We start from the raw sequence: 141,079 nt of genomic DNA on the forward strand, positions 1-141,079 counted from the left end.
AATTCATTTTAGTTCAGTTCAGCTCAGCTCAGCTCAGTTCAGTTCAACTCATCTCAGCTCAGCTCAGTTCAGTTCAGCTCCTAATTTCCTTCTCTTATAAAATATTCAGTTCAGTTCAGCTCCTAATTTCCTTCTCTTATAAAATATTCATTTCACTTCAGCTCAGTTCAGCTCATAATTTCCTTCTCTTATAAAATATTCATTTCAGTTCAGCTCAGTTCAGATGAGTTCAGACAATGAAAACAGCCCCTTAGTTATTACTACTTTCATTGGTTAACGTAGAATGTGATTAAATTTTAACTAAATTGAATAAGGAATTTGAATCAATTTTTTAAAAATAGGATTAAATTTGATTGAATTTTTAAATAGGATTAAAAAAAAAAAAAAATTGTAGGAAGCACAATAAACTACTCCCTCCATCCAAAAATATCTAGGACGTTAGGATGGACACATAGCCTAAGAAAACTTTGAGTGAAATACTATAAAAAGATTCCTTTTAAAAAAAATAAGAATCCTTTTAAGAAATTGTTTCCCAAAAATCAATGGGTCATGAAAGAGTAGAGGAAAATAGTTTTTAATTAGTGGTCCAATATTGTGTTTAGTAATGTGTCAGTTATACTGAGACGGGTGAAAATAGAAACTGTGTCAGTTATTATGAGCTGGAAAGAGTACCATATCTAAACTTGAATCTACTCTAAGACATATTTCGGGAATATGGACCAATGTAGGCTAGTTTGCAAATCATTTGGCTCGAAAAAAATGGCAGTTCATTATAATTCAGATTTGAAATTGGATCCAAACTATCAAAATCTAACTTGAGTTGGAACGAATTGAATTTTGGAAAGGAAACAAAATTAATCAAATCATATTGATTGGACTCAACTTTTCCAAATCGGATTTAAATTTGGATGGGATTGAATGTGACCGCTATATTCAAACTAAACACCAAATAGACACTCCTATTAAAAAACTTAGTCAATAACATTAAATTAAATAATTAACTAACAAACTTGTATATATAAGCTTTTTCTATACCAAAACATATGACCTTTAGCATTAAACTACGGTCGAAAAGGTTTTTAGTTGAAAGCATAATAAATTTACTCTCACATCTAATTACTTGTATGTATATCTTTTCTTGATGAGTTAAGTATACAACTATTAGATCATTTTATTAAAAGAATTACTTTATTTTCAATTTGACTAAATTGACAATGAGAATTGGAGGGAGATAATTATTATATTTTATTTGATTTATTCTTTGAGTCTTGATATTGATAAAAACTTCATCTTTGGAAAGACCAACCACATGTCCTGAGCAATTTAAAACTATACTTTTCACTATCCGAGTAATTGTATAAAATAGGGTCGGTGCTTTTACATGAATTTTGTTTAATAAAACATACAAGTACGAAGTAGTACATTTATACAAGTAATTTCTTGGTGTTAAAACTTAAATACATTTATTGCTCATAATTTTAAGCCTAGTAACTTTGAAATGAGGAACTTATGATTTAGAATTTCAACAAAAACGTACGGATTTCCATAGGACCAAGCTCAACCACAAGGGTGGAACCATCAACAGGACTTCCTCTAAGAGGGATGTGCTCTCGTGCTCCCACGTTACTCGTGTCTTCTCCTTCAACTCTCCATTTTAGCCTTTTCATCTCTGACTTCTCCTGGTTTGCTGATAAGCTCATCTCTTTTACTTCTTTTATCTGAAAACATATTGTGTGCAGCAGAATGCAAGTCGCTAAGAGTTACTAATGTCGATGATAAGGAAGGAAAGAAATATGATTGTAATCCTAGACCATGAAGTCTTGAGTAGCTAATGAATCAAACCTGTTTTCCAGAGAAAATCTTTCTTAGTTCAACGATGGCCATTCCCGAGTATTCAGCATCTTCACCAGCCTAAACACATTAGAACCATAAATAATAAGAATGGAAAGACAAAATATAGCTTACTACAACTGTAATAGCATAAGAACATTTAGATCAAGTTATTATAGAAAACTATATGATGTAGCACAAGGACACAATAAATTAGATTATCAGCACTTTCAAAACTCCTTAAGATGTTTTCTGCACCAAAGTGCAACTTCAAATAATGGTTTTCCGTATATGGTAGATAATATACCAAGTTGTTCTGTATCCAATAATCAAGGGGATCGGATATGTCAGACTAGCCCAGAAATTCTATATTAACTTTTAACTCTATTTTGAGGGTGCCCTTTTCTGCAAATTATGAGCTGAATAATATACAGAAAGATTCAGTTCAGTGGGATTTAGGATGTCAATATATGACTGCTATTTCAAAGGGAAAGTCCCAAAACAATATTGATGTGCACCATATTGCTAGCCAGTTTATGCTCTCTTGTGCAAGTGAAATTTAAATTTTTTGCAATAGGTCGATTGTAGATGTCATAGTTTCCCTACCCTCAGGAGTGTATCTAATAATCTCAAGATTTTTGTGTGCAATATCGTTGCAGTAAGTGTCTGCACTTCTCTTTAGATAAGGTCCACACTAGAAGATCTCCGTATGCAAACTTGAGATACCTATATGTTCAGAGATATTATAGAACTAAAAAAAAAAAAGCCTCGGTCTGATTCAAATGAAAGTAAATGAAGAATTAAGGGCAAAGGGAAACAAAGGTTTTACCTCATAAAGATGTGCTAAGCGGAGTAGTACATATTTATCTTCCAATTCCTGTAAAGTTGAGCATTGATCAGTTAGACAAGTCTTGAAAGGCAAGCATGAAAATACACATACTTTCATTGGGAGCAGCTTTTGAGAATCAATTTCGAAACAAGAAGTTGCTTAGCCAGAATCATAATGAATTAACAGGTACCTGAAGAGTTATCAAAGCAACATTAAGAGGTAAGTTGTAATTTGAATCCATAGAGGTTGCCTTTGTTGACCGAGAAGCCTTCCAACTGTCTAGGTTCTGTACGTGGTGATTGACCATATTAAAATCACGTAGATAGCAATTTGCTTTAGTTATCTGCTAATATTTAAGCCATACCTCATGTGTGAAAGCCAAAAGTAGAGGAGAGTAGACTTCTTGACCAGTGGTTCTGCGCCACTGAGCACCAGCTCCTAACTTGTGGATGTTCACATAATAGTGTCCGCGAATCTGGCCAAGAATGGCAAGCTCAATGATGCATTCCGCTATTGATGCAATAAGTTGTCGTATACAGTTATACACATACACATGGTAAATACATGAAACAGTGAAAATATGATATAATTAATAACAAAATGATTAGAGGAATCACTTCACTTCCCGCCTTCCCCAACAGAGCTTTCAGAAGCATACAGAGGTTATGCAGGACAGCAGGAGAAATCAACTTGTTTGCATACCATGATATCTCACAACTAGAGTTAAAGTCACTCGATAAATCATGCACTTTGTTATCTCAATTCAGATTTATGACCTGGAAAATAAACCACTTCAAGAGATTTTAGTTGGGTTACCACAGGGTTAAATTGGGTCTATTTCGAATTCTGTTCAGTTTCAAATTTAGATCAGTTCAGTTCAGGCATAATCAGGTGTTTTTGTTTAGTAATAGAGTAAACAAATAGTTTAAACAAATGTAAAAACATGTACATAGGCACAAGGAGAAGACGGACACAAGACTGAAAAACTTTTATTGCAATCTTGAAAACATAAGGGAATGAGAAAACACAGTTATTACTGCAGAGCATCATACTGTAAGTCCACTGCATGAGTCTTCAACACAAACTTCTTCATTAAGGGGCTCCCCTACTCCTCTAGAATCATCAGCTAGTAGACGCCTTAATTCACAAAAACAGAGAAGCCATAATAAAGAAGGGGAAAAACGTCATACTGCACCAGGTTATACCTACGTGATTATAACAACTTCAATTAAGAAAAACAATATATACAAGTCAAAAGATGCCAAACCTATGGAGCATTAGTTCAATTTGACCATCTTTAATGCTGGCTCCTCCAGTGGCACGATCCACCAAAACTGAGAACTCGTAGCTGCTGTCATTAGCATATATCCCAAGATTAATCTGAAAACACATGAAGCAAAGTAAGCATGAAGTAAACTTGAATATTAATATCAAAATCAATCAAGTAGATGAATGCAAAATAGGATTATAAAATGCTCCAGAGTTTACAAGTATCTCAACAGTAACTGAACCTAGAGGCTTAAAATCAACCTAATATTATAGTATGGCTATGGTGGAACACTTGCATTCCCAGAAAAAACAGATAAAAAGCAGCACAAGCATCTATCTTATTAAAGCTTCATCTGCAAATTTTACTCCAATCTATCATGGAACAGTATAAGCAGAATCAGGGTTTACTGCTGATTTGCTTTGCATGAAGTAAAAGTCTAGAGACACAGAGGAGTAAATGATAAACACCCCATCTAATATACTGAATTCCATAAGTTCATTCTCTGCAGTAGCCAGATAGGTGAATATACTACTTTCTTGTTAAGAATAAAATTACAGGTGAGTATGCAAAAACCAGAAAAATGAATCTTTATTTGGAATTAAAAAAGAAAGTATTTTACCGGATAGTAGTTTCCAGCCACAGGTTCATTCACTGAAAGTTTCCAGTCCTCCCTGTAATTCCGAATCTGCAGAATTATGCAACAAAAACTGTTGAATCATTATAGCACAAAGGATAGACTATCACAACTAAGAAAATGAAAAGCACTTTAGATGATTGCTGCCACAGGGACAATTATTGCAGTTCACTCTTTGCTGCTTGAGATTTGAGACCCGAGATTTGAAGAACACATGAAGGCTACCTAACAGAAACTGAACTTTCAAGGAGAAAGATTTGAGGACAATACTGCTACCAGGTATGGAAAACAGAAAATTAAAATGAAATAACTAGTTAAGGGGTTCCACTCCAAGGAGGAATAAGGTCCTGGATATAAAAGGCAACAAATAGAAAAAGACTTGCCCGTTTCAGAAAATCCCTTCCATTGGAGTCAGTGTAGAACTCATTATTTGTGGCAAATTTTGTTTCCATCCGTGTGATCACCTCTTTGCCAATGAAATCAACGGGGATGGGACCAATCTTCAATCAAAAACTTGTCAGAAATCACATATACAAACATGTAAAGCAGTTTCATAGTATTGTAGTTATTCATGGAAAAGTATTACTTACAAAAAGTGTAGATATTTCTACTTTTCAATAGTTTTGTTATTTGCTATTGATGTGAAAAACTATCGTACAGTAACTCACGTAGTACTTCATTGATTGGTGTATAAATGAGAGGAAAAATGGAAATGTATAGCTGAAACTGCCTTTCATAATACATTTCTTTAGTTTTCCACAATTTTTATTTTAGTTTTGAAGAAATGCAAATACAGAAAACTATATTGTATTTCTACAGACTAACAGTTTCCTTAGTTTGTAGAGTTCTGCTAAGTTTTCCTCATTTAATCCAAGTTCCCAAATAAACTGTTTATTACTCTATTCCATAAAAAGTTTACAAGGAGAGGCAAAGGTGAAGAACTTACCGTAAATTCTACCTCAGCATGATCCTTGTCCCTATATAGGCGAGTCACCTAGGAGACACATAAAATTGTGATCAGATTTTAACTGGAAGAGGAGCAATATATCATACCAAACTGCCCCAATTGATATTCTGATTGTAAAGGGTCAACATCCTTTATACTAAAGAAGATCTTTCATCATGCAGGATTCATAGAGCATGCATGATCCAATAGTTTTCTCAAGAGAGGATTTAAAAAAACCAAATGCATTGTTTATTGCACATCATCACTATTTTCTCGCAATGAGACATAGTATGAGATCAGAACCTGGTAAATCCACGAGTCAAACTGTTGGTGAATTTCATCCACAAGTACTCCACGAACAACTACCATACGCTCCTATAAGAAAAAAGGATAGAAATAAGTCAGGCATATAGCTCTCAATCTATCATCCAAATTTTAATCACCAGTGAGTAAATAAACAAAATTAGACAGCCCTATATCTTACCAACACATGCATGGTACATTTTTCACTAAGAGGATTTAAAAATATTCCAACTGTGAATGAATTCTTCTTTTACAACAGGGTTATAGCAGTGCTTGCTGAAATAAGTAAAACTTGACAACAAATAAAATAGAAGTACGCATAATACTTTATAACCAGAAATCAGAAGTGATATTATATCCAGATAGTAATAATAGGGATCTTTCTATATGCACATATGCAAAGCTTTTGTCTGGCCTCCACTAGTATATTGGAATTTGGAAGCATAATGAAGTAAATACTTAGGCCGTGTTTTGTTTACTTTATTTCCACTCATTTCATGAAAAATAAGTTGAAATGAGGTTAATGAGTTCAAATAAGATAAGTTTGGGATAAATAAATTCTAGTAAGGGTAAATAAGGGCTACCCAAGCTCACTTTACAGCTAATATAAGTTCTGTCTAATAAGTTCAGATAAGTTACGTTCAAATAAGTTCTAACAAATTCAGATTAATGAAAATCAAGTGAATAGAATACACCCTCACATCAAAACATTATCAATAAAAAAACACAAATATTGCTCAAATTATAGCTCCAAAGAATCAGCAGAGCTTTGGACTGATTTTAAATAGATAAACTAAGGAAAGAAGACAATGCTCAATCTGACATCGTATCTGGAAATCAGCAATAAAATAGGATAGTTAGCCTTACAGGCATTTGAGAGGCTTGCTATCTCCCATTAGCAAAAACAAAATTAGCAGTACTCTCATCAATATTCAACATGAATTCCCTCTCTCTAATATGCTCTATTTATAGAGCTTTTCCTTTAAGTAACTATCTCATTCTTCAAGACACCAATAACTGAATCATAACACTACTACCTAATGTGCCCTTCCCTCTTATATTGATTCCAATCAATAACTTTGTGGATGCCAAAGAAAAGAGAAGCGTGAAAAATTCTAAGCAAAGTTAACTTAATCAACTGTGTAGGCTTGTTGCTATACCCATTCAGGCTTATAAGATAAGTAAGATACTAACAAAAGAAATGAGCATACTTTATTGTGGATGACAGTTGGATCACCAGAAGGTCGGAAAATATATGCACCAGATGCCTGCCAATAAGAATTAAACAATGTACCTATCAGTTAATTCAGTACTAATCACTTAATTCAGTAATGAGATTCATACCTGACCATCCTCGCCACCCATACTTGTATAATAAAGAAAGCTTTGCTGTAATGGTACATCAACCTGGAAAAAATATGACAAAATCCACAATTACTTATTACTGATGATTTGAACTAAAATGTAGATAGATGAAAGAAACTAAGCAAATGTTGATGTAGTGATGCCCAGAAACAGAATTTATATGATGAACCTTCATAAAGTTTGGACTTCATTTCCAGTTTTAAGCGACACCATGAATGGTTAAAAAAAACCCATTAAAATCTCAAAAATGTTTATTTTCATGAGATATTAGGCAGGCTCAATCATCACAGTGACATTTCTTTGGATGTGTAAAGTTTTTATACAATGATAAATTTTAGTAATTATTCCTGAGTAGTAATTAGATTGACTTTCAGCTCATGATAGCTAAACTCAAAGCTCCCTATGCGTAAAAGCCTCCATAGTCAAGAAATCAAGTCAGCTAATTAACAATTATTCCAGTCTGCAATATAATGTACTACAGTTTAAATTTCAGATGCCTCACCCCACTTTCAGAATTGGACATCTTTAGTAGTTGACCAGATGAAGAAAATGACATCTTCACATTTCCTGGACCAATATCAACTATCTGGTCCTTTTTTCTGTCCACAACAGTTACACTGCTTCTATTGATCCGTCCTAAGATGCATACAAAACAAAAAGAGATGATTAAAAAAAACACACAGATATTGTGAGCTAAGAAACTGATCCAAAATTTTTAAAACAAAAAGATGTTTACCCTTTCCTTTTCTCTCCGTAATAAAATATGTATTCCAACCCAATGGTGGCAAAGAGACTCCAAAAGCAAGCCAGAACTTGGGGACCTTTTTTGATGATTTTCCCAGGTAGGCCTTGGTATATAAGTTCCTCAAGTTTATGGTCACATTATCCATATCAAGATACTGGGATTCAATCACACTGCCCAAGGAATCTTGGACAACAAGATTAGCATTATCAACCTGGCCAAAAGATAATTTACAATGCATCAAACGCAAAGTCATTTTTGAATAACAATGTGCAGTGTAAGCAAGTTTGTATCAAATAATTTATGAAGCTTTATAATCGTCCCTACTCCCTAGTCCCTAGTAGTGCCTCGCATTAGCAATATCAGGCCAATGAATGTATCAGGAAAAAGAATTACCACCACTTGCTTACAACTTCTAAAAAAAACCCTGATAGAGTATAAAACATATTCCTGGGCTTCGATCATCAACTTAAGCTTTTGGTTGAAATGGTCCTCTAACATTGTATCAAAGCAGTATAAAACATATTCTTGGGCCCTCAAACATCAGCTTAAGCTTTTGGTTGAGGCCCAGGAATATTTGTTTTACTCTCAATCAAATCCATTATGTCCTCCCATAATTAGTTGAGATAAAGTACTTCCTGAAATAACTGAATTGAGAAATTTCTCCAACTGCTGCTCACATAAATTTCAACCACCCATTGGAATATTTTGGCAAATTCTATTAGTATGTAATCCATGATAAGGCAAATTTTTTTATTTTATTATATATAAATATATATATATATATATACATATATATATATATATATATATATATATATATATATATATATATATATATGTATATTTATGTTTTTTATTCACCAGGTTTCCTAGAAAAAAACAATACATTCCTTGAGTGCACCTTCCCCAGAACAATCCTTTAGAAAGACTATTGCACCTTGATTATCAGCCAAAAACTTTTTACGGGCTGCACAAATTCTACCCTGTTCTGCAGCCTCAAACAGGCAATGTTGATGCTTGTTATTAGGCTTTTAAATAGACTATTTATCTTATTAAGTAGCTTTTCTGCCTCTACATTCTGTTTCATTGATGATGACCATGTCAACTACAAAAGTTTGCGCTATTTAAACAAATGATAATCACCTAAGAAGATTCACACTAAACAAGTGAAAAACATTTTCTCCCAAAATCTTCAGACCAATAAAAAACACAGGAGTAAAATAAGGAGGGCTCACTGGGATTCTGATGACATCAGTTCGATTCCATCCAAGTGGATTATATGCAACTACGACCTGAAGCAAAGAAATAGATTATATCTTTTTAGCAAGCAGCTACTTAATAACAATAAGTAGAGATAAATGATGTATTACCAAACTTTTCCCCTTTGGAATCTCTTGCTCAGTTGAGGGGCAGTAGCTTATGTTGAGAAGTTGACACTGTTGAGAGGTTTCAGTAGAAATATAAGGGAGAATGGACAAAAATTAACCAATACATGCATAATTGGCATGTCAGATAACAATGAAAAAATCAGTTGGGTTTGTTAGTGGCATTTCAATTCTTTATGGAGTTTATGCTAATTTGATATCAAAAAAAACAAACAGGAAAAGCAGTCTCAATTCTCCCAAATTATGAAGTCACCCCTCCTGCTGCCAAAGATAAAGTACACAAAAAGCTTGAATATTATGATGTATGAACATTGCTATCATCAAACTTTACCTGGTCAAAAGTAAATGTGGATGTATTGCAAAGACCTTTTGATTTCTTATCCAGTAGGCAATCTAGTGCTGAGTTTGTAACAGCTTCTGCCTAAAATACAAATCACTATATATTAGAAGTTACATAAGGAGGTAACATGAGATGGCCCAATCTTAAAGCTTCCTTATTAGTAGAAAAGTAAAAATAAAAGGTTAAGAATCATAAGAAATATATTTATTCACCTCAGAAACCCCTGCTGCCAGGCGCTTCATGTAGTCATCTGTAGTGTGTTGCTTAGCAGTACCAGTAATTGCATCATGATGCTGTGCGATTCCTAATGCTTCCCCTAAATTATATGTGTTTGGGCCTGCAGTTCTCCTTCCAGAAAGAAATTCAAGTTGCCGTGCTGCCTATTACAGACACAAAGTTAGCACATCTAAACATATCACTAAATGCTGCATGTCAAAGCGATATAAAGGAAGTCTAATTCAGACAGCAGAAAACAAGTATGGAACAAAGGAAAATTTATATGTTGAATAGCTCACATTTATTAGGTTTCATGAAGCTAATTATTTCAAGAGAGAATTGTAAGAAGAAGACCCTCTTTATTTTGAATCAAGAAAGGTCTATACGACAGAAATATCAAATGCACTACCAGATTATATCCACTGAGAGCCCGAACATAACGCTTGAAGGATGGTCGACTAGTGAAATATCCAGTCCAGTAAGCATGATCACCATCCGCATAACTGTAAGAAAATTCGAAAATCAGAAATAGCACCACTGAAGAAAGTCCATATTACTACAATTTTTGAGATCCAATCATCCAAAGCATTTGAACAGTGTGTGTGAGTGCATGCTTGTGTGACAAACTGACAATGTGGTTACAATAGACAGACAAAAACAAAGGGGTTAAGGTGAATATAGAGATTACAGAAGGTCAGCTATCACTTACGGGAAATAGTCATGAGATTTGAGAGGCCAAGACTCATTGGCAGCATGTTTAGCATCCGTATAGATAGAAGGAGTTGAATAGAGAGCATTCACTCGTCCATCCTACAATATGCATCAATGAGATCTTAACACCCATAAAATTGTAGAAAAAACCAACTCCAATAGATTGAGTACAGAACCAGGACAACCAGCGAGCATTTATAGGTATCAAACATTTGGTCTTTGACTTGTAAAACCTCCATTAACAAGAGATAAGAAGAAGTCATTAGGACACTACCTTGTTAACATAATGGATCAACTTGTCCATTTGCTTGAACCAAGTCTCAGCATCCTGATACTGAAAGTCATCGCCCATTGTCCACATAATGTGATTTGTTTGAGTCACATTGGCCTATAGGGTAACAAGTTATCAGCTACAATTTAATTATCATGTGACTGATTAGCAGTAATCAACTTCTTCAGAAACAGAATTATCAAAGAGTGTATAAAGTTAAAAACTTTACCTGCGTAATGGCAGCATGAACAAAATCATTGACTCGGTCAGCAACATTATAATCATATAAATGGGGATTATCCTACAATTGCATCACGAAACAAATAAGAGGAAAGAGAATAAGCAGAAAAATGATTTCATGCCACATCACTCTATGGTGAAAAAAAAAAAAAAAAAAAAACCTGGACAGGGATGGAACGCTCATCTTTCACTTCAAAATGAAATGAATCTGGCGGACTATAGTGAACAGGAAATGCATTTGAAAATATCTGAAAGGTTCAAATGAGCAAAAAAAAAAAAAAATAGATGCAATGAGTCAAAATTTTTATTTTTATTTTTAAAAAAAGCAACAGTAGTGTAGAATTCTATATATAAAATTCAAGTCAACCTGAGATGAGCTACCAAACGTCTTTGATCCACGCCATAAAGTTTCTAGAGATTTATGATCTTTGCGTACAGCCCTGTCCTGATAATCAATCCTTGCAAAATGCACTGAGTCGAAACCAAGCTACATAAATATAATACATCACTGAGAGCCATGCAAAGTTATAGTCAAACAGTAAATGTATATCCCATATACAAAGATCATGAAATATCATAGTCCGAAAAAAAGAGGATTCAGGCAGAGTAATATCATACCTCAGCTCCAAGGAGGTAAGCCTGTACAGCAGAATGTCCAAAAGGGTCAATCTGCCATCCAGCACGAGGTATGCTATTAAACTGTTTCTTTATAGCGTAATGACCCAGTGTTGTTTGATCAATCATATCTACATAATGGCTTGCTGCTTCATCATGCATGACCCAGCCACCATTACTACATAACAGAATGAGATGTGCCTTGATCACATAGTTTTTTCAGCACCAAAATCACAAAATATAAACCACAATGCTGCCACAGTGCCACTTACTGACTTACATGAATTCCAACTGTCCAGCATCCACCAACTTTCTCACTTCCTCTTGTATTTCCTTTTCTTGGGTCACCCACCATCGCTGAAAGAAAGCCTGATACAAATATAAAGTGCTTCCATTATGTTACAGAGATTCTTCCTATTACGACTGGTCTCAACTTATATCAAAAGCTCTACTTCAGTCAACAATAGCATTGAACATATTGGCACCAAACTTAGCCACTTCCATTCATGTGAACAACTTTCAATAAACAGCAGCAGTCAAACCCAATGTGTTAATTATGTCAGGTTACTACTGAAAAGTTCGTAAGTAGTTATTCTTACATTTGTACATCATCTAGGTCCAATCATTTACTATATTACTGAAAATTACTAGTTTTACTACATTATTTTCAATCCATTAGCTGAAAGCATTTTACAATAAATTCACACGCTTTAACACTGAGGTAGCTACACCTAATAGTCCTCTCTACATTTTGTTAATAAATGCCCCAAAACAGTGCAGATCTCTTGAAATCTTGAGCATTTAAATGAATAATTTTCTTCAATTTTTATTAAGTAACACTAGGACAATTATCACCCCAAAATTGAAGGTAATAATTACACATCACGAGCCTAGTTTATTGTACAAAACCATAGAGCAGATACCCTGCAGGTAGCTTAATTAAACTGGACAAAAGTTGACAAAGCTCATTCAGGACTACAGGAGCCTAAAACCATCAGCACCTGAGTTTGTAACTGTGTGTTGCAAAGCAATTGGAATAATATGACAATAATCAAACATTCAAGCAATCTATAATCCTATACAAACATTATACCAGTAACAACTAACTAAATATTCCAAAGAATCAATTATTCAAAACACTAACCTGTTCAGCAAAAATAAACTTCCGATTAGGATCACGCCGCAATGCTTCCACAACCGAGTCCAAAACATTTTCAACACAAGCACCCTACAAAGCGAAAAACAATGTCAATTGTACTACAACAATCCAGCAGCCAAAACAAGCTACTACACAACCCCTTCTGAGTTCTGACCACAGTAAACAAGAAAACTAAAATCACTTTATAACCTGAATGCTATTATTTGATCCAACATAGTATTGATCAACTGTCTTTAACCACCCAACATCATCATGTGAATGTGCAACCAAATGAACATTCAATTTACCATTTACAACACCAGCACCGGTTTTGTACTTGATGCAACAGATTAACTCGAATGACCCGAAAACAGCTAATACAAAAAGAACAACAGATATACTCATAGCAGGTTTCCCCATATCCAGTACACCAAAAGATTGATCAATAGAGTGAAAAAAAATTTAGCAACCTTTTATCAGAGTATCTAAATGAATTGGGACATTTGACATTAGTCACTAACTCACAGTACACTATTAGAACTAGTAGTAGGACCACCAGGCCACCCACCCATTTGTTTAATTTATACACATCTTTCTCCCCGCCCGCCATTAAAAGAGCTAGGCCCCTCAAAGAGACTACTTAGTTCAACCATCTAATTATAGCACTAGACAACATTGCTTCTATTTCCTCCGTGACATTAGTGGGACCAAATGTAGTGACTGTGAGAGTAAAGTGGTGATGCTTTATAGTTATACATAGTAGAGGGTGATTTCAAAGGGACCGGCCAAAAAGGAAAGTGGTACAAACAAAAGGGCATAAGAGTCCGTTTTATTAACACATTCACAGTTCATACTCCACTTTAACATTCCAAATCAAATCTATGTCAAATGAATACGCAAGTACATTGAAGGAAACAATTACCACATTATAAGGACCAGAAAATTCATTCAAATACTATAATTAGCTTTTTTCCGAAATTTATCAATTGCGTACACATGAACAACAAAACTATTAAATCAACCCCCACACTCCCACAGCCAAGATTTTTTTTTTTTTTTTTTTCCAATTGTTATGTACTCTGACTCAATTATTACTTCTTGTCAGTTAAGGATAACACTAAAAAAAAAAAAAAAAAAATTAAGTAAAAAAGGAAAATCAAAATATCATCAGAAACAAAGAGACAGGGCCATTCAATTATATACGAAGTACAATTCTGATTAATACGTAGTATTTGTTTGTATTTATTCGCATCAAAATGTGCCACTTTTGTTTCAAAATTGACTAATTCATTATCTTCCCTAATAAATAAATCAAATGCGTTAGAATTTACACTCATGTATCATGAATTATGCAGCAAACAGTAAAGAATCAATTGAACATTCCCATGTGATTAAAAATAGTAGCAAAAAACAAAAACAAACATTTACATTTTAAGGTGAACCATCTTAAATAGGTAATGTACTTTGTAATGCTTTTTTATCTCTAAAAATTCTTGTTTTGATTAGTATTATTGTCTTTATAGACTAAGACAGAACATACATCATTTCGTGAGAATGCTTCGAATTGATTTTTGATTTCCTGCTGAATTTCTCCACCGTAATTTTCTTTGCCGTCAAATTAACCGAAAACCCTAAAGAAAAAAAAAAAGGAGAAATGAAGGGTATGGTGCACCCCGAAAGGTAAGGATTCCATTGATGCAACCCTTGAGCTTGAATTCTCCATTAAAGTTGCTGAAATCTCCACTGAAGGTCTTCATATCCTTCTTTTATACTACGAACATGAAATCACAAAATTGCCCATAATTAATTATGTAAATTGATTATTATACCCTCGTGATTAACTTGTATTTTTTCGATTTATTTTATTTTATTTATATTTAAAAAATAAAACTAATGTAAATTTTAAAAACTTAACATTATTGTTACAAAAAATAAATAAATAAATAAAGAAAAATTTGCAAATTGCAGTCATTTAAAGTTCGTATTTTGCAAATTGCAGCCATTTAAAAATAAAATTGCAAATTGCAGCCCAAAAGTTCATATACATTGTAAATTGCAGCCCGATTTAACTTTTTCATCGATTTACAAGTTGAAAAATCTTTGATTAAGGTTTTAGGGGCCATTTTAGTTCTTAGGGGTCCGAATTGAGCTCAGAATTAGCAAACAAATAACGCAAGTATCTCGTTTTGCGTAACAAAAATGTATCAATTTGTGGGAAACTGTAGATATGAGACACTTACGTTATTTTTTTGCTAATTCCGAGATCAATTCGGGCCCTTAAGAGCTAAAATGACCCCTAAAACCTTAATCGAAGATTTTTCAACATGTAAATCGATGAAAAAATTGAATCGGGCTGCAATTTACAATTTATACGAATTTTTGGACTGCAATTTGCAAAAAAAAATTTAAATGGCTGCAATTTGCAAAATACGAACTTTAAATGGCTGCAATTTGCAAACTTTCCATAAATAAATAAAAAAAACCTTAACATTAAACCTAGAATTTGGTACTCGTATTTATTTTTTTTGAAGGTACATGAATTAGCATTAATGCATTCAGTTGTAATCAACATCGTAAAGTAACTTTTAAAATATTGATGTTAACCTCGCTTAATGGCTTTCAAAATTAAGGAAAATTTGCAAATTGTAGCCATTTAAAGTTCGTATTTTGCAAATTGCAGCCATTTAAAATTAATTTTGCAAATTGCAGCCCAAAAGTTCATATACGTAGTAAATTGTAAATTGCAGCCGATTCAACTTTTTCATCGGTTTACAAGTTGTAAAATCTTCGATTGAGGTTTTAGGGGCCATTTTAGCATTTAAGGGCCCGAATTGAGCTCGGATATAGCAAAAAAATAACGTAAGTATCTCGTTTTGCGTAACAAAAATGTATCGATTTGTGAAAAACTGTAAATATGAGACACTTACATTTTTTTTTGCTAATTTCGAGCTCAATTCGGATTCTTAAGGGCTAAAATGACCCCTAAAACCTTAACTGAAGATTTTTAACATGTAAACTGATGAAAAAATTGAATCGGGCTGCAATTTACAACTTATACGAACTTTTGGGCTGCAATTTGCAAAAGAAAATTTAAATTGCTACAATTTGCAAAATACGAATTTTAAATGGCTGCAATTTACAAATTTTCCCAAAATTAAAGAAGAAATGGACTATCGTGGGATGCCCACAACTCTTCACTGCCCTAACTGGGGGAATTTTTTGAACCCTTCATCTAAATTTACTCAACTACACATACTTTTATTGAATTTAACTTTTTTTTATGATTTTAACTAAAAACTGCCGAAATTATTTAGTTTTGAATTGTTAACCATTGAAACAAACTTGACATTTTTAATGGAACACAAAATCATCTACTCCGTAAGAAGAATATGAAGAGAGAAAAAAATTCGTAACCCTTATCATTATAGAATGATATCCATTTGGTACTAGAAGATAAGTCTTGGAGACAGCTGCATCAATTTGTGTAAAAAATGTGAAACTAAATCAACGCAATAGTACAACAAAATAACTAATCCAAAGTTCTATTCATTTAACAATAATTTTAACAATGAAGAAATGCACATTGTCTCAGTGCTTCACAGACTTGGCATGGGACTAAAAACATTGTTGAAGCTCTTCATGCTATATAAGCAACTTTTAGATCATAACGTGACCTTCCCTTTTTAAGTGAAAAATACAAAGCCATATTACAAGCTACCAGAGACCATTAATTCGACTTGACAAAGAGATTGCATCATTTTTTCTCCTCTTCACTTGGTGGCTTATCCTCATCCTTCTTCTGCAAATTAACACACAAGTCACAAATATGACATTTAAATCGACAATTATCAACAATTGAAACAGCCAATATTTTTGTTTCACATCCAATGTGGCAATGATGATAAAATATTTACTATAGTAAATTAGCTCACCTCAGACTGATTGTGCATAGAAGCCAACAAATCCTTCACCGAGGGATCATTTGGGTCAACTCCAGGAAGCTGTCAGCAAAAAAACATGAGATTTTAGTCAAATCTGTCTGGTGCTTCATAAAAGAGAGGGGGGGGGGGGTGAGAACGCAAACAAATTTCAGACCTGTGATTAAACAAAAAAGTGGGAGAACAAGTTACGTACCGAAGCAAGAATGGATGAAACAAAAGACTGGTCTGCCAGCAATTTAGTCATATCTGTCTGACTTGACTGACTTGTTGATTCTTTGGCACCCTCCTCTACCGAGAGCTGAAGAGCTGCATGCATAACACAAAGGGTTAACTCATAGCTCAAACATATATGATGTCTCATAAGAGGGAAATCAGCTTGATAATGCTTCTGAGCAAATATATTATGTGCTAGAAAAAGGCAACACTAGATATTGCTATGGAAAGAACTTCCCAAGGGCCTTTTTGGGTAAAGGTTTCTAGGGGGAGAAAAAAAAAACAAAAAAACAAAAGAAGGAAAGGAATGGTAATCCCAATTCTTTGGTTAATCTGTTAGTGCTTATTTATCTTATTTCAGTCCTTGTACTTTTCCTGAATAAGATCACTCCAAAAGCAGTCCTCTTCATCACCAACTCCCCTAGGGTTTCAATTCTGTATTTAGAACTATTGACACCTCAGCCAGCCAGCCCCAAATCACTAAAAACCCTTGTCATCTCCCATCATCCCACCATCACATCGCGCTGCTTTCAATACAAACCAGCATGATACAGCCTATACTCCTCTCCCCATTGGCATCGACTATCCCACCCCTTCCATGCTCAGCAACCAAATAACAGTCTCACCAAGCAGATAGACAGCTACCACAACCTCAGTGACCCAAATCCACCACTTCCATAACCTCCAACAGCCTAGCTAACCCAAAGCGTTTGCATAAAAACAAATCTTAGCCAAGCATATGCACGAGGGAATTAAAAAAAAAAAAAAAAAAAAAAAAAAAAGAGAGATAGTTGAGCAGCAGCAACAGCAAGGGTTATAGCCAAATTTCCTCTAATGGTGGTCCATGAGTTTGGTAGAGTTTCTAAATGTGGAAAGTCTGCTATCTGGATAAATATTGGAAAGGACCAGATTAATAGAATCACACAAACATGGTAGAGTTGGTTAGTAATTACTAATGTCCTGCAGTGTATCAGAAGTTAACTGTAATGGACTAACCTAAGGAGGGTAGTATGAGTATTATAGTAATATTAGTTTATTAGGTTTATAGTCCTTACTCCTTAGTATAATTAGAGAGGGAGGGGAATGAAAGAGGTAGGCAGAAATTTATTAGGGAAACCAAGGGAAACCACTAAACCTATCGACTATGTAAACCATTGGTTTTTGTTAATCAAAGCCTCAATCTTCCTTCTCTATTTTACTGTTCTATTGCTTACTTCGCCGTAATTTGGTTGTCCTTGGTCGGTTCATAACATTAACAAACAAATTTATAAAAAAAAGGAACATTTGTCTAGAATAACAAAAACTTAGGACAGCCTACAACTAGTGACCAAGTTATAATATTCCTTAAATCTAACTGCACAACAACAATCACATACCAACTTACAAAAGATGGTTACATAGAAATATCATCTTGCATAAGAATATACTTCCTCCATTCCTTTAGGAAGTCCCACATATATTGTGGAATACCCATTTTACATTATATATATATATATATATATATATATATATATATATATATATATATATATATATATATATATATATATATATATATATATATATATATACACACACTTGCAAGTTTGTAATTTTAACTCTCCCTCTTTTCCCCCACCTAAAATTTGGTGCACTCCATATTGCAATACTAAAGGAGCAATGGAAATAATTCTTAACAATAAAACCTATTGATAAGGGTTTTCTGTTTTTTGGTTTTTTGTTGTATAAAAGTATATGATATATGTCACATAATGAATCAAAAATTATTTAAACTTATTAAAATCATAATAATTTTGAAAACTGACAACAAAAAAGTGGAAACACCTTTTTCTTGTTTCATGTTTTTGGTTTTTAGTTTTCAAAAAAACAGAAAACTGAAAACCAAAAATGATGTCAAACAAGCCCTAAGCATTTCCTTAAATGCCACAACCTTGACCCCCCCCCCACCCGCCCCACCACAGTCTTCACACACAAAAATACAACCAAAAAGAGGATGATGCTCTTCCTCACCATCCTCTCACCGCAAGTGGTGGCTAAGATGGTGTCTTCTTCTAGAGTTCTTCTGTGTTTCTTGGTTGCAAACTTGAAACTAATCAAGTGATAAAGAACCCTAAATAATAATGAAAATTTGGATAAGAATTGTGAAGGTTAAAATAAGGATTTAGGATGTAAGATTGTGGAGGTAGATGAAAAAATAGAGTTTCTATTCTTAGAAATATTGATACTTAACATGCTCTTTGATGTTAAAAATAAAAAAAATAAAAAAAATTATGAACATCCCTACAACATAGAAATCCCCATGAAATTAACAAGTCTCCTAAAAATGACATGCTATCAAAAGATTGCTTGATAGTTGCTATTGAGAAGTTTGATTCACACAGCTTTAAGATTGAGTTATTTAAAGTAACTTTCCCAAAAATAATATATCAAAGACAGGATAGTCTCTTTTTAAGAGAGACTATACAACATTCATGTCTCCCAAGCAAAAAATAATAACAGGATAGTTATTTAATACATTAACCATTCTAAAAAGCCTAATCCTTCCTAGCAAATACCCAGCTTTTTCAGTTCATTAACTTTTTTAATTTACACTCAATTGACAAATAAGGCCTTAGTTTCATTAAGCCCTATATAATTAGAGTTGAGAAAGATTCAAGATTTTTACCTTAGCAGAGGAATACTTAATACTGTACTTATATTCATGAAATGTGGAGCGAATTGGGTATGATGTTGTGGGCAATTTAACATGTGGACCGTGTCAAACTCGCTGATACACAAGCTGCCCAGCATTTCTATCCTTTGACTATTTTATGTGCCAGAAAAAGAATGAAACTCTAATTCTCTAGCCTGACAAAGGGTGTGTCAATTTATTTCCAATCTCATGAAACTGCTTTTGTTAAAGTGTAATTCAGTAGAGTTACCAAAGACACTGAATGAATATATTTACACATTAATCATGAAAGATCTTTTTCCATGCTGGGTTATAAAAAAGATATTACCCTCAATAAGTGCAATTTATTAGAGAAAGCATAAGAAACAAACCAAGTTGCAAGTCCTGGTCGTCAGCTGCATCTGACATATCAGTATCTCGTACAGCTGTAGTGGAGGCAGGGTCATCCATTGACATTGCCAGTGCTTGCTGTAGTAGGGCATTCTCATCATCCTGTAGATGTCATGGGTTAGCAATATACAAAAGCAAATGAAAAAGAAGTTAAACATTCAATGAAAATGAACATAACGAAGAAAGACATGCTAGAGACACATAGTTTCCAAAAAAAAGCCAAGAATATTCCATGATATCTCGCATTTAAAATTATCCCTCTACGATTTCTGCAATGGTTCAATCAACCAATTTGCAACCAAGTATAAGAAACCAAGAATAAAAAAATTTCCTTTTAAATTTAGTTATAATATAGCTTGAAACAGAAGGAAAACAACAACAAAACCAAATTTTTTTTAAAAAAAATATCCTTAGGCAATGCCACCACATCAACATACCTCAGTCATGTCATTTTTCTTATCAGCTTCGGAATTTGCAGCATTGCTACTTTCCCCCATAATTGTATCTTGGGAGCTTTGTTCCCCTCCTTTTTCTTGTCTAGTTTCTTCTTCTGCGGCCCTTTTTGCAGCTGCTTCTTGCCTTGCCCTCTCTTCTTCCATTGAAACTCTAAGGGCAAGAGCCAGCTCAGGATCCAAATTAGGATCTACACCGAAATCAAATCCAGAAACACCACCAGCTGCAGCTGCAGCAGCAGCAGCAGCAAAACCGCTTCCTCCTTCCCCATCTCCAGTAAATATGGGAGTACTGTCACAAGATACATTCATGAACAAGAGAATATTCAATAACCTACAAACGTAAGTCACATAGAGTTTTATTAATCACTAACCTTATCAGCACATCGGACAGGGCACTAGCACCTGGAGGCACATGGACAATATGGCTGGTTTCGTTGTTATTTACTGCAGAAACTAAGGCCTCAAGTTTCTCTGACTTCCCTTCCTCATCTTCACCAAAATCAACAACATCAAGGGCCACGCTGTTCTTTTTCAACTTCCTCCCAATCATCTCCAATACTTTTTTGTCATATTTGACAGGACTGCCAGCAGATAATTAGATTAATAATATGTAAACCACTACATCAAAAGACAACAAAATATTGAAGACAAATACCAACCTTCCAGCAAAAACTATGATCCTTTGTTGCTGTTTTTTATTTTGTCTATGTTTAAGAGCCAATTGGGCCACCTGAATTCCAGCAGCCAAGTCCATTTCACCACCAACTTCCAGTCCTGTGACCAGAGAGTAGCAAATAAGCAATTCAATCAGAAAGCTTCCACAAAAAGAGAATGGAAGATTACAAAAGGAAATAAAAAAAAAACCCTGAATCCACCCTATTATTGTATTAACAATGAAACTGATCAAAAGGTGATTGGAAGCTCAATTCTCCTACCCATATGGAGGCAGTGGAACAAGACACGTCTAAGAATCATGTAGCTTTATTAGAAGTTAACATAACATCATGAACGGAACGATTATGACACAGTTGAATAAACAATATCAAAAGGTGGTTGGAAGCTCAATTCAAGCAATGTCTCTCTATTCCTCTAACTCAACCAAACATAGTCATTCACCTTGTACCAATTTCATCGATCAACATACATTAGCCACTGACTGATTCTATTCAATAGCCACTGACTTTACCTAACCACCAGGCATTTTCATATTCTAATACGATCAGAAAACCAAATGCCATCCAACCCATCAATTTCTTCTAGCCCTAAAATCAACCTAACTAGACGTAATGTGATAATCCTCAAGTCAGCTAAGTTACATGCTACAAAAGTTTTAAAAAAAGCCATGCTTTCTAATCATGCATTCACAACAACATATTCAATAACATGCATAATCAAGATTTATGTTAATCAATTCACGAGATATCGATCGAAAACTAACCGTGCATACAAGCCAATATCTTTCCAAGATCACTGGTGGGAGTGACCAAAACACGAACACCTTTTCCAGCCATAGTCAGAATTCCGACAGTGTTCTCCGGATTAGACTACACGAAATCAATCAATAACATCAAAACCCATCAAGTAATATCCACATTTAACTACCAAATTCATGAAACAAACACCATTGATAACAAATTCAACCCCCAAATTGTAAATTAGGGTTTAAAAGAAGTGAAGAGAGAGAAAGAAAACCTGAGTTTTAGCGCCGCAGATGAGATTAACAGCATCAGAAAGAGCTTGAAATCTGGTGGGCGAGTAATCACCATTACGCATCCACTCCGAATTATCAATGCAGATCATAGTCGCCTGAAAATTTCAATCAAAAAAGGGGGAATAAAAGAATGTCAGAAAAATTGAAAACCCTAATTTTGAAATCGTTTTAGGAAGCAATTCAATATGAGATTGAGTAGAAGGCAAACCTCGAGCACCATGATTGAGAAGAGGAGAGAAAATCCTATAATTGAGAGATCGAAGAAGAGGATTTCAGTGACGAAGGAGTTTTAGAGATGAACAAGAACGAACATAAAATTGGGTGTTTTACTTGTGCAGGGGGCAAGGACTTATATTAAGCTCCTCCTAAACTTAAAAAAGGGAAATTAAAATTTTACTTTTTTTTTTTTTTTTTTTTAAAGACAATTACGTAGTAATAATTTATTTTTTTTTGACAGATAAGACAATTAAAATTTACTTTACACAATTTTAGTTTTAGAACTTGTGTAATGCGCAATTGTTATTGAATTGATTATTCGAATTACTATCATTAAATACATATCAGAGTCTCTATAATGGCTAGCTATAGCTAGCAATTGCCACATCATTATTTTCTTAGTTAAAATAAGCTACAATATCTAAGCTATAACCTTCACAATGGTTAGCTATTTATTTTTATAATTGGGAATAATAATAATAATAAACCAAAATAAAAAATTTAACATAAATCAAATACATACAAATTTTAAACAAATCAATATAAGTACATTGGGTGGAGTAAAACCTTGTAGCTCCATGGCCTTAGGTACAACCTTTGTAGCTCCACAATGGTGAGCATGTAGCTCCTCAATGGTAAGCATATAACTTCACAAATGGTTTGTGGATGTTCTCACATAAATATTTGTTCAAATTGTTTGGCTATTAAAAAATAGTTTAATGTGATTTTGGTTACAATCATATAAATAGTTGTGGGTCATGGGAGTAGATATGATGCGTTGATTACAGGGTTGTTTTACAGTTTTTACAATGCAAATTTGATTAATTTAAGTCTTGTTAGAATCGTATAGTAGTTGACTTGTTGTACACAATTATAATAGTTAGCGTTAATAATATAAAATCTCCAAGGGCTTGGCTTTGATAAATGAGTCACCCAATTACATTTTTTAGTTGGAATTTACTCCTCCATAAACTTGTTTAAATCAAGAATAGTAAATACTCCACCCAACAAGGAGAGGTTGCATCAAGAACATAACCCAAATAGGAAATACAAATGAACATGACCCTTGTGATCTCTTCAAAAACCTAAAAAAATTGTCTTAATAAATGCATATATTCAGCCATGTCCATACATACAAGCAAGGTGATGAACATCATGGAATGCGAGAATAACGAGCACCATCTCTCACATTATAGTCCTCCTCATTATAAGAACTGTCACTACCAGTATCACTATCACAGTTGATCCCTCCTCTGTCTTCATAGCTTGGTTGTTGCGAGGTAAATATCGCTCCTACATCTCCATAATCCATCAATGACCACCTCCTAGACCCTTCATTTCTCCAGGATCTTCTGCCACTGCTAGTACTAATATCAGTGCTGCTTCTATTGCTGCTGGAACCGTATCTGTCCATATCACGAATCAAGGGCATTGATGATGAAGAGCTTAGTCGCGCACTATTAGAATTACTGTTGCTTTGTTGCCTTGCCCTCACTCTTTTCCTCCAACCATGTAGAGATTTTCTCACCCCCTCAGAGATCACTGCTCTTTTGAACCTGGATCCCATCTGTCACACCATACAAATGAAGATACCGAGTTAAAAAGAGAAAAACCAATGTGCAAACTGTACAATAGCAATAGATGATGACATTTAGGCTTCGTTCTTTTCACCAGAAAAGAAACAAAACCTTATTAACAGTATGTACCTGTGTGATTATCACATATAGCGGAAATGTAATGAAGCTACACCAAACTTGGGAAACTATCCTGCATCGATCAATATATAGTAACTTGAAATTAGTTTAATCAGGTCAATTTCATCAGTTTATAATAATTATATGACATTTTGGTTGATGATTCGACATATTGGCCATTAGTTACCCAAATGTTAAGCGAATCATTATATAACTTGGGTTGTCCATAAAGCAAGAAGTTCCATTGATTTCCCACTGCAAAAGAAATTACTGTCAGAATTCACTAACTAGCTAGGTAGTGTAATGTTTTCGTACGAATTTATGGATCAACTTCTTACCAATGACCATAGGAACATTGCCATCTCAAATGCATTCTGTTGAAAAAACACAGTAGGTATTAGAATGTTTGAGGTAAAATGCTTAGAAACTACTCTAATAGCAGCAATGGCTCGATTTCTTGGATTTGCTTACTTGGAAAGATATGAATTGTATGAACCTAAGTAAAAGCCATGGCTTCCCAAACCAGAAGAGCTCATCTCTCAGTTTAAACTCTTGGGCATTGATATATGATTGTGAATCAATTATCTCTACTGCGAGCTTAACCACAACGTGGTGCAGCTTTGTACCAATTACAACAATTATCTTCCACGAGCAAAAACATAAAACGAGTAACTCAGCCGGACCAAAAAAAAAAAAAGGGGTTTATCTTAGACAAACATAGAATGAATCAAAGAATTGAACAGCTTACAATAGCCGGAAGAAAGGAAAGCCAAAAGTAGACATTAGTTCCTGTAAAGAATCACATTGGTTAGCGATTTGGATATCACAAGTAAAACTAGCTTACAGCAACAATGTCAGAGTTAATCCCAATAGGATGGGGTCGGCTGCATGAACCAAAGAAAGAACTAATGCTAAGAAAAATACCATGAAAATCAAGGAAAATGCAAACTATGGCATAGACCCAAAGAGGCAAGCTGTAAAAGAAGAAACAAAAGTCAGTTGCATATTGCATACATAAGTTCTGTAAAATTAGTAAGCAGTGAAATATGACAGCAGATTTAAAGAAAGGATGATCAGAAATTTCAACTCCAAATAACGCAAGCTATGAAAAAGATTGACCTGATACCAACGATATCCCTGAATTCTTCATCCATACTTCTGACCATGTAATTGAAAAAATCATAGGATAACGGAAGTTGATGAGTCTGTTGTCAAGACCATTTAGTGTCAGTAAAAATTACTCATTCTAGACAGATAAAGGATGATCTCTCTTAGAAAAACTTACAGTAAGAAACCCAAATCTGAGAGCATTATAATCGGACTTGCTAATTGAACTCCAAAATTGGCGGCTGAAACAAAGCTACACACTGAGATAATTCTAGCCATTTCTAGCTATAAAATGACTGCACAACAGGTGTTCAAGATTGCCAACCATATACTACACATTTTAAACAATGTTCCTCTTTTACATGGTACATTGATCGATTTAAGTTTTTTTTTTCTAGGGAATTAGTATGTATATCAAGCACATTATACAGCGAAAAAAGAAGATTTAGAAAGCATGAAAGGCCAATAAAAAAGAAAATAGCTACAGAATTCTTCTTACCAGCCAAACGAAAACTTTGTGATGGCTCCATGGGTGATATGCATGGTTGACAACAAAGGAACACAAACGCTTTAGCTTTGTATCGCCTAGTTCAAAAGGTTCAATCAAACCCAAGTTATCAAATTGTTTTAAGAACAAGGTACAAAATCGAATGACAGCATGTAGTCCTGTTCAAGAGAGATAGGAAGAGATTTAGACCTTGTGAGGTTTGTGAAGCCATGGCTTTCGCTTCATCTTCCCATGCCCTCCAGCTATAAATCTTCAAACAAGTATGATGAATACAATCAGCCTTGTTTAAGTTGCTAGAAATTACACCCAAATTTACCAATGTATGAAAAAAATGAGATTCTAGATCCAACCTTAATTACAGCTAGTGCAATGGCCAGAGAGCTGTAAGTAACATGAGTCATACCAAGAACAAACAACAGACGATGAAGCTGCTCCAGGCTTTCATATGAAGCAAAAGACTCGTACCCCTGCACGTTAATAAAAACAACTCGCGCTCTATTGTTGAGATCATCAACTGAGTATATGACATGGGATGTATTAGTAAGTGAAGCAATTACCTCGTCACAGTATTGCCTAGCATGAATTATAGCATGATCACGGTGTTCAGGAGGAGCATACATGGAATCATTCGAATTAGTGATGTGTTTAATGATCACCACTGGTTGAGTTGATGCAGTTTCCGGTATACATGGGTAGAACCTAGTGCTAAACACCGATGATTTTACACAAATGTTGGCCACAAAAATACTGAAGTGCCCCATAAGAAGGGACAGTACCCCAAATACTACAAGCTCTACATGCATAAACCAAGTGTAAAATGCAATGCATTAGTATATAAGAATTTCATTATAAGCAATAAATTGGTGCATATGCAATAAAATGTCATGAAAATAATAACACAAAGTTACAAAACATTTTATTAAGAAAAGAATTACATCCCAATTGTTAAATGAAATGCATCAAATTTTCTAAGTCGGGTTTATCAAAGGCGTATATATAAGCCAAGCACAACCAGTGACAGAAATTATGTTAGGCTCCCTTAACATAACACGTCTTAAGTTTTATATAAGTTTGTCACAAATCTTTTCCTCTCCATATTCTTGAATCTTGATAGATAGTCACGTTGATATACATGGTACGAAACAAATGCATTAACAAAAAAAAACATTAACAAATTATAAAACATTAACAAATTATTCTTTTCCTCTCCATATTCTTGAATCTTGAATAAAGGAAACATGACATTATAAAACATTGCAACACATTAACAAAGAAATAAATCAAAATAAGAAACGAACAAATGCATGGATCATACCTTCCTTGATTTTGTTAAGGGCAGCCAACAGAGGTTTCCTTTTTCTCTTGTCTAACCACTAACAAACATTAAAAATAATAAAACATAAAGAAAAAAAAAATTTAAAAAAATGTGAGAAGAATATAGAGAAATAAATAAATAAACACACATTTTTTTTTTTTTATAAATTGAAAATTACCCGGCCAAAGAATTCAATAGATTTGGTGAAGCAAAAGACGGTGGCAACCATGACAGAGATAACGGTGGCGACGGCCCATGTTGGAGTTTCAGTTAATGATCGTTCTTCCTCCATTGTTGTAAATTGTAATTATCTCAAAATGTTTAGATCATAATTTTAGATTTATTGTGTATAAGGTGGAATTGAATTAAGGTGATTAAGAATGTGTGAATTGGTACTTTTGATACATTTATTTCTGTATTTTCGGTGGGGTTGTTATCAATATTTGGCACATTTTAGATGTAGGTGTCCATATTTTATGTTTTTTAGGACAAGAGAATAAAATAAGACATGTAATGAGATCGAATTGAGATACTCCCTCTGTTTTTAAATATTTGCTCCACTTTTTATTTGCGGCCGTTTTTAAATACTTGTTTAATTTCCTTATTTGAAAATTTTTTACAATATTTAATTAATTTATCTCACCTAGTGGTTCCAACATATATTCTCTCTCCTCTAATTCTATCCACTACTTTTGCTTTCTATAATTTTTTATTCTTCCACTACCTCCATATTTTATTACTTTATCTAATTTCTCCTAAAGCTTCGCGCATGGAGAAATGGAGCAAGTATTTAAAAATGGAGGGAGTATATTTATGGCGCCATTAACCATTCTGGGTTGGTGATTTGATTTATGTTAGGTGACAACTTTAGTCAATGGGTCGGCTTAGGTTTTGAATTCAAGTTCGGGTTCAGGTTGAGGTCCGAGTTATATTAAAAATAGCATGAAATATTAAGGAGTAAAAATTATTATATGTACAAAATTTGATAAATAGGTCTAAAGAAAATACTATGGAATGAAAGTTAACATCAGTACACAATTTGATAAATCGGTCAATCGAGTTCTTCTGGTTTGTTCAAGTTGAGTTCTCTCAAAAACTTTAGATCGAGTTATAGGACCAGCTCTATAAATTGTTAGCTTTTAAATACTCCGTACTGTGGTACCATATATACTATAATGTACCTACATTTTACTTATAGGGATACTATTTGAACGCCCTCTTATTTTAAGTATTTTTTTAGTTAAGTTCGTCATCATTATTAGTACTCTAACTTAAATATATAAATGCAATTTACTTCAATTCATCTCCAAAGAATATGACATATTAACTATACTTATACAAACGGAGTACCATATAGTACCATATATATTTCGTTGGATTTTTGAGTTGGAAATGTTCAAGTGTAAAGACATGGTAAATTCAATTCCAAAGCAAATAAAATATACTTCCTCGATTTCATATTACTAGCAAAATAAAATTTTGACACACATTTTAAGAGAGAAGTTGAGGATGTAATAATTGAATAAAACAATCGAAAAAATATTTAAAATACAAGCAAGATAGAAATTAAAAGCTATCGATATTAAAATTATTTTGATTAATTTGATCGTTTACACTCATAAAATTCTTCCTTAAAATATCTGCTATAATGGTATTTTCATATGTTTCAAGTAAAATGAAATAGCTATTCAAAAAAAAAAAAGTATTCTAACAATAAATATTTGAAGAAAAATAAATAACTAAGGCTTCGTTTGACATTGCTGTGGTTTTCTGTTTTTTGGTTTTTGGTTTTTTTGTTGTATAAAAGTATATGATATATGTCACATAATAAATCAAAAATTATTTAAACTTATTAAAATCATAATAATTTTGAAAACTGACAACAAAAAAGTGGAAACACCTTTTTCTTGTTTTTTGTTTTTGGTTTTAGTTTTTTTTTAAAAAAAAACAGGAAACAAAAAACAAAAAATGATGTCAAACAATCCCTAAACTAATTCATGTGGATCTTGTTTGATTTTGCTAGATGTTTGGTTTTTATTTTTATTTATTTTTTTTCCTCTCTTGTCTCGTTACTTGATATAAATGAAAAATTCACCTCACATTAACTATTGTTCTTTAGAGCATGTGTAGATGTGGTGGAAATGAAGGGTCTGTTCATATTTGCTGAACATAACTTAACTAAATTGAACTAAACTAAAATTAAACTGAATTGAACAGGCCTGAAATCAATTATCCATTTAATTACCAATTGTTTGAAATGAGAGCTAAGGTATGCATTTAATTTTATAAGGATTACATATGCATTTTTAAATGCACTAATGCTTAATGTGCTTATTAGAGCCAAAGAAATTAAACCCTGAAAAACACTAAGAAACATAGGGAATAAAATGTAATATGATATGGAGTAACTAAATTCGGATAAATAAAAAGAGAAAAAGAGTACAAAACACAAATTTAATTTGTTTTGGCGATTATTTAAACAAAATTGCTGAAAATTTACAACTCTGCATCATCTGATTTTTTCACAGACAACTCATTCTCCACCCAGGAAGCATATCCGCCTTCCATATTGCTTACATGTTTGTAACCCTGCATCATTTCTTTTCATTAGTTTCATATGAAGTTTTTTTTTTTTTTTTTTTTTTTTTTTTTTTAAAAAAATAATCTCATATGAAGGTTAATAAGACATGATATTGTCAGATTTATGTTAATAAACATATTCACTAATTATCATAAAGACTAGCAATGCAAATGGAATTGAACCTAATGTTTTACTGATGAATAAAAAAAGGATAAAAGAGGGTGAAAAGAAACTCACGGCCTTAAGAAGATCAGTGGTAGCATAGCCGGATCTGACTCCACTTTGACAACCCTTCAAATATAAATAACGGAACATGTTATTTACCAAAATGACAAAATAAAAATAATGCGCAAGTTAAGCAACATGTCTATTGTACACTAAAATGTCACATGTATCAAAATTATGGTCATGTGAAGGAAAGGCGAGGTCAAGAGAGAAATTCTATTAAATTAATTAGTGACTAATCTCCGTTGGTACTGTACTAAATTGTGTAAATAGTGGTGAATTATAAAATTTCAAATCGAATCTTTTATGCTGAATTTTAGTAACAAGTATGGTGATAAAATGTACCACAACGATATGATCATCCTTGCTACAAACCGCTGAAACTTGCTCCAAAAACTTGGTGTTTTTTACTCGTCCTGGAAAATCAAAACATTCAAAAAAATCGCGTCACCCATTCAGTTTTCAGTGATTTAATAAGATAGTAAGAGGAAAATTTGCCAACCTGCAGGGTTAAAGAAGAAGTAAGGAATGTTCACACAATTTTCTACATCAACATGTCCTCTGTTAAATTCTTCAGGTGTCCTGTTACACCATATTCCCTCATAATTAAGCTACCAAAAACAAAATTACTCACAACTTTTTTATCCAATCACATTTAAAAATCTTAATGGGAAGAAAAAAAATAAAGGGAGTATACAAGAAGCTAATAATACCTAGTAAATAGAAACATTAATCACATTCATCAACACGTAATTTTGGTCCTAATAAGTTTCAAAATTAATATTTCTGTACTCAGTATCGAAATTGAAATACTCTGTATCTAATGTTTATGTGTAACTATTAAAGCTACCTATAGCATAACCAGTGGCGGATTTTGACCGAAAAATTAAAGGGACTGGGATTTGAATCTTTTGCTATCGCTTTAAACTAGTCACTATATTCCAATATTTTATAAGTAAAATAAGATTTTTCAAGTTTATTAACTAATAAATTACAATAATTTACCAGGGGCAAGACCCCAATAGCCTCGGTGAAAGGTCCCCCCAAGTATAACACCATAACCCATTACTCTCTTTGCAAAAATATACTCTATTCGTCTCGCTAAAATTGTTCTATATCTATACGGCTATACCCTTCAATTATTTTATAAGCTTCAATTGATTTGAAAATAAACTTAGTGGGATAGAAAGAGTAATCACCTGACATCGAGATAGCGATGACCTGAACGAATGAGATCATTAGCAGCATGGACATCAACGGTGACCAATTGCAGATTTTCCGATCTACAAACAGGATAGAAAAACAAAACCCAGAAAACAAATACAGATGAAATATACAATGAACTTCCCATATTGAAGAAACAAAATTACAAAATTAGTTGTAATGATATGAATAGCGATTTGAGAGGAAACATATAATAAGTGTTACAGAAATTAACCTTGGAAATATTGAAGAAACAGCGCCCATAGTATTAGTTATACCTGTTGTTTTTTTGGTGGGTATGTAGCTAACTGATAAAAGGTCATAAACCTTGGGTTTTGAGCAGACATTATTGTAATTCTAATTAAACAATTGTAGCTATAAATAGCTTATAAAATCATATAATCACAATAAAATAGGAATTAAATTATGGTAGAGAAATGGGTGAATATAATTTTAAAAGTCATGATTTCTTTCTAAAAATGGTTATCTTATCAAGAAGAGTTGATATATGTCAACTTTTCAACAAGAAGAACAACTAATCTAACAATTACTGTTATTTTGTACAACCATTATTGTATTGTTTTAAGGGAAAAAGAGATGCAATCAACACAAAAATGAATAAAGAATATTTGCCCAAATCAATAATGTTATTATCCAAAAGATCTGGTGTCATCGACAATAAATGTCAATTAGAACAAACAAGATATTTGTGATTTGGTCATAAATTTAATATTGTTATCTTACCCACCTACCTCTTATATGTCCAAATACATAGTCTATTTTTTTTTTTTTTTTTAAATAACTATATACTAAAAGACACACCAGCAATGACAAATGTCATCTCATAGAGTGTCCTTAGTTTTTATTTTATTTTTTTTGAATAAATTTCTATTTAGAAAATAAACCTTATACAAAAACAATTCCTAATCTTATACAATATAATTATTTAAATTTAAAAGATTTGACATATGTTTAACACAAATATCTATATTTATTAAAATAATCCCCTAATCTTATACAATATAATAAGATAAAAAGATTTGACAAATATTTATAGTTATTACAAAAATCATTCTTAACATAATAATGTACAATATATTCTACTATTCATTTTTTTTTTCTTATAAAAAATTTACAATTATGGGTTGAAATCCATTATTTTACTACAAGAAGGTATTCGTATAACAAATCAATGCTTATAGAAAATTAACAACACATATTTCTATTATCTGTTCGATAATCTATATTCACAATAATTATAATTAGTCAATAATCAATAATTTATCAATTTATAAATATACTAGACTTAATTTTAAAAATGACACATATCACTATTTCGTTTTAAATCTCTTTTTTTTCATTCTCTTATTAAAATAATTTGTTTAACATCACATCCTTAGTACAAAAGTTAGAATATAATATTAAATAGACATAAAAAAAAAATTAATGATAATTCTTTCCACACAAAAAAATAATAAAAAAAATAGTGATGATCTATTTTATTTGTTTAATTACTCTGTATTTTATTTTACTTTATTAATCTTCCTATCAATTAACACATTTTTTCCTTACATAAACTAATGAAATTTATTTTTCATTTTAATTATTAAATATTATTTTACAGTAATCATATCTTTGATTTATAATACATCATCTTATACTACCTCCGTTACATATTATTTGCAACGATTTGACATAAAATATAGAGGAAAAATGTCTAATCGTTGCAAATAATATGTAACGGAGGTAGTATGTATCATGCCTTTTGAATTCCCCCCCCCCACACACACACATACCTTTTGAATTCCATATTTTTATCAAAATTCGACAACAATATCTTTATTTAAAAGTTTTTTATTTATATCTCGTCAAAAAAAAGTGTTTTATTTATAAAAAATTAATTATAATGATAAATTATTAATAATAGTTATTGAAAATTACCGTTCATGGCACGGGAACTAACCTAGTATAAATAAAACTTGTTTATATCAAGGGTTAGTTTGTAAATTCAGCCGTTAAATTCTATCCAAAATACTTGGTAACAGACCCAATATAGAGGATTGAAAATATTTTTATAGCATGGTGGTTCATTTGGTACATTAGAAATTCATTAATCTTAAATGAGCCAATCAATAATATCGATATAAGCAACGAAGATAACCTCGTAAATCTTCAAAGTCTAAGACAAATCAAAATTGTAATACAACTCAAACAATTTGGTCCCCTCCAATAAATTTCCACAAGTTAAACTTTAATGGTTCAAGAATAGGTTCAAAAATAACTTTAATGGTTCATAATAGATATCGTATTTTTGCAGGGGCAAAAGGCTCTGCACCCAAACACATCAATTATTTAAGCAGAAGCGATGGGCCTAAGAGAAGACTTAAAAGGAGCTAAAATCTTAGGTAATCATAATCTAATAATAGAAGGTGACCATCTTGCACTCATAAATGCCTTAAGGAGGTGTTTGGTTCAAGCATATTAGGTATAAGGTATGAGTTTGGAATGACCAAAACCTATACCTTATGTTTGTTTCTAGAAATTTCATTTTCAAACCCATATTTCAAACCCCCAAGGTATGAGTTTTTGAAACCCAAGAGGGGAGGTGGGTATGGCTCATACGGTCTTACCCATACCTTTAGTTTAAAATTAAAAGGAAAACTATCATTCCTAGATAAAAACCAAACGCATGAAATCAAGTATCAAGTTCCAACCTCATACCACCCAGATTTCATTCCTCATTCCAAACCTATACCATTGTTTGAACCAAACGCCCCCTAAGAGGACATGACAAATCCCATGGGACTGTGACATTTAAGTGGATTTGAACACTTTCGATTCTTACTCCATTACCATAGTTGCAGGGAGACGAATATGACGACGCACTACATGACAAAGCAAGGACACCACCATGACACTCTATTTTAGCCCTTTTATTATTTTGCGTCTCCCTTCTCCTTCATCATCCAAAAGGATGCTTTAGGTATTCCAATCAAAAGGACTAACCGCTAACCTAGCCTTTTCTCACCCAAAAAAAAACCTGTAATTTTAGGGCCTGTTCCAATTGATTCACTTAAAACAGTTGAAGTGATTGGGATTGAAATGAATAGAACTGTTTATGAGAGAAGAAAATTAAGAATCAATTGAAGTTAAATTGAAATGAACTAAAACTAAGCTCAACAGAAAAGAGTTCATTGACTTTCTTCTCATATACAACCCTAACCTTGAAATTTAGGAATTCTGGAAAATTACTGGTTCAATCTTCCCGCTAAAAATGTTGTGAAACCCTAGTTTTCTCACCATCTCTCTTCAATTCAAACGATGAATACAACTTCGAATTCACCACTTCCAGATGCATTCATCAAATTCCTCAATGATAATGGATTAGACCCTTCAATTTACACTTCCACCGATTGTCTCCCTCGCTACATTAGGTATTCTTCATCCAAAATTTCCCCTCTTTTGATTTTCTCTAAATTTCATTTCAATTCTGAATTATTGATCATATAATCATCGGATACTTAAATTATGATATGATTCTATCTGATTGTAACAGGTTGAAGCCGGGATGCGAGGCGAAAATCGGAGAGATTGAAGATGAGCTTCAATGCAAATTGAATGAAGTGGGTTGGTTGCCAAGCTTTTATTCTCTCCCACCTGATGTTCAGATTGCCAATTCAAAGGCTTACCAAGAAGGCAAGGTAAAATGAAGAACACCCTTTTTTTTTTTTTTTTTTTTTTTTTTGAGTATTATGGTTGATTTATAATAGCAATAGCAATTTATGTTATTTCTTAATATATTCAGCCTTTACTTGTTAGGAAATCATTTTAGTATATAGTTTAGGGGAACTTGAATTGGATATATGGGTACTATAGCTGTACATTTTGAGCACTTTACTAATTGGCATCTTTGTTTGTTGAGAAGTAGTTTATTGTGGGCTTTCTGTTAACTTTTGATCATTGGAAACGAACAATTGTTAGCAATAAAAGGATAAGAATGGCAGCATTTGGTGTTTTCTGTATTATGCTTTGGTGCGTCCCTATTGCCTTGTCTCCTTGAGTGTATTATGTATTAATTGTTCCTGGCTATATACCATGTTGCCTCATTCTATCACTCATATACCTAATTGAATCTCCTATTTAGAATAGGTTACAATTAGAAGTATGTTCTTCTAACTTAAGTATGTTCTTCTAACTTGGTCAACCCTGTGAAGGTAAAGAGGTTGTTTCAATAGACAAGTTGATTTTACTTGATTTATTTGCAAGTAAGATACAAATATCTTACTAGTTGCTTCTCATGAGTCGTGATATTTTATTCGTTATTCGTCAAACAAATTTGTATGAAGTATATCTTATCCACCAAAGGAAGAATGGCTGTGTAAATTTGCTGGATGAGTAAAAATCAGGGCATTAATAGTGTGTAAAGCTAAGCAGAAAACTTTTTGTGCTTCTGTGGCTTGGTGAGAGAGTGAGGAAGAAATGGTTGCTATAAATCTCACTTTTGTTTATGACAATTATCAAGGTTTTGAGAAAATTTTAACTGGCTATCAATCAATGGTATTTGGCAAGTGAACGTGTGATGGGTTGAATTCTGTAGAGTGTAGATGGTAAGTGACTATGTTTAGGTCGTCCCCCTCCTCTCTTCTATTATATAAAGACATTTACTTTCTTGTTCCATATATTGCACATTGCCAGACTGTGTTTCATATAACCAGCCTTTAATGCACTAGATTATACTTCTTCCATTTTTATTTATTTATTTTTTAAATCGCACCATTTGTTATGGGCACAAGATTTTAGAAAAAAGAGTAATATATGGAGAAGGTCAAATTTGCCCGTGTGATGATACAAACAGATGAGAGAGAGAAGAGGTGGGGTAGTAATGGTTGTTAACTTGTTATCACATGTGAACAAGGATAATTAGGGTATTTTGCGTGTGCACACAAGCAAAAGGTGAATAAAGCATGCATTTAATGGACAACTTCCCAAAAATTGTACACATATATATATATATATTTTTTATTTTATTTTTTTTTTTTTTTTATTTTTTTCAAAATGGAGGAAGTACTCTGTGCAAGTATTATTGCTACTGCAATAAATTTTCTGGTATTCTTCTCTCCTTTCATCATAGCACCAGATTGTCCTTAATTTTTAATTTGGCTATTTTTTTGTCTTGTTTATCTATGTTCAATGTGAGGCTCTATAACTTTGATTGTCCTTTATTGGCTGCTTGCACAAGTGTTTGAAAACATGCTTTTGTTTGTATTTAAGGTTTATGGAATCGATGCTGCTTCAGGAGCTGCTGTCCAGGCTTTGAACATAGCTCCGGGAGACCATGTTCTTGATCTATGTGCTGCTCCAGGTACTTGCATTTTCCCTTCATAATTACAATAGTGTATCTTGTCATGTATTGTTTCAAGTTGCTAGCAGACAATGGCTTATCATCTTGTAGCACCATAGCCATAAAAATGTTCTGCTTCTAATATAAGTACTTCCTCCGTTTTCTTTTAGATGCAACACACCCTTTAGCGCGGTAATTAAGAAAGGTGGGGTTTACATGATATAATAAACTTTAAAATAGGATGAGTGGTTGTTAGGAGTGTAATTTAGTGGGCCATGTGCTTTAAATAAGGGAAATAGTATAGTTTTTTCCTAAAGTAACTTTCCTTTTATAGTGTGTTGCAAGTATGGTGACATTTCCTTTTTAGGGAAGTGTTGCAAGTAAAAGAAAACGGAGAAAGTATCAATTATTTACAGTTTTATCTAAGATAGGAGATAATATTGTATTAGTAACATAAACTGCTTCATCCTTCTAGAGTTTTAGATAAACTTTTAGGTAGTTTTGTGATGTAAGGTTTAGTATATATTTGAAAGCACTTGTTTTTGTTTGTGTTAAATTATCAGGATTGTGTAGCTATATCATGCTACAGTAACTTCGATGGTGATGGTTAATTTCTTTGATGTATATGGAATTACAATTTCTTGAATCTGATTTTATACTTCGTGTATGTTAGAGAGGGAAATATTGGCATTCAAAGTTGTTGATATCTTAAGAAGCTACTATATGATATATCTCTCCATGTGATAGTATATCATAATCTGAGAGATACATATTTATCGTACATCTGTCAGAGTCCTGAGAGTAATTGCTCAAACCTGTCTATATATGACTTTGGTTGGCAGGTGCAAAACTTTGTATGATATTAGATATTCTTGGTGATTCTGGTTCTGCTACTGGTGTCGATGTTGCTAGACACCGTCTGGCAGCTTGCAGAACTATGGTGCAGAAATATGCTCTCGGTGATCGATGTCGGCTCTTGGTTGCTGATGGCACATCATTCTCTTTGATTCCCTTCCGAGACTCTGCTGCTTCTAAATTATGTAAGTGTAGGAATATGGTGCTTGCATTCCTTGATTAGTTGGTATTACTAGTGGAAGTTGTGTCTGAATTAGCTCTTTCTCGTGTACTCAGCTAATGGTTCTACTTTGGAAAAGAAAGTAGATGTATTTAAGGAGTGGACTTCTAAGCGGCCTTGGAAGGAAAGGAAACGTGCAGCAAAAGCAAGGGAAGTTAGCCCATTACAGATCTTAGAACCAGAACTTATATTCTATGGGAAGCATTCAGGAGTCATTGGCTGTACAAGAGATGAATTATACCAGACTGTAAATGATGATGAGCTTTATGCTTGCGGTTATGACAAGGTATTCTTATTGTCTTGTCTCATTCCGAGTCCCATTTGTGGTTTGTCTGGCATTTTTAACTGCTGATAAATGTTCTGTGTAAGCTTTTTAATTCTTTTTGCTAATCTCATTGCTGGTAAAATGTGATTACATTACCATTGTGGTTAAAAGTTTATTTCAAGTGTTTTTGTTTTGGGTGTGCTTCCCATAGAACTTTGATGTTTGATGAATGTTCTTATTAGTTATTAGGATTTAAAATTATGATCTACTGTAGTTGTCTAGACATGTTAGGAACTGTTTTGGATTAGATCATAGTTTATTGTTACCATAAAAAATTCTGGCTGTGGGATATCTTTTTACCTGTATCATTGGTCAGGTCTACAATTTGTATTTGCCTTATTCATGGTTCCTTTCTCAGTGAGTGTTCAGCATAATAGTATAGGATTCAAGAATTTCCTTAATGCCTAGAGACCAATAGTGATCACAATGCCACTCATTCAGTTTTCCCTCTCCCCTGTCTGTGTCCATATTTTCCTAATATATTTGGCTCGGTTTCCTCTTTTGCTTTATAAATTATACTCATTTTTTGGTTTTGATGTTATTTTGTACCATATCAATATGCGAATTCCTATGTCTCTAATGAGGCTTCCTCCTTGGTATTGACTCATTTGACTGGCCTACTACTACATACTTCTATCTTAAATTTTCTTCCCATTTGGAATTTAGACACTATTCACAACTTCTAGATATCTCTAAATTCCCATTTGGAATTTAGCAAAATTTCTAAATTCTTCCAATGTATAAGGAAAAAATGGTCAAGTGGGGGTCTTGTTTGATTTGTCTTGATGAGTATTTCTAGATATTAAACTATAAATTTTTGCTAACATGTAATTAGAGATATTAACAATTTAAAATGTACATTGACAAACGTGTTAGAGTGAAATGGGAACAACTTAAAAGATTAGAGTCTTAGAGAGAGTAGCAAATTAGAGATGAAGAATAGTTATGAAATTTTATCTGCTGGAACCCCAGAGCTGGAAACTTGCCCATTTAAAACAATTTCAACTTTGACTCCTCTTTTTTTGGTTTTAAAGAAGTGTTACCTACATCAGAGACCAGATATCTATTCTTGAGGTTTTGTATATGTGTAAGCGCGCACGCACAAATACGCTATTCAATCTCTATGCCGTGTTTCTTGATTTTTGCTTATTTTTTAGATTTCATGAAGTTTTTTTTTCTTCTGGATTTCCGTTGCTTGTGTTCAACACCATCAAAATCTGTTCTGTTTTTGCCCATGCCTTGATTTTGCTTACATGTTTGATATCATCATGATTCTTATCATCTTATGTGTTTGGTCTTTTGGATTTGCATATTTTCCCAGATGCATGTGAAGCCACTGTTAGCTCTCCTTATTTTATTGTTAACGTTTTCATAATAATCTTCTTGGTTCTTGGCTGTACTGGTTCTTCATGCTTAAAATGTTTTAATTCTACGATACCAGGTCCTAGTAGATGCTGAATGCACTCATGATGGATCAATCAGGCATGTTCAGAAATTTGAAAATTGGGGCTGGCAAACACTTCAACGCCGTGTGCTAGATGCAGAGAGAACCGATGACCTTACAAATCTCCAAGTAATCACCATACAATTTATATGCTATTATTTGCAGTTTGATATTTTTGGATGTCAGCTTATTGAAAGTTGTGTGTATCGTTGTGTGTATCAAATATGCTGGTTATTGTGCTCAATATAATGGCTTTAGATTCTCATACAGTCATATACCTGTATTTGCTATTTTGTAGTTTTTTGATGAAGTGTTCATGTATGTCTTTTTATAATGGCCAGGACTCGGGGCAAAAAATATATCTATAGGTTTTTAATTTCTGTAAAAATGTTGATTTGGCCATCATGACTCTTAAAAAAGAGCTTCCTATGAAATTCAGATTCAAACCAATATTTTGGAGAATCTTGAGAGCAGTAGATAATGCTTGAACCCCAGGCCCAAGTCCCACTACGCCCAGTTGCTCACCTGCTAAAGATTTGGTAAGAGTGGATCTGGGTATTGTTCCTGAGTAAACTCCTTCATGGAGAGAAATTTTGTATTCCTGCCCTGAATTTGAGTGGTCTTGATGAACCTTTGGTTATTGAATTTGGGAAGTTTTATTGAGATCCCTTGATTATGGTGCTATATACAATTGTAATAGAATTTTGGCGGAGATTATGATTTTTCCTTCCTGTCTCGTGCCTCTCCTCTTGTCAGTGGATTCGCAGATTGCCTCTGATGATCTAATTAGTTTATTGGCTAGGATACATAAAGTGAAGTTTTGAGTCCTGTTTTATGAAGTAGAAAACACTAGCATCCATCCGTCTTGGATTAGTTTGATGCTATGTTGTATTGAAATAAAATTGTACTCAACCCTTGTCTTATACTTCATAGCTTGTTCTGCCCTTTTTAGTTCTCCCTTAATTTGCTGACAGCAGTTATTGTTGCTGAGAATGATGGAAGTTTTTCTTTTCTTTTTTTCTCTTTATTTTAAAAATATGTTTAGCTATACGCCTATACGTTATTTGTTGCCTGGATTTATTGTGTCGAGGCCTATTGCTACCATCCTTTGTTTAATCTTTAACGTCTCCCTTTTGGGCCTTTTCTCTATTCCCAGTTTCGACTTCTGTGTAATGGTTTCCGATTGCTTAAAGCTGGGGGCTCACTTATCTACAGCACTTGCAGGTATCTTAGTCCAATATGCTTTTGATTGATATTCCTTGGGACTATGAAAGGCTAATTGTGCATCTGTATTTGATTCTTTTTCTTGCTGTATAGCTTGACAGTTGCCCAAAATGAAGAAGTGATTGAGAGGTTCCTGTTGGATAATTCATCAGCTGGTGAGTATATATTGCTAGTTTCTGCCATTCATATATTTGTACTTTCTTGTAATGCATGCATGCTTGAGAACGCCAGGCAGGCAAGGGTGCCATGTAGTCGTGTATATATATATATATATATATATATATATATATATATATATATTTTAAGGAATTGAGAAGAGATTTAAAATGGGTAAAAGAGAAGAAACATTTCTCCAAGTTACTCCAAACTGTCATTTGCACAAACCTTTTGTTTGGCATGTATGGAAGAGTCCTTTAATGCCGTGTGTTAACGTCAGTGTACTTTCGGTTCTTTTGAAATGCATGTAAACGCAAAGCTTTGTTATCTTTGCAGAGCTGCAAGAAATAGATGGTTTTAACACTTGGCCATGCAAGATTGGTCGGGTAGCTAAGACGTTGAGATTTGATCCGGTAACATCCCAAACTAGCGGGTTATTTGTTGCCAAATTCACTAAGTTGCCCTTGTGACTGGTGGTTCCTGAAGGTAAACCCTGAGGGTTAAGACAGTCATAGACATGTGATTGGCGTCATCAAAAGAATGTGGAAAATCCCCTGGGAAATTGGAGATATTATCATTGATGCTGTAATATATCTCCTACTTTTACAGTCGGAATCAATCATTGTTCCAGAATAAGTTATCCAGGTCACAGATTTCACGAGCAAGGAACACATTGCGGTTTCCCTCGCTTGAAAGGAAGAGTTGTGTGTTGGCTCTCCTCTAGGATTTAATCTCAGATATTAATTTCCTTACCTCATCTGAGTCATACCCCTCCTCCAAATCAAAAGAAAGTTCCCGATGAATCAGTCTGTCTACCAGATGTCAGTTTACTCATGGGCCTTCTTGAGATTGGTGATTTATGTATTTGGCACCGTCAACAACTTTGATCAAATGTGTGGGTAATAGCTGCTAGCTAGTAAGGCTTGGTTGGAACGATGCTGGGGATATTGAAATGCTGATGAAGTTACCAGGCATCAAGCTTACCTCTGCTGTGCTCTAGATGTTTGGGATGGATAACAGGATACAACCATCGTATGTTCCTACAGAACATTTTCTAGAAACCAGAAACATGCAATATCTTCGCATTGAAGGTATACTCTCAAGTAATGAATTATGGGCTGAGAGGCCACTCATCAACAAATGTACGTATTGGTTTGTGTTTTTTTTGTGCTAGATACTGGTTTTGAATTTTGATTGAGGAAATTCCTGCAAACTGATTTTTTTTTACTCTTATTAATTGAGCAAGTTTGATGGAGTGTCCTCAAATATAACCCACATTTTTGAAATTGTATTGAATATATTGACATTTTTTATTTATTTATTTATTTATTTATTTATTTTTATTATGTTTTTTAAAGCCACAATTTAATTACATTTGCGCAAACTTACATCACTTATACAAGTAAGACTCCACATTAATCCATTAGAATCTTGTAATCTATTTGTATATTTGTAATTTCGATTCTTGGCTCTCCAATTTTTACCTTCTTTCCATAAATTTCCGCATTACATAACAGCAAATTAAATTCAATTTTCACAGCATGGCAAACATCATGCTCCTGTAATCCTGTGTTTATAATCTAGCAAATCCAAATTAAACCCTAATTGTTGATTTACAACCAACAAAGTCAAATTCGTGACACCTAAAAACACATAATCAACATAATTTGTATTTCCCTTTCTTTTTATTTTTTTAAAGAAAGATCGATTAAAATTTTAATACAGTAAATTTGTTTGCAATAACATCCCAAATAATTTCGAGATTTTTGTTAAAAAAAAAAATAATAATAATAATAATTTTGAGGTTAAAAAAAAAAAAAAAAACTGGGGTTAGTTCTAAGAAACAGAGGAGAGAGAAAACAGAAATCAAGAACAATGGAAGAATGCAATGATCAAGTTCCCAAACCTTCCACTCTCAGATGGAAAATTCTTCGTAATGCCCTTCTTTCTCGTTCTCCTTCTCAATCTGGTACTATTCTCTTTCTCTATTGCATAATTTCTGCTTGTAATAGCTGTAATTTTATTCAATTTGTACTAAATTTCATTGAAATTTTGCAGACGAAAAATCTGAATCACAAGAAATAATTAATCGCATTTCGAGAAAAGGGAAAGGAAATCAAAGCTTTAATTTGATCCCATGTCATCTTCACCCAATTTCCAGCGATAATTCTGAGGTTGAGGGTTTAACAATGGATGCTTGCTATTGTTACTCTTTGCCCATTTCAAACAATATTAATCATAATCTCTCTCTTTTGTGAGTTTTTAATTTTTCCCACTTTCAATTTTTGCTGTAATTAAGTATTTTTGTACCCTTTATTCTGTTTGATGCTATTATGTTGAAATGATTTGGGGTTGTGTTTGTTGATGAAGAAACATTTTTGTAATGTTTGATGATGAAACAGTTGGATGTATAGCAGTCGTGTTTGTTTTCGAATTCGCTAATGCCCCACAAAATGCTACCCGAAACGTATGAATTGTTGTGTGTGAATTTGTACAGTGAGAGACTTTTGGACTAATAACAAAATTAGGCTGCAAATTGTGTTTCATACCTGTTATTTGTGCCATTTTATGTAAATTCTTATAATTTTGCTGAGATGACCTTGAAAATGCATTGATTCATTCGCTACTCAGCAGATTTAATGACACAAAATAGCGGGTGCTTGGTTAGCTAGCAGTTGCTCGTTAGGCATGAGTGCATGACTCATGAGGCTAAAATGCTAAATGACTATGTCATACGAAATTACGAAGTATCATTTACTCTTAGAGCTGTTGTCTGAGCTCTTTGTATGATGAAGGCATTGCATTCCGTATGCAAACTTTGTGTTGTATGAGCTTGATAAATGTTAATTTCAATTTGACAGTCAAAGGAGGGACAACTGTGCTAGTATCAGTGATTTTGAGATCTGCAACAAGTATGACATTGATAACACTGGTGTTGTTTGTAAGTCATCATAATTATTAATGTCTTGTTCATTCTTTGCTTAATTGTGTTTGCTTTCTACAGCTAGCTAGTGTTTGTCCGAGGCTAGGTGTTGCTCTAATTGCATGTGTCATGGATGATGAGGTGGACCCCTGTTTGTACCTATCTTATATGTTTGAAGTTGAGAGTAAAAAGTAAGCTTTGATCAGGTTAAAGTTTCATCTGAGTATAATGAGGCATTTTGTCATATAAAAAAACCTCCAGGATGAGATGGTGAATAAACCTTCTTATTATTCAATTCATTATGGTTAGGATTGTTTTAAATTTGGAAGTTGGAACTGACTTGCATAAGTAACGCCCCTATGACTCTGTAACTTAGCTAGGACTTCCATGCAACTTGTTGTAGATTGTGTGAATATCTTCTGATAAATTTCTATTTCCTTGAAGAAAATGCCAGTACTCTCCATTGTAATAAAGAGCTGGAATATTGAAAATCTTAACCAGTTACCTGGTGGAATTTGTTCAAGTTATGTGTATCCAATTCTCGTTCAGCTTGTATTTATGAAACTTGCATTTTCCATAGTTATTTCTCTAGTTTTACTTGCATGGCATTGTTTAATTTGCATTTTACAGATTATCATTTGTTTGCCTGTACTTAAATGTTTAATGCTATTGTTTTTCAGGTTGATTATTTATTATCCATGTTTTAGTTGTATTTACATTCTTGCCAATTTTGTGTTCAGGTCCATGGCCTTCAGAGGAAGTCCTTTCATATTTTTGCTTGTCTCATGCAGACATGTTCAGGTATCTAATTTCTTCCTTCCTATCCTATATACTGTTCTGCAGAAACTTTGCCGACGAATATGCTTTATAATGGCAGCTAAACTTGTTCTAAACCTTATAATCATGCAGTAGATTATGTAATTGTGGTCTTTTATTATTTTCAGATCAAAATCAGTTATCGAGTTAGGCGCAGGATATGGTTTAGCAGGTCTAGTTATTGCTGCTGCCTCTGAGGCATCTGAAGTTGTGATATCAGATGGAAATCCACAAGTAATTGATTGTATCCTTCTAATGAACTTATTTATGGCCCATGGGCATCCACTGTTACTTTCTAGTCAGTAGGTGTTTATGTAGTTCCTATATTGATCCATCCATGTTTTGATTATTTTTTATGACTATTTTGACATTAAAATAATTGTAGGTTTCTAATGACTTGGAGGTTGTAATTACTAATAAGTTGTAACCTATATGGAGCTCTTCTGACTTCTGAGTTAAGCTTCATGCTATGATTTAGCAAGCTTAGACATCATTAACGACAGAAACTAGGGAAGTAGAAGATACTTTTGATTAATGAAATGAATTACAGCAAATATGAATGAACATTCCACTCGTGCTTGGTGTATTCTCCCCTTAATTACCTTACTAAGCTTTCCCAAATTTGCTCAAATCAATATTTCACCAGCTAATTCCATTCGTATTCTCTTATTTGCAGTTTACTCTTCTAACTCCCTTATCTTCCTCCTCAAAGCACTACTAAGTACTAACCGAATTGTATTGCACTACCTAATATGCCCCTCTACATCAGTTCATCGCATTTCAATATTTTCTTAACTCAGTTTTGGATTTTTCATTAAACAAACAACATCTAGCTAGCTTGCTCAATAGTAGGATAGATTAACGAGAAAACCTGATCATCTTAGCATATTATCTGCTACTATTGATTCTCAAACTGATGATTTACTACTGCTGTGTGCTCTGTTTAGGGTGAACTCTTTTTCTTTCTTTCTTTCTTTCTTTTTGTGTGTGTGTGTGTGTGTGTGTGTGTGAAGATGATATAAGGCTTTTATGAATCCAATGCCATGTCTACCTAAGGTTCTGTTGAGTATCTTTAAATCTCGATGTCTTAACAAGCAGATATTCAGCGGAGCATAGCTGCCAATCCTGAAGCTTTTGGGAGTACAAATGTGACTCCCAAATTATTGCACTGGAATCAAGATGAGGTTGAAACATTATTCCATAAATTTGACATTGTGATTGCAAGCGACTGGTATGTAATTTTTTGTCTTCTGATGGATCTGTCACAATATAGGTGGATAGAATTGGATAATATTCCACATTCTTTTTTGGGAAAGTGCATATTATTCTCTTGCAAAGTTGGAGTCTTTCCATGAATGACATTTTGCAGTTCAAGCATGGTTTCTTTTTTTGTTACAAGGAAAGTCATGTGATTTGATTGATACCCTAGATGATATATTTTTTAATCTTTATCATTTTACTAGAAATATGTTTCTAAATAATGTGAAACAGAGGCTGTGATTATTTTTTCAAATGGGTTCTTATACAACTAGTAAAATTTTCCTGTATAGGTGCTCTTCGTTACCATTTTAAAAAAATCTTGACATGCTACCATAATGTATGCTTTACATTTACAAATATACAAGGGTAATCTTTCGAATCGGTCAAATTTATATATTTATATCTTGTTGTCTTGGCAGCACATTTTTCAAGAAATTCCATAAAGGCTTGGTTCGAACTGTGAAATTATTGTTGAAAGATTCATGTTCCTCTGAAGCTATTTTCTTCAGCCCCAAAAGGGGTGACTCATTGGACAAATTTCTGGAGGTGATAACGGAGGGTGGCTTGCACTACAGCATATCAGATAAATATGATGATAGGGTCTGGATGCGTCATCAGGAACTTATGAAGGGTGATCAATCCTGGCCCAATTATGAGGCGAATCACTGCTACCCCTTGTTGCTCAAAATTTCACGGTGAAGCCTTAAGCTTTATTAGATCAAATTGTCTGTGCTCTTTGTTTTTTTACACTTCAGAATGTTCTGCTTCATTAATATTATAGTGATATCAGCAATCCTCTTTACCTTGGTACTTGGTTTTTGCAGCCATATTGCTAGTAAGTGATCCTTGTAAAAGTAAGACATCCCATTTGTGAGAGAGTTCTAGAAATTTAGTGTTAGTAGTCTGTATGTCTATTTAGCTGTGGTCCTTAAGCATCTCCCATTATATGCCATACACCACTATTAATCAAGGCTGTCCTTGAACACCGTTCTTAAAGTTTGCCAATAGGTTAGGAGAGCAATCATTAGTTTTTCATCTGTCTTTCCATTTAAATATTGTGGTATCCTGAAAACTTTTGACTTCCTGGAATATTCCTTGTCTTTAACATTTAATTTTGCACACTAGAAGCCTTTGCATATGTCCGTCCATTAAGAAAAAGTGATCCTCGACTAGATATAATGTTAGAAAAATAGCAAAAAAAGAATTCAAGTGGCATCGTATTGCACGAGTTATAATCTTAAGGATTTACTTTAATTTCCCAAAAAATCCTATTCTAAACCCACCTGACCTGGTCCCTATGATTCATTTCTACTGTTGCTACGATTTTCCGCTTTTATTTAGAATTTGTTACTTGTTAACCTGTGATAGTTTTCTTTAATTAAGAAGCCAAAATAAAGATAAAAAAATAAAATAGAAAGAGAGAATCTCTTCTATCTCTTTATCTTCATAGGAAAAGTTAGTCATTTGATTCCCTCTTTTTAGCTCTAAGTCTTGGTGGTGTCTGCATTCATTTTAAGTAGGTAAAGAACCGTTCAGTTCAGCTGGACGAGCATCTTTCTATGGAAGCTTTGGAAGCAATTTGGAGTCATTTGTTTCTATTTCCACTTTTTGTTTAATGTTTTTCCCACTCTTTTAGTGAAGATAGGTTACCTTTTTGACTCTTTTTACTCCTTTAGCTTTTTAATCATTCATCAAGACAGCTACAGGACCTATATTTTTGTTAATCAGACTAAACTATTGTTTATGCATGCATCCTTCAGTACCAGTCATTATTTGTGTATCTTTTCCTGTTGACCCTTAATAATCCCAGATAGCAGCCAGGTTGTATTGAGTGCTGGTGTGCTTTTCAATTTTTTTTCCTCGGAGTCTGTTCGGAGACATAAAACTAACCTTTTCCTGTAAACAATCACCAATTATATTTGAGTTGAAATGGATTTACTTAAAGACTTCAATCAATAGCTACTCGTAGTTCTAAATCTATCTCTTTGTTTTGGACGCATTAAGTTGTTAGTACTTACAAATTAGTACCACTAATTTCAATATCAATTCCAAAATGTGAGGCGTTTTTGAGGATTCCACTAAACCTTATATATATTTTATAAAAAGAAAATAAAGATGCAGGAGCTTTAATTGAGGATTATAAGGAGAATAAAGTTCAAGCCAGCCTATAAAAGCCAAAATTAGTAATAGCAGTTTACAGTTACTGGTGAAAACGATAGAAGTATGTGCATGTGCTGAATGAGTTAGATCATTACATTACATCATTTATATGATTTCTATAATGTTAATGTTTTCTTGACAATCTTATGGTTGTGCACCGTTGGTAGTGGAAAGGAAATGATGCTTTTTGTAGCATATCACGCGAAAAAAAAAAAAAAAAAAAAAATCTGGGCTGTGCTAATTTCAGCTGTTTTGACAGGTAGTAGATGACTTGCGCTTGAAGTTTATTGGAACCATTTCAGTTGGTTAATCGGGGGATTTGAAGACTTTCCAGCAGATTAGAGCTGTCTGCTTCTAGAGAGTATTGTTCATTGGAAATTAGCAAAAGATATTTTTGCGTGTACCCTTCCCTTTAATCTATATGATTGGAGCATTATTAATCAATTTTTAGATTTGTATTCTTTGAAAAAGAGATGAAACTGATAGCAACTTAAGCTAGTGTATACAGGAATGTAAAGATCTTGCATTTGCAGATGATGCTACAAAGAATACCTCAACCTTTAGTTTGCAGACTGTTGAGTCGACGAGTTGTACTTCATATAGTGGTCAATTTCTTTCCTTTCCCCTCTCCCCTCCCCTTTCCCATTTTGTGAGCAATAACTTGTATACATCGGGTTTATTGTACACTACATGTTTAACAAACAATATAATAGTCAGTTTTGTTAATGTGATTGTTATCACGGAGCTGCCCAAAATCGTCCGGGTCGAATTATAGACAAGTGAGGATTCTATAGATAACTGTAATATCCTTTCTTTTTTATCTTTATTTAACTTTTTATTTTTGGGTATCTTTCCTCATAATTGTTATTCTCCTTTGCTTTCTTTTATATTTCTAGCAAAACACTAGCCTTTATAAACATCTGTATTTCCTATAATTGCTAATATGATTCAGTATGTCTTGAATCCCATTATTTGGGTGATTACTATAAAGAACTACGTATAAACATATTGTAAGGACCCCTAGGATTCCCAACCTCATTTTTCATTTGTATCTGTAGCTGGTCAAGTGCTACACCTTAAGACTTTGATCCTCGCCGGCTCGCAGCCAAGTTAGTAGCTTTGATCGCTTTTGGGGAGGGTTCAAGTACTCTATTCGGATTAACGGTTACAAATTATCTTCATGATAAATACTACGGAGTACATAGTTTCGAACAAAAATAGTACGGAGTATATGTAGATCTATTCGTAACTACAAATTGAAATTAGCTATACGTCCAAATTGCGAACTTTATAATGAATGGTAAAAGGGTGACACGATTAAAGATTATGAATATTGTTGTTTCTGCAGGAATCCGATAACCCAACTCCAAGATCCGAAGCTCGAGTATATAACCCGTTATGCTCCTATCGGCCAAACAAGAACCTACACACAGGGAAGAGATTAGCTGGCCCCGGGATGAATCCGGGGATAACCACTCCGAAGATTAAGTTAGCAGGTGTTTATAGAAAGAAGAGAGAGATTTAGAGAGAAAAGTAGAGAGAGAGTGTAATAAATGTTACCTTATTTATGAGGTAAAACTAGATTATTTATAGGTTAATTAAGTGACGGGTGGCAGCTTAATAGGCAAAGTAGTTTTTGCCACGTGTCAAACGTGAGAGTGACACGTATCAGCTGCTTACATGCCGATATGTATTCTTTATACACAAATGCCGATATTAACAAGAATTATTGATGGGTCGGATTCAAATAGTATATCGGCCTGTAATCCATATCGGCCTATTAATATAACCGTTACCGTTATATGGATATTTCCCCATACAACTGCAAAGTTTGATTTTCCATTTACACTAAAGATAGCTAGAAAAATCAAATTGACACTGAGAAAAAAAAAAAAAACAATTTCCTTTATATTATTGTTGAACTATACTTTTCATAAGTTAAAACAAACAAAGGGGAGCAATCGTACATATCTCAAAATGGATCTATCTTTTCTTTAACATCCTCACTTTTCTTCCTCCTAAAGCATCTCATCTTGGACGAATCAATAGGCTGTAAAATGGGATCTACTAAAAATTTCTCAAATGATTAAAAAAAATAAAATTACAATATACAATGATAGCCTAAATATTTTACAACCATCGTAAGAATAAAATTTAAATGGAATGCCATATCCATCTATTAGCTAAAATCGCCGTAGCTTCAATCGTTCTCTTTAATTTGCCCATTTTTGTAGTAGTGTGTCACGGAAAATCTATCTTGTGTCGAGTATGCCATCATCTTTTCATTTCTCAATGAATCAAAAAGGGCCAAATAAAATCGAATCCCATATATTTTTCAAAGACTTTACTAACTAAGTTAGCGTATTGTCATTCTCTCAGATATTAAAAAAATAATATTTCCATGTCGAATGCCTTTGAATGAACTAACTATTAGATGATCTCCTCAACCTTTCTCTCTTTCTTAATTGAGAGAAACTACAAGTTAAATAGTGAAGTGGCCAAAGATGTGATGACAATGAATAGCAATGCTAATTGTAACCCAAAGTTAGGATGTCTTGTATTTGTAGAGTCTCCAGAGGCCAAGCCCGCGAACCATGACCCATCCGCCATCAATGACCCTGTACCCGTATTTGTACCCATACCCGTGTCCGTGCCAGAACCAGTAACGGCCCCGGCCACAGGTCCAGCCTCGGTCCCGGGTGTTGCTCCCATGTTACTTGTTGGAGTACCCATTGACGATTTTTGACTGCATCATAACAAAAAGAAAAAAAAAATTGCAATTTTATTAGCTCAATAGTCCTTGTAATATTTTTTTGTGCACCTCAAAATAAAGACAATAAATACGTAAAAATAAATAAAAAAATCCAAACAAAAGGTAGGTTTAGCTAATTTAGCCTAGTAAGATATTTTAGATAAAAAGTAAAAAACAGTAAATTTTTGTTTTGCTAGCCCGATAATTAGAAAGAACCTTTGTGTTAAGATTGATTAAACATTTTCCACCTTTAATCTTTCTTTTTAGGAGAACATTTATTTAAATGATCGAATTAAGCCAAAGCTGAATTACTGTTTCACGGGTGATTTATTACTGTTTACTAAACGAGGTTGTTAGTAATAATAAAAGAGAGATGGAGGCGGTACCTTGGAGAAGAGGGACAGAAGGTGATGGTATAATCCCCACCACTGCAAGTAAACGTGCTAGTTGCATCATCGTATGCGTAACTGTATGCTCTTGGACACGCGCTTTTAAATGCCTCTGAATACATTGATGGTTTACACTTGTCAGGCGTTCCAAATTCCCCGCTACAACAATATTCCGGTGTTCCGAACGCCTCACACGCGCTCTTACACGCGCCGCCACCTTCCGCCATAAGCTCGCTCGGGCACCGCTTGTTTAGGTCAACCAAACACCCCGTTGTTTGACACCCGCCTGATCCTCCGTTCGATTCCACGATCATAGGGAGGTTGTAGCCGTCGACTAGGCTCACGTCGTAAAAGTCTTGCCCGCCGCTCCCGTTTAGGGTGAATTCCGCTAGGGTGGCGGGCGGGGTAGCCCCGCTACCGTTACACTCCATGGTTCCGGACCCGCAATCTCCTGTGGCGCAGGTGCCTTGACCTGCGCCATCGAAGTTACAGTTAGTCCGGCCCCAAAACCGACCCGACCAACCCGATGGAGCCTGAAAGGTTCGAGTCCCACCGTTTTGGAGCTCGAACCCCGTACTATCTAACTTAGGGCTACTAGCTCCTGCTAGTATCCCTGGCCAAACAGTATAGTCACATTTGTTTACAAAAGTAAACGTGGTACCCGACACATACTCACCACTCAACACGAATAAAACCACTATTGTGTACAACTTGATTGAATCCATCATGTATATTACACAAAACTAATGAATTAATATCGTACGTAGTAGTAGTATCAAAATTCAATTCAAGAACAAGAATAGAATAAAATGAAATGAGAGTTTTATATAGAAGTGTATAATGTAGAAGTAACGATAATAATAAGAAATGAAGGCGAGAATAAAGGAAGAAAAAAATGTATGGAGAAGTGAAGAGAGGAATCTTAATTGTAAAGGATTGAGTAGTTAATATTTGGGGTATATATAGAGTAAGGAGAAGATTGGTGTAATAGTGTTGGACCGACTCATGTGGGGGCATCACCGCCCTGTTTCAAATGTCTCATTATTTTGTTTGTGACTTAATTTATTTTAATTAAGTTTAAAGGAATATTTATTAATTAATTAGTGATTTGGAGTAATTAATAAATTGGATGAGAAATGTCAAAGGTATAGTCAGAGACAGAGGATCGCACCAATGTAAAGGAAAAAGGAAAGAAAAGGGAAGAGTAAACAAGGCAGAGGTTGATTCACTGATACTCGGTTTTTTTCACCTGGCCCACTACTGATTTGGATGCACCCCAGTGGCCGAGTCGCTTTACTTGCAAATTTACTCTTTATATTTCATCCGTATTTAAATAAGTGAAATGTTTTTTTTTTTTTTTTTGGTAATATTTATCTAATTCGCTTTGACTGATGTTTGTGATTTGTCTATTGCAACATTTATTCTTGGTGTTACATTGCCCATACTACCCTTAATGATCAAATATCTATCAAAATAGCTGAAATTAAGTGCTCTTAGCTTGTGGTTTTCAAAAAAAAAAAAAAAAAAAAGTGCTCTTAGCTTGTTCTTTGAGGGGCCTCATTCCTATAATCTTCTCAACAATTTCATGTAAATGTGAGCATAGATGCAACTCCAATGATAGTAGAAACTTTAAATAAAACCAACAAAAATTAGATTGCAAAATTCCAAATGGAATTGAAGAGTAGTTTTCTTAGAATATTCCCATTCCTTTCCTTCCATTTTCCAATCCAATGCAAGCAGGTTGGATCGGAATTGTCAGGTAAATTTGTTAACGGCAACAAATCTAAATTTAATTTGAATTATTTGGAAGTACAAATGTAACTAATAGATCATGTTAGTTGCATAATAATTGCATTATTTGGTCACACTGAAACATGACAAGTCATTAATGGAGGATTAATACCTAAGATGTTTTATATGATTAATTATTTATTAAACTCATCTCTACATTGTCACGTTGGTAAGCTTAATATGTAACATGTATGAGCATGAAACCAATCAATTTGCATTGTCATTTTTGTTTGCCTCTTTTTTTTTTTTCCTTTCTCGTTTTTTGTAAGGACGGAAAATCCTTAAGTATAGTTACCTGCATAATACTTTGGTCAATTGTAACAGTATTACTATTTTTTAATTGATATTTTAAACTAGAACGAAATGTCTATCTTTTTAAATATTCTCGATTTTCACCAAATTTATTATACTGATATAATCTTTCTAAAACGATAACAAACAAAATTTAAAACTCTAAACTCAAGTGGATTCACATATTAAAATAATAATGATGAATATGAAGATCCCAAAATATGAACAACTAAGAAGAGTGAGAACATATAACGCGCTTGCTTAGAAACATCATACACCTGAGTGGGAAGTTACAAACCTACAAGTAATTATGTGATTGGCGGCAGATTATTAAGTGGATAAGCTAATTTATCAAGTGAAGCAATTATATTAATATAATAATTAATGTTTCTAATCGTATAATATATAGTCTAATGCTAGTGACTAATTGTCGGTCGTTTTAATTATAACGACTAGCAACGAAATTCTTTAGTGGGCTGATTTGGTGTGGGAAATCGTGAATTGCTAATTTCATGTCCACGTGTCCTCACCAAAACATACTACATACTAATATAGCAAAAAATGTTCAATATATAATTTGGAGGTAGCTAAGATTCAAACCCCCTAATTTAAACTATTTATCTTTCGTTGAATCTTGAAAGTTAGTATGATCTTGTAAAAAAGGGTTTTGATACGATTTAGAAAGATGTAAAATTATTCATAAATTTAGTGTTCTTCCTACGTTAGTTGGTTAGTTGTTGCATGCACACTACTAATGACTAATCATTTGACTAATATTCTTTCATTTAATTCATCCAAGATAATGATAAGAATATATGCTACTTTTGTGATTTTATGCTCAAAAGTAGTTGAGGATTTTATAGGTGATTGAATTATATAGTAAGTATTTGGAATAGTTATATTCTTTCTATATTGTGATTGTATGATGCGACTATTTGGTCTCCACGTGTAATCAGAGATAAATTTTTAAATGATTGAGTTACAAGATGTAATCATATGATTGAACATTGATGAACTCGCCTTTTAGACATGAAAATATGATTGATGGTTGATTAAGTGATGCTTATACTACTTGCTCATCAAGCATTAAATAATCAAGTTAAGGAATAGTATATGTGTTTCATTGTTTGCCTTGAATTTCAATAATCCAACAATCACATCATCATTACATATATTAACCTATTGTTTCCCAATTATCACAAAACATGGCAAAATGTTGGCGACAATATAAAATACTATGTATATATTATAGCAAGCCACACGGGAGTATAGTTGCGCTAGTTGTTAGATCGATTTCATATAAAATACATACTTAATATATAGATTATGTACTCGTAATATATTTTATTTTTTCTGTTACTTCGTATTCATTTACATCAATTCAAACAACGTACATTATTGGCACCGGTATTTATAAGGCAAGTCAATTAATCAAGGAAGGAACAAGAAGAATATACTTGTAATCAAAGCAACACAACTTGAAAAGTTGAATTGAAAGCAAGAAATTAATGGAAATTGCATTATTGCAACATAATTAACGGTGTACGTACATTTCCTACAACTAACCACCAGCATACAAAATATTCCCGATACTATTGTTTATTGTTGGTATAAACATAATAATAACTTATAATAATGATATAATTAATAAAATTATAATGTATGACAACTGATTATTAACGTACAAAGAGAAAAGAAGGTCGCTTTAATTATAAAATTAAGCTAGAATTAAATCATAAAAATGGAAGTGGGTTGAGATTAGTGTCGAGGTTAAGGAAAGGGACACTGTTTTCGTGGTCTTAAAACGACTGACAAAGGACAACTATTTCTTTGAATTGCCTTGTCTTGTGCAACACATCACATGCCTCCCTTCATTTTTGACACTTCTTACTCACGTGATCATTAGAGGTCCCACGTGCCTTGTATTTTGTACTCTATTTTCTATTTCTAAAATTGGCTTGATATTTTTTTTGATGTTGGGATGTATATTTGGAAGATTTTTTTTTCTCAAGGGTTTATAATTTTAAAAGATTGAAACTTATTTTAATGGATGATTAAAGCTAAATTTCACTTTAAATCTATTTTTACCAATTCAATGTTGTATTGTATGGATGGACTTGGTTGATTCCTTAGGAAATTATCTATTTAACTTATGTTTATATGAAGCTACTAATTTGTGTGATTAAAACCTATATTTATTGAATCAAATAATTAATTTTAGTGGTTGTAACCGAGTTCTACATTTTTCTTATGAAGTGAAGAGTTATAGAACATATAAAGCCAATTATGGAGCTCTACTGTGACGAGGATGAAACTTATGTTACATCTATCCATACTTTCAATCCAATTGACTCTCATGTCGATGGACATAATACATCGTATTATCATATATAAACCAATCTTGAAATTCTACTCGTTAGTTTAAACTTTTGACTGAGTTAGTCCATTAATATCAATAAAGAGAATAAGACCTAATTATGCTATACTCTAGTGTGATGTAAAGTATGGAGTAATATCGCTCTATAACTGTTTTACAAAAGTACACATTAATACGATATCCACTATTAAGAAAATATGAGATTTATAGTGTAGTGTTATGAGATTTATGCGTGGTTAAAATCTCTTCCAATCTGGTCTTATGTATAACCCTAATGAAATTTATAATGGTACATAACATAATAACATGCCTACATGGTGTAGTGTTACCGACATACACTACGTACGTACTGGTTAATTATTGTCACTGGAGAATTTCTTGGAGTATTATTATATCATGTGAATACTGCATAATATCTTATTATTGCAGGTAACCAACAATCACTTATATTTGACCTTTGTCGCCTACATTACTACATACAAGTGATAGAACAACATTGTGTATAAAACAAAGTTTTTTGAATTTTATGATAGATTCGAAATTATATACATGAAATAGAACAAAGTAAAATACAGTAGATTATACGATGATGATCAATTGATCATTTGTATTATTATCAAGCTGAGCTAAATTGACATAATTAATACTAGTTTAATTATCATCAAGAAATAAGATAAATTATCTACATAGTATAAATTTCCCTCAAAAAAAATCTACATAGTATAAATTAGGATAGGAAATATATAGTTATCAAACTATATATTTTTATGTGCAACAAAGGAATATTTTATATCTCACAAATAATACGTACCCCTTTGTTGCACATAATTATAGACGGAGGAAGTATAACCTATGTTCCCTAACGTAGTTTTTCACATTTATCTTCAATGTAGATAGAAATACTTAAATTAAGTCCATTATCCATCACAAAATAAATTCATTTTCATGAATTTAATTAAATTATTTCTATCTACATGTTACCTACTTTAACGTCTTTTTTTTTTTCCGTTCTTATCTTAATTTATATGCAGATAGTAATCACAAAGAGCGTTTTAAAAAAAGGGGTTTGTAGACATTATTGAGGTGGGCAAAATAGTGCATCCTATGTATGTTCTGGTGTAATCTTGAAATCCAAACAATGCGAGAAATGACCAAAGAAGTCGCTTGCGGTTAAGAAGGTAGGACCGCCATAAGCTAAGCTCCATACACAAAACATTACTACACGGCATGTGACAAAATAATATAAGTCGGCCCTTTAGCTTTATTAAGTTATGGGCAATCCAATGCAAATTAATTAAAGGAGTCAACAACATTGCCACATGGTATCGATCATAATCTATTTATATCTTCTACATAATCTTCGATCATCCATTTTTTTTATCCTTTCTTTTTGTTTCCTATTTCCTACTTTTGTTGGATGAATGACTACTAAGTACGACCTTTGTTTTTATCTCACTCCTTCCGTTTGAAATTAGCTATTTTAAATTAATAATGCATGTTACTAACTTGCTGTTAAAATTTGAACGAAGTTAGTGAATTAAAAGGAACAAAAAAGTATTTCATGAAATGGTAGGACAGTGTATTTTGAAGATTATATGAAAAATGCATCGTTTTAATTTCAATTCTTATGTTTTGTTGTCCCTCAATTTTTACTTGTAGCCCAACAACTGTATATTAAATTCGAAAAATGCATGCACATTTGATATTGACCTCAATTGATTACATATGTAGCGGGTATTAATATATTGACTTGGGTCGATAAATTCACATAGACTAAATTATGTTGAAAGGAGCATGTAATTAGGCCATGTATTGTTTGATCTATGTAGGCATTAAATTTTGAGATCTTCCACTCTAATATCAAAGGAAATCTGGCCATCAAAAAAAAAATAAAAAATTAAAGGCAACTAAATAACAACTAAATAATCGAGAAAAATTATAATTTCAGTTGAGTATACATAGATAATACATCAAAATCAAAGGTAGGGTTACAAGTCTTATGTCTTTCATAGTATATTATATGAAAAAATTTATATAAAAAATAGAATGTTTCCTTAACAGTAACTTAAGGTCTAAATTGACAAGCATTATTAAAAAACCATATGATTGAATTTGAATGACGAGTCACCCTAAGTTGGACCCCTAAATCCCTAATTATATTACCTTTTGTTGTTTGTGATACAAGTTTAGACAAGTTGCTCCACAAGTCTTAAGCTAATAGTAAGGCAGCCAATGCCGCACGACTATAGGATTTTCCAACCATATAATTCCGGACACCGGACCCTCGCTATTGAGCACACTGTTTGATTTTTATACTATCCCCTTTATGAGAATTTTACGTGTTTATATATTGTAGTGTATCAATGTATAATTTTAACCATTCATATATTTAATTATGTATTATAATTTATAAAAACTTGGTATTCCAAAAATACATATTGTGACAAAGATAACAAGATTGCACGTGAATATATTAACCTTGTATAAAAATTACAATTATTGGTCAAAGGGTAAAGTTTTTTGAAACAGAGATAGGCTCCGTTCACTTCACCTTATTTTTATCGAATTGGAATTAATTTTGCTGAACTGAAATTATTTTTACTGAATCTCTATTATATTTCTTCTTTACATTTACTGAATTTTACTGAACTAAAATTATTTTTACTGAACATAAATTATTTTTGCTAAACTGAACTTATTTTTAATGAAGTGAAATTAATTTTACTGAACTGAAATTAATTTTACTGAATATTATTTTTATAAGGTGAAGTGAACAGGGCCATAGTAAGAACAAATTTGATGCATACATATAAAATTGCTGTCTAGTGCGTGCTTAATTTGGTACATCGCACACTGCTCATTAGTCAATACTACTATACTTTTGGGTTTAAATATTTATACAGTACAACAACAATATCATAACATTAATAATTCATGAAATGAAGAGGGGTCAGCTATATGAACCAATAATTCGACCTAAATAAAATTTAGCGATTATTTAATTTGGAGAGTAGCGAATATTACTCTGGCTCTACGTACTCATATTGGACAATCTGAGATTATTTGGAAGAAGTAGCTTAACAAGAGGTCCAAATCTTATAGATAAAAAGAAAATTTTAAGACAAGACTTGTCTTCTCGACTAGTCAATTATAAGCTTTAGACATAATATTTCAAATAAGCTTCCACTTTTAGCAGCACACTTGCATGCATGGATAAAAAAAAAAAAAAAGCCGCTTGCATATATATTTTACGTTGCGCTCATATGTTATGCTTAATATATGTATTTGAAGCTACAAAGCTAAAGTGAATTAAATTAGTGGCATGTTAGCTGGATTAACTATATATTATCACAAACTACCCTTTCATGTCTATGGCTTAACTATACATACATGCATGATCCTTGTCCCTTAACTTTATCAATTTCTAAATCATCCAAAAGACTTGTGTCATCAATGACTAATAGTCGATAATAATTATTATTGGTTAATTTACCTTAAACATCATCATAAACTTGGATGTACCTAAGTATGCCAAGTGTATTTTAGGGTTGTATAACCAAAACGTGTATTGATGTACATATGCATGGCATATATGTAAAACAGAAATTGAAATTAAAATCTCACTTATTTCCTTTTTTTTTTTCTTCATATATATATATATATATATTGCTAACACTATAACAACTGATTTTCAATTTTTCATTAAGAAAAAACAAATTGTATATTCTTATGTATATAAAAGTCTTACACGAAAATGGACAATACACTGCATGGGTTGTAAATTATTGCGTGGATTATCGAAGCATTGATTGGCTATGTCTAAGCGTACGTTTTTTGACATTATATCGGGTGTAGACAGTGCAATTCTTTGTCAAAATACTTGTCATCATCCACTTATTATGTATGGGCATGTTGTGAAAGGGTAGAACTTTAATCAATTTAATATTGACACGGAGAAAATGTTGTATGAATCTGGATCGGACTTACAATGATACGTATATATATAAATTATTTCATATACAAGTAGGGTTTTTTTTTTTTTTTTTTAACATATCGGCTTTTGATATTTAGGTACCCCGTATAAATTTTAGGACATTTCATATAAGGTATATATATCGATTTAACGGTTTTACTCTGTATGTATTGTTTGGGTAGTACACTCACGATAAAACTGTTTCACTCAATACTTTGTGAAATGGATAACTTTAATTGATTGTTCGTATTCGGATTAATACTATTGCTAAAGGATATAGTTTGGCTTAAAGCATTTTCTATCTAGTAGTTTAATCTGTAAATATGGTGTAAACAGAAAACAAAGTGCTAGTTAGTGTTAAACGACAAACAAATCCATGCTTAAAGTACGCATTGCAACATAAATTACGAATTAAAGTTAGATTATGTCGATATTTATCCATAATCATAATCTTGGAGCGACACCTTTTATGAAAAATGGAATCAACTACTAAAAGTCAAATAAAATTGCCATTTTTATTTATAGAATTGGGGACTAATAATTAGTTAATTTAACAATGTGCAAATTACAAAAGTACTTTTTAAGTGATATTGTGGGCACCATGCTACATTCCCAGAAATTGCTCGATTTTGCCCATTTTTTCTTATTCTTATTGATAAAGATAACACATTATTACTTTTTAATGGAACAATTGGAATTTAATACTAATAATAACAACTTGAATGCTCATCTTCCTAATATGGATAATAATTTTTGTTCTAGTGACTAGAACTTCAATTAGTTTTTGATCCCTAATGCAAAATGTAATAAATTAAATTAAAGAGTTCTCCAATCATAAGATCAAGCATAATATAATGCGATAACAAACATTTGATACAATAAACATCTAAACCAATGCAAGTTAGCCAAACAATTAACAATAATGAACAAAATTTATACTAGTATGCTCTAATTTTTGATCCATGCTCTGTCGTTTGGCTGCATGAAGATATGGTACATTTTGAAGATCACAATTTCTTAAGAATTAAGGCGTTTCTCGAATTATTTGTCCAACTAAAAGAAGTAGAGATTTTATGATAATCGATCTATTTCCAATAAATTTATAGAGATTCTATTTAATTTCTAAATCATTTTTATCAAATTTTTGGATTATTTCCCAAATGCACAAGTGCTTTATTTAGTTAACATATAAAACAATGTCATAATATTTTAACTTTACAATGTGTACTATATATATACGTGTAGATTTACATATGAAATAAACAATTGCTTAATATACACTTTTATTACGTATTATTGATCAAAGTTAATAAGGCTTAAACCTTCCAACATTAAGTAATCAATCTCATAATGATGATTTTGGCAAATAATGATGTCAAACTTTAACAAATATATACATTAAACTTTCACCTTATCAAACATTTCAAACTACATATCAATAAGGTGACTAAAAAATTGTACTTTTTTCACAAAATAAAACTATCTTTGACCCCATTGAAATTTAACAACCAATGTTTTTTGTAAGGAGCTAGGCAGCCAGCTAGGATGTTGTCTAAAATGGCGTGTAAAGTGAGAGTAGATAAGATCCTGTTTGTAAATAAAGCTTTTTATGCTTTGTAGTAAGCATAGCATCATTCTCTTCCTTTTGCCATTTTTTGCATCCCTTATCTTGCATTCTCTTAAGCCTTCAGCCCTCTTTATTAAAAGACTTGCGTCACTAGCATTCAAGTTGGAGTTTAAAACATTAACCTAATTCTTTTGAATATAATCTAGCGTGTATACAGTATAGCTTTAATTTGTTATATACACGAGTACAAATCATTCAAGTTGGAGTTTAAAACATTAACCTAATTCTTTTGAATATAATCTAGCGTGTATACAGTATAGCTTTAATTTGTTATATACACACGAGTACGAATCATTCAAGTTGGAGAGTACGAATATATTTAGGATCAACCAAATATACCCTGCAAATACATATTTATAAATGTTCCATAAAGCATGAATGGATCCAGCTAAGTTAGTAGCACGACCATGATCCATCTAAAAATTTATGTATATAGCCAATCTTTGTATTTTTTGTAAGCTTGTTGAGTCACTCGAGGGAATATAAGTAATTATTAGAATACGAAAACATTTCTTTTGTTTACTACAAAGGTCAAAATTATGTATCGAAAGGCCAGGTCATTTACTATATGTTTCTTAATGATTTTGTTTTCCTACGGCCAAAAGTGGTAGTTGCATAGATTCAATCTAACTGACGATGAGAAAGTAGGGCAACAGAAAAAAGTAGTAGTATTAATAAGTTGGAAGTAGGTCAAAATGACAACCAATGACATAAACAGATGAGGTACTTTGGTATAATGTAAGCCGCAAATTAAATACCTATATAAAAAAAAATATATATATTCATTATTTTTAAGGAGGAAATGAATATATCTTTATATTTTAAGCTAAGATGGTGTATATATTTGTCCATGTAATAAAAATGCCTTTAATTTTTGCCCTTATCAAGATATTGCTAAGCATGTGGATTTACTTTTTTGTCTTCCATTTGCATGCATGCATGTGGGTTAAATTTGCTTTGCCATGCAATTTAGTTGATTTATGTGAAAATTAATTATACCTAAGCATATGGTTTTTGACAAATTAGATAATAATCTACTAAATTTTAATTAGCAGGTATAACCTTTTAGCCGACATTTTGTTGCCTAGTTTATATAGAGTAACAAATTAAAGATAATTCAGGTAGATTATATATATGAATTGATTTTTGGATTATACTCAAACTATTGGATGTCTTTTATCATTTTATACAATTTGGTACGTAACATGTATGATTAATTTATATACATTGTATTTAATTTTATAATTATGAGTTAGTTTAAACTCTTTAAAGGATGGCCATGCAAATCAGATAATTATAATAAGTTTTTAATTTAACAAGTTGATGAAGTTAAAGGATGTCCATGCAAATTAGTTTATCATAAGTTTATGAACAAGTTGGTGAAGTTAATTAGGTTGGCCATGCAAATCATTTTATCGTACGACCAATAGACGATGATTTTGTTCCTAATTGATGTAATTAGGTTGGGCAATTATTTTAATTATTTGGTACAATGTGATGCAAAAGCACTAGCAAGAAGCAATAATGTATGAGTTATAGTGCATGTTTACCACCACATATATAATCCCAAACAAAAAACCTAAATCCTCTATCAAGTCAAGAAAACTACATAAATGTATGCTTTCAAGACATGTCAATATGTGTGTTTGACCTCGCTATAAAATTAATTAAAAAGTTAAATTATTATTCTATCTTGTAATTTGACATATCGATATTTACTTCATTCTCAGATTATTCATGTTCTCATTAATTCTATTAATTTTTTATTAATTAAAAGCAAATTTGAAATCAATAAGGTCATAAGACTTATCCAACAACGACTATACAATTAGGTACGGTATGGTATTTACATATGGATATGGCTAGCCACCATTAATCAATATGCAATAATAACGACAGGATGGCTTATAATAGTCAATAAAATCTGCTTTAATTTTGACCAAGATTAAACTTTGAAAAGAGGAATTACCATAACGTACGAACATCCGTTGCAAATATTTGACCTGGTTGACAAACAATAAATCTATTTATCCAAATTTTTAGTAACTACGTACGTACTTACTCTCCCCGTCTCAAATTATTAGCAATGGTTTGACTTTATGCACTATTCACAAATCTCCCTTTGACCATCTTTATAAACTATTATATGAAGGTCAATGTAATCATGTAAGACATTGTTGGATCTATTTTAATGTATAGTTTCTTAATATAAACTTTTTATAACTTATATAAATATATAATAAAAGATATTAACGGTGAAACATGAGCAACGACAAACGTGTTCAGTCAAAATGTTACAAGTAAGTTGGGACAGAGGGAGTAATATCGAGTAGTATAATAAAATTAAAGATAAAAAAAGTGATAGATGACTCAAGTAGCAATTAAGGATAAGGTGAACCTTGCCGTTTAAGGTCAATACCGCAACATTGAAGGGGTGAAAAGCTTTAGAAAACTGCATGTTGTAACCTTCTTTATTACGTGTATCTTGCTTGTAAAAGCTAAGTCTATATCACCTTATACTTTGCCTTCCAACACCCATACAGTTAACACTTTTTTTTGCCTGTGCGAGTAAACATTGACCAATTATTTTAAAAAAATTTAATCTTCTTAAGATCAACTAGTGATATGTGATCCATATTTGATTATCGGATCCAAATAGTATTTGGATTACATTATTCCATAATTTCATAATGTAATACTTGCGAATGGGAATAACCTAAATACATAAGGATAAATTATGGCAGAGGATTATCAATATTTGACAGATAATAAATAATTCTGAATTTATCTGACCATGTATTAAATAATTCATTTTAATTAATATTCTAGAGTTCGATGTTGGATCCATTGTTTCACTTTATTTATAAATAATTCTTCATATATCTTATAATGTAGATCGAGTATGAGTGCTCATTTATAGTAGTCCACTACTTTGATTTTATAGAAATTAATTATTTGAAGTATATAATAATAGGAGATTCTACCATACATGCCAATAAATTCAACGAGAAGTGATAGATATATATAACGGGCCTTTAGTATACGATCCTAAATTTGTGGAATAAAGTGCTAATTATATTGGTATTAAATCATAAGTTACTTTCAAGCATGCAATTCGCAAGAAGGAGATAATAATATAAAGTTGATTGTGAATTTAGATCGCTTTAATGTATAAAATAATAATAAAATAAAAGAATAAAATGATAATGTATAGCACATGTGTTTTTTGTTATTTTTTCAGTGTAAATAGTCGTATAAAATATTGAAAAAAATATATATAATTAACCAAACAAGAATCCCTTCAAAAAAAAAAATTGAAAATAGTCCTCAGCTTGTTAGTCGTGTCTAATTAACTAGATTCGTCATTAGATTGCTCTAATCCGTATCAAAACTATGCTTTTCTTTTGATTATTTTGGACTTTTAACCAAAAGTTTAATACTGTATATGCAAGTCTATCATATACTTCCTCCGTTCTTTTATTATTGCACCACTTGCCTTTTAAGGAAGTTTCACAAATATTGCACCATTTCCTCTTTAGGAAAAAAATTATTTGTGTTCACACTACAATTACCCAACATACCCTTATTTTTTCACACTTACTTTTTAGTTTATCAATATGTCACATGGGCAATTTTGTATTTTTACCTTTCTCTCTCTTACTTTTTTCCACTATCAAAATATTTGCATCCAACCCCTATGGTGCAATAATAAAAAAACGGAGGAAGTATAAAATTTCCACCATATTAGTGATATTTAGTGATATACTTCGTACGAGTTTAAGCTCAAATATGCATTTTTAACATTTTTACACAATATATGTATATTAGTGATATATATACTAGTTTGTATTTTTTTTTGAAACAATATATATACTAGTTTAAGCTGTTAGGGTCGGTGAGTGCACAGCGGAAGTGAAGATATGCTAAAACTTAATTTCAAGGGTTTTTTCTAGCAAAAATGAATAATTAAAAGATTTCAATATTCAAAATTTTCTTTGACAGCACAAATTAATTCGATCTATGTTACATTGTTTACTTTTAAATTTGCAGCTAAACTTTGGGCCTCATCCCATTACCATAAGCCCATAACATAAATCAATCAAAAATGCTAACCATCAATTTATTGGGCTTTCTGGACAAGTTTTGCAACCTTAATTTGAGGTTCATTTACTTATAGGCCCATAATTATTGATATAATGACAGCCAAATAATCATTGTTATTAGTAGTCCTACAATTGATGATTGAATCAAATAGTTGCTTGATGAGTCCATGAGATAATAATCTGGTGCGATTGCTGATGGATTTGGTGACTGGGTCCCACTTGATTTACCACTATAAAAAGAAAAAAATAAAGATATTGTGAGCAAATTCAAAATTTCTTGAACACCTATTCCGAATTTAGAATCTGTATACTAATTCAGATTACATTATTAACGTGACTATCAACTCCAAACCGAGATCAAGAATGTATACATTGTATATTACGATTTACGACTATATGAGATTAATAGTTAGGCTCATCATTAATTAGTTAGAGAATAAACATATTAATATTAGATTAGAATAGATCCAATAATTATGCTAATTAATTAGTTGGGGTTGATACGTAGTAGTACAGCTAATCATGTCCATGCAATATTGCTACATGCTGGGAAAAAAAATTAAAAAATAATTTGGATGCCAAGTACAAGAAACAGATATCTGACGTGTGATACTTTGATCATCATATATATTTATGTAAATGGTGAGAAAATGTTAGGATGTGGTATTCAACTCGGTTTTCATGATGTATGAAAATCATTTATATAATGGTACCATTATAATGTATCTACCATGTTGACCAACTTATTATTATACTCATATAATTATGTTCATACAATGATACAAATGTATGTACATTATTATGCTAATTAGTTATTTATTTGCTTATAAGTTTGTAATCTTATATCCGTTGACTCGTTATATTGTACTTCTATGGTGGAATAATAAATGTTACTCTGCAGTAGTTTTAGTTTTATTGAATGTTTTTATCTTTTAACCCTTTTTTAAGAAAATATTGTAAAAGGACAATTTTAGGGATGTAAGGAGTATAATAAAAATAATTAATTATGATTTTCATCATATATATCCTACAATCATTTTCTACAATAATTAACGTATGCATGAATTGATGAAGGTGGTTTAATTTTGTTTAAAAATCAAAATAACTTACGTGGTAGTTGTAGTAGGACAAAATGTGATGACATAATCAGCACCATTGCAAGTAAAAGTGCTAGTCGCATCATCATATGCATAGCTATAAGCACTTGGGCAAGCTGCCTTGAAGAACTCTGAGTACTTGCTCGGCTTGCATGTATCCGGCGTTGCATTGGGTCCGCTACAACAGTATTGTGCGTCGCCAAATGCCTCACACGCACTCTTACATGCAACCTCTTCAACGTTTGACCCATATGTGCTAGTTACAACTTGGAGCTCTGTTGGGCATGACCCATTTAGGTCCACCATGCAGCCCGTGGACGAACAATTACCCGACCCACCCACGGGCCGAACCATCATGGGTAGGTTGTACCCGTCTACAAGGCTAACATCATAAAAGTCCATCCCACCCGACCCGTTCAGAGTAAACTCGGCGAGGGTGGCGGGTGGGCGGGCACCCGACCCGGAGCACTCCACCGACCCGCTCCCACAATCGGCCGTTGCACACGAAAAGTTCCCACCGGCTGAGTTCGCGGTGCAAAGGGTGCGGGCCCACATCCGGCCCGACCACGACGCTGGGATATTAAGGACATTGGTGGCTCCAGGGAGAAGAGAAAAACCGGTAGCGGAAGCAGGGAGTTCAGGGGTGCCGGCGCCGGTGAGCGTGGCGGGCCATATGGTGTAGGTGCATTGGTTGACAAACGTGAACTTGGCTGCTAAACTCATTCCTGCATTTCATACAAACAAACTTGTGTCCCATTATAAACATACAATAATAAGAAAAGAAATAATTACTTTGACAAATAAAATTGATGATTAAGTTGTTGTTAGTTATTACCTAAGAAGTGTATGAAGAGGAACAATATGGATTGATAATATTGAAACATAGTCATAATAGAAGAGTTAAAAGAGCTAAATAAAAGAAATTTGAGGAGAATGAAGAAAACTTATATACCAAAAAATTATTCAACAAAATCTGTTATTTTAATTATATTCATATCTTATAAATTATTATAAGTTATGGCAAATTGTCCACTAGGAAAGTTAGTTCATAAACAGAATATAAAAAACTATATGAAAAAAAAAAAAAAAAATTAAAACTTGTATATAGGTGGTTGAGAATGGTATGACTAAACTTATATAGATGATAGAAAGTCGGTAAACTATAATTCTAATTTTATTCCTAAGAAATGGAAGAAATTAAACGTCATTTAATTCTTCATGGTAAATTACTTTTGTTTTGTGTTCTTTTTACTTTATTTTAATGTAAAATCTACGTATTTGAAATTGTTTTACAGGTGGTAATGTTATTCTAGTTTTGGAAATTGGTTACTTAAAGCCTTAATTCCTTAAAGGCTAAAGCCGCTAAAGTAATGGTTTTTTGCCGTGTCATAAATTAGATTTTCCAATAGCTATGAGATGATATCGGAGTAGTAGGGTATGTACGGCATTAGTTTTATGTGTTACTCCCTTTTTTAATTATTCCTTATAAAAAAAGTTGAATTATATTAAGGGTACTTTTACTCATCGAATAATTTTAAGAGTACTATTATTCATATAAATTATAAAAATTACCTCCGTTTCATAACAAGAAAAATACCCCCTCGTTTATAAGTTGCTGCGAACGTGTTTTGCAAAAAAAAAAAAATTGTATACAGGGCCGAAGGACTAACAAATTTTCCTATTATAAAATATTAGTACTCCGTATTGGCCTTGTATATTTCTTGAAATACGTAGTAAAAAGGATCAAAATTCATCAAATCAAGAATAGATTTTGGAATTATTTTACTGCACAAAACATTTGGAGAGACCAAATATGCTCTCTCTTTTCTCAAATTTGGTCCATCATATAAAAAATCAAGCAGAGGCTCATGGGAATGGGATTGGCTCTGGTTGCAATGCCTTCTGCACGAGCTCGGTCTGTTCTTTGCTATGAACTGAGATAAAACCAGTAGCAGTTGCAGCAGATGGAAGGCGCCCAACATACTTAATGTCATCAGCAGTTCCTCTATTTACAGATTTCATTGCAGTACATAAACGAGGTGCAATGTAGCTGTAAGCGCCCATGTTCATTGGTTCTTCCTGACACCACACAACCTCAGCATCTGCAGTAAATATTGTAATAAAGAACGAAGGAAGTATATAATACGATATTCATAGCAATTATTACCGACTGCATCTTTAAGCATTATGATAGCTTAATAATCAGACTTTGTTTTACTAAGATTTTCCATCCTAGTGAAAATTACTCAGACAAGAACACAATTAGATCAATAGATCACCATATATATAGTAATACAATATTTTCATTGGAAGAGTAAATACAATTAATAATACAAGGTGTGGTAAGTAGCCTGATTAAACCATAATTATTTTGGTAAGAACGAAGCTGTGTGTACACATATTACAAACGCTTACAAGGAGGGAGTGGAGGAGCACATAGTCCAGGATTATGTGAAAATGCAGATGCAGGGATACTTGCATTGTGTGGAGGAATGCTTCCACTAAGTAGATTTCTCGAGACATCAAACCTTTGTAAGTTTTCAAAATTCAACACCTCTTTCGGAATGCTTCCAGTAAGATTGTAATGGGTTTCATAGCTAGTAGAAAGCCTATATCTTTGTGAATTGGACCGGTAAACTTATTCCGAGACACATCAATGGAATTATAGTACTCGTACCCCTCTCGACTAAAAAATATTACTCCCAATGATCCATTGAAGTTGTTGGAATGAAGATCAAGGTCTAAGAGTTGGGAGAGATTACTAAACTCCACTGGAAGTTTTGAGTAGAATTTATTATTGGATATGTTAAGGTACCTCAAACTGCTGAAATTTCCTATCCATGAAGGTAACGTCCCACTGATCTGATTACTCGACAAATCAAGATCTTTTATACCCAAGCAAGAGGATAACCATTCAGGAAGTCGCCCTTTGATCCCTGTCCCAGCTAAATAAAGAGATACAATGTTTAACTCAGAGATCAAATGTGGTATATTCACTAATTTAAGGGTAGGATTGTAGGATATATCGAGAGTGCTTAATGTTTGTAGTCTAGAAAGTTCAGAAGGTAGTGGACCAACAAGTTGATTATGAGATAATTTTAAAAACTCCAAGGTATTGGACCTACAATGCTATTATTTGAGGCACTAATCTCTAGTAGTTGGTTTAGATTGCCCATCGTTGATGGCAAATCTAAATACACTAGTGATTTAAGTTGACCTATAGATTCCGGTAAAACACCACTTAATTGATTGAAACTCAAACCTATGTTATCCACATTTTTGAGTCCACCTATGGAACAAGGAATAGGGCCACTAAGTTTGTTATAAAAGTTTCAACTTGGAAAGTTGGCCTATAGAATCAGGTATAACTCCAATGATATCATTATATGTAAGGTGTAATTCTTGCATGCTAGAGACATTACTTACCACAAACTCTGGTAGAGGAGCATTGAGATTGTTATAGGAAAGATCTACAAATTCCACCCTCGGAAGTTGAAAGATGGATTTAGGTATGCTTCCGTTAAACTGATTATAGAGCAAATTTAATCTTGTAAGGTTCTTGAGCTTGCCAATACCAACTGGAATTTCACCGGAGAAATAGTTTCCGGTAAGATCAAGGTCGGTAAGTGAGACCAGATTTGCAATGGAAGAAGGTAATGGGCCAATGAATCTATTATACTGCAGATCTAGAGTTAAAAGTGACTTGAATGATCTAAAGATATTACAGGGTATGACACCGGAGAGGTAGTTATTGCGAAGGATGAGATGTTGTAGCTTATGGAGGTTACCTAATGAAGAGGGTAACGGACCTTCAAGGCTATTGTCGTAAAGATTAAGATAAGTTAAATTAGAGAGGTTTCCTAGTTCAGGAGGTATGGAACCAGATAACCCTTCATCTCCCGCATCATTATCTCCCTCATCATTATAAATTCCAAGAACTTTAAGGTACGTAAGATTACCAATGTAAGGGGAGAGTATACCTACAGGGTTATATACGTAGAGTGTATCTACCCTTCCGGTGACAGGATCACAGCTTACACCTCCCCAGTGCGCGCAACAGTTGGTCTTAGGAACCCAACTATATATCTAGGTACTGAGGGTCCCCTATTATTCCACGCTTGAATTCGAGCAACGCCTCTTCATCAACAGCGTTGCAAGATTCTACTGATGGGCAAAATGAAAATGTAATGATATGAATCAACAAGATTATAAGAAGAAGAGTGTATTCCTTAAGGACTTTCATCACAACAGAAGAATTGTAACAGTTGGGAATGGGTGGAGAAGTAGCTAGGCATGTGAGTGCATGGAAGATAATTTAATAGGCATGGATACATCTCTTAATATAGAATCCTGAGTTATTTCTTTGTTTTTGTTATTTTATTTGTAATTAATGTTACTATGTCATATTGCCATGGCTTTCAAGTTTAGAACTGAAATTCTATAAGGTTGATATATATATGTGGCCAGTGGCGGATCCAGGATTATCAAGTAGGGGTAGCACCATACTAGAAACTAAAATTTCTATTAATTAGAATTTAAGTAACCTTTCTTCAAGCAATAAGTTAGACGAAAAATATCAAAAAAAAAAAATCAATTTGAGTCTAGAATTTTTTTTATAAGTGTGTAGGAATTAAACAAAAAAATATACAATAAATATTTTTGTTTGAAAAAGAAATAACTTAACTCTTTGGTATTGACGTATTGTAAATTTGAAACTATTCATACTTTGCCTCACAATTGTTCAATTCATCCCTATATAATTTTGGTTTAGCCTTGTTTAATAATCTATAAGGTAGAAGAAATTGGTTTCTAAGATAATTAATAAAGTGGTAGAGATAATTAAAAAAAAATAGAGTGAGACAAAAGTAAAAATATGTAGGCTAAAGCAAAAGAATAGAAGTTAATGTGTGAGGTATCGAACTTGCAACTTGCCAGCCATTTCCCACCATCAACACAATTCAGCAATTCTACCGCTGCGACAATAGTTGCCAATTTAATAATTATACTAAAACAATAAATATTTTTAAAAAAAAACTAGGGGTAGCACGTGACCCCCTGGTTCCTTAGTAGATCCGCCAGTGTATGTGGCCATGTGCATTCTTTCCCTCCATCAATCACTCATTTCTATATTATAACGGAGTATTAGAAATAATATATAGGCCCGTTTCAAAAAAAAAAAAAATAATAATAATAATAATAATAATTATATAGGTAGTATAGAGTGGAAACGTAGCAAGACTAAAGTAGAAACACGAAACATCAACTTTGAATTATTCCCAAGTCATCATAAATATTGGTTTCAAATTGTTTTGTTATACTATTGTTGAACTAGTACATATAATATTTAATCTCTATTATGCAAGGAAAGAGGGGATGATTTAGTGTCCACCTTTATACCAAAATACCACTCTTCCTTTTACAACATGATCATCATTGAGTTACATGAAAAAATTTAAACATGACTAAAATAACATATTTGAAAAATGAAATCAATATAATCAATCAAAGTCTATAGGATTTTGGTTCCATTAAATATATTATCGCCTCATCCCTCCTTCTATTCCTTTATCTGAGACATGATCCATTAACGACTGTCATGATGTGAAAAGAGCTGTAAAAAAAAAGGATGAAAAATTCAACAGTAAATATTTTTTTATACTGCAATTCCTTTTATTTTTGGGTGTCGATTTTTTTGAGATTTCATATGAGATTCTAATGATTCAAGTGATTGATTTAATGATTTTATTACTAGGAGATTGAAGTGCTACATGTAAATGGATAAACCGGTATTTTAAATGCAGAACGAAAACAATGATGGTTATTGATGCATGGAACTGTAATGTAGAATTATACATGATGATAGAAGAACGTTTTTCCAATTTGAGCTCTAAACGTAAACTATTGACAAAAATGGTTGCGTGGCAAAACTATTTACCAAACTAAGCTTCCAGGGTAAATCGCTGTCTCGGACAGCGTTTTACCCCTGGTTTTTTTTTTTTTAAAAAATTCAACTGGTAAACGCTGTCCCAGACAGCGTTTTACCTTCTGTATTTTTTTAAATTCAGTAGGGCATAAAACGCTGTCTCGGACAGCGTTTTATCCTTGGGTTTTTTTTAAAAAAAAAAACCAACTACAACTATTATATATGTTCAACATAAAGCGCTGTCTCAGACAGCGCTTTATGCTTGAACATAAAACGCTGTCTCAGACAGCGCTTTATGCTTGAACATAAAGCGTTGTCTCAGACAGCGCTTTTTTGCTGGAAACAGCAACCAGCATCCAGGCAGAAAACAAGCTTCAGCAAACAGCTTGCATGCTGCAGTCCTCCAACAGCCACCACAACAGCCAGCTCCACAGCCCTACCGTCCATCGTATCTGTTCACATGCAATTTAACAAATCCCAACAGATTTAACGCATTACCGCAATCCCAACATGCAATTTAACAAATCCCAACTGTTAACACCACAACAGCCAGCTCCACAGCCCTACCGCAATTCTGGCCAATCCCTTGCGAGACAACCTGGACGCCCTATAACGTGTCCATCGAGACCCTCAGAGGACCCATGACTGTTAACTGAAATTCGTTGTAATCGTAGATGGAGGAATTATTTTGTAATAGAAAATTTTGATTTAATAACATTTGGAACATTTTGATTTAATAACATTTGGAACATTTGATCGTTAACATTTTGGTTAATTGCTAATGCGTTAACTCTGTTGGGATTTGTTAAATTGCATGTGAACAGATACGATGGACGGTAGGGCTGTGGAGCTGGCTGTTGTGGTGGCTGTTGGAGGACTGCAGCATGCAAGCTGTTTGCTGAAGCTTGTTTTCTGCCTGGATGCTGGTTGCTGTTTCCAGCAAAAAAGCGCTGTCTGAGACAGCGCTTTATGTTCAAGCATAAAGCGCTGTCTGAGACAGCGTTTTATGCTTGAACATAAAACGCTGTCTCAGACAGCGCTTTATGTTGAACATATAAAATAGTTGTAGTCGGTTTTTTTTTAAAAAAAAAAACCCAAGGATAAAACGCTGTCCGAGACAGCGTTTTATGCCCTACTGAATTTAAAAAAATACAGAAGGTAAAACGCTGTCTGGGACAGCGTTTACCAGTTGAATTTTTTTAAAAAAAAAAAACCAGGGGTAAAACGCTGTCCGAGACAGCGATTTACCCTGGAAGCTTAGTTTGGTAAATAGTTTTGCCACGCAACCATTTTTGTCAATAGTTTACGTTTAGAGCTCAAATTGGAAAAACGTTCGTGATAGAAACATAGAAAGAGTAACGTGCAGTTTCCGGTCAATTATATTCATTCTTTTGTTACGATTATTAATATTAATATAAACATTAAAGAGCCAGCCCTGGATAGAGCGAACAGGAGAAGTTGAAATTGAACAAAATGTCATTTTGTTATACATTTTTAAGCTAACATTGAATACTATCTTAGAAACTACGAGTATCTTTAATGCTGATACTTGATTAAGACTGCGTAGATCAAAAGCATTAATATTATTGTTTTTTGAATTTATAAAAATGTTATAATTTAATGCCTAAGATGACTCAATTGGATCATATATAGTTGACTCACTATTGAATTTTTTTTTCAAAAAAATATAGGTATGGAGTAAAATTATACTTAATCAGGTAACAAACACTTCTTGTTAGAATGATCAGTACATTTTTATAGGCCAGACTTTATTATGAGTGAGCCAAAAATCTACATCGGTCCGGGCCCACATCCGGCCCGACCACAACGCTGGGATATTAAGGACATTGGTGGCTCCAGGGAGAAGAGAAAAACCAGTGGCAGAAGCAGGGAGTTCATGTTGGTAAAATACCTGTCGATTCCAATAACAAAAAATAGAGAAGATGAAAGGGAAAATACTTGGTTGAAGATCTCAAACTCACAGTCACGCCGTAAAACAATAATCCACTGCCTTAGAAGCGAAATACGCCACCACCGGTACAGGTTTTCTAGTGACACACGCCCCCCAAGTTTAACGCAACTCTCTCCGTAATCCGTGCACCCGAACTCGAAGAGTGGAATTGCTCAAGAACTGTTCAGATCTCAAAGGGTAGGTTTTGTGTTTTCGGGTTGAAAAGTGAATGAATTTCTTATGAAGAGGCAAGACTCGTATTTATATGAGTTCCGGAAAAAGGAGACACGTAAAGCAAACCGACCTAGGAAAAAGGCGGGCCCGATCGGGCAAGCAGCCGCCCGATCGGGCGCGAGATGGAACCCACCCCGGGCGAGCCATTGGGCGAAAGCCGCCCAATTGGGCGCGAGATGGAACCCACCCTGGGCGAGCCATCGAGCGAAAGCCGCCCGATCGGGCTCGTCAAAAACTCGAGTCCGTCGCCCGGTCGGGCGAGGCCGCCTGATCGGGCGCGAGAGTTCACCTATTTTCCTTAGCCACCTCCGCCCGGTCGGGCGAACCACCGCTCGATCGGGCGCGAGAATCCGTTTGCATTACCTATTTCCAACATAAAGGGGTGCCGGCACCGGTGAGCGTGGCGGGCCATAATGGTGTAGGTGCATTGGTTGACAAACGTGAACTTGGCTGCTAAACTCATTCCTGCATTTCAAACAAACAAACTTGTCGCATTATAAACATCAATAATAAGAAAAGAAATAAAATTACTTTGTCAAATAAAATTGATGATTAAATTGTTGTTAGTTATTACCTAAGAAGTGTATGAAGAGGAACAATATGGATTGATAATATTGAAACATATTCATAATAGAAAGGTTAAAAGAACTAAATAAAAGAAATTCGAGGAGAATGAAGAAAACTTATATACCAAAACATTATTCAACAAAATCCATTATTTTAATTATATTCATATCTTTTTATATTTTTATTGATCCGGAATATTTGAGGGGGAGTACGTCGGATAATTTGGGTCGTGGTCATCGTGAAAAACGGCCTCCTTCGTGGCATTGGAATTATGTCATTCATACTATCATCACTGAAAATATAGACCCTTCTACAACACATGTCGTCCCTCCTCAATCACATTCCTCAGGTAAACCTTTCCCTATAGCTTGTCATGTTGAATATAATCGTTTTTCTAACAGACACAGGTGCTTTTTGGCGACGATCACTAAGGGAAAGGAACCGTCTTCATTCAAAGAGGCGGTTAAAGACGTCGGTTGGCGTAAGGATATGCAAGATGAGATTGATGCTCTAGAACGCAATGGCACATGGACCGTTGTGGATCTTCCTCCGGGCAAGAAGGCTATTGGTAGTGGTTGGGTGTATAAAATCAAGTACACTGACAAATCAAAAGTGGAACGTCTCAAGGCTCGTTTGGTTGTTTATGGCAATCGTCAGGTTGAAGGTGTTGATTATAATGAGACGTTCGCTCCAGTTGCAAAGATGACTACGGTACGTATCTTATTAGTTGTTGATGTGTCTTTGAATTGGGAGTTACATTAGATTGATGTTCATAATGCATTTCTTCATGGTGATTTGGATGAAGAAGTATATAACCAGTTTCCTCCAGGGTACGGTACTCCGACGCCTGGCAAAGTTTGCAGGTTGGAGAAATCTTTATATGGCTTGAAACAAGCCCCAAGACAGTGGTTTTCAAAACTGTCAAGTGCTCTGCGAGGTTTTGGGTTTAAAAACTCATATGCTGATTACTCTCTATTTAGCTATGTACAGGGCAGTGTCTCTTTGCATGTTCTTGTATATGTCGATGATTTGATAATTGCAGGCTCCTCTCATGAGGCCATTGTTCGATTTAAAGCCTATTTGAGCAAATGCTTCTATATGAAGGATTTGGGTTTGCTTAAGTATTTCTTAGGCATTAAGGTCGCTTGGAGTCCCGAGGGCATCTTTCTTTCTCAACGGAAGTATGCTCTCGATATTTTGACTGAAGCAGGAATGTTGGGCTGTAAACCCATTGATACTCCAATGGAGCAGAATCATCGTCTTGCTCATGCTTCCGGTGAGCCGTTCTCTCATCCGGAACGGTATCATCGTTTGGTTGGTCGTTTGGTTTACTTGTAGGTTACTCGACCGGAGTTGAGTTAATCAGTGCATGTTTTGGCACAGTTTTTTAGTGTTCCACAGGTTTCTCATTGGGATGCGGCTATTTGTGTCTTATGCTATCTTAAGGGTAGTCCGGGACAAGGTATTTTGTTGCGACCAATGCAGGATTTACGCTTGACGGCGTTTTGTGATAGTGATTGGGCGGCGTGTCCGTTGAGTCGGCGTTCCTTGTCAGGTTATTTTGTTTTCTTAGGTCGTTCCCCTGTTTCTTGGAAGACTAAGAAATAGCCGACTGTCGCTACATCCTCCTCTGAAGCCGAATACAGGTCTATGGCTCTCACTTCTCGTGAGTTGAAATGGTTGAAAATGTTGTTGTTTGTTCTTGGTGTTAAGCATTCAAAGCCTATGAAGTTGTTTTGTGATAATCAGTCGGCTTTGCATATTGCTAAGAATCCGGTGTTTCATGAACGTACGAAACATATAGAGGTAGATTGTCATTTTGTTCGTGATGAGTTGATAAACGATAATATTTCTACTTCATATGTTTCGACAGGTCATCAGTTGGCAGATATTCTCACCAAGGCTCTTGGTCGTCAACAGTTTGGTTTTCTCTTACGCAAGTTGGGCATTCGTGATCTATATGCTCCAACTTGAGGGGGAGTATTAGAGTTGGTTTTGGTGTATTTATGTTAATATTGTATTTATGTTATGTTTATCGGGTTAGGAGTTTTAGGCTAACTAAGTTTCCTTATGTATTGTGTATATATATGTGTTTATGATCAATACGAAAGTTAAGCCGTTTTCTCAACAATATCCTTGAGTGTAACATTTTACTTTATTTTAATGTAAAATCTACGTATTTGAAATTGTTTTACAGGTGGTAATGTTATTCTAATTTTGGAAATTGGTAACTTTAATTCCTTAAAGGGTTAAGTAATGGTTTTTTGCCGTGTCATAAATTAGATTTTCCAATAGCTATGAGATGATATGGGAGTAGTAGGGTACGTACGACATTATTATTATGTGTTACTCCCTTTGTTCGATTAATCCTTACAAAAAAAGGTTGAATTAAAGTAGAAAAATATTAAAGGTACTTTTACTCATCGAAAAATTTTAAGAGTACTATTGTTCATATAAATTTTAAAAATTACCTCCGTTTCATAACAAGAAAAATACCCCCTCTTTTATAATAAATAGTTACTGCAAACATAGCTCTTATTTGGTTATCCCTACCAATTAAGGGGCAACGCGTTTTACAAAAAAATTGTATACATGGCCAAAAGACTAACAAATTTTCCTATTATAAAATATTAGTACTCCGTATTGGCCTTGTACATTTCTTGAAATACGTAGTAAAAAGGATCAAAATTCATCAAATCAAGAATAGGTTTTAGACACCACCAGCTTTCTCCGAAGAACAATTGCTACCAAGAAAGCCAGAAGGTCCATGTTTTATATGTATTTGATATGAAATTTCTCTCTGAGAAAATCATAACAAATAACAATAACCAATGGGTTTTCGAATTATTTTACTGCACAAAACATTTGGAGAGACCAAATATGCTCTCTCTTTTCTCAAATTTGGTCCATCATATAAAAAATCAAGCAGAGGCTCATGGGAATGGGATTGGCTCTGGTTGCAATGCCTTCTGCACGAGCTCGGTCTGTTCTTTGCTATGAACTGAGATAAAACCAGTAGCAGTTGCAGCAGATGGAAGGCGCCCAACATACTTAATGTCATCAGCAGTTCCTCTATTTACAGATTTCATTGCAGTACATAAACGAGGTGCAATGTAGCTGTAAGCGCCCATGTTCATTGGTTCTTCCTGACACCACACAACCTCAGCATCTGCAGTAAATATTGTAAGTTAAAACTCTGATGCAACCAAAATCTTGTTACATGCAGCAGGATCTTGTCCACAAAGTAAATGCAGCATGAATTAGAATGTGGAACGCTTAAATGCCTGAAACTAGACATGTCCAATGCTCCAAAACAAAGTTACACCAACAAACCCCTCATCAAGCCATTGTGATGGCAAGTTTGAGTCATCAAGATATATACAACCAAGCTTTCGATGATATATGGACGTTTACAAAACATTAACAAATAAAATATACCAGAGTAACCTGAGTATAATGCATGTAACCAAACCAATTTTGAAACTTACTTGGATACCGAATCAACTCTCGCTGGACAAGGTCATATGGGAAAGGGCAAAGCTGCTCCACTCTACAGATGGCAACATCGCTGTTATTTTCTTTCTTCCTGCGTTCGTCAAGCTCGTAGTATACCTACAAATTTTCAGAGTGAGGAACAGTGACTGTACCAGAACACCAACATAATTGATAAACTTTAGAACACATGCCAGTGTTGCACAAACTAACACGTCTTCAGGTCAAACACTGGCCCATGACACAATGAACAAAGAGAGCAAACATATTAAACTACTCCTAATTTCTTTTACGTCAACCAATATTGTTGTCCACATATCTGGCAAAAATTGCACTAACAAAGATCCTAAATCCTGCTTGCTGAAGCAAAACCAAAATATATGATGCTATATTGTTGACCAAAGTGAAAAACACTTACTTTCCCAGAGCATAGAACCAAACGCCTAATGCCCTCCTCACGATCCGAGTGCATATTCTGGTCCTTAATGAGACGCTTGAATCTGGTTCCTTGTTTATCAAAACCAGGATGACCCTGAACATCATCGAATTCAGAAAGATTTGATTTGCAATCTTTGTGACGAAGTAAATTCTTGGGTGACATGACAATCAGAGGTTTGCGGAACTCCCTGTGTATCTGAATAACAAGAAAATAATATGAGCAAACGGAACTACAAAAGATCTATTTCACAACATTTCAGATTACAGGAGCTGCTAAAATGCACTCACCTGACGACGCAAAACATGGAAGTAATTAGCAGGGGTTGTGACATTGACAACTTGCCAATTGCATTCCTGGATTTGCTTCCGTTGTGTGGGTTCCATCTCAGGTATGACATAGGGGTTGTCATCACTCATCTGAAAAGAAAAAATTTAAGCACACTCAGTCAGGCTCAGCTGACTTGCCAAAAGCTCAAATCACAGAGCTAAAATCTTCCAAGCAATCAAGTGCCATTACATGAAACAAAGCAAATATATCTCCAAACCTACCACCCCCTGGTGAAATAGAGTAAAATGAAAATTGAGGGATGACCCATAAATACCCTTCCAAGGAGATGGTTATGCAATGACCATTCTGACTCAAAGGACCTATTCATACATGAACAACAATGTAGTATATCAAACAGATAAAGGATAGTTTTTTGACATGCTTAGATCAGTCTTGGACAAAAGCAAGATATGCAGTTCAGATCACAAAGCTTTGGAGCAAGATAGGTTGGGTTCAGGCTCAGCTCAACCACATGCACAACATTTAGCTCCAAATTATGCTTTTACTTGCAATTAGATCGAAGTTTCTTAAATCTGGAATATGTTTACCAGAACCCATATTCAATTATAAGGACAAAGTCTACTAGTCGACAAAATCAAGCCATTTTTTGTCAGCAAATTGAATGGTGCCCTTACTCAAAACTCTACCCATGATTCATAGCACAGTGAATGAACCACTTGAAACATCGCCCTAAAACCTAACTCCCCACTCATGCCAATAACAATGAAATAAAATGACAAATTCTTCCATCACTCTGTGATACAGTGTTGAGGATCTTCAAAAAAAAATATATACCTCTAAGTTCATATATATGGCAAAAGCAGTTCATGAGGTCCACATAAAGCTTCTTTAAGTAGAGAGTAATACCTGTAGGAAACGTTCCAATCGTGCACTTGAATGCTCAGGTCCTTGACCATCATATCCATGAGGAAGTAGCACAACAAGACCAGTTTGCCGCAACCACTTTGCTTCCCCACTGCTCAAGAACTGATCAAAAATTACTTGTGCCCCATTAGAAAAGTCGCCAAACTGAGCTTCCCAGAGAACCAACGAATTGGGATTTTCCATGGAATATCCTAATTCAAAACCAAGAACACCAAACTCTGAAAGGGAGCTGCACCAAGAACAAAAATCAAAATATTAGAATAGGATTAAGTAACTGACAAGTCTTCCGAACGACTTAAAACCTATAAAGGGTGGGTTCAACTGAACCCACAAAATTCTTAAAAATAATATGCAAAACTGATAATGAAGTTTGGTTCAATGGTCAGGGTGTAGAACATTAATCCTTTATTCTTCTTTTGTTCTCCCTTTATAACTTTTCCTCTCCATATCTCTAAGTTTTTGTTTCTGTAGAATCATCCTCACTTCTAAAATTCCAGATCTTAGAAGTTTCACCAAACTTGAGACATCAATATTCAACCCCAAAATTTCGTTAATAGTATAAAAATTCATGTCCCTACTACAAGGTACAGTATCTTCCTTTGTTTCCTGACTTTTCTCTTCCCAAATACGGGATTTTCCTATGAGCTATGACCTATGGAAGAAAAGTCATGTAAGGTATATTCGTAAAATTTTAATTTCTTCAATTAAGTCCAACTGATATGAGAATAATTTGTTGGATGTCATAATCAATTCAATTTGGTCGTCCAAACGACTTTGAACACATGTGGCTCAATTCCTATATCTTCCACCAAGGCCCGGATATAAGGGCCATGACAACAGGGGGGGGGGATTACAACAGAAAATAACAGTATTACAGAATGGTTTATATAAATGAGAACAGTCAGGTCATTATGTTAAAACAGTATTTATTAACAGTACAAACAGCACCTCTGGTTCTTCACATAAAAACTTGCTTTCTCCAAGGATCTTGTTCTTTCTCTAGTTTGCTACTGTGATCCTATAAACCTATCTTAACCCATCAATTGATGACTATAAAACTACAGGTTCTATAACTCTTAGGTTGGAAAGAAAATAAAAATTGGCTATATTGGCTAAGAAATTTGAACTAAGGTTGACGGGAGAACAACATGCCACAAGATGCAAAGTTAGAAAAGGCAATTAAAGACAACTAAGGCTCCTCATAGAAAAGACGGGTAAATGAAAATTTAAAATCGCCCATAGTATAACCCAGTTTTGCATGAATTTGCAAACCATTAGATCTTATCTCTCGTGAAGATAAATAAATTTCTGAAAAACTTTTCAAATATGTTTACTGACTGTTTAATTTTCCAGAACCCAGAACTGTAAGATGCCATGGTTTAATCCTTAAGATTCCATCCTAAAATGTACCCTCTAGACTTCAGAGGCAAACTGAATTAAGTTTGGCAGAAGGTAAGTTAAATATTTGCGTGCTCAAAAACAAAAGGAAAGCTGTCACAAGTTCAATCCAAAATAGAAATAGTTTGCATTAAGTATTGGGTGCAAAGCCAGACTTGTAAAGAGCTCACCTGTTACTAACAGTAAACATTTCGTCATTTTGGTTGATATTGACATGGTCCAATGGGCAGTATTTTTCTCCAGTTTCTTGATCATGGAGTACAGAATGCCTATGGCTAAATGTACCCCTCTCAACATCTTGACCGCTCAATCGTACATGATTTCCTTCAACTAGCAGAGTAGCAAAGGCTAGTGCTTCTCCAACTGCCCAATCAATGCCCTCCCCAGTTTCAATCATCTGAGCACGTTGCTCATAAATCCTTTTCACTGCTTTGTGTGGCTTAAATGTTTCGGGAAGTGTGGTGATTGCCTTGCCAACATTTTTCAAGATCTCTGGTTGAACCCTGGAGAAAAAAAAAAAAAAAAAAAAAAAAAAAAAACATGATTCAGAATGACAATTCAAACAGTAGTTAAGCACAAGTGCCACATAGACACCTAAAAATTTATGTTTAGAAAGTCCATAAAAGAATAAGTACCCAGTGTTACGGATTCTAGAGAGTTGCTCGGGTGACTTGAAACCTAGCCAATAAGCAGAAAGCCACTCCCTCTTTTTAGCCACATGATCCTTGCTGGCATCAAATTCCTCATTGAGGATAGTTATAACCTTCTTTTGGATCTGATCAATAACTTCCTTTGACATTTCCCCAGCATCCAAAACCTTCTTCTTGTACATTTCAAGAGCAGAAGGGTGACTTCGGATGACCTGTCAAAAAATAACCAAAGGTAAGAGGACAGCCTTCTGTGATTCTTTCCCTTCTTCCACTAATCCTCTTCCAATGCAACAGTTAGGTATTTGATCGTCTATCTCTGGTAGTCTCAACTCTCAAGTACAGCAGTTTCATACAAAAAATGAATGCAAGCTAATATAGTTAACACCAAGAAATATACAACCAGAAAACAAACAAGTTTTTTAACAGACTTACCTTATACATTTTTGGTTGCGTGAAAGATGGCTCATCAATCTCATTGTGACCAAATCTACGATAGCAAACTATGTCGACCACAACATCTGAATGGAAGGTTTGACGCCACTCTGCAGCAAGCTCACAAACATGAACCACGGCCTCCAAATCATCCCCATTTACATGAAAAATAGGAGCATTCAGAGCTTTTGCAACATCAGTACAGTATTGTGATGATCTTCCTGCCGTTGGATCAGTTGTAAAAGCAACTTGATTGTTTACCACAATGTGGATAGTACCACCAGTGGTATAATTTGGAAGAGCACTAAGATGGAGTGTCTCATAGACTACACCTTGTCCAGCAAAACTGCCATCACCATGGATTAAAACAGCCATATTTTTTGTCCTGTCAGTGTCATTTGAATAATATTGTTTAGCCCTTGTTTTCCCAACCACAACTGGATCCACAGCTTCTAAGTGACTTGGATTGGCAACCAATGAGAGATGGATCCGCTTACCACCCCTAGTAGGCCTATCATAAGAAGTTCCTAAATGGTACTTGACATCTCCCGTTCCTGTGTAAAGCCCAACCTCATCTGTAGGTTTTATGCCACCACTAAACTCACTAAATATCTGTCGCAGTGGTTTTCTTACAACATTACCCAACACATTTAACCTACCCCTGTGAGACATTCCAATGACAATATTCTCAACCCCAAGATCCGCTGATCTATCAAACATCTCCTTCATACCAGGAATAAGAGTTTCACAACCTTCAAGACCAAACCTTTTAGCTGTAGTCCATTTAGTTGCTAAGAAACTCTCAAACTGAGTGCTCCATATAAGCCTATCCAGCATCACTTGACGCCTCTCCTTGTTATATTCCATTGGTGTAGGGGTCTCAATTCTGTCTCTTAACCAGTTACACTTCTCACGATCAGCTATATGCATATACTCATAACCAATGCTTCCACAATATGCCTGCTCAAGACGGTTAAGAATATTTCTAAGAGTCTGAACAGGACGATTCTCAGACAAAAACCCGGCCATCCTCCATACTCCAAGGAAGAATTCACGATCTAGGTCAGCTTCACTGAATCCATGAACATCCAGATTCAAATCATCAGGAATCGGTCTTTGCTCCAGATCCAACGGGTCCAACTTGGCCTTAAAGTGACCATTAACTTGGTAAGCCCTCACAAGCAATAGCAAACGCATACTTTCCTGAATAGTCTGCCCCGAAATCCCTGGTGAAGAAGCGGCTTGGCCAACAAAGTTCCTAAAGAAATTATCCCAAGACTCATCAACACTGCTAGGATCAGCTTCCCAAGCTCTTTGTAACTCCTCTAGGTAAATACTACTGGTCCCATCAAGGAAACTATCAGTAAGCCGCGAAAGGGGCACAGCACGCGGAACAGGAGCTGCATTTGGTTTTGAAACCGTGCCATGGAAAAAACGGGACTGTGAATTAACAAAATAGCGGCTTTGCAATTCAGTAGATCGCGCTCTAGACACGTAAGAACGCCCCTGAGCTACAGCCCTCCTAACAGCAAGCTTTGCTACAGAAGATCCAGCTCGGAACCAAGCCATAGCTTTGAATCACAAATTCACCAGCTTAACAAAGCATCAAACCCTAGACTCCAACATCAAACCAAAACTGTTGTTACACAACTAAAAATTTGAACATCACATTTACATACATAATAATCAAAAATCAACAAAAATTGCATGATTTTTTCCAGTTAATGATTTAATGATGAAACTAAAACAATACATTTCATAATAAACCAAGCATTGCCAAAACGAATTATTACAAATCAAAGTTTTAAATTGTAAAAGCTAATCATATCCATAAATTGATAAATACGGTAATTAATCAAGTTCGTCAGAATCGTAATTTCATCGCCAATTGTAAGCAACGAACAAATTCTCAAATTCTCAAAAAAAAAAAAAAAAAAAAAAAGGCAATTCGTTGATTAAATTGAAGAATATAGCTAAGATTTGAATTTACAGAAGATGAACAACGAAAATTAAAACAAAATGAATACCTGAATAATATTGGATTTGAGTAGAAGATAGTAGATCGATAACCCTAATTATTACTCCGTAGATTTGTAGAGAGAATTCTACGAACTGGAAATGGGCGAAAAGTGCATTGAAAATGCTTTTATTCACAGGAGAAGTTACGGAGTAGTGGAGTACCCTTTTTTAAAAAAAAAAAAAAAAAAAAAAAAAAAAAAAAAAAAAAAAAAAAAAAAAAACTAAAACTGGACAGGTTAAATTTTTTTGTGGCAAATAGCCAAATAAATTCTGTATTCTTATTGGTGCACGACTGAATGGATATTCAACTAATTCAATGTTAATTTTTGATTTTTATTTGATGATTAAATGAACTTTTTGTTACATCTTGAACTCTTGAAGCCAGTGGTATAAAAATTTCTCAATAGAGAGGAGGATTAAATTTTTACTTTCTAATGATAAAACGTTTTTCATCCATTTCAAATTAAAATTTGATGCTTCTTTTTAATTAAATTTGGGTCTTGTCAATGAATATTACCTTAAAAATCTTAATTTTGCAAACTCTAAATCAAGTAGTTTCATTTTTGAAATACTCCGTATTGTTTCTTCAAAAAAAAAAAATCCAAATGTTGTATTTGCAATTACTCTCTCAGTGTTTTAATAAGTGTTACGTTTCTTCTTTTTTTAGCAAAAAACTACTTTAAATATTATATCTCTCTTCTCTCATGCTCCCCACTCAAACTCACAACTACTTTCTATTATTACATATACTTCTTCTCGCATTCATTATTTTTCAATAAACTATTGGTAATTACAAGTTCATCTCGGTGAGAAACAAAAATTGTGTTCTCACGAGGGTAAATTGTCACAAAAAACTTAAGTGAAGGGGCTTTATAGTACTTACTTAACTTGACAGTTAAAAAAAAGGACTAACGGAAGCCCGGACTTTGCCTAACGACTTTATGTTTATCGAAACCCTAAAATCGAGAAAAGGAGAAGACAGAAACGAACGGTGGTTTAGGTGCTAAGTTTGCCTTCGTTCTCTTTGGTTCTTTTGTTGTTCATCGAGTTGCTGGAATTCAAAGTCGCATTTACTGTTATGAATCGCAGAATCGTCGAGATATGTGGAATTTGATCTGTACATTGGGGCGTGTAGTTCGTAATTGCATAGAAATCGCAATTGAGGTAAGTGTAATCACATAGAAATCGCAATTGAGGTAAATGTAATCGCATAGAAATCGCAATTGGGGTACTACAAAGGGGATGAACTCGAGAAAAAAGGAAAAGAACTCAACACGGGGGGGGGGGGGGAGAAAGAGATGAAGAAGGGGGAAAACAAACGAAAGGAAAAGATAAGCAATGTTTTCACACCGTCAAAGTTAAAGCAAACGTCGTGAAGTAACGACTAATGGGTCCCACTTTTCATAAAATCATAAACTATAATCTGATCCTACGTGGCAAATGAGATAAACACCTAAAAAAACCACCAAGATCAACCTGGGTGTAATAAACTATTAACCCCAAAATCTTTCTTTTACAATTTTTAATACTTCAACTACCCTACTTACCTCTTATTTTATTAAAGTCAATTAAATTGTCTAAAACTTTATGTCGGTCAAATTGTAATACTTATTAAAATACGGAGGGAGTAGGAGCTTTAGTACCTCAAGAAGGTATTAAGAAGTGTTACTCTGTATTTTCAAAACTAATCTTATTCAACAATCATGAAAAAATCATTGCACGATTTTCAACATTACGCATAGGGCTTATGTGTTTTGCATGCATATAGGAGGGTAGTTTGAGATTTGGTGGTATATTTTCTCTCTTTTAATGGTACAGTGGTACATTTTTTGTTCTACTATCCATGTATAATGTACCATTAAAATATAAATTATCTGAATAGTATTTTTATGTACAATGCATATAGTGGTACTTTTTGCCACCATATTTTTCATCACCGTTTTTTCTCATGTACCCATTATTTACAAAAATATCATCTTATTTACAACTTGCAAGTGAAATATATAGGGCCATGCGCCAATACTTTTCCCCTAATTTCATGATGGTCACTTTTTCTAATGTTGTTAGGAGGCAACTAAAGTCTAAAGCAACAAATTTAATGACAAATTATGGAATCATCTTTGCATACTTTATTAATTTAACCTCTATATGTAATGATTTTATTCTCCTGTATCATCTGAAAGAATTGAATTAGTTTTATTCTAGATTAAAATTTGAATAGTTAAAAGTCAAATAGATATGAATATGAACATTGATAAAGTCAACCATGTTTTGAGTAATAAACTCAATGGTTAAACAAATTAAATCAAATTAGTAAAAGTGATAGCATATACCGTGTATTAGTGCTTTAAACCTCAAAAAAATTGTTTGTTTTCTGAAAACAGCAGGATGCTCTGTTCCTACACTCCGGAAATCAGAAATCAGGCAGACTAAAAACAGCACAATGAACTACCTATTAGGAAAAAACTAGAATAAGAAATCAAAATAAACCACTAGATAAACCTCCAAAATCTTAAATTGGCATCAAATAGAAAAATCTGGAAAGGGAACCTAAGATAAAAGGAGAGCTTTGAATACACCTCGGAGCAAGTGGACTTACGGCAATAGAAAGCAACAATTACTTCAAAGATCAGCCATTGGTAGTAATTCAATGATTCAGAAGGCGAACAAATAATCAATCATCAACCGACATCTGCTAATCAAAACCTGTCTAAAGGGCTATGATTCCTAGTTCCTTCCAAGGGTACGGATGAAATCAAGACAAGAAATTATATCAGACTCAAGTCTTTCACCATCCAACTGCAGCAATTCGATTAACAATGCTCGTTATGACTCCAAAAATATAGAGGATTGCAATAGAAGACAGCCAAAAGTTAAATACATTTCCAACATCCAGCAGACCAAGTACTAACTCCTTTGATACAGCAGACACTTCTATCCCCAAAGCAAAGCCAGAACAGTAATTAACAAGATGAACAAAACCTGAAATAGAACAGGGCTACTCGGCGCACAGGCTATAAGAACTTGAAACAAATCACAGAGACTATGGGAAGAAAAGAAGGCCCCATTAAACATAAGCACACCTAATTAGCTCTCCTAAATGAATTAACTCCCAAGATGCTACCAGAGTGACAGAGTCTACAAATACATAGATTGAGAAGCAGAATGCAGAAACACTAAATGAGTGGCAGACCGTAGTCTGTATATACTATATAGGCCTTTAGGGCATGCCAACAGACAATTTAATCCTTTTTATTTTTTTTTATTTCCAGCAATGATGACTTTCAATTCTTAACATAACTAAAAAAAAATGATCAACAATCTATGTCCAAAAAAAAACTCCCCAATCATGCATGATGCATCTATGTCCTCCGATTAAAAAGAAGACAAGCTCAGAACACCAACAATACTGATGTCTACTAGCATCAAACAGAAAGATGGCATCAAGTGCTTGGAAAAATTAAATAATAGATACCGAACTAGATAAAAAATAAACCTTCACCAACTGATCAATGAAAAAAGACCAAAAAAGAGGAAGAGGTGACATTCCATGACTAAATCGGCCAAAGCCAAAGAAATAGTTCAGCAAAACTAGACATAATTTAGACTTAATCTGACTGCATTCAGAACAAGACATTACTATTTGCTCTCCATAGAAAGCAGAATTTCCTACATCACTGGTTGCAGCATTTGGTTAAGATTCTTAGAATAAACTGGTTATAGGTCTCCAGTTCAATTATCATTGAATCATCTTAGGAACAATCCACGATGTATTTATATCACTTGGCTATCTCAGCACAAATCACTTTTGTTGTTTAGCTAGACTACATAATTTAAATTAACCAAACATAAACTCTTGGATTCAGCAAATCGATTATATAACCTTCCCAGCTTCCTAAATCTCGATTAAAGATCTTCAAAATATATTACAATCCAATTTCACAAAATTTCAATTAGTAATCAAGTATTTCTATAACTTTTTATCAAGGGCTTGAAAAGATTGTACAAAGCCCCATTATCATTGTCCTGTCCCTGACAATCCCAATCTAATCTTAACAAATTCGTCAATTCCATGGTTACTGAGATATCAACTTCTGATATTGATTCAATTCTACGCAAACTTTCAGCAAATCTTATTATAGCACAAATCCAACTCCATAATCCAAAGATAATACGGAGTACAATGCCAATTTGCATACCCAATTCCATAATACAACGTTCAAAAATGCAATTGAAAAGAATTTCAAAACCCTAACACCAAGATAATCGATTATAGAGCACATCGAAAAATTTGAATCATGAATTCATGATTAAACATACTGTAAACCAACCATAAAAACAACACAATGAAGTAACCAAAAGATCATGTATACCATCCGCAAACAAACCGGAAAACATCAATGTCATCGAAAACTCCAGTAATTAGGATATCAACATTTTCCCACTCAAGTTATCCTATGTATAACCAACCGAAAAACAGGGGGAAAACAATACTAGCATACCAAAACAAAACAAAAAAATTATGATAGTAGATATAAGTATTTTTTTTTTTATACGAAACTAGAGACTAAATCAAGAGAAGAGATAACACTGTACGTTTCTCTAAGCCACGTTAGTGCATTCCCTAGCAATATGCCCTGGTTTCCCACAACTATAGCAATTGCCTCCGCCGCCGCCACCCGATCTCCCACCAGACCTGCCACTCTCCTGACGACAATCCCGAGCCATGTGTCCGAAAGCGCCACAATTGAAACACGCCCCATCACCACCACCACCACCACCACCTCCTCCTCTTCCTCCTCCACTGCCGCCTCCGCCTCGGCATTCTCGGGCGAAATGCCCGGGTCGTCCACAATTGTAGCAATTCCCAGCTCCACCGCCGCCACCAACGCTGCCACCACCGTAACCACCACCGTATCCACCACCGGAATTCTGTTGACAATCACGAGCAAGATGACCAGGTCGATCACAATTGTAACACCTTCCACCATCAGAATTGCTGTTCCTCTGCCAACCGCCATTAAAACCACCTCCACCACCACCGCCGCCTCCGCCGCCGTTTGATCGGCGACCACCGGAGGAAGGAGGAACAATAGAAGCACCGTCAGGTCCAGTAACATCGACGGCTTTCGGCTTGTCATCAGAGCCAACAGCGAAGGTGAATTCGACTGTTGCACCTTCAGTTAAAGTACGATAACCTTCAGATTTGATCGAAGAATGATGAACGAAAAGCTCTTCACCTTCATCCTCAGGTGTAATGAAGCCATAACCCTTGCTATCGCTGAACCATCGTACAACACCTCGAGATCGATTTTCTTGCGCCATTGTTGAAGAGAGGAAGAAAACCCTAACCCTAGAATTACGAGATTTTTCTGAGTGCGATGAGAGAGAATTGATCGGGGTTGATTTCAGTTTATATAGAGACTAAAACCCTAGTGGAGTTTGGTTATTTTTTCTAGAAAATTCTGAAAGTTGGGTTTTATTTTTTTTAATGTGGGGTAATGTAGGGTCAAAGACTGGGCCCATAGAATCGTCTATTGGAATTCTTTAAGCTTAAGTTTGACGATTTATTTGTTTTTTTATGACTTTTTTTTTTCTTTTGCAATAGTAAGGGATGACTAGGATGAGTTTAGCTTCATGAATCTATCATCCTACCATAAGTGCAATCTTGTCCTCAGAGCAGCGTTAATGGTGAACATTTTAATAGTTCACAATGAGTGAACAAATAAGGTGGTGGCTTAATGGCAAACTCTATAATTGTTCATGATGAGTGGTCATGCGTTCGATTGCAGGAGCGAGTAGCTGGACGAAATAATTCGCTGTGGGCCCCACCAAAATTTTCCACTGATATTCATACAAAACGACGTCGTTTTGCTTATTAACGGGCAGAAAAAAAAATAGAAAGTAGCGGCTGGGAGCGCGCCACTTGACCCAGCCGCTGCTTGACACGTGTTCATTGTTTTAAATAAATCCGTTGTAATAATACAACGGATATAATTTACAAAATACAAATCAAAAAAAAAAAATTACCAACGGCTCTATTTTTTTCCCCTCTATAAATAGACACCCATATTGATATACTTTATTCAACTTTGAAAATCCATTTCTTTCTACTATATTTTTCTCTTCAAAAATCCTCTCTATAATTACCAATATTATTATTATTTATACCAATATTAATATTATTATTGTTAATATTATTTTTAATTATTATCATTAATATTATTATTATCGTTACTATTTTTTTTTATTATCGTTATTATTTTTAATAATAATATTATTATTATTATCGTTATTATTATTATTAATATTAAATTTTTATTTTTTCCAAATATAAATTATAATTATGGATGCTAATACCAACCCCAAAACAAATAGAAAGCAGAAAAAAAAATTGGGTCAAAATATGATCCCGAATCAAGCCAATTTTCCTCCAATTCACCCAAATTTTTCACAAACACCCACAAATATTCCCCATAATTTTTCTGGAGTGTATCCTCAAATACCCCAGTCAAGTTGCCCATATAATCCACCAAATTTCCCTCAAAATTTTAATTTTTCTCAAAGCAGTTCAAATTTCCCACATCCATCCATGATACCAATGGGTTACGGTGAATATGGTGCTGCATCTGGATATTTTCCGTCACAAAAACCGAATCCCAATATTTGGGAATCGAGCAATGTCTTATCTGAAGAAGATGAGGCAAATGAAGATTGCGAGGATGATGGTGAGGGAAATGAAACTCCTTCCCCCCATCAAAACTTCACTCAAATGTTACAGCAACCACTCCAATCAACTCCGGAATTTCGTGTTGGTTGTTCAAACAATAGAAGTTGGTCGCGACCAGAAACTACGACTCTTATATCCGCCTACATGAACACCAGCACCAACATAATTATCGGCACAAATCAAAAGAAGGGTCAATTTTGGAATAGAGTCTTGGACGCATACGATGCTGCCAGGGAATCGAATCCAGTTGAAATATCCCTACGAACTATTAGTATTTTGAAGGGAAGGTGGATGCGAATCTCTGAAGCCATGTTAAAGTGGTGCGGAAGCTATGATAAGGCCCGGAAGCGAAAGGGAAGTGGCTATAACGAAGATGATGTTATCCAAGAGGCCCACAAAATCCATGAGAACTCGTTCGGACGATTCACCTTCTACGAGGAATGGATCCAAATTAGGAAGTTTGACAAATTCCGGTCTTTGTTGGACCAACAAACATTCAAGCCTTCGGTGGGACGTCCACATTCAACTCCACTGACGGATGAGTCTGTAGGGAGCGGAAGTAGTGGGAAGAGGACACGGGATGAGGGTGACAATTCCTCACCTACCACACCGACCAGCGTGGGTGTCGGTGATGAGAGAGTAGCTTGTGCTGAAGGAATTAAAAAGGCTAAGTCGAGGTTGAAGGGTAAAGCTCCATCAAGTGAAGCATTTAAGGAATTAGAAACATTCAACACCCGATTGCAGCTATTTGGGGATTCGATGAATGTGTCAAACGAAGCAGAAATGAAGAGGCTTGAAATACAGGAGCGCAAGGAGGCAAGGAAACAACGGAAAATTGAGCTAGAACAACATAGGATCCACTGGGAGCAACTAGCTCGTCTAGAACAGAAAGTAAACCGAGAACAGTGGGAAGACAAAATGATAGTAATACTTTAGAACAAAATTAAAAGTTTCACTAATGATGCTTAGGCATTGTAATATTCATTTTCAGTAGTGATAAGTTTTCAATTCCAGTTCAACCTCTTGTACGCATTTCCAATTATTTGTACTTTATCAATTAATCAGTAAAATGGATCTTTTCCACTATCCCATTTTCATAGCCCATGTGATCTTTGTCTCTTTATTCAATTATATCAATTTGTCTCTTTATATATAATTGTGTCAGTATCTTAATTTCCCCTTTGTTAGCCCATGTGAAACCCTTCTTCTCCATTCAATTTCTGTGTGGTTCTAATCCAGTGTTTGTCATAGCCCATGTGATCTTTGTCTCTTTATATTCAGTTATTTCTGAAGAAGAATTACAAATTAGTTCACTATAAATAAACACCATTCTTTCATTTATTTTACACACAAACACATAAATCGTTTGCAGTTATTATTAGAAAACCTCACTCTATCTTACATTTCTTACGTAGAAAATGAATTCAAACAGTTTCAACTTAAGCTCAACCGATTCCTCTTCATCTTCATCTAACTCGGATGATGAGGGAAGGGAGCTTAGAGTTCAACAACGTAATGAAGTGTGTCTTATGATACAACATGTAATGCATGAGTACATTCCACCAATTATTCAAGCTGCCACTCAGCAACGCCGACGCAAATCTACTGAGCCCCGAAAGGATAGGGGACGCGAAGAAGGTCATGCACGGTTATACAATGACTATTTCGCGGAAGTCCCAGTTTATCCAAGTTCCTTGTTCCGGCGCCGGTTTCGAATGCGTAAACATGTGTTTGAGCGCCTTCTCAACGCAGTGACCCAACATGACCCTTGGTTTCAACAAAGGCGAGATGCGGCAGGTCGTCTTGGGTTGTCTCCACTTCAAAAATGCACTGCGGCCGTTAGACAACTAGCTTACGGGTGTGCTTCAGACGCATGTGATGAGTATGTCCGTATAAGTGAGGCTACTTCACGATTGGCACTCCAAAAGTTTACAGAAGGTGTCATCAACCAGTTCGGTGATTAGTACCTACGCCGTCCAAACATCGCAGATATGGAAAGATTGCTACGTATTGGGGAAGAACGTGGATTTCCTGGCATGATAGGCAGCATTGATTGTATGCACTGGGAGTGGAAGAACTGTCCACACGCATGGAAGAGGCAGTATCAAGGAAGAGCAGGAGTTGCAACTCTCGTACTGGAGGCAGTTGCGGACAGAGATCTATGGATATGGCATTCGTTCTTTGGGATGCCAGGTAGCTGCAACGATATTAATGTGCTTCATCGATCCCCTGTGTTCGAAGACGTCTTAGAGGGTCGAACGCCTGCTGTGAACTTCGTAGCCAATGGTCATCATTATACGAATGGGTATTATCTTATTGATGGAATCTACCCTAGATGAGCTACTTTTGTGAAATCCATTACGAGTCCACAAGCTCGTAAGGATCGTTTATTCGCCAAACACAGGAAGCTGCAAGGAAAGACGTTGAACGCGCATTTGGGGTCCTTCAAGCTCGTTTTGCCATTATTAAATAGCCGTCTTTGGCGTGGGATACCGACATACTCCACAATATCATGCTCGCTTGCATCATAATACATAATATGATCATTGAAGATGAACGAGAGACGTATCAAAATAACGTTAATACCAATGAGTTTATGAATGCTGGAGGCAACGCTAATGAGGACACTACCGAGTATCGTACTGATCGTATTGTGGATATCGGCTTATACTTGACTCGTAGAACAGAGATTGAGGATCAACAGACTCATTTGCAGCTAAAAAACGACTTGGTTGCACATATATGGAATAAATTTGGTAACAACGAGAACTTACGCAATTAGGTTTACAACAAATGGTTATCCCTAAGGACATCTTACAAAACGATGTGTAGTAGTTCTTTTTTTTTTTAAAAAAAAAAATGTACTTGATTATAGTTGTAGTACTGTAATCACGATTTATACCTCTTTTTTTTTTTAATTATGTTAATTAAAATTAGCTGCGTTGTTGTTTAAAAATATTGATCACAAGAATTAGTTTTTAAAAAAGCTAATAAAAAAACGCGATAATTTCTTAATTAGTAATCACGATTAAAAAATTAAATACGTCAATTAATTACATTGACATCGAGTTAATAAATTATAATTATGAATTAAATAGATTATATTTACAAAAATAAAATAAGGTGGGGTAGGGAGTATTGATGATGAACCATTGTTTAGTGTTCATTGTTAAGAGTGAATATTGTAAATGGTTTGTTGGGTTGATGTGGATGAGAGAGAAATGGTGATAATGACCCATGAACCATTTTTTTTTGTTCACCAATAATGATGCTCTTAACACTCATGGTTTTAGGAATTATTGCAAATCATGGGTGGATCATGATTAGTATGTGTTGCACTATGTGCAAGGTATGTTGTTGAATTTGAAAGTTCAAGATCAAGTTCAAATTGCGAGTTGATGAGATGAGAAATGATTTAAATTGTTTAGCATTTGGTGGTACTCGGTTGTGATGAGTCTATGAAGGTTTTTTTTTTTTTTTTTTTTTTTTTTTTGAAACGTAGGAAGAAAGTGACCAATATTAGCTATCCAATCACCTTTTTGATTTGTCTTATGGTATATGTGTTGAATGCTCCAACTATCACACTTGTTGAGAATAAAACGCAAATTCATAACAATGTGATCATATATTTTTCAATTGAGTTTCATAACTATGAGATTGTCGCCTTTATTTTGCATGTTATTTAAGCCGTAGTCACTCCTAAGAAAGTTGTCCTTCAGACTTTGGAGCAATCAAACTATAAAAGCTTTAGTGTTATCGAGGTTAAAAGTCACTATAGTAAAAGTTATCGTTCTTGTCGCGAATGAAGAACTTTGAAGATTCGAAATGCTCCTGAACAATAGCCTCTGAAGATTCGAAATGCTCCTTGAAGTTAACGAGGTAAGAACATTTTTACCACCCATAAAAGTCTTTCTATGATTGATTTGGAGAGGTAAAGGGAGAAAAAAGAATTCCAATTCTGCCTTATCAAAACTATACTCCAAGCTTGCCTGCTGGTTCCTAGTATCAGTAATCTGCAACACAGATTTGAATTGCAACCAATGGCATAACAACGCTCATCAACCTGCAAGCTAACTATTTTACAAGGGCCTGAGAACACAGTAAAACCCGACAAATTGCCTAATATAACCTCATATATATGCCATGCCACAAAACATATAATCAGATTATACATTATAGCATAAGTTCATTCTCATAATTTCCTCCGTGTACAAGTGTCGACAATGATTTTCATTATATTAGCTGAATACTAGTCTTCTGACAAGAGCTTTATGCTATGGCGCTAAAATGCAATGGCTTATCGTCAATACAATATAAGGAAAAAAAAAAAAACTGACCTATCTACAAGGTGCAGTGAAAAATAGGTAATAAATATAGCTGCTTCACAAAAAGGAATAAGAGATGTTTGTACAAGAGTTATCAGTAGACTTCCACATTCCATTGTTCTGCCTTCTTCAATGTCCTCTTGTATTCAAGCCAATCAATGCCTGGAAAAGAAGAAAGAAAAGAGTAAATAAGCCACCAACTCACCGTGTAGTCCGTGTTAGAGTTTAGAAGAACTTTGGATTCTATATTTCCTTTCAGCTTACCTTCGGCAGCAGCTAATGAAACCATAATGTCATCGATTCCCTTTTCCATTCCCTTAAGCCCACACATGTAGACGTAAGTGTTATCTTTCTTCAACATTTCCCACAGTTCGTTGGCATATTCTGCCATACGGGTTTGAATGTACATCTTCTCCCCTTGTCATTTGTCTGTTCTCTGCTGACAGCGAAATCTAGTCTGAAGTTGTCTGGAGCCTTCTCCTTCATCTTCTCAAATTCCTGTGAGCATTTTTCAGTGCATTTGTTAGAAATGTTGGTCTAGAAGATTAATCATTTGAAACACAGTTTTTACTGCCAAATTTTTAGGCTAGATGATGTAGATTTAACTCACCTCTTTGTAGAGCAGAGAACTGCTTGTGGGTACACCCAAGAAGAGCCAAGCCAAGCCGTTAAACTATAATCAGAAATTTTAAGTCAGTCATCAACTAGCACACTGAGCATATATCAGTAAGAGTACCAAAAAAAACCAATCTGATTTTGAAATTGCAATAGATTTATCAATTACACACAACTTGTAAATTTTACAATTCTGAGTGCAGGATTGCCACTAGAAAGTCATGTGAAGATGTATAAATGCTCCCATGGAAGAAAGTTCGAAAGAATAATTTTAACAAAATTCCAAGATAAGCAAAAAGAAATCATCTGATTGTCAGCCCTGCATGTTTCCCATGTCTAGCAACAGTTTCTAGAAGACAGTAACACAAGCATATTCAACTTACCTTGTAATCATCGTGCTTTTCGAAGAACATCTTCCACAAGAATGAACGGAAAGGAGCAATTCCAGTTCCAGTTCCAAGCTACAAAAATGGAGGCAATGTTCATTAGGCTTGAGTAGTGATGGGGAAAACCATGATAGATAGTAGCACATACACGTGGAAGACAACGTGACAAGCTCAGGAATAGGGCATACCATGATAATTGTGGCATTGGGGTCTTTGGGCATCAACATCTCCTTTCCAACTGGCCCTGTTAACTTCACTTCAGCACCAGGCTTCAAGTCACCTACATAGAGTACAAGAATTTTGAGTTGTGAAGTACAAGGTCAAAGGTCAATGGCATATGGTATCGATCAAACAATCAGCAGAAGCTAACACTTGTAGTTCATATAAAATAGGCTAACAGAGTAATTCAGTAAGACCACCTAAGTCATCCCACTCTCATCAAAGTCACCATATACGTGATACATCCCTTTTAAAGTCACCTATTCCCATTGGTTTCATTTGAAAAACTCACTCTACGGCTCATAGAAAGGCGCCACATGGCCCACATATACACCACAAACAAGAAATGTAGGATCCCTTCGAGCAATGACTATACCACTAGATTGTACTGCACAAGTGATAAAACAAATTTGGAAAGTATGAGGATTTGGCATCCTTACACAAGAAGTTCGAGCAGACTCCCTTGACAGTTTCTCCAGCATCATTGGTGTAGATAAGTCGTTTTACACACAACGAAACCTAAAAGCACAGAGAAACAAAAATTTACCCCATGGGAAAGATAGATATAATGTCAAACAAGACTAACATACAAATAATGATAATAGGCTATTAGGAAGTTGAAATTATTATTATGGTATGATATGCTTTTATTGATCCTGAATTCCTGACAGAAACCAAAGCATTCTTTACTCTCTTAGCTCTATCACATTCTCACCCTTACTATTCATATAATTGTACATTCACAAGTCCTCGACTTTCAAATAAACAGCATTCAGCTAATGCAACCACACAACTCCTTAGAATATCTGAAAATTCGGACAGCACAAAACAATATAATCTAATAGGGTTTGATCCTTACAGTTTTAGCATCACCAAAGTCACCAAGAGCACTGCTGGCAATCGAGTACAACCTCAACTTATGGGGCTTTCCATTCTTGTCTTCACCATCGGGAATGACCCCAACAGATTGCCCTTCTCTGTAAGGGATCTCTCCTACAAATACATGCAACCAAATTCAAAATTTGAGTTGAAAAAAATACCAATTTACCAATAAGAAGATCAAGATCACATAAAGCTTCTGTAAGACCACATGATTGAGTGACAAATCTTACAAACTATCCTAATATTTAACAATAGAATTTCACATACCATCTTTTAACATACAAGTTCATGTGATATCAACTCGCATGCTTGAAAAAATGTTCATCATTAAGGTTCATTACATTACAAATAGTTCAAAAACACTACCTTATTGTATACCATTATATAATTATGAATATAATGAGCATATTACACAAATATGCGCATCATAAAGGTTCACTTACTTCACTACAATACTACATACGAAGTATAAATCATTCAAAAACACTACTCGTAACTTGCTCTATATACTATGTAGTATGGTACATATATAATTATATAATTAATTAATTATGAATATATCGCAAATTTTTGCATTAGACGGTCAGACCAAGTATTAATACTATTAAAATAATGTACAAGTGCCTATCATGTGATCAATATGTTATTGGTAAAAACAATATTAGAAAATTACCATCATAAACATGTGATTTGTGAACATACAACAAGCTAATATATCGCAAATTCTTGTATCAGACGGTCAGACCAAGTATTACACAAAATCGGAGTAATATTAAATATCGTATTCGAAAAAGTCTATCATAGGATCAAAATGTTGATGGTTAGAGACTTAGAGATATAGAAAATTACCCTCATGAGAAAAAACCATATGCCAGGTCTCTCCAGGTGCATCATCCCCAGTAATTTTAGTGTTAAGGAGACATCTTCCAATGTAAGGGTTCTTAGGCTTGTACTTGTTAACTACAATACCTTCCTCCATTTTCTTTGAATGCTTCTCAACCTTAGCAGGAGGTGGAGGTGGTGCCTCCACGTCAGATGTGATCTGGGCCCTAATGGGTCCCACTTTCCCTGTTACAGATACATTCCTGTAATACAGAGGAACCTGCAAAACACCCATATAAATCATCAAAACAAACATTACAAAATCGCAAAAATTCACACTACCCAGTAAAAAAAATGAGAAATTTGAAATATCCAAATAGTAAAAAGTGAAAATTTACCTTTTTGTAGCAGATTTTGTCAGGGGAAATGATGGAGGAAGTTCTGGAGGAGAGAGAGGATGATTTGGTGGTGGAAGGGAAAGATACGGCGGCGGTGACGGCGGCAGCCATGGCGGAGGAAAATGGGAATAGGAGGAAGAAGAAGAAGAAATGAAAGGAAAATGTGAAAATTTGAGTAGTTTTATTAGTAGTGAAGTGGGTGATGGAGGAGTGGATTATGTATTGGGTGGAGGAAATTGAATGAGCAAATGGGAGTGGTAGTTATGAAGATAAGTTTATGGAAAAATCTTGCTAAGCCTTTTTTATTTCATGTGTTTTATAGTGTAGTGTTTTCATTCATGGGACCCTTTTTGGTTGTAGATGTTTTTTTGTGGCTAATTGATCTTGTTGCTTTGATTTTTATGTTTTATGATTTTGTTTTGGGTTTTATACAATTGGATATTTAAGTTTTTTTTTTTTTTTTTTTTTTTTTTTTTTTTTTTTTTTTATTGTAAAAGTTAATACTTTTTTTATTATATGTGATCGTTCGTCAATGTAAATTTATGCTACTTTTTATGCGGTGACATTTACCTTAATCCCTGACATGATAAATTTCATATGAGGTAACCTCCATAGGTAGTAAGTTGCATTGGGCAAGCCACCACGAGCTAGATTGAGGTGGCGCGGCGATGAAGGATATCAGGAATGTGTTGTGTGGGGTGAGATCAAGAGTGATCTAGTTGAGTACTCAGTGTAGCATAGGTGGTGCGCTAACCCTGAGAGGAGGTGAGCGAGCTTGGTGGGAAGTGCCTCATCTCAACAAGATTTGAGGGATGTTTGTGTTTCGATGTCAATTATATGGAGGAACCTAATTCAAGTGGATGTGTTAAGTGATTAGGAAGGGATGAAGTGTGGAAACATGGGGAGGCAGCAACATAAGCAATGGCGATGAAAGGGAGCCTTGCTATGGTGTTAAGAAAGAGGATATGGTGTGTCAACATGTAACTTCATAGGCAAGCTAGTGCGTTAGTGTTATGCTGCGAAGTGATGTGGAGCTAACTTACAGCACCACAACGAGGGCGATCATGGCTTAGATGGGGGAGTTTGTCACGTGGTGAAAAATTCCCCGCTAGCATAACAAGCCTCATATGGGGCAACCTTACCCATGACTCTATATTAACGCATGTGTCTTTTTCCATTTTATTATTATTGTGTATTGTTATCCTATATAATGTTGCTTGTGCATATGAGGAAGGTTGACATGGATCAAGTCTAGGGATTCAAGTGCTACACGAGTGATCTACGCTCGTCCTGTGAATGTATGATATGTATGTTTAGACTCAACCCAAATTTGCATAGTGTAATCGAAAGTACATTATACGATATATCAACAACTTACTATAATCAAATACACACATTTCCTCTTTTACACCATCAAACTTCTTAACTTCAATCTTTTCAATCAAGTCCACACATGTGGAATCATAGAGTTTAGTCATTTGCCCTTTCCTTGTCATTTTCAGTCCCTTTACCTAACTCAAATAGATGAAGCGTAATAACAAAATTCAAATTCAAAGTAAGACAAGTAAGACTCTGTTATGTTAACCTTAATTCTACTTATTTCAGGAAAAATAAGGGTGTGTTCTATTTATCTGATTTTCACTGATCTGAACTTATTAGACATTATTAAAGCTTATTTTAGTTGTATTTATACTTGGATAACCCTTATCAGAACTTATTAAACTTAATTTAAACTTAAATGAACTTATTTGAACTATATTACACCTGAATAAGTGAAAATTAGGTGAACAAAACAGACCCTAAGTTTAAATAAGGGGCAATAAGTTCAGATAAGATAAATTTGGGAAAAATAAGTTCAAATAAGTTGTGATTTGAATTAATCAGGACTACCCAACTTCAATTTATAACTAAAATAAGCTATAATACTCTCAGATAAGTTCAGATAAGATGAATATAATGCATCATAAAAAGAGACGAAGAGAGTAAAAAGCCGAGGACTGGGCCTTTAAACCTTCAAATGTCTACCATCATACAAGTCCAAACACTGTCCAATCCCTTCATTTTTATTATTCAGTCCATTATTCTCCGATCCACTCTCCTCTTTTAAAACTCTTCCTCTCTAAATTGGCGTCAAAGCGACGCCGGTTCATTGGCGCCAATTGCGACGGCGGAATGCTGGAAAATCACGGCAAATTCTTGGCCAGGTAACCTTCTCATTTGAAATTAAAGTTCAAATTATGCATTACTTCTCGTAATTTCTCGAATTGTGATTTCTTTTTGTAGTCAATTATTAATTAATGTATAATTACAAATCGAAGAATTCGCTGAAATTTAATATTATGTTCAAATATGTTATCTTAGGTTTGAAATTTGAATAATGTTGCACCAATTATGCTCAAAGGTTGCGGAGTATTTTAATTAGGGTTTTGTTTCAATTATGTGTAGTTAGTATGGAGTAGAGAGTAAACTGTGCTAGTTAATTGTGGATGTCTTTGATAGTTTGATCATATATTCATATCATAAATTATACAAGTATATACGAAGTAAAATATAGTCGGTTCTTTCTGGTTATTTTAAAAGAAATTTGGGTGCATGAAGGTACTTTTGATGGTTTGTTGTAATTGCGGTAATGGGAATGAATTTAAGTGTAATTTGACAAGTGAAGTAATGTCGTAGTGTCCATTTTAATGTAATTTTTTTTACCAAACAATATTACTTTTTGTAGTGGATGGTTTTTCGCGATGAATGTTTTGGAAGCAATAGAGTGAACTTAGGATAACTGATAAGTTAGTATTACAATAGGAGTGAAAATTTGTTTCTCTTACACATTTATTTATAAATTCGTTTCCAATCCCATCATTTATGCCGCTTATCAAATAGGTTGTGAGTGTTAGAGTAATATGCCTTGGATTTTTTGCTGGATCACTATTTTGGAATTTTGAACATAAAAAATGCTAGTAATGTGCTACCTTGTGGAAGGCATAGAGATACTTGGTGTACAAAATTATCATGTACACTACTGCACTATTTTTAATTTTCAGCCACCTCATAATTCCCACTAAAAAAAGGGAAGCCAGGAATTTATGGGGTTTTTTGGCCTTCTGTTTCTTAAAATTGTCTTCCCTCTTTGTTTTAGTGGTACTTATGACTTATGAGGTGACCAAAATTTTGGTAGTGTAAATAATGCTTTTGTGCACTATCCTCTTTTATGAATTAGCATGTAACTTGCATATTCTATTATCCATGTTGGATTTCTTAACTCTACCAGCTCGTTGACTTGAGTGTAAATTGGTGGTGGAGCTACTCTAGCCGACTTGTTATAACCCCTACCCCCTCTTATTTTCATATCCATATGTATATTGTAGATAGAAGGCCTAACCCTCTTCATTGATCCTTTAAGTGTGGTAATCCCTTTGGCCAACTTTCTAGTTCTAAGATTAGATTATCTATATTCTTTAAAATTATTTTCTTTGGATGTGATGGGGAGAAAGGGTGATGTGTGGGGTTGAGGGATGGCTGAAGAAGTTATAACAAGGCCATTGTTGTTTCTAGCGCTGTGCTGTACTTAGCCTGATTCTTGTATCTATTTCCAAGAAGGGTCCTTAATAACTCTTTTTTAGATAATGATGTACATGACCCATATATAAGGATTCAAAAAGGAAATATTTAGTTTAACCAAGCATTGACATAACTAATTGACTTGTGATTATGTCATGCATTTAATGTAGTCTAAATGGGTCTTAATTTAGGATTGCATGATTAAATCACGCATTGATCGGTATAAATATTGTTGTTGTTGTTGTTGCTGTTGTTGCTGTTGCTACTGCTTCTTCTTCTTTTTTTTTTTTTTTTTTTTTTGTTGTTGTTCTATATGCTTGGCAGATTGTGCTTTCGGGTATACTTTCAATATCGCTAACTTTTAAATCATTTTACACTATACCTTCTTCCCTTTTTCAATCTTTCATTTTGTTATCCCTACACTACTTAGATACTTGTGATCAGCCAGAGAAGTTTTGCATACAAAGGAAGAGTTAGGTTGAATTTACATACTTTGACCATCTACAATTTGCAAATATAGCTACGGTGGGCATCTAGGCGCACTGAACTACTATCAAATTTCTTTTTGTTTCCTCTAGGCATAGTTCGTCATAGGATCATGAATCCAGTATAATGAGATGTATTCTCTAGGAGAGAAACAGAGATGTGATTTGGGTTCTTTATCATGCAGTACTTAAAAATGGCATATCATGATATCAAGCAATTTAATATGGCTATAGGATATACCTAGATGAGTCGTCTTAGAAATTTTGGCTCTAGACGTTGCCTCTCTTGCCTTTTTTGTGTGTTAATTGTTTCGATGATTAAGTTGAAGCTTGAACCTGCAGTTTTTATTAGGGTGTGTGGGGTTTAACGTGTGGTAAAGAAACCTCTCGAGTTGAAGCTGCCAATACAAGTTCAAATTATTAATCCTATGTGTGAAGGAGCTCAACAAAATGACTAGGCAGAATGCAAAGAACAAGTGTGTGCTTTAAAAAGTGAATTCATCTTCCTCCTTATATTACTAACTCCATATGCAGTTTTCGTTGTCAAATATAGAAAACTCTTCAATCTTCACTGGGAAAATATACTATCTCTGATGTTGGAAAGTTGTACCCTTGTATCTGCAACTTAGGTTTTTAATGTGGTTATTGTCTAAAATTTGCTTAATATTTGATGTATCAACCTTTAACTAAAAACTCAGAAAGCAATTGTTTCTTTTTGTGAGCTGTTAAGTGTGCCCTTCCTTGGGATTGGAAAGTTTCAGGCAGATAAGTTGAAGATAGTTCTACTAAGATCTGAATTTGGGCTATTGGATTCAGTTGATTCACATTCTAGTGTCTTCACCGTTAGGTTCTGCACATGACACAGTGTAATAGAGGCGGCGAGTGATGTAAGAAGGTGACCTTGATGGTTCAAACTTCAGACTAGATAGCTGAGAAAAGTAATGATTGGTATAATAACCAACCCCCCCCCCCCCCCCCCAAAAAAAAAAAAAAAAAAAAAAAAGTATAAAGAAGCTATGGGTTTGAGAGATTAAGTTCATCCAGGAGTTCTGTCTTATGTGTGTACATGTAATATTCAACAGGCCAACACATTGGTGAATTGTGACTCCGTATATGATGCTAAATGGTTTTTTGCAGTATCAGGTTTCTTTTTAGAAATTCTCTAATTGGATGGCGTGGTTTGTGTGGCCTTTCTGGCCGTCCTCCTCAATGCGTATTTCCCTTGTTGGTTCTAAATCTTCTAATAGAAGATCACTGTTTCAACGTATTTGTATGCAAGTTATAAGAAAGCAAGTTTGGCATCGTCATCTCTCTTTATCAAGCGTGTTAATTTTTCTGACAAATTATGGGCTTATTTCTGAAATTATATGTACATTGCTTTGTAATTATGCGGAAGATAGTAGTCACTCATCAAAATCAGACTTTCTTTAAATATGTGCATTGATTGTGTATAGTTTCTTACTTTTTCTTTCTCCAACAGATTCTTTGGGATAAGATATACACAGAAGCATGGTATACAGAATCAAAAGAGTACGATTATCGTTCTGAGTTGATTTGCTCAGATGTTCATAAGGTGGGTTGCTCGTATTATGTGATGAGTGAGGTGTTTATCTAGAATTCCATATGGCTGTCAATCTTTTGTTTATTTAGTTTTTACCTTTCTTAATTCCGGAGTAGCTATTAGTCATGAGGAAATAGTGCCCCATTGATTCTTCTTACTTGAACTCTTTATAATGTCAAGTACCCATGCCAGATTTTTAGCACTCCCACATGAGTATAGAATCTTGGCGCTTCATTTTGGACCAAAAGTTATTTTATTTTATTTTATTATTATTATTATTATTTTTTTTTTAGTAGAGTCTGACACTTGTACACAACTATATAACTCATGTTTAACATAAGTACATGGTTCTGACTTCTGAGTAACATAGTGTCTGATGGATTGAATGTATCTTGTAAATATTTAGTGTGTAAATTCCTTGCACAACTTTATTATCCTCAAGCCTTTAACAATGGTTTATCTTTGAGTGTTTTTTAGTTGCAATACTGAAAAATACATCTCATCTTTTGTGTGACACTCAAACAATTATGACATTTAAACTTGGTATAAGAAATATAATTTAGTCATGAAATTAGTAAATGATTCGAAGCTCTGAGCTATTGGTATAATTTTTTAGTCTGAGCCATGGGATCTCTTATTCTTTGTCTGGGCATGAGGTTAAAAAGTATCGTACTTTTGTTCCAATTTTACTTCTAAGGACACTTGAATATTATAAGGTGGCCGTGTTGAATATGAATTCCTTTTTTTTTTAAAAAAAAACCTTAAAGATGAATTGTGCCTTGGACAACATTCACCATTTATATCCCTTGTTTACAATATTAGTTTGGTTCCTGATTCTTGATGACCTCGGTGTGAAATTCTTGTGAGTTGGTCTATCCACACCTTCTTTGTTTTTGAGGTCTGTAACCAAATTAATTTCCTGAGAGTTAGCAGATTATTAAAAAATTATATGGTTGAGTTCAATTTTTTGAGGTGATGACTGTTTTCTGTAGATTTCATTCCTCATAAGGTCATACTGCTTTAGGCTGTTTAATATCTGTTCCTCATAGTACTTATTTTTGTTAGCCTTATACTAGTATTACCACTGACAAGTGTGGTAATGGGGGAGGTTCTACATGCAATGGAAGAATTGGGCTTAGACTGCAGAGCTAGCTACTATGGTGAGCTAATGTAATGCATCAAACTGTGTCTAGCTATAGTCTTATTTTTTTCGAGGATGAATATTTGGATTGGAGTGTTTATAGGGTTGAGGTGCTTTTCTGATAATGTTTGATGTTGTGGCTCTGCATAAGTGTTCAGTAACTGGATTAGACTGTGAATTGAACTGCTCTCCAGGCTTGAGCAGTTCTTGGTGGATTTTCCCTTGAGTGATGGTGTGTTGCTGCACTTGATAAACATTGGTTGCTTTGCAGTGCTTTGCTATTAAGCTAGATAATCCACCACTCTGACTCAAATATTCACCTGCCGTCAGTCTTTTGTGAAAGAATCGAAAATAGTTACTTCTTGGGCGATTTTGCCTATTTATTCAGTATTCTATACCATAACCCATGTCATTGGCTTGGTTTTCCCTGAAGTAATTTAATAATAATATATGTTATTCACATATGCTATGGTATTTATGCTCATTTGGATAAATTTTTCAGACTTTACACTCCTGTCCAAGAGGGGAAATGGGATTTTCCTCTGCAAGACAGTAATAGATGAAACCTGGTCCAACTGCAACCCATTGGGCCATAGGCTCCCATGGTCAGTCTTTTCCTTTTCTGGCATGTACTCTCCTGCGAAGACATGTTAGGTATTTTATACTATTATAAACTCTTTGGTATTTAATACGGAGTAGTAATTAATACTATCATGTCACACCTAGCAAGATAAAGCTCCAAACTTGCTCTATTTTTTTAAAATCAAAGTTCTAAACTTTCGGAGCAATTTTCCAGGGCCATAGTATACAGAAATGAAACAAAACTAAACAATGATTGAAAAACTTGTCCCGTTGTATTTTTGTTCTTACAAAAAGCAGTTTACATACGAAAGGATGTATTGGGTTTTGTCTAGTGTAAAAGTTACTTAACCTGTCTATTATGACTCGTCATCCAGTTGGATGGTCTATTACTCTATTACAGTTTTATTATGCACGTTTTTGGCTGGGTTTTGGGTTGTGGTTGTAGTCAAATTGTTTTTATAGTACATGAATGTCCTTTTGGGACATAGGCATCATTTAGTGTCTAGACACCGTCCAAAGCCAAGGCAGCAAGGTCTATGCCAATAGAGGCTTCTTGCACCATCATGCTGGGCCAAGTCCTGTGCAGAAATCGTCAACCGTAGGCCAAGACATACAAGGATGATTTCCTTAAAGGAAAAGAGATTTAAGTATCTCCGCATCTATTCTACCACGTGTATCGTTAGGGTAGCAATCAATTATTGGGACTATGGATGACAATTATCTCACTTGTGATTCTCTTGTAGGTTAGTGGAAATTCTTCATGAAATTTAAAGGGAAGCTTCTTGGGGTTGCCCAAGGCCCTCCAAGGCCTATTCATAACCACAAAGGATACCTTAGCGGCTTAGCCACACTTTTATTGGAACGGCTTAGCCACACTTTTATTGGAAAACACTGTACAGCTCACAAATTATATCCTTGAGACTTGTTATAAACGCAATTGTCAAGCATTCTCTGGTTACAGACGGTTCTTTCCCTCATGTCTCTTCTAAATCTTTGGCCTGTTTAGACTAGACACTAGGATGTTTTCTGTGGTGTATTGGAATTTGAAGCTACATGTTTTTGTTTTGATGTTTAAGGGAAAGCTGGACCCAAAGTGTGTGATATGATTTCCAATCTCGTTTCACCAATGGTGAGGATAGGTGGGGAAATTTGATAAAATAATGCAAGTTCTCTATTTGTGTTTTAAGCAATGCAAGCTCTCTGTTTTAATAGAGGTTGAAATTTTATTACAAAGCCTGCTGTTCCATAGGAATAAAGGAGTTCTGACTTCAAGAAATATAATTAGCCTTAGTTAGAGCGAAAGACAATTGTTTTAACCCCAAGATGAAAAAATTAAAATACATAAAGGTAGGGGATGACCGAGGAAATAATTGGGGAGAAGTTTTAACCAACCTTTTAAGTGTGGACTAGAGGCTGTTTTTGAATTACTCTTACCTTTGCTTCTGGACTCCCTATACTAAAAATTGAGAAGATTTGGTTAGATCTATGAAGGTTTCATTGATAAAATTCTGGATATTGGATTTATACTGCTATATTTATAAATTATAATACAATAATCGTTAGGAATCTTTTCCTCTGATCTTAACTTCCTCTGTTCTTGTGGTTCATTACCAAAGTGAATATTATTGGTATTTGATGTACTGCTTTGGAATCTAAATTGATGTGTTTGTTTCCTTGTCTAAGGGAGGGCTGGAATATTTGCAGAAGACGGTTCCACTGAGATTCGAACTCGGGCTATTGGATTTAGAGTCCAATGATTTAACCACCAGACCATGGAACTCCTTCAAGGCTAACTTTATATTAGAAGTAAAATCTGGGAGAATATCGTATAATCTGGCTACATCTGGAACAGTGAAGCTGAAGACTATAACATTCAATGATAAGGAGAACTTAGGGTCGGGAATTTTATCTGTCGTATATGATGGTGGCCCGTGGCCCCGAAGAGATGATAGGGAGAGAGATATTGGCTGTTTGAAGACTAAGTGGTCACTGGTCAGAGTCTACCTCTGTTGCATTCATGGTGTATGCATCACTGTGATACATGATCATATTTGTGGGTCAATTGAAGGTTAGTGTGTACTCATTCATTAATTGATAATGTCAAACGATAACCTCTACTTACCTGTACCCAATGTTTTATCTAAATTTAATCCAAATTTGATTCCGATATAATTAATTAACATTCTCAAGGCACTGTCAGATTCTCTGTGCAGCAAATGGTTTACAGTGTTGTGGATTTTTCATAGTGTACTTTGATTGTGAGGGGTTGTTTTATCTTTTAATTTTCTATTTTTCTTCCTGTACTCTAAGTAATGTTTTGCTGCTAAATTTTCCCAGCAGGTTCAGCTTAGTTCTAAGAAGTCCTACCCTGGACACACTTACACAGGGCGATCTAGGTGAATTGTCCCCCTTCATCATATAAAGGTATGCACTCGCATTATAAAAGGCAAAAAGAGGCAATATATATGAAGTAAGCCCATTCTCAAATCTAAATTGCTTGGGAAATCTACTGCCTGATGGAGTGATGGATAAAAAATCTTGATTTTAACATATACTTCGTATGTAGTACCCCTTGGCATTTTACTTGCGATTTGTTTTGGACCTATGAATGAACTAAAAAAACTGAGGTACTTCGTAAGTATTATTCATGTATCTTCTTCCTTTTTAACATAAAAATACCTTTAAAATATAGTGCAAATATTCTTTAAGTAATTAAGATAAAACTTTGGAGCAGAATATTGAATGTTAATAGGATGATTGTCATATGGACGATGTTACTGATGAGGTCTTGAGCAAGCAGTCACTACATCTTCCCAAGGTCATTAATCAACGCTCTATAGGCTTCTGAAAGAGGTAATCTGGTGATTTAGATTTTCCCCTGTTAGGCAACTATCTGAAGGATTCTTTAGCTATATGAAGGAGAAAGATTGGTCTTTAAAGCCCTTTAGATCTGTCACAGTCAGAGCTGGTTCACTGCAGCTTCATGTTTTATGATTGTATATTGATTTTATATGATAAAATCCTAACTTCTTATGGCTCAATTGGTCTCAATGTCAGTAGAATGGTTGCTGTCGTGGTGGTCCTTTCATAGCAATATCCATAGAATCATGTCATGTAGAGATAACAAATTTATGGGTTAACGTCTTTGTGATACAATGAACAAGACAGCGGTAGCTCCAAATTCTCCAAAGATGTGAGAACTGAGGCTGCGACATACTACATGAATATGCTCGTGAAGGATTTACTGCTGCTTTATTTTGTAATTTTCTCCCAACACGTAGCTAGCATTTGTGTGCTTACATTTGTTGTTTGCTTTACAGGTCGTAGCTGATAAAGTTGATTGTCTGTACTTTCTCCTCATCAAGCGAGTGTCCAGTTTCATTGATATGGTACATACTCCCTCTCTGTTGGGGGCTAGTTGTCGCATAATCCTACTCACATAGACAGGTAAAGATTTACGAAGTTCACTAAGATAATTAGTTTATGTTGTTTCAACTTCTCTTCACCTCTCTGTAGACGAAAGTGTAAAAATTCTTCCCGAACATTCTAAAATAGTATTCTGTAATATTACATATTGACTTATTTATGAAAGAACAGGGGACAATATATCATCTGGTACCTCAAATTTTACCCATCTTTTTATATTACGTTGTTGTTTTATCATTGTCCAGATTCAATGTGCCGTCTTGGATTGCCTGGAGCTTTTAGTGGATTGAAAAAAAAAAAGAATGGTTGGAAAATATATTTTACTTCCTAAAAAAATAAAAAATGTTTTATCGCACTCACCGGAGTTATGGAAGACATGTATCACGTTTGCAGTACAAAGGTCAAACAATAAAACAAATGCCCCTTTGATTAAATACTCAAGTGTTTTTTTTAATCATTTTTTATTTAAACCCTAATTTTATTTATTTATTTTACATAGATGAGAGATTTTTTTTAGAAAATTCTTGAAAATAACTTTCATGATTCTGCCTTTTATCAATATATTCGGACATACTGTCTACATTAGCAACTGAAAGTAGTACAACTTTTTTTTTACTTGTTCACAAAATTAGCTGTTTTATTAAGAGTAAGACTGCTTAACTGATTACATAGCTGAAGTTGTCAATAGTCAAAGATATTCCCGTGCAAATGCGAAGTGAGTTGAATTGTAGGAATGGGAGGAGTATGTATTAATTTAATTACTACTAATTAAATTAGCGGCTCATTAACTTAAATTAGCGGGTTTATATATATTTGCCTCATAGGAAATTTTTGTAAGTAATATGGAAATTTAGTTATTTGAGCATTTTTCTATGGTAATCGGTATATAGAGATAGAAGTATTGAATTATGCCAACTAGATAACTTATGTATTGTATTACGCCTGCAATTATTTCAAGAGCAATTTTCTATTTATTTTAATATTTAGTCTCAATGATGCGTATCAAATACCTTGTTAGGTGGGATTTATGTACCTCTAACGACCCGTATTTATTGAGGTTGGACAATAATAATCGAAATTTTTTAAATGCAATATATGAAAAGTACTCTATAACTATATTGTTAGATTCTTATTGAAAAGTGCTACTTATATATTTTCTAAGAAAATTATGGTCAAATTTATCTTTGCATGCAAGTACATTATTAAGCAATTGAATTAAAAATATGTGATTGGGATTATTCCAAATTGTGGAAACTTGATTGGAAGGTTGTAATTTCATGTGAGATTGTGTGATTCTCATTAGTCTAATTCCATATATCATTATATTTTGGACAACACAACTTTATGTAAACTCATAGTACTTAGTGTTATGAAGTATCAAACAACAAAGGTAAGATGTTTGAACCAACCATTGTTTTTATATAGGCTAACACTAAATTTTGGTTGTGAAACCCCCACATCCTAGTTTGATAAAGTTCATTTAATTAAGGTTGGTGTTTGTCCACTTAAGAAAAAAAAATATGATAACATTAATGGCGGATGGGGTTTAAGCAAAAGGTTGCCATCATTTTATTTTAGGATAGAAATGATAGGACGTGTTTCTTTTCAATCTAATCAATTTCAACAAATTTGTATCTAGTTCAACAAAATTAAATTTATTTCATTTCAATTTGATCATTTATTTCATTTCAGTTTAATCTATTCAACAAAATTAAATTTATTTCATTTCAATTTGATCATTTTAGCTAAATTAAATCTAGATCATTCAATTTACTAAAATTAAGTTCATTTCAATTCAATCATCTTAAGAAAATTAAGTTAAATTATTTAATACAAATCTAGATTCGTAATATTACCATGGGATTATTTTCGCATCTATACCAAACCGTTTTTATTATTATCATTGTTATAATCAATATTACTGTGATAGATCTTGGTAAATTTTTGTTTTGCCTATTTAACAAACAAATTGCATTTAAAAATAAAAAATGGGTTGTATACTTGTATGATTCGTATCCACGAGTATTTATAGTGAAAGGTCAATTAGTATGACATGATGCTTCTAGAAGACAAAGGAGGAAGGTAATACAGTTGTAGTTGGTTGGTCGAGCTTATCTCACTCACATGGGAAGAATTACAGTAATCTCGGTAAATGTATCATCATCACCTTCATTTTTACATGATTTTCACGTTGAAAATTCACAATTTTTTATTTTTTTGGGTAAAAATATTTTTTTGGGTAACAAAAAAGTGACAATAATTGTGAAAAGTTACTAGCAAAAATGATTAGAGTAGTAAAATGATAGAAAGGTAACATGCTGTTTTTAGATGATTAAAATGTGCTAACTTTAGCAAAATCCAGGTACAATACACTAGCAGTCACTGTTTGATGGGTTAAGCTTTGTTTGGCTCTTGCTAACTATGGGAAATTACGCAACACTTCCTTTTCTTTAGCCTTTCCTGGCTGCATGAATTTCAATAAACTTGTGGCATTTTATTGTTAATCCTCATGGAACATTGTTATTTTCGTACACGTGAGAAAGAAGAAATCGATCCTTGGGGTTTAAGCCAGTCTCGGTGGCATTTTCACTGCCACCGAGGTGTTTAGGAAATAGAGGGTGGTTTTTGAAATAAAAAACACTCGAGATTTCAAGTGATTTTGTACTTATGAGAAATCGATCCCTGGATATATACCAATCTCGGTGGCATTTTCACTACCAAGAGGTGTTTTGGATAAACTCGAGATTTCAAGTGATTTTGTACTTGTGAGAAATCGGTCCTGGGGTTTATGCTGGTGGCATTTTCACTGCCAAGAGGTGTTTAAGAGATAGAGGGTGATTTTGAAATAAAAACACTCGAGATTTAAAGTATTTGTATGTATATTTCCGTGTATACGTGTCTGATGGCAATTGGTGAGTGTCCAATAAACCACCAAGTTTAAGAAATTCTCTTTGAAAAAGACCTGATCACTCAGATTTCCAGTTCTTATTGATCTACAATAGTATACAATTGTTATATAGTATGCCATGTCTTCTAAAATGTAACCACATCAGAGAAAATAAGTCATAAATCAGAAGCCATGTTCATATAGGGCCACATTACATATAATATTCAACAGTATGAACAAACATCAGACAATAATCACAATATCATATCCCCACCTCCTAATTATTCTGTCAATTTTCAATAAATTTCCTACCTAACATTATTCAAGAATAAACCTCAAATGAGAATCTTTAACTGAATAAAACAAAAACCATTGCTCAAAATCGAAGGAATTTTGTCATTGTTGATGAACTTTTGCAACTAATTTGTATTTACAATACACATTAAATGATAACAAAATTACAAATTCATGCTATCATCAAAAAAATTTCGAGGTGAAAATGTAATATTTATGAGACAAATCAATTTAGATGGATACACAAACGAATGAGCTATTCACCATTTGAGGGAGTTGGGGTAGGGTGTTTAATAATTACTCTTAATTCGGAAAAAGCGCAATTTTTTAGATTTTAACTCTTCACCTTGTGCCTCTTGTTTGGTAAAGTTCAAGCCTGCTCTTAGCTTCTAGCAACAAAGTCTCTCTAGATTCATCTTGCACCATGTGAGACTGTTTTGATGCCCAGTCCAAGACAGTAAGCACCTCGTTTCGAGCCAACTCCTCGCTATCGGGCACGTGCAGTGCAATGTAAGACAGCAGCTCCAATGCTGGGATTTGCACTATCTGTTGTTCTCCAAAATACACCAGCTGTATCAAATGCTTGATTCCACCTGCAGCAAGTATGGCCTTGGAGTGATCCACACGCAGGTAATTTTCGCTGCCTGCGAATTTGGTAAGGGCAATCACAGCTGCCCTTTCCACCTCTGGCTCACGCTCATCTAGCAGCAGTACCAATGGTCCGATCATTCGGGTTTCAGTGGCTCTAAAAGTCCTAGCAAGATTACCAATTGCACTAAGACAAGGGATAAGGAGGTCTGAATCACCCTTTTCAATGACCTTCAACAATTGATCAACCACAGCCTTGCAGGCAGGAGAACTAGGCTTAAATGCTGACCTTCTAAGATCAGCATCCCTCTCAGCAACAGCGGTGATCTCCATCACCGCCATTGCAGAGTTGTATTGGATTTCAGGCGTTCCCTTCTCTAATAGAACAGCAAAACAAAGCAATGCCCGCGACTCACAAATGCTCTTGCAGATGGCAGAATTCCCTTGAGCAAGATGCCACAGGGCTTTCGCCGCCATTGCCTTCAAGTTAGCCTTGACTGCTGGATCCTCCATTTCCCTTTCCCTAATCTTACCCCCAGCAAAACTATGAGTATGATTATGATGATTGCTATTACTCCCATTTCCATTCGCATTCACATTGCTGCTGCCATTGACTTGTGTGGTGGCAGCAGCAGCAGCAACAGGAGGGTTTGTCTTGGCCTTAGCTTGTGCAGTAGCAGTAGCAACCAAATTATGCAGCCTACTAGGACTAGCACTCCTAGCCATCGGATGCGCGATCTGAGTCTTTTCCTCATCTTCCGGCACCTTCACTTTGATGGCACTGCTCTGATTAGCATTGGCAGCCGCAGCCATAGCAACCGCGGCATTGTGAATAGAAGCAGCACCAGTGATAGACTTGGTGGTCAAAACTACATACTTGCTATGCTCTTGAATTGTCTCAAATGCAAGATGCCCAACCAACAACCGGACAGCATTGTGCTGAAAGAAAATGTCCTGGCACTTTGAATAATGCCGAGCCAACTCCGAAACCGCCCACGCAACCATAGCCTGCACCTTCATAGGCCCTTCCTTAAGAATTTTGGCAAAAACTAAGCACACCCCAGATAGAACCATTGCCTCAACACTCTCAGGGTCACGGCCTAATAGCCCGAGGGCTCGAGCCGCGTTCTCTTGACCTTCCAATGTCTTTCCCTCCTTTAACAGTTTCAATAGAGGGACAACACCACCCTCCTCAATGATGAGCTTACCGTAACGATCATTGTCTCGGGCTAACGATACCAGAGAGGCGGCAGCGTCAGCCCGATCATCCACCGAGCCTATCGATAGAATAGAGATCTGCTCCCAAATGAGGCAGAGGATAGGCTCGTTGGCAGCGATCGGGGGAAGACCGAGGTATCCCCCGACGCCTCCATCATCATCCCCGGCTCCTCCGGAAACACGGAGGAGCCACGAGACGTCTCCGATAGAGTTCTCCAATTGGCCGAACATCTTTCGGAAGGCGGCTGCGGGGATGATGGTGAAGGCGCGCTTGAGAAGGCCGTTTGCCCGGCACTTTTGTGCAACGGTCAAGGCCTTCTCAAGCACCTGATTCGTATCGTCGATGATCCGACGAGTAGGCCGCTCATAAAGGTCGGAACTCGACCGAGCGGCCTGACGAAGCAGGTCGGATAGTTTGGAAGTCTTTGATTTCAACTCCAAACACTCCTGCTTAAACGAAGCAGCCTCATCTGCTGCCTTTATTATCTGGTCTGCTAATTGTATTGGCCTTGTTAAGATCTGCTTAACCAAATCCGCCATTTTTACACCTCAAATTCCCCCTTTTTTTCAACTGGGGTTAAAAAAATTTCAACAAAATTGAAGTTGTATTGAATACAAGGTGTTCGACGTTTTGCCCAAATGAACCCAGAAATTAAAAAAATCAAAAATTGTGAAGTGGGTTACAACTTACAAGTTAGCTGGCGATCTGGGTAGGATTGTAAAGACGTGGGGGACCCTTTTAATCAGTCCTAAATACAAATGGTTGGAAGAAAAAATTCATAATTTTTTGGAAGAAATTGGAAATTGTAATAGTAGTAGTGGGTTTACCTTATTAAAGTTCGTTGATTTCACATTTATTTAAAACCCAGAAAAATTGAAGTTTGGGGAAGACTGAGGAGAGAGAAAATGGGAGAGAAGACTAGTCTAGAATGGAAAGCGAGGTCAAAGAGTAGTAGGAGGATGAGCAAGAGAGCGATGACGCCGTCAAATGCGGTTGTAACTCACTGTAGTATTACTGGAGTATTTTATAATTTACATTTGCCAAAACTTTTTATTTGGCGGAGTTGTTTATGATTTCTGCCTTCCCCTCTTTTATATACACAAGAGTTCTGTCCTTATGGATGCTCCAACTGCTTGTCGTGACCTCTGTTTTCTTTCATGTTTATTGTTCGATTTTTTTTTACTCGCAACGTTTTGAGTTTTAATCTATTTACTGTAATCATATAATTATATTATTATGAGAGCGAGGGATAACTCAAGTGATTAAAGCTTCCTTTTCGATTTCAGAGAGATTCAGAAATGATTCTCACATCGCCCTTATGGCTATCTTAATACTTAAAAAAAAAAAAAAAAAAAAAACGCCATGTAAAGTTATGTTAGATTTGAAATATATTATAGCCTTACAGGTTTGCACAATTGCATGAAATTGGGAGGTTAGTTTTTAATGACAGATCAATCTTTTTTGCTTGGTAACCTAACTTTTTATGGAATATAATTTTACTTTTTAAGAATTAAATATATTATAATTACAGGTTTTAAACGTTGTCAAGCATGAAATTTTAATCGTTATAAGTAAAAAAGGAATGATAACATGATGATGTTATCTTTGATTGATCAAAAGTAGGAGCTCTGTCCCCATAAAAGTTACTCCTTCCGTCTCATTATTTTTTGCCTGTATTTTTTTTTGGAGTCCCAAAATATTGTGCTTGTTTCTAAATATATTACATAATCTTTTTTTTTTTTGGTGTTTAGAGAGCCACAATGACAGGGTAAGAATCGATTTCAAGATCTCTTGGAACCGAGAGGGAAGCTCTAACCACTTGAGCTACCCCTCACTCCCATAATCATTACTTACTTTTTAACTTTCCCATACAAAATACACATATACCCAAAAAATCATTACTTCCTTTTTTTCCATACAATATTCACTACCCCCCATCCCCAAAAGTTCGACCCTTTGGACCTAATTTTAGTCCCAAATGATCGACCCATTTGCATTAAAATACCCACCAATTTACAATAATTTTTGTGTAAAATTAGCTTCCCCATATAAACTTTTGTTTTTTCATGTATTTTTAATTATTTCTCTCTTATTTTTTTTACAAACCCCCATGTAAATTTATCTTTCCAATATATTTTTAGTTCTTTTTATTTAAGTTTCTTAATATTTGCGAAATCAACCCAAAAGGGTCGTTCTTTTGGGGACGGGTGGAATTTTTTTTAGGGTTATGTTATATACTCTTGGAAATTGTATAAATTAGGAATTCATGACAAAAACACGTGTAAATCAGTGTTAGTAGTGTATATATTTTGATGATTTCTTAACTTTTTACGATTTTCAAGTGTAAATTTAATAATTATATGTAGCCCTAAGGATTATGTATAACATTTTTGGACAGTTTTGCAATGGCTACAATATAATTGTAGCCACTACAATAACAAAATCTACACCCTTGATCATCATTATGTAAATTAGAACCGTTGATTTAAGTTGACCATAAAAAATACCAAAAAAAAAAAAAAACTTTAACTGTTTTTTCCTTAATCCTCCACACAATAATCTACTCCATTCACTCAAAAAAAATTAGACTACTCCATTGATAAATTCTATACAGTACGAAGAACAAAACAATGCACTTAGCTTGGTTTCAAAAAAAAAAAAAATTGCACTTAACTGCTTAATATGAAATCCATTTATCCATCAATTAGTACAAGAATTATGGAGAGCAATAATTCAATCATTAAGAACTGTATAATTGTGCTACGGAGTATCAAATTGGCCATGTATTTTTTTTTTTTGTCAAAAAAAAAAAAAATTAGCCATGTAACTCGAATAAAACTATCCAATGTATAAAATCATATTCCTTTTTCCTAGGTTAGTTGGTAGTTTTCCATTGATTGTTTTTTTGTTATACTTTGATCCATCCTCCATACCTATCTAATGGAGATTTATGTTGAAGGTGAATACTTGGAAGAGTTGAAACTGCATCAATGGCAGCGACAAAGAAGTTACTTTTTGCAGTTTTTTTTTTTTTTTTTTTTTTTGTTGTAAAAAATAAAGTAGTTTTTATAATTAATTATGATTGGGAAGTCAAATATATGAATGGACAAGATTAATCATTAATATTTAAACGGTTGAGATTGAAAGTAGTTACAATGGCTACATTTTTAATGTAGCTACTGAAAAGTCTTCCAACATTTTCCCTTTTTATTTTATTTTATTATTCTCATACAATATTCTCTGTTTTTTATCTTTACAATAGAATATTCATCTACTTTCACCATTCTCCTTAATTATCGTGTTTTTTGAGAAATAGACGTGAAATTACGGGACGAAGGTAGTATGTTATAGACATGTAATCAAGATCAAAAGCTCCGTTCCTAATTAATTGTTAGAATGGAAAATAAATTTAGGAACAAGTTCCAAATCTAGCCATAATCAGTGAGTGACCCATAACATTCCTTAAAGAAGACGTTGCACATTCATTGCTTATCCAAAGCAAAAGTTTAAGGTAAAGTTGTTTTAAAGCAATTTGAAAGTTCTGCTTGTTTTCTATGGGTTGCCAAGTATATGTATGTTCGAACATGTATCATCATATTAATAGTCACATTTTTCTTTTTTTTTTCTTTTTTTTTTTTTTTTTTTTTGAAAACAATATTAATAGTCACATAATGATAATGCATGTATGTTTGTTTTTTTTTGAGACAAATGTCTAGTTTTGCATTAACATATTATTGGCTTGTTTGAGGATAGCCTGAGAGTTGATATATTGTGAAAGTTATTGCCATATTATTGGCGTGTTTGAGGAAAGCCTTAGAGGTATGCACCCAATTGCAATACAATTAACTGGTTTTTGATGATATATTAGTCTTTTTTGCTAGGTTATCAAACTTTTTATGGAGTATAATTTTACTTTTTAAGAACGGAATACATTATTATTAATTAGTAACATGCTTTATACATTATTAAGTGTGAAAGTCTAATCGTTATAAGTAAAAAAGAAAAAAAAGGATAATACGTGATGATGTTATTGTTGATGTGAAGTACGAGTAGGAGCTTTGTCACAGAGTGACATAGAAATTATAAACATGTAATCAAAATCAAAAGATAAATTCCTAATTAATTGTTAGAGCGGCAAATAAATATAGGAACAAATTCCAAATCTAGCCATAATCAATAACTAATAAAATTTCTTAACACTATGTCTAGAGAAATAGAGGAAAAGAAGAGAAGAGAAAAGAAAGAATGCACCATCCTTTATTTAGATACCTAATACAAGGAGAAAATGTGAAGGAATTGGAAGGATCCATTTTCCTTTCTCTTTTAATAAATCAAATCACTCCATTTTGAAAAGATTGGAAGGAATTAGAAGTTAACCTTCTCCGATTCCTCCCCTCACCTCCCTTTCCCCCTCCCTCCCTTCTCTTTCCTTTCACTATTGTTATCCAAACATAGTGTAAAAAAGACAGTCGCACATTTATTGCTTTATCCAAAGCAAAAGTTTAAGATAAAGTCGTTTTAAAGCAATTTGAAAGTTCTACTTGTTTTCCTATGGTTGTTAAGTATATATGTTCAAACATGTATCATCATATTAAGAGTCACATAATAATTAATGTATGTTTAGTTTTCATTAACATACTCAACCTTTTGTTCATGCATACTTTGTTTGATGTATTTGTAAATGCCTTTATCCCCTATGATAACATATATATCGGAGTATGTCGGTTTTCTGGCGTTGCTAAGCTACTTGCTAGTGACCCATATGATAAGGGTGTTTACTATTGTGTGATTTCAATAATGATATGAGTTGATTTAAACTTTCTCATTTAAAAAAAAAAAAAAGAATCATAATTTAGTTCCATTAATACTTGGACTTTGCACTTTTGTTCAAATCATTTTCACAAATCCACGCTGCTTAAAACTCTCTAAGATTTTAGTGAATGAATAAATGTTTAGAGTGAATGATGGAGGTGGTTACATCTTCTCCCTTAAATCTCCATTATTGTGAACTTACAAAAATTGTTACAAATTATATGTCCATTACAAAAATTGTTTTTATCCTCCTTAGGGCTGGAATTCTGGAAATGCCATTTTTAGTGCCGAATAAGGTAGTTCAATTTCAAGCTATATACATATTTCTCCAATCATGTTATAGCTCATCATGTAAGTAATAAAGTAAACACGAAATACATTTAAAGTTCAAATGAATGAAGTTTTTATGAGAAGACATCTATAGAACTTATCTATACCTCTATACCTAATATTTAAAAACACAAACCATCATGCCCATCATGCCACATGTACACTTTATTTTTCACCAATGCAATGCCATATGTCACCTCATTAACATTTTATTTAATTAATCCCCTTTCTCGTATTTTTTTTTTTTTAAAAAAACTAGCTTTAATTCAATACATGTATGAATGTTGTTTGGTTCACTTTCCCTCAACTTAATATCTTCTACAATTACATTTAATTTTCACCCCTTTAATTTGTCTCTTTTATAAACTATTTATTTTCCAATAAAAATATGTATAAAATAAAAATTAATATTGTATACATATAAATAACCCGTGCATTGCACGGGACAGAAGGCTAGTTAAACTATATATGTGAAACCACATTACACTGAATCCCCTAAAGCTATGTAACAAATTACTTCGTATAAAACATGTACACTATCATAAGACGGTGTTGTATGTACTCGTAGTATTAAAAAAAAAAAAAAAAAAAAAAAAAAAAAGCTACACTGTCCAACCTTGAACTGAATTCAAAAAACTTGTACTAAATTCCTTGGAAGAGGGTGTGCTGTGAATAACGTGGATTACGTCTCACGTGGATACATATTTATCTGAAATAGCATTAGGGCAGTACTACGTATGAAACATAGGTTTAAAAGTGTGCATCAGATCCATACATTTCTTCAATTTTGATATTTTGATTCTGAAAGAAAATACTCCATTTAGTAAATTGTTCAACTTTCCAACATCATGTCCTTTTCCATTTCACTTTATGCCGTACTATCTAATCTCCACCTTTAATTTAATCAATTAAATGTTTTTGACTGTCCAAAATTATTAAGTTAACCAGAAACACATGTGTGACTAGTAGACAATAGACAATAAAGGCGAGGGTCATCTATCAAGCTAATCTATACTGTTACTCCGTAAAAGGAGTAGTAAGGAATATATAATTGTACTTCCTCCGTTTCTTTTTAGTTGTATCAGTATAATACAAAGAAAGTAGATAGTTACAATATGATCAATACGATTGTACGTATGACATACAATCTGATTGTATTCATACAATTTTAATACGACGTAGCATGATGCAATTGGTTGTGCAAATGTAAGAGTGGGGGGGGGGGCTAATTTCGTTTTTTTTTGGGGGGGTTTTCTAAGCTATGCCCCTAAGGTATTCGAGTTTATAAGGTGTACCCATGCTTTTTCAAGTTTCTAAGTTGTGCCCTTCAACTTCTAATACTAAAATGTACCCTTATTAGTTGTTTAAATGTTATTTGAGAGTATGATTTTGTGGCTTCAGTTTTCATTATTAGGGTTGCGATGGCTAAGATTTCTTTCTCCTAACATTTTCCTACCTTTTATCATCTTTCTATATAATTTATAGTTAACTTTAGGTGACGTGGAAGTCCCAAGGAGGGTACCATTCATTAATGGTAGTAAGTTGAGGGGCACAACTTAGAAACTTGAAAAAACATGGGTACACCTTAGAAACTCGAATACCTTAGGGGTATAGCTTAGAAAAACCTTTTTTTTTTATTTTTTATTTTTTTTTGGTATTTAAAGTCATAAGGGCGGGTGATGAAAATCGATGTTGGGATCTCTTGAAATCAAAAAGAGAGCTCTAATCAGTAGAGCTACGTTAAAATACAGTTGTTTTTATTTTTTATTTTTATTTATATACTTTGTACTCCGTATTAATGAAACTACTTAATTTACTTGTATAAAAAAGCAAAAATTAAAGGGATGTTTCTAAATTAATGCCTCAAATTGGATTTATCATAGCACCTTTAATGTTGTGGATGAAATTAGATGATGTGTCAGTTATATAACAAGAAGCTAAGCTAGAGGAGTCACTCGAATATAAAACAGACCAATGGGATATAAATCAAGTGAGAAGAAATGTACGAGTACTTGGTTATTCGTATACCTCATGCATGCTGGCAACTCACGAAGTCACGAGAATTATACTTGGTACTTCGTAGAATGCACTTAGCAAAAATGAGAAGGAAGTTGGTAAAAAGTTCGATTGGTACAGAGCTACAGAATTTGCATTGGCCTTTAAATAAATTACGTACTCTACGGGTTGAGTCATATATGAGAGATGATCAGAAAACTTCTAGTTCCAATACGGGTCGTGTTGTGTCAACTTTGAACTAGGTATATGAGTATATAATATGAGGTTGAGGTGATGGAATAGTGACATCGCTCCCATCTCATATCCCTGAGGTGTAGGGATTAAGCCTCATGGACTCATTTGAGGGATTTCCCTTATCTCCCCCCTCAAATGAACCCCCTTCATCTTACCAGTTACCACTAGGGGTGTACAAAAATTGGCCCGGACCTGAAACCGGACCTGAACCGACCTGAACCGGACCGGACCTGACCCGGACCTGTTGATTCAGGTCCGGTCCCGGTTCTTAAAAATCCAGGTTCCCGGTCCGGACCCGGTCCAAACCCGGGGTTTTCAGGTCCGGACCTGAAACCCGGGAAAATCGTAATTAAAAAAAAAAAAAAAAAAAAAACCAAACTCTGAAAAATTGAAACTGACGTTAAAACTTCTCTTTCATATTTTTAAGTTCTAACCCTAACTCCCTAAGCCCAAACTGATTCTCTCAGCCTCCCTCAATCTCAACTTCTCAACGCGGCTGTCCCAACTCGCTCCGGCCACCGCCCACTGCCGACACCTCACTCATTCTCTCAGGCGATGCACACCGATAATATCTGGTAAGTATTTGCTTATAATTTTGGTATTTTTGATTCGAAATAATAAATTTAAGTGTGAGAATTTATATGTTTATTCTTGTTTCAAATTTTCAATTGCTTTTAATGATTGTTTGATGTTTGCATGTTGAATTTCTTATTTTTAGTTCATCTCTTTCGAATTTCTGTTTTTTTTTTTTTTTGGTTTTTTTGAGTTTAGGGTTCATAAGAATTAAGAAGTTTAGGGTTTAGGGTTCAAGTGCGAAATTTAGTTCAAAATTTTGTGTTTATTATGATTATTAAGATTAATTTAGTGCGAAAATTTGTGTTTATTCCTAAAGTATAAGTTATTCAAGGTAATATATGTCTCCATTTGAATTATGGGTTGGGGTGGTAGGGTGGGTTGGGGTGGGGTTATGGTGGGGTTACGGTGGTACGGTTCTGGTGTGTGGGGGTTAAGGGTTAAGGGGTGGCAGTGGGGTGGGGTGGGGTGGGTTGGGGTGGTGAGCAGGGGTGTGGGCAGTGATGGATCTGGGTAGGGTAAGGGTTAGGGATGGGGCTGTTTTTATTTATTTATTTATTTTTAACCAACCTGCAAATTGATCCAACATAATGCGGCACAACTTAGTAACTTACTACTTCGTAATAAATTTTGATCGTTGAGAAATTTTTTGGATGAGTAGTGAACTAGTGATTCATATATTAATCATTGTTTGGTTTTCTAATGAATAATGAATGGACTTGCACTTATTAAACTAACTCATACTCCGTATCATATACGCTATTTACCTGGTATTGATATTTCTAATGTGTATATATGGACACTTTTTAAGCTAACTTATACTTTAAAATTTGTGTTTATTCCTGCTAGGCTGCTAAAAGTATGGACTCAGATTATTAAGATTAAATAAGTTGGCTAACCTGTGTGTAGTTCAGGGGTTCTTATTTTTGTTTATATTCTTGCAGGGAGTGAAGGAAGTCAAGGAACCACGGATTCTTATTCTTGCAATGTAAGTTGCTCTTAAATTTTTTTATAAAATGGTATGTGTATATAATTGTTACTTTAAAATTACTTATATTGTATATAATTATATTGTAGATGGAGAGCTCTCAATCCAAACGGTCTGCTTCTTTTTCTGAAAAAACGTCACAGCCACTTTCTGAAAAGGATATGGAAGAATTGTAATCTACTTTGCCTCCTGATAAGAAGCTAAAAGCGGGGCGGGAATATATATGGAACAGAAAAAGTAAGAGGAAAGCTGAGTATTGGAAATATTACTTAGAGTACGTCGAGAATGGAAAACTACGAGCTGAATGTAAGTTCTGTCCTAAAACTTTTGCTGCTGATGGTAATCTTAATGGTTCAAAAAATGTTAAAAACCATGCAGAATCATGTCTCGGTAATCCTATTAATATAGAAAAAGAAAAGGGCAAAGAAAAGCAAACTAAATTGTATTTTGATCAAGAACATGAGAGTAGTGAATTAAAGTGTGGGAGTAGGATTATTAACTTGAATGATGTTAGAGAGGCATTGATTCACATGATTATTGTTGATGAGTTACCATTTAAGCATGTGGAAAAACCCGATTTTAGGCACTTTGTGCAAGTTGCATGTCCACAATTTCACATTCCATCTCGTGTTACCATTGCTCGTGATTGTTTAAAGTTGTATTATAGTGAAAAAGAGAAATTGAGAGAAATGTTTAAGACATGTCAAAGAATTTTTGTGACCACTGATACTTGGACTTCAATACAAAGAATTAATTATATGTGTCTTACAGCTCATTTCATTGATAATGACTGGAAATTGAATAAAAAGATCATAAATTTTTGTCCAATTTCTAGTCATAAAGGAGAGGCTATTGGAAAAGCAGTTGAGGCATGTTTAGAGTATTGGGGTATTGATGATAAACTTTTTACTGTCACTGTTGATAATGGTTCTTCAAATGATGTTGCTTGTGCACACTTGAGTAGAATGGTTAGAAGAACAGGATGTATAAATGATGGAAAAAATCTTCATGTTAGATGCATTGCTCATATCATTAATTTAATTGTGTGGGATGGTATTAGAGAACATGGTGTGTGCATTGATAGGGTTAGAAATGCTGTGAAATATGTTAAGAATTCCCCTGCAAGAATACTTAGATTCAAAGATCTTGTGCAAAAAGCAAACATAGATTCAAAATCTTCTTTATCCTTTGATGTCCCCACTCGTTGGAACTCCACATACATAATGTTGGAAACGACTTTGAAGTTTCGACGTGTTTTTAGTGGGTTATCTCTTCCTGATGGAGAGGATTTGAATGACAATGAAAGGCCTCCCGAACCCGAAGATTGGGAAAAAGTGGAGAGGTTGGTTTTGTTTCTAGAGGGGTTTTATCTGTTAACTAAACGAATTTCTGGTTCCCATTATGTGACAGCTAATAAAGGTTTAGGAGAAATTGCTTCAGTTTGGGGTAAAAATACCCTAAACACGTGGCCCAATGGCCTAGTGACACGTGGCATCCAGCCGTTGGTCAGCAGGGCTCCAATCCTCTGCTGACACGTGTCCTCTAAACCCTAAAAGGGGAACCATCCCTTCCCCACTATAAATAGTGGAAGGACCCTCATTAATGGGGGTTGGAACATTTGTTGATCACATTGAATACTCCTCAAAAAGAAACACTCTTACCCCGAGCAATATTAATTGCAGAATTCTCCCATTACGCGAGAAGTAACTTCCACATTACGTGCATTCTACCTCCCGTATCTTTACTAACTTGATCGTCGGAGGCGGAGCTCCTACCCCCAGGAGTCTTCGTGATTTTGCAGGCACAGGCGTCGAAGGGCATTCTTGGAATTGTAACTCTCCCGCAGGACACATAAAAAAACCCCGAAACATTTGGCGCCGTCTGTGGGGAGAGTACTTCTAAGATGACTTCTGATACTGTGTCACCGAATCAGGGCAAACGGCCTGTGGTCGAGCCTGAGGTCCAGACGGACCATGAAAGTGGCGACGAAATTGAAACATATGTGGCCCCGGATGGGTCTTTCAGAACGAAGCACCCTCGTGCTAAAGATAGAAGAGAACGGGAAATCAGCCAAGCTGCTCCCAACAACCCAGCCGGGCAACCGGCTGGAATTGCCCAAACGGTGGAGGGCTCAGCCCCCGTTACAAGAAACGAACTCATGTCTTTCATGAATAGTTTCAAGGGTGAGATCAAGAGCCTCATCCGGTCAGCTACTCCAAAGAAGGGTCAGCCGGCCAAGAAGCCTTCTGGAAAGAAGGCGGTCAAAGAACGAGTTCCTACCCCTCATCCCAAGCCAAAGGAGGGGGAGGGCTTAAGGTTTGATCCAAGCAGACTCCGTTTTCCTCAAGGGGAGCTGCGAAAGGCCATCCGGCACGTACAGCCGGATAGCTCCAAGAAAACATTCTCAGACGCCCGCACATTTCTCCAAGAGAAGCGAGGTCAGGCGTCTGCGTCGGCCTCAACGTCGACCTTCCCGGACAGTTTCCATGACGTCTCACACAGGCGTACGGGAACGAACCTTAGGAGCCAGACGGGCGAAGCTTCTGCCCGGTCTGGACCCAAAGTGATCCAGCCTGGCCTATTCGGCACACCGAATGGGTTGGGTGGATCCCCTTTCATGTCACCGGGTCTTTTCGGTGGGCAAGCGCAGCAGCCGTTCCAACCCACGGACTGGCAGCTGCGCCTGCTAAATTTGGGGGAACAGCCAACGGCGTTCTCACCAGAGATAACCCAGGCGGCACAGCCGCCTAAGATCAAGAATGTTTTGGTGGGGCCTATGATGGCACCACCAACCCAGAAGACCATCTAATGGCCTACTCTAACCTCATGTACCTCCAGGGGTTAGATGATGCCGTCTGGTGTCGATGCTTCCCGGCTACCCTCAAGGGCATAGCCCAGCGGTGGTTTGGTAACCTACCAGCCGGTTGCATCAACAGCTTTCGAACTTTGGCGTACTTGTTTACGTCAAATTTCTCAATGAATATTCCTACCAAAAAGACTAGCCTCGACCTAGGGGCAATACAGCAGGGCGACCGGGAGGGCCTCCGGTCGTACGTCAGGCGGTTCAATCTGATGAGAATTCAGATTCCAGGACTATCAGACGAAGTGGCCTATACAGACTTCTTTCGAGGTCTGAAGGATGGGTCGACCTTTAAGTTTGACCTCGTCCGGAAGAGGGTTGCTACCCTCCAAGAGGCGTTAATTGAAGCTGAAGCCTATATACAGGCGACGGAGCTTTGTGCTGTCAAGCAGCCGTCAGATTATAAAAAGTCTGACAAAAAAAAGAGCCGGCAACAGCATCAGCCGGCAAGAAAGGAAGAAAAGAGAAAAGGGGTCTGGGCAGCTGACCGATCAGGACAGCCGGCCCAGAAGATCAGGCGGAAGTCAGAACCATATGTCCCCAAATACGAGTTCACAAAAGATTGCTCCACCATCCTCCTGGAAATCAAAGACCGGATGTCTCTCGACAAACCGGCTGAAATGAAAAGCCCCGTGAATAAACGGGACAAGAGCAAGTATTGCCAATACCACGAGGATGTTGGCCACGACACCAATGGCTGCTATAGCCTCAGGTGGCTGTTGGACCGTCTGGCAGATGAGGGGGCCCTAAAATCCTATCTACCCAAGGCTAAGGGTAATATCCAGGCCAACAAAGGGCAGGCGGCAAAAACCGGCCCAGTAAACTCCGAGACGGATGAAGAGACCATCTTCACCATAGCAGGCGGTTTTGCCGGAGGGGGTCCCACCATCCGGGGCACCAAAGACAACATCAGGAAGCTGGTCAACTCAGTGGATGAGGGCCAGGCGTCGAAAGACATCTTCCCTGAGGTCCTTATTTCTGAAAAGGACCGGGGCAAGGTCAGGCGGCCTCATGATGACCCCATCGTCATCGAATGCAAGGTTGCCAACCAGAAGGTTGGCCGGATCCTAATAGACACCGGGAGCTCGTCTGACCTAATCAGTTATCAGTGCTTGACCAAGCTCAAGTACACATCCGGTAACATGCACCAGGCTCCTCACCCACTAGTCGGTTTTGGGGGTGGAGTAGTGCATCCGGTCGGAAGCATAGATCTTCCGATCCGGCTGGGTGAAAAGGGGCAAGGACGCCACATGATAGTCAAGTTTTTAGTTGTGGAGGAGTTGTCCGCCTACAACATGATATTTGGCCGTCCTACCCTCAACGCATCTAAGGCTGTCATCATCCCGTCCCTCATGTTGGTCAAATTTCAAAAGGATGATGGTACAGTCGGTGCCCTAAGCGGGGACCAGAAGACGGCAAGAGAGTGCTATCTCTCTGACGTCAAGACAACTGTGGGTGCAGCCGGCCAGGGCGAGCCCATAGATATTGATAACTGCGATCCAGCAGTCCCGGCTCCAAGGGCAGCCGGTATGAAAAGAAAGGCGGACCAACTGGCACCCGTCAAAAAAGAGAAATAGCAATCACTAGCCGGGGAAAGGTCAGATGACCAACGACCTCAGCCGGCTGGTGACTGCCTTGATGTCATCCTAGATGACAGCCGTCCTGAAAGAAAAGTCAAGGTCGGGACGGTAGCCTTCGAACGGTTGGGAGAAGGTTTGCTCCAGCTGCTGAAGGAATTCAAAGACATCTTTGCCTTTGAAGTGGAAGAGATGCCAGGCGTCAGCCCGGATCTTGTTGTCCACAAGCTAGCCGTAGATCCCAAAAAGCAGCCGGTTAGGCAGAAAAAGAGGGATCATGGTGGAGAAAGATCTCAAGCGGCAGCGGCTGAGGTCAAAAAGCTGTTGGATGCTGGGTTCATTAGGCAATGCTACTACCCGGATTGGGTGGCAAATGTCGTTCTAGTAAAGAAGCCGAACGGTACTTGGCGGATGTGTGTGGATTACACAGATCTGAACAAAGCATGCCCAAAAGATAGCTACCCGCTTCCAAAGATTGACAGCCTAGTCGACTCAACAGCCGGCCATGCGCTAATGAGCTTTATGGATGCTTATTCCGGCTTCCATCAAATACCTCTCTGGAAGAAAGATCAGGAGAAGACGGCTTTTGTCACTGATCAGGGGTTATTCTGCTATACGGTGATGCCGTTTGGGTTGAAGAATGCACCGGCTACATTCCAGCGCATGATAAACACCGTTTTTATCAACCAGATTGGAAGGAATGTAGAGGCGTATATCGATGACATGATAGTCAAATCCAAGCTACAGACGGATCACCTAGCAGACCTGCGAGAAACCTTCACCACACTCAGGCGGCACCGGGTCATGCTTAACCCAAAGAAATGCGTATTTGGTGTTGAGTCTGGGAAGTTTCTCGGATTCTTGATTGACCAAAGAGGCATCGAAGCTAATCCGGACAAAATACAGGCGGTAATTGACATGAAGTCTCCCCGCACTGTAAAAGAAGTCCAGAAGTTGACCGGTTGTCTGGCGGCATTGGGGAGGTTCCTCAGCCGGTCAGGTGACAAGTGCCTCTACTTCTTTCAGGCAATCAGGAAAAGGTCAAGGTTTGAATGGGGTGAAGAAGCAGAGGCGGCATTCCAGAGGCTTAAGCAGCACTTGCATTCTTTGCCAAGGCTAGTGAGCCCCCTACCCCGGGAGGTTCTGTACATGTACCTAGCCGTCTCTGATCACGCCCTTAGTGCCGTTCTCCTCGCTGAGAGAGACAGCATTCAGCTGCCGGTGTACTTCATCAGCCATGTCTTAAAAAATGCTGAGCTCCGGTACCCCATGATCGAAAAATTTGGGTTGGCCTTATTCGTAGCAGTCAAGCGGTTGAAGCCTTACTTTTTGGCACATCCGGTTGTGGTATACACAGATCAGCCGCTCAAGCTTACGATGACTGCTATAGAGTCATCCGGTAGAATGATCAAGTGGGCTGTTGAAATACAAGGCCTTGAGATAACTTTTGAACCCAGGCGGGCAGTGAAAGGTCAGGAGTTTGCCGACTTTATTGTCGAGATGACTAGGCCGGTGCACCCGGAAAACCCTGATCAGGTCTGGAAGTTATTTGTAGACGGCAGCTCTACGGTGAACGGCTGTGGTGCAGGTGTTATCTGTCATTCCCCGGAAGGGGATAAGTTTGAATATGCACTACGATTTAAGTTCCAAGCCTCCAACAATGAGGCAGAGTATGAAGCCCTGCTAGCCGGATTGCGCATGTGTAAGGCAGCCGGTGCAAGAAAGGTCGACGCCTGCTCAGATTCACAGCTGATCGTTAGCCAATACCTTGGTGACTACGAAGCCACCCATCCGGCTATGATCAAATATTTGCAGGCGGTCAAAGAGGAGGCTGGGTCCGTCGATGAATTTCATCTGCGACAGGTGCCCCGGTCTGAAAACAATCAGGCGGATGCCCTCTCAAAGTTGGCATCATCAGCCTCCGGTGATGCTCCTAGGACGGTCTTTTGGGAAGTCATTGAAAAACGAAGTATTCAGAATGATCCCATTGGAGTCTTGGACAGAACCGCTACCTGGATGGATCCCATCCGGTCCTTTTTTACGGATGGTACCTTGCCGGATGACCCTTCAGAAGCATCAGCGCTCAAGAAGCGTGCTTCAAGTTTTGTTATGCATCAAGGGGAACTCCTCCGGAAGGGATACCGGCAGCCGTTTTTGAAATGTGTAACCCCGGATAGGGGGAGAGAAGTTTTGGAAGATCTGCACGCGGGGTTTTGTGCCTCGCATATTGGCGGCAGGTCCCTGGCCAGAAGAACCAGACGGCAAGGGTACTTCTGGCCCACTCTTGAAGCGGATGCCATGGATCTAGTAAAGAGATGCGACAAGTGTCAAAAATTCGCTAAGTTGATACATCAACCGGCAACAGAACTCACGGCAATCCATAGTCCGGTTCCGTTTGCTAAATGGGGCATGGACATTTTGGGACCTTATACGCCTGCGTCAGGCGGCCGCCGCTACATTCTTGTAGCAGTAGACTACTTCACCAAATGGGTTGAGGCAGAGGCGGTAAAAGGGATTAAAACGAAAGACGTGATTTCTTTCATCTGGAGAAACGTCATCACCCGGTTCGGGGTTCCAATGTCCATGGTTTTTGACAACGGACCGCAGTTCGAAACGCCTGTCCTGAAGACCTGGTTGGGAGACCAAGGAATTTCCCATTGTTTTGCATCCGTTGGCCGTCCTCAGGCAAACGGTCAAGTTGAGGCTTTTAACAAGTTGATCTCAGACGGGATAAAGAAGAAAGTAGAAAGAGCCGGTGGACTATGGGCAGAGGAATTACCTCATGTCCTTTGGGCTATCCGGACAACCGAAAAGGGGGCAACCGGTGAGACCCCATTTCTCATGACATACGGCAGTGAAGCAGTTCTTCCCATTGAACATTATGAGCCTACTCTACGCATTATGTTATATGATGAGGAGGCTAACTGGGAAGCCATGCGGTTGGCATTAGACGCTCTTCCAGAGCGAAGGGGGAATGCTGCCTTGCGTCATGAGATCTACCGTCTGCGTATGACTAGAGCCTACAACAAGCGGGTTCGTAAAAGACCTTTGAAAGAAGGAGATTTTGTGCTTCGCAAAATGGAGGCAACCGGTAGGGCCAATGAACAAGGCAAATTAACCCCAAATTGGGAGGGACCCTACCGGATCTTTGAAGAAGTACGAGACGGCACTTACCGCATGGAAACTCCAGACGGAAGAAAGTTGCCTAGAACTTGGAATGTAGATAACCTCAAAAAATACTACTTCTAAGCATTGTACATCTTTTGAAAATTTTCAAATGATTAATGAGAATTACATTCAATTTTGTATACAGTCGCCATGTCTTGTGCCTACCACAAGCGGCACCAGTAACTAATTTTTTCATCCGGTGACACCCATACGGGTGAATTCATCGAAGAGAACATCTCCCATTTGGGTGGTAAATTGTTCTAAGCGATCACACGATCCTTCGCACCAAAAAAGGGCAGGCTAGCAACCCCAAACTTGCAGCCGGCTCACTTTTTGGACAAATCCGCCTGACTTTCTAAGAGCAGGCCTAAAATCATCCGGTGACACCCATACGGGTGAATTCACCGAAGAGAACATCTCCCATTTGGGTGGTAAATTGTTCTAAGCGATCACACAGGCGGTCAAATCCGCCTGACGATCCTTCGCACAAAAAAAAAGGGGGGCAGGCTAGCAACCCCAAACTTGCAGCCGGCTCACTTTTTGGAAGGACAGCCGGTACTCAGTACCGCCGCCTGACTCTCTAAGAGCAGGCCTAAGCATTTGGTCTAGGCCATAATTCATTCAGGGGTATGCTTGCAAAAGCCCAACCGGTGAATGGACATCCTAATCTGGCGTGATTCTTTTGCGAAGTCCCGACCGGTAATTCAGTATAAACCGACTGGCTCCCGAATCTAATGTTGGCACTTAGTGTATATTCGAGCTATATCATATGGATAGTCGCCTGGCTTGCAAAGACCCAGACCGCTATCCAGGGGCAATTACCCAGACGCCATCCGGTTTGGTTTTGGGTCGAAATTTCTTCGCCTAGTTGCGAAGACCCAGACGGCAGTGTTACCGGTGGGGTCTTCTTGGCAACCCTTGCAAATTTCTTCGCCTAGTTTGCGAAGACCCAGACGGCAGTGTTACCGGTGGGGTCTTCTTGGCAACCCTTGCAAATTTCTTCGCCTAGTTTGTGAAGACCCAGACGGCAGTGTTACCGGTGGGGTCTTCTTGGCAACCCTTGCAAATTTCTTCGCCTAGTTTGCGAAGACCCAGACGACAGTGTTACTGGTGGGGTCTTCTTGGCAACCCTTGCAAATTTCTTCGCCTAGTTTGCGAAGACCCAGACGGCAGTGTTACCGGTGGGGTCTTCTTGGCAACCCTTGCAAATTTCTTCGCCTAGTTTGCGAAGACCCAGACGACAGTGTTACCGGTGGGTCTTCTTGGCAACCCTTGCAAATTTCTTCGCCTAGTTTGTGAAGACCCAGACGGCAGTGTTACCGGTGGGGTCTTCTTGGCAACCTTTGCAAATTTCTTTGCTGTTTGCGCAGACCCAAGCGGTAGTGTTACCGGCGGGGTTCTTTTGGTTATCCTCGCAGAAATATGTATAAAAAATAACAAGAATTCTAATATTGGAGTGCAGAAACATAAAAAGCATTCAAAAGCCGGCTCAGCCGGTGAAAATGTTTATATTCAAAATAAAAATTATTACAGCTTAGCCCATCTCATCCGGCGCTATTACAAGATAATGCTAGGCTCGCAGGCCGGGAAGTAGTTGCTACTCCAGGCGAACAGTGAGCCGGTCCTATTCCGGTTGGTTCTGGGTTGGATCAGGGTGAGCGGCTGCGTCGGCTTCAGGAACGACTTCTTCCTCTTCAGCAGCCTCCGCCTGCCGTCGCGCAATCTCCTCCCTAACCCAAGCGTCATAGGGTCCGGGCCCCGGCTCGTTCGCCTCCTCGGCCAGAATGGCAAGATCAGAATATTTGAAGGCGAGTTCCCAGACGGTGAAGTCCGCCTCCGGGTGGATGAGGGAAAACGCCCGTTGCATCCGGTTTGCACAGTCATGCTCATTCTCTTCAATGAGCCTCTCCTGCTCCGACTCCAAGGTGGCCTTGAAGTTCTCATTGGCAGCAGCCGCCTCTTTGCGCAGGCGCTCATTCTCTTTGGCAAGGCGGCCATTTTCAGTCTCCGCCTTGCTCAGCCGTTGGAGGGGCTCAGTCTGTTCCTCCAACTTTTTATTGGCATCATCCAGGGACGCCTGCAGTTGGTCAACTTGGTTTTTCAGCTGATCAATCTGCTGTTGGAGGGCTTTGGTCTTCTCCGCCTGTTCCATGCGTATAGATTTAGATTCTAAGCCATGCATGTACAAAGAGTAGTCAGCAACATTATGGGCGTCATCAACAGCCCGTTTTCTTCTCCTTACCTCCTCAGACTTGCGGGTATAAGCTCGTTTGAGCCCCTCTACGCGCAGCATAGCCTGCAAAAATACAGCCGGTTAATACTGCATACTTAAAAATGCACGTCAAGAAAATTACCGCATGGTTGTTGGAGCATACGTCGGCCAGGTCGACCAGCACCCGGTCGACATTAAAGGAGTTGATCCCAGGGATCGCCTCCTTCTCGTCCCTGGGGACGGCTTTCAGCATGGCCCGGGCATATTGTGCCCCGTCCGGCCAGCGGGGAGAATTATCTGCACCAGAAACAGACGGTGAGAAACTCGCATATGCTTTGCCTATAGATTGCCGGCTGATTGGAGAATCCCCCGGCTGCGATCGAGACTGTGAATAAGACTTGACCCGCATGGGCAGGTCAAGCAGTGTAAGGTCGAAGTTACCTTGGCGGCCCGAACGGCCTTCAGAGGGACCGGTTGCGGTCCTCAATGGGATGGCAGAAAGCACATCCGCAGATCCAGGCCCGTCTGGGACCCTTATTGATTTGCCGCCGGTAGTTTGCCGGTCGGCTATCTTCTGCACCTTGGATGCAGACTCTTGTTGGGTCGGCGGAGGCCTGACCTGTTTTTGAAGGGACCGGGGCATCTGCTTCCCGTCCTGTAAACGAGAAAAATATAAGTTATGGGATAAAAGGATTGACATAAACGAGAAGGATCAGACGGTTATACCTTCTTCGCCGCCTGGGCAGCAAGTTTTTTCTCGAGATTGGCTTTCCAGATGTCGGCAGCCGACCTAGCCGGTGTCTTCTCGGTGGGCAGCATTCTCTTGGCTTCTTCTGCAGAGGAAGCCACACGGTTAGAATAATAAATAAGCAAGGAAATAAAAGCATCCGGTTCGAAAGAAACCGGCTGAGTTCCGAATACATACGTTTTTCAAACATGCTGCTTAGACCACAAGCGGACAAGAAGCATTCGTCCCTAAAAAATTCATGTTTGGGCACCCTGTTTCTAGGTACCCTTACTATCTCTCCGGATGAGAGGGTGTCAGGAACTAACTCAAAAAACCCGGAGTCAAGGATGGTCTCTCTATCATCCTCCGGGACAGGGGGCAGGCAGCACTTGGTCCCCAAGAGTTCTGGTTTCCGGTTGTAGATCCGGAATTCTCTGTTCTCTGCCGTAGTTGGGGCCTTAACCAAGTAGAACCGGTGCTTCCAGTCCGACCATTTGGATGGCTTGTCCAAGGTCATAAGGTATTTGGGCTGGGTGGTCAAGGTATACCAGGCTCTCCAGCCGCCTGGGCTTCTACTCAGGTAATGCATGTGGGCAAACGCCTCCCAGCCGGGGTTGAGGCCCTGCATCTCGCAGGCGGCGATATACCCTAAAATATTTACCCATGAGTTGGGGGTTAATTGCCAGAGACCTAGGCCATACCCCCTAAGTATGGCTTTTATTGTGTCGTGGAGAGGGAAGCGGACTCCGGCCACGAAGGCCGCCTCGTAGCACCCGAACCAAGCGTTCGTGTTCGGTTGTCCATCCTCCCACCATATTGTTCCCAGAGCAGCCGGGACTTTTATTGTATAGTCACCACCCAGCGGCCGCCGTTTGATAAAATCTGGCAGCGCAGCCCGCATGAGCTCGCGGTCCTTGGAGGAGACGGCGATCATGAGAGGATCGTTCCTATTATCCCAAGAAGGCCTCTCCGCCTCCTCGCTATCCTCAGATTCGGTTAAGTAGCTGCTACTGCTACTTTGAACGTGACCGGCATCAGAGCCGGCTGGGGAGTTGGAGACCTCCTTATCAGAGCCTACCTGCTCTCTGGTCTCCTGGAGGGGAGCACTCTCTTCGTTTAAAATGCTATCACCCGGGGTGCTAGGAGCGCCCCCGGGTGAGCCTCTCTGCTCTACCTCTCCATGCTCTACTTCACCGCCTGAAGCTGGGACCTCAGGCGGCTGCTCATCTGAGCTCCCACTTCTGTAGTTGGGATCTCTGGCAGTAGACCGGATTCTGGCCATTGTGTCCTGCACAGACACAGAGTCGGTCGATATGGGTGTTGAAAAAGGGTTGTCCCAAAGAACAGAGGCGGCAGACCCAGTTCTAGACTCAGCCGTACTAATAAACCGGCTGAGTTCACAGCTAGGTTCCGGGTATGGGTATAAGGGGTCCATCTACTTATGGGACCAATGAACAAAAATGCGAGTAAAAGACTCAAACGGAAATACATGAAAAAGCTAGAAAGAATAGAGACGGTACCTAGAAGAAAATCTGGAAATTCTCTGGGATGCTTGCGAAGACGCAGGCGGTTCAAAATCCGGCTGGGTTTCTCTGATTACCCTCTCGAAAATCTTTGGCTAGCTTGCAACGACCTAGACGGTCTGTAGACCGGTTGCTCTCAACGAATCTCACCTCCGAATGCTCTCAACTCTCAAATTGCCGGCTGCTCTCAAATCTTCAGAAATTTGGCAAAGTTTGTAAATGAGAGCTCGGGGGACATCTTCTCCTATTTATAGAATTTGTCCCAGAAGGTGAAAAGTCGTGACTCTTCGCCTTATGCTTTTCCATCCTTCAAAAGGAATCTGAAGAGTAAAAAAAAAAAAAAAAAAAAAAAAAAAAAAAAAAAAAAACCTTTCACCGGCGCCACGTGGCACCCTGCCACGTCAGCACCAGTGAGGGGCAAATGTTTGGGGTAAAAATACCCTAAACACGTGGCCCAATGGCCTAGTGACACGTGGCATCCAGCCGTTGGTCAGCAGGGCTCCAATCCTCTGCTGACACGTGTCCTCTAAACCCTAAAAGGGGAACCATCCCTTCCCCACTATAAATAGTGGAAGGACCCTCATTAATGGGGGTTGGAACATTTGTTGATCACATTGAATACTCCTCAAAAAGAAACACTCTTACCCCGAGTAATATTAATTGCAGAATTCTCCCATTACGCGAGAAGTAACTTCCACATTACGTGCATTCTACCTCCCGTATCTTTACTAACTTGATCGTCGGAGGCGGAGCTCCTACCCCCAGGAGTCTTCGTGATTTTGCAGGCACAGGCATCGAAGGGCATTCTTGGAATTGTAACTCTCCCGCAGGACACATCAAAAAACCCCGAAACAGCTTCTATGTATGATATGTTGAATAATTGGGAACAAAGTGAGGACTTGAATTTTCAAGCTATGGCCATTGCAATGAAAAAAAAGTTTGATAAGTATTGGGGGGATGTGGATAAGATGAATAAGTTCATTTATGTTGCTCTTCTTCTCGACCCTCACTCTAAGATGGTCATTGTTGAATTGACACTAACGGATATGCATGGACCGGAAAAGGGTACAAAACTTGCTAATGATGTGAAGGAGTTCGCTTACTCTTTATTTGAGGATTATAGAAAAATGTATGCTACTTCTAATATTCCAGATTGTGGAGATAATATGTCAATGGATATTGATAATAGTAAAGGAGTGGGTTCCGATTATGTGAGGAATCTAAAAGAAAGAGCAAAACGATTGAAGGGGACAAGTGGGTATGCGATAAGTGAGTTGGATAGGTACTTAAATGATCAATTAGGGCCGGAGGAGGAAGAACAAGATGCATTGACATGGTGGGGTAAGAATGGTCAGCGTTATGTGATTCTTAATCGCATGGCACGTGACATACTAGCCATCCCATTGTCGACCGTTGCATCGGAATCTGCTTTTAGTACGGGAGGTCGTACTCTAGATCCATTTCGGAGTTCTTTAACTCCTAAGGTAATGCATCGTTATCTTTTTATTTTATAAAATCAAGTTTGTTTATATCTTAATATGACTTTGTTTATACATATTTGTGTAATATTTTTGTATTGAAGATGGTTCAAGCATTACTTTGCACACAAGATTGGCTTAGAGCTAAGGAAGTGCCAATTGTTGATGTGGAAGAAAATTTGAAAGAGTTAGAGGAAATAGAGAAAGGTAGTAATAATTTTATGTATTTGAAATTTTGTTACACCAAATTTATTATTTCATTGTTATCAATCATTAATATATTCTATATTGTATTTTATTTAGAGGTGCAACGTGGTGAATCTAACGATGTAGACGATGAAGTTGTTTTCGTGGACTCATTAGTGTGAATCACGCGATCAAAGGGAAAACAACTCGTTGGAGAATTTATGTATTTCTAGTACTTGAGAGTTGAGACTTAAGAGAATTTATGTAATTTTATGAGTTTTCGTGGACTTATTTGTATTTTCGGTGGACTCATTTGTATTTTTGGTGTTTGAGAATCGGGACTTTATAGACTTTATGTAGTTTTGTAATTGATAATTTTGGTTTGTATGTAATTATTAAATTATGCAACAGGTCTAAAAATCACAAAACAGGTCCATATGCAGGTCCAACAGGTTTTGTATTAAAAAAAAAACGAAAAAGACACAAAACAGGTCCATTCAGGTCCAAACCCGGACCGGACCTGATTTTTCAGGTCTGGCCCGGAACCGGACCTGTTAATTCAGGTCCGGTCCCCAGTCCTCATAATTACCCAATTCAGGTCCCCGGTCCAAACAGGTCCGGTCTAGGTCCGGTCCGGTTTTGGACCGGTGTACACCCCTAGTTACCACCAAAAAAAAAAGAGTATATAATATGGGCAAATACAAGTTCATCTGCCAGATAAACGAATTTTTGTTAATCTGATGACATTTCTGTAAATATATTGAAAAGACGTGGTTATTTATTCAATACTTTTGGTGAGCTGTCCAATTATTGTTTGCAACTTGTTTTTACTGTTTGGCAAGAAAATTACACATGTACACTTCAGTTAGTACATGAAAAGACGCATGTACCCCTCCACTGATACTTGAAAAGACAATTATACCCTCAGATAGACAAAAATTAATTGGGTACAACTCATATCATATGGAGTATTTCACTTTTAGTTCTGGTTTGGGTTAGCTAGATTGATTTTAATTTAAGTCATTTAGATTTAGGTACCATTCAAGTAAGAGTCGAATCATTTAGACTGGATTGATCAATTTGCAACTTTAGATTTGAGTAAGTTTTGCCAAATCTAATCTTACCTTACTCATAACTCGCATTCACTTGAGTATGCATTTCCCTTCAATTCTTCAAATCGACATTTTAAATATCTATACAGCTATACTAAGGTGCAGTGTATAGTCGTATGACACATCTCTTTCAAGAGTGGTCGTACGTATGTACCTTGTAGCATACTCTAGCAAATCTAATGGGGCTAGAAAATTCTTGACCCATAGCTTTCAAAATGACAAGATTTACTTATAACAATTTACATAATCGTCTCTAAATTAGCCTATTGTAACGTCGAAACATTACAAAAAAAGCGTAACCATAGTTGTGGACATAAACGTACGTGGTCCTCGACTGGTAGCGTAACATAACAACTGGCCTTTGGAGGGGTGCAACAGCTTAACGTATCACAAGTAGAGTAGGTTGAGTAGTAGTACTAATATATACGATAGGTTGATAGTCATTTACTCGTATCATATATGGAAAGGATTTATGACAGCACTTGATGCCTAAAATAGTAGTTTACGCTAAATGACGATGCACAAATAGACACAAAAATATTGGAATTATCTTAGCAAAAATTAAACTTCATTTTCCATGGAATATATTCTATCTTCAATTGGTTTCAACTTTTGAATACATGTCATATATGAACTTCTCTGAGCAATCCCCTCTTTCTTCAATCATAAAGTGTAAATTATTGTACTGTAAGAAGCATCTTTTTCACCGCAAGTACTATTGGTAGTTGGTATGGTAACTATTTTACCTAGTTATATCACATCATTCACATGCTTGATGTCAATTGTTGTTCTTGGGTGAATTGTGGATTTTTTTTACATGCTGGATATGATCTAAATTGAGTTCGACATGTGAGAAATTCTGATCATAATAAAGTATAGTTAGAAAAAATTTGCAATTTTGTGATTTTTAAAAAAAAAATATATAAACAAGGTGCAAAAACGTATTATACTTTTTCATTATATTGGAAGTGCACATTCTATTATTGGTGTAAGTACCAAGCTTTGTTTGATGGAGTTGGTGGGGAACTCAACGAGTGACTTTGAGTTCACAAGTTTCGAGCCCCACTAACTACAAAATGGTTGGGAGTAGGGGGATTCCCTTACCTCTCCTCAAGCGCTGACCTTTGGAGTTGGACTGACTAAATCTGCGAGCTAAGATTGGTATATTTTATGCTGGTTGAACAGGGTCTTTCATTTTACATACAAAGGACATTATATTGAGATAGAGTTTTACAATAGAGGGGAGCAAGGTACAACACATCCAACATGTGCATGTACAAGCACAAGCAATTGTAACTTTGTATGTAACGCATTACGCATCCAACATGCAAATGTACTAGCAATTGTATCACCTAGTTTATCGTCCCTTTCCCACTATGTTTAGTTTTTTCTCATTTAAGCACATGTAAAAAAAAAAAAAAAAAAAAAAAAAATATAAAAAAAAACTCATCAATTAATCATATATGACAGTTATGACAACAAATGTCGTCCATGTAACCTAGATTCTGCTTTTCAACACTATTCGTTCGATTTAACCCATTAATAGTTTCTCGATAGTTAAGCACCAATGTAACTCAATCTATTTTAGCTATCACAATTTGTCATTAGGTCTAATTTGGATATCTCCTAAGGTGCATGCGTCTATATATAACTGCATGGCATGGTATACTTAAATTAGCTTTGTTTTACTTAAAAAAATTGTACGTATTAAATCAAGTATCCAACTTAACCAAATCTAAATAGCTTTGTACCGAATACTGCAAATGTCAAATGATTTCCTAATTGATATATCTCATGCATTCATACAAGTACATGTTAGTAACCTAACTTGATAGATTTTATAATATGGACACAATTAGTCTTCTAATATCTAAAATGCAATATAATTTTCGAAGATTTTAACCCAATTTTTTAAAAAATATTTTTCGAAAAACTATATATAAAATAAAAATTACATAAATGAAATTAAATTTAATACGGATTAGTAAATAAAAAATGTTGATAATTATTGAGGATATTTTGGTAGGATATATTTTTGGGGAATATTTGTTATTATCTTTTATATTGTTTCCTATTTTCTAGTAACCTAATTAAGGTAAATCTAGGAATTAGCATTGTATATATATATTTTGCCCCAATTAATGAAAGATCAAGCTGTGAGTTTATACAATTCCTCATGGTATCAGAGCCTTGAATTTTTTACAATCAACAATGGCCGGTGATGACTCTTCTCCTCCACCGCCACCTACAAAAATTGAAACAAATTCTCCTTTCTACCTTGGACCGCAAGATCGGCCCGGGGATTTCATTACCTCACAACGTCTCAAATTAGATAATTTTCATGATTGGTCTCATGTCGTGCGAATTGCTTTGTGTTCTCGCCGGAAGTTTGGTTTTCTTGATGGTAGTATCACCTCCTTTGAACCACCGTGTACGAAGGATGATTGGGTTACAATTCATTGTATGTTAGTTTTGTGGCTCATGAACACAATCGATCCCGAGGTAAAGTCTATGCTTTCACATTATGATGATGCTAAAAAATTATGGAACGATTTACATGAGCGTTTTTGTCTTGTTAATGGCCCTAGAATTCAACAGATTAAATCTGACATTAATCGTTGTGAGCAAACAAAAAATATGAATGTGGCCGTATATT

The 141,079-nt window shown here is 35.6% G+C and overlaps 16 protein-coding genes, 2 long non-coding RNA genes and 2 pseudogenes across 28 annotated transcripts; 5 read left to right on the plus strand and 15 right to left on the minus strand.

Annotated features, from left to right (window-relative positions):
- Positions 1–1,312: 1,312 nt before the first annotated feature.
- Positions 1,313–14,454, minus strand: LOC110724597 (alpha-mannosidase-like). Of its 7 annotated transcripts, none has more exons than XM_021904035.1 (29): positions 14,379–14,454; positions 12,845–12,928; positions 11,973–12,069; positions 11,704–11,878; positions 11,453–11,572; positions 11,247–11,333; positions 11,075–11,146; positions 10,849–10,962; positions 10,573–10,673; positions 10,273–10,366; positions 9,860–10,027; positions 9,639–9,728; positions 9,293–9,358; positions 9,158–9,214; positions 7,914–8,133; positions 7,680–7,813; positions 7,157–7,219; positions 7,024–7,080; positions 5,813–5,884; positions 5,510–5,557; positions 4,947–5,063; positions 4,549–4,614; positions 3,927–4,039; positions 3,712–3,796; positions 3,024–3,134; positions 2,850–2,945; positions 2,660–2,707; positions 1,843–1,911; positions 1,313–1,718 (listed from the first exon to the last, which is right to left on the minus strand). In XM_021904035.1, the coding sequence occupies exons 3-29, from the start codon at positions 12,053–12,055 to the stop codon at positions 1,515–1,517; spliced, it is 2,730 nt and encodes a 909-aa protein (XP_021759727.1). In that variant the 5' UTR covers positions 12,056–12,069; positions 12,845–12,928; positions 14,379–14,454; the 3' UTR covers positions 1,313–1,514. The 7 variants fall into 7 exon arrangements, 6 of the variants coding, with proteins under 6 accessions (XP_021759727.1, XP_021759746.1, XP_021759704.1 ...); XM_021904054.1 differs by having other exon boundaries at positions 11,981–12,069; positions 14,379–14,398; XM_021904012.1 differs by lacking the exon at positions 14,379–14,454 and adding an exon at positions 13,049–13,390 and having other exon boundaries at positions 11,981–12,069.
- A 1,897-nt stretch (positions 14,455–16,351) lies between these two features.
- Positions 16,352–22,584, minus strand: LOC110724636 (26S proteasome non-ATPase regulatory subunit 4 homolog). Its single transcript, XM_021904066.1, has 10 exons — positions 22,428–22,584; positions 22,201–22,314; positions 21,947–22,052; positions 21,168–21,282; positions 20,880–21,089; positions 20,491–20,797; positions 20,035–20,155; positions 16,973–17,085; positions 16,771–16,839; positions 16,352–16,637 (listed from the first exon to the last, which is right to left on the minus strand). Exons 1-10 carry the CDS (start codon positions 22,437–22,439, stop codon positions 16,593–16,595), a joined length of 1,212 nt encoding a protein of 403 aa, XP_021759758.1. The 5' UTR covers positions 22,440–22,584; the 3' UTR covers positions 16,352–16,592.
- Positions 22,585–23,297: 713 nt separating this feature from the next.
- Positions 23,298–24,379, minus strand: LOC110698709 (MLO-like protein 4). Its single transcript, XM_021876250.1, has 3 exons — positions 24,317–24,379; positions 24,142–24,202; positions 23,298–24,002 (listed from the first exon to the last, which is right to left on the minus strand). The coding sequence occupies exons 1-3, from the start codon at positions 24,355–24,357 to the stop codon at positions 23,589–23,591; spliced, it is 516 nt and encodes a 171-aa protein (XP_021731942.1). The 5' UTR covers positions 24,358–24,379; the 3' UTR covers positions 23,298–23,588.
- An 88-nt stretch (positions 24,380–24,467) lies between these two features.
- Positions 24,468–25,476, minus strand: LOC110698798. The gene is made up of 5 exons (XR_002506817.1): positions 25,415–25,476; positions 25,249–25,334; positions 25,054–25,103; positions 24,601–24,918; positions 24,468–24,503 (listed from the first exon to the last, which is right to left on the minus strand). It is a non-coding gene; the product is annotated as an uncharacterized LOC110698798 (long non-coding RNA).
- A 742-nt stretch (positions 25,477–26,218) lies between these two features.
- Positions 26,219–27,351, minus strand: LOC110690217 (MLO-like protein 4). The gene is made up of 4 exons (XM_021867073.1): positions 27,238–27,351; positions 27,060–27,117; positions 26,302–26,537; positions 26,219–26,239 (listed from the first exon to the last, which is right to left on the minus strand). The coding sequence occupies exons 1-4, from the start codon at positions 27,349–27,351 to the stop codon at positions 26,219–26,221; spliced, it is 429 nt and encodes a 142-aa protein (XP_021722765.1).
- A 2,091-nt stretch (positions 27,352–29,442) lies between these two features.
- On the minus strand, positions 29,443–31,633 carry LOC110724646 (thiosulfate sulfurtransferase 18). Of its 2 annotated transcripts, XM_021904085.1 has the most exons (6): positions 31,304–31,633; positions 31,065–31,148; positions 30,368–30,447; positions 30,211–30,281; positions 29,878–29,931; positions 29,443–29,648 (listed from the first exon to the last, which is right to left on the minus strand). In XM_021904085.1, exons 1-6 carry the CDS (start codon positions 31,330–31,332, stop codon positions 29,556–29,558), a joined length of 411 nt encoding a protein of 136 aa, XP_021759777.1. In that variant the 5' UTR covers positions 31,333–31,633; the 3' UTR covers positions 29,443–29,555. The 2 variants fall into 2 exon arrangements, with proteins under 2 accessions (XP_021759777.1, XP_021759769.1); XM_021904077.1 differs by lacking the exon at positions 31,304–31,633 and having other exon boundaries at positions 31,065–31,297.
- A 1,891-nt stretch (positions 31,634–33,524) lies between these two features.
- On the plus strand, positions 33,525–41,965 carry LOC110724659. The gene is made up of 9 exons (XM_021904096.1): positions 33,525–34,502; positions 34,625–34,769; positions 36,340–36,430; positions 37,252–37,449; positions 37,541–37,770; positions 39,251–39,382; positions 40,410–40,477; positions 40,571–40,632; positions 40,970–41,965. The coding sequence occupies exons 1-9, from the start codon at positions 34,390–34,392 to the stop codon at positions 41,101–41,103; spliced, it is 1,173 nt and encodes a 390-aa protein (XP_021759788.1). The 5' UTR covers positions 33,525–34,389; the 3' UTR covers positions 41,104–41,965.
- Positions 41,966–42,060: 95 nt separating this feature from the next.
- Positions 42,061–48,390, plus strand: LOC110724667 (calmodulin-lysine N-methyltransferase-like). Its single transcript, XM_021904108.1, has 8 exons — positions 42,061–42,602; positions 42,692–42,887; positions 43,495–43,574; positions 44,297–44,357; positions 44,501–44,616; positions 45,471–45,603; positions 46,052–46,327; positions 48,052–48,390. The coding sequence occupies exons 1-8, from the start codon at positions 42,509–42,511 to the stop codon at positions 48,053–48,055; spliced, it is 960 nt and encodes a 319-aa protein (XP_021759800.1). The 5' UTR covers positions 42,061–42,508; the 3' UTR covers positions 48,056–48,390.
- Positions 48,391–49,679: 1,289 nt separating this feature from the next.
- On the minus strand, positions 49,680–52,435 carry LOC110724675 (thaumatin-like protein 1b). The gene is made up of 2 exons (XM_021904119.1): positions 50,931–52,435; positions 49,680–50,538 (listed from the first exon to the last, which is right to left on the minus strand). Exons 1-2 carry the CDS (start codon positions 51,659–51,661, stop codon positions 50,268–50,270), a joined length of 1,002 nt encoding a protein of 333 aa, XP_021759811.1. The 5' UTR covers positions 51,662–52,435; the 3' UTR covers positions 49,680–50,267.
- A 12,486-nt stretch (positions 52,436–64,921) lies between these two features.
- On the minus strand, positions 64,922–67,292 carry LOC110724682 (thaumatin-like protein 1b). Its single transcript, XM_021904129.1, has 3 exons — positions 67,028–67,292; positions 66,206–66,917; positions 64,922–65,325 (listed from the first exon to the last, which is right to left on the minus strand). The coding sequence occupies exons 1-3, from the start codon at positions 67,080–67,082 to the stop codon at positions 65,178–65,180; spliced, it is 915 nt and encodes a 304-aa protein (XP_021759821.1). The 5' UTR covers positions 67,083–67,292; the 3' UTR covers positions 64,922–65,177.
- A 1,118-nt stretch (positions 67,293–68,410) lies between these two features.
- Positions 68,411–69,318, minus strand: LOC110690307 (annotated as a pseudogene).
- Positions 69,319–69,458: 140 nt separating this feature from the next.
- LOC110690382 (probable leucine-rich repeat receptor-like protein kinase At1g35710) lies at positions 69,459–72,562 on the minus strand. Its single transcript, XM_021867237.1, has 3 exons — positions 72,466–72,562; positions 71,114–71,165; positions 69,459–70,270 (listed from the first exon to the last, which is right to left on the minus strand). Exons 1-3 carry the CDS (start codon positions 72,560–72,562, stop codon positions 69,514–69,516), a joined length of 906 nt encoding a protein of 301 aa, XP_021722929.1. The 3' UTR covers positions 69,459–69,513.
- Positions 72,563–77,325: 4,763 nt separating this feature from the next.
- Positions 77,326–84,670, minus strand: LOC110724691 (2-oxoglutarate dehydrogenase, mitochondrial-like). Its single transcript, XM_021904140.1, has 9 exons — positions 84,518–84,670; positions 82,491–84,102; positions 82,044–82,270; positions 81,579–81,911; positions 79,993–80,239; positions 79,086–79,214; positions 78,778–78,993; positions 78,356–78,479; positions 77,326–78,036 (listed from the first exon to the last, which is right to left on the minus strand). The coding sequence occupies exons 2-9, from the start codon at positions 84,057–84,059 to the stop codon at positions 77,801–77,803; spliced, it is 3,081 nt and encodes a 1,026-aa protein (XP_021759832.1). The 5' UTR covers positions 84,060–84,102; positions 84,518–84,670; the 3' UTR covers positions 77,326–77,800.
- Positions 84,671–88,779: 4,109 nt separating this feature from the next.
- On the minus strand, positions 88,780–90,298 carry LOC110724701 (glycine-rich protein 2-like). The gene has a single exon (XM_021904151.1). The coding sequence runs from the start codon at positions 89,832–89,834 to the stop codon at positions 89,112–89,114; it is 723 nt and encodes a 240-aa protein (XP_021759843.1). The 5' UTR covers positions 89,835–90,298; the 3' UTR covers positions 88,780–89,111.
- Positions 90,299–91,110: 812 nt separating this feature from the next.
- Positions 91,111–92,175, plus strand: LOC110690467 (glutathione S-transferase T3-like). The gene has a single exon (XM_021867345.1). It carries the CDS (start codon positions 91,111–91,113, stop codon positions 92,173–92,175), a length of 1,065 nt encoding a protein of 354 aa, XP_021723037.1.
- A 66-nt stretch (positions 92,176–92,241) lies between these two features.
- LOC110698856 lies at positions 92,242–94,079 on the plus strand (annotated as a pseudogene).
- A 1,275-nt stretch (positions 94,080–95,354) lies between these two features.
- LOC110724708 (ferredoxin--NADP reductase, chloroplastic-like) lies at positions 95,355–99,172 on the minus strand. Its single transcript, XM_021904162.1, is given in 10 exon segments — positions 95,355–95,726; positions 95,829–95,984; positions 95,987–96,062; positions 96,175–96,237; positions 96,563–96,640; positions 96,754–96,845; positions 97,225–97,303; positions 97,644–97,777; positions 98,516–98,768; positions 98,887–99,172. Coding segments are annotated over 10 exon segments (1,110 nt in total). The 5' UTR covers positions 98,998–99,172; the 3' UTR covers positions 95,355–95,658.
- Positions 99,173–100,941: 1,769 nt separating this feature from the next.
- LOC110724720 lies at positions 100,942–109,847 on the plus strand. 4 transcript variants are annotated; one of them, XR_002512044.1, is made up of 5 exons: positions 100,942–101,090; positions 104,410–104,502; positions 106,134–106,285; positions 107,897–108,281; positions 108,551–109,847. It is a non-coding gene; the product is annotated as an uncharacterized LOC110724720 (long non-coding RNA). The 4 variants fall into 4 exon arrangements; XR_002512045.1 differs by having other exon boundaries at positions 108,554–109,847; XR_002512046.1 differs by having other exon boundaries at positions 106,134–106,236.
- A 3,051-nt stretch (positions 109,848–112,898) lies between these two features.
- LOC110724736 lies at positions 112,899–115,958 on the minus strand. Its single transcript, XM_021904187.1, has one exon. It carries the CDS (start codon positions 115,164–115,166, stop codon positions 113,163–113,165), a length of 2,004 nt encoding a protein of 667 aa, XP_021759879.1. The 5' UTR covers positions 115,167–115,958; the 3' UTR covers positions 112,899–113,162.
- A 16,623-nt stretch (positions 115,959–132,581) lies between these two features.
- Positions 132,582–133,960, minus strand: LOC110698948 (tropomyosin-2-like). The gene is made up of 3 exons (XM_021876477.1): positions 133,839–133,960; positions 133,428–133,694; positions 132,582–133,328 (listed from the first exon to the last, which is right to left on the minus strand). The coding sequence occupies exons 2-3, from the start codon at positions 133,476–133,478 to the stop codon at positions 132,810–132,812; spliced, it is 570 nt and encodes a 189-aa protein (XP_021732169.1). The 5' UTR covers positions 133,479–133,694; positions 133,839–133,960; the 3' UTR covers positions 132,582–132,809.
- Positions 133,961–141,079: the final 7,119 nt, after the last annotated feature.

Source organism: Chenopodium quinoa, unplaced genomic scaffold, assembly GCF_001683475.1.
Source record: "Chenopodium quinoa cultivar QQ74 unplaced genomic scaffold, ASM168347v1, whole genome shotgun sequence".
Taxonomy (NCBI): Eukaryota; Viridiplantae; Streptophyta; class Magnoliopsida; order Caryophyllales; family Amaranthaceae; genus Chenopodium; species Chenopodium quinoa.

What these genes read in the sequence shown, in the direction of transcription:
- LOC110724659 (XM_021904096.1), top strand. Translation starts at nt 34,390, where the DNA reads ATGAATACAACTTCGAATTCACCACTTCCAGATGCATTCATCAAATTC. An exon ending in CTTATCTACAGCACTTGCAG is followed by an intron (nt 40,478 to 40,570) that starts GTATCTTAGTCC and finishes CTTGCTGTATAG; the next exon opens with CTTGACAGTTGCCCAAAATG. An exon ending in GTTGGATAATTCATCAGCTG is followed by an intron (nt 40,633 to 40,969) that starts GTGAGTATATAT and finishes TTATCTTTGCAG; the next exon opens with AGCTGCAAGAAATAGATGGT.
- LOC110690467 (XM_021867345.1), top strand. Translation starts at nt 91,111, where the DNA reads ATGGGTTACGGTGAATATGGTGCTGCATCTGGATATTTTCCGTCACAA.
- LOC110698709 (XM_021876250.1), bottom strand. Translation starts at nt 24,357, where the DNA reads ATGGACAACCCAAGTTATATAATGATTCGCTTAACATTTGG. An exon ending in ATGATTCGCTTAACATTTGG is followed by an intron (nt 24,203 to 24,316) that starts GTAACTAATGGC and finishes TGATCGATGCAG; the next exon opens with GATAGTTTCCCAAGTTTGGT. An exon ending in TATATGTGATAATCACACAG is followed by an intron (nt 24,003 to 24,141) that starts GTACATACTGTT and finishes ATGGTGTGACAG; the next exon opens with ATGGGATCCAGGTTCAAAAG.
- LOC110724682 (XM_021904129.1), bottom strand. Translation starts at nt 67,082, where the DNA reads ATGACTATGTTTCAATATTATCAATCCATATTGTTCCTCTTCATACAC. An exon ending in CCTCTTCATACACTTCTTAG is followed by an intron (nt 66,918 to 67,027) that starts GTAATAACTAAC and finishes TATGAAATGCAG; the next exon opens with GAATGAGTTTAGCAGCCAAG. An exon ending in TGTCCTACTACAACTACCAC is followed by an intron (nt 65,326 to 66,205) that starts GTAAGTTATTTT and finishes TTCTTTTTATAG; the next exon opens with TGGTAAATCAAGTGGGACCC.
- LOC110724736 (XM_021904187.1), bottom strand. Translation starts at nt 115,166, where the DNA reads ATGGCGGATTTGGTTAAGCAGATCTTAACAAGGCCAATACAATTAGCA.
- LOC110724667 (XM_021904108.1), top strand. Translation starts at nt 42,509, where the DNA reads ATGGAAGAATGCAATGATCAAGTTCCCAAACCTTCCACTCTCAGATGG. An exon ending in TGATAACACTGGTGTTGTTT is followed by an intron (nt 43,575 to 44,296) that starts GTAAGTCATCAT and finishes TTTTGTGTTCAG; the next exon opens with GTCCATGGCCTTCAGAGGAA. An exon ending in ATTGTGATTGCAAGCGACTG is followed by an intron (nt 45,604 to 46,051) that starts GTATGTAATTTT and finishes TTGTCTTGGCAG; the next exon opens with CACATTTTTCAAGAAATTCC.
- LOC110724636 (XM_021904066.1), bottom strand. An exon ending in ATCATAGTTTTTGCTGGAAG is followed by an intron (nt 21,090 to 21,167) that starts GTTGGTATTTGT and finishes ATCTGCTGGCAG; the next exon opens with TCCTGTCAAATATGACAAAA. An exon ending in CTGTCCGATGTGCTGATAAG is followed by an intron (nt 20,798 to 20,879) that starts GTTAGTGATTAA and finishes ATCTTGTGACAG; the next exon opens with TACTCCCATATTTACTGGAG.
- LOC110698948 (XM_021876477.1), bottom strand. Translation starts at nt 133,478, where the DNA reads ATGCTGCGCGTAGAGGGGCTCAAACGAGCTTATACCCGCAAGTCTGAG. An exon ending in ATACCCGCAAGTCTGAGGAG is followed by an intron (nt 133,329 to 133,427) that starts GTAAGGAGAAGA and finishes CGCATGGAACAG; the next exon opens with GCGGAGAAGACCAAAGCCCT.
- LOC110690217 (XM_021867073.1), bottom strand. Translation starts at nt 27,351, where the DNA reads ATGGAGGAAGAACGATCATTAACTGAAACTCCAACATGGGCCGTCGCC. An exon ending in CTATTGAATTCTTTGGCCGG is followed by an intron (nt 27,118 to 27,237) that starts GTAATTTTCAAT and finishes AATGTTTGTTAG; the next exon opens with TGGTTAGACAAGAGAAAAAG. An exon ending in CTAGGCAATACTGTGACGAG is followed by an intron (nt 26,240 to 26,301) that starts GTAATTGCTTCA and finishes TCTCAACAATAG; the next exon opens with AGCGCGAGTTGTTTTTATTA.
- LOC110724701 (XM_021904151.1), bottom strand. Translation starts at nt 89,834, where the DNA reads ATGGCGCAAGAAAATCGATCTCGAGGTGTTGTACGATGGTTCAGCGAT.
- LOC110724691 (XM_021904140.1), bottom strand. Translation starts at nt 84,059, where the DNA reads ATGGCTTGGTTCCGAGCTGGATCTTCTGTAGCAAAGCTTGCTGTTAGG. An exon ending in TGGTTCTATGCTCTGGGAAA is followed by an intron (nt 78,480 to 78,777) that starts GTAAGTGTTTTT and finishes GAAAATTTGTAG; the next exon opens with GTATACTACGAGCTTGACGA. An exon ending in AGAGTTGATTCGGTATCCAA is followed by an intron (nt 78,037 to 78,355) that starts GTAAGTTTCAAA and finishes TATTTACTGCAG; the next exon opens with ATGCTGAGGTTGTGTGGTGT.
- LOC110724597 (XM_021904012.1), bottom strand. Translation starts at nt 13,258, where the DNA reads ATGGGGAAACCTGCTATGAGTATATCTGTTGTTCTTTTTGTATTAGCT. An exon ending in AGCGTTCCATCCCTGTCCAG is followed by an intron (nt 11,147 to 11,246) that starts GTTTTTTTTTTT and finishes ATGCAATTGTAG; the next exon opens with GATAATCCCCATTTATATGA. An exon ending in TTCCAAAGGGGAAAAGTTTG is followed by an intron (nt 9,215 to 9,292) that starts GTAATACATCAT and finishes TCTTTGCTTCAG; the next exon opens with GTCGTAGTTGCATATAATCC.
- LOC110690382 (XM_021867237.1), bottom strand. Translation starts at nt 72,562, where the DNA reads ATGGACGGTAGGGCTGTGGAGCTGGCTGTTGTGGTGGCTGTTGGAGGA. An exon ending in TGTTTTCTGCCTGGATGCTG is followed by an intron (nt 71,166 to 72,465) that starts GTTGCTGTTTCC and finishes CTATTGTCGCAG; the next exon opens with CGGTAGAATTGCTGAATTGT. An exon ending in AAATGGCTGGCAAGTTGCAA is followed by an intron (nt 70,271 to 71,113) that starts GTTCGATACCTC and finishes CTAGATATATAG; the next exon opens with TTGGGTTCCTAAGACCAACT.
- LOC110724675 (XM_021904119.1), bottom strand. Translation starts at nt 51,661, where the DNA reads ATGATGGATTCAATCAAGTTGTACACAATAGTGGTTTTATTCGTGTTG. An exon ending in TTCTGTCCCTCTTCTCCAAG is followed by an intron (nt 50,539 to 50,930) that starts GTACCGCCTCCA and finishes GTTATGATGCAG; the next exon opens with TCAAAAATCGTCAATGGGTA.
- LOC110724646 (XM_021904077.1), bottom strand. Translation starts at nt 31,216, where the DNA reads ATGGGAAGTTCATTGTATATTTCATCTGTATTTGTTTTCTGGGTTTTG. An exon ending in CATCGCTATCTCGATGTCAG is followed by an intron (nt 30,448 to 31,064) that starts GTGATTACTCTT and finishes ATGGTGTAACAG; the next exon opens with GACACCTGAAGAATTTAACA. An exon ending in CCACTGATCTTCTTAAGGCC is followed by an intron (nt 29,649 to 29,877) that starts GTGAGTTTCTTT and finishes GAAATGATGCAG; the next exon opens with GGTTACAAACATGTAAGCAA.